Source organism: Elgaria multicarinata, chromosome 1 (genome assembly GCF_023053635.1).
Source record: "Elgaria multicarinata webbii isolate HBS135686 ecotype San Diego chromosome 1, rElgMul1.1.pri, whole genome shotgun sequence".
Classification (NCBI taxonomy): domain Eukaryota; kingdom Metazoa; phylum Chordata; class Lepidosauria; order Squamata; family Anguidae; genus Elgaria; species Elgaria multicarinata.
In genome coordinates, this window is record NC_086171.1 from 167,606,284 (window position 1) to 167,741,439 (window position 135,156).

Sequence of the window (135,156 nt, forward strand, 5' to 3'; positions counted from 1 at the left end):
AGACTGGTGAGTCCAAACCAACAGGAGAAGGGACAATGGTTGTCTGGATATGTACTTATCCTGTCATAGCAAAATGGGTTGTGGAATACTAGAGTCCAAAATGGCATATCTATACATGACTCCTCTAAGCTCCCAGTTGGGTCAGACCATAGGTCCATCCAGCCCAGTATTGTCAACACTGATTGACAATGGCTCTCCAGGGTTTTAGGCAGGATTCCTTCCTAGCCCTGTCTGAAGATGCTGGGGATTTTGTATGCAAAAGCATATGCATGCCGAATTCTGCATGCAAAGCATGTGCTCTATCACTGAACTGTGGTCCCTCCCATGAGGGACCCTTCTATGGCCTCTCCTCCCAAGTGCTTGGACTGGTGTGCCTTCAGTTCAAGTCAGAAAATTATTCTCCTCAATATATTTGGATCCCCCCCCCCATTCTTCTGATTCATCGTGATTAGGAACAAAATGGTAATTGGCATGAAATTACATCCTATCATTTGCCAATTATCTTTTGTGTGTTGGTTTTGATCTTTTCCCACAGCTCTCTATTTCCTGAATTACGTTGCTGAGCATACTTGTTTGTTTGCTTAGTCATTCATATACAAATAGATGTCACTGGACTATGGACATGGCTAGATGGGGCGATATCCCGGGGATCGCCCTGGCATCATCCCTGTGCATCCACATGACGCACAGGTGATCCCAGGAGCAGGGAGGGATGATCCCTCCCTTTCCCTGGGATATGGCCCTACTTCTTCCTGCAGTCCCGGGATGATCCTGAGACCGTGGGAGGTGTGGCTGGGTGTCCCATTTTCATCCCGGCTCCTCACAAGTCACCACAAGGAGCTGGGAACTGGGCACGGAGCTCCTCAGGAGCTCCGTGCCCCTCAGGGGGGAGCAGGAGGGGTTGTTGTTGTTGTTTTAACTCTTTTGGGCTGGAGCGCTCCTGCACTCAGTTTCGATTAAAAAAAAAAGGCAGGTGCAACGTCCTCTTCCTCCCGGGATGTCACACGCTGCATGTAGACTGAGGGGGGGGGGGATCTCGCAATCACCATATCACGAGATCTTCCCCCTCCACCCCCTTGGTGTAGACATGCCCTATAACTCTTCATCCCTGACCATTGGCCATACTGGTTGGGGCCGATGGGAAATGAAGTCCAACATCACCTGGAGGGCCCGAGGTTCCCCAATTTGTCCAGCAAGCATAAGAACATAAGCGCCATGCTGGATCAGATCAAGGGTCTGTCTAGTCCAGCATTCTGTTCACATAGCAGTCAATCAGCTGCCCACGGGAAACCCACAGGCACAACATGAGTGCAACAGCCCCCTCTCACCCATGTTTCCCAGCAACTGGTTAAATAGGCAAACTGCCTCCGATACTAGAAGTAGCATATACCCATCAGGACTAGTAGCCATTGATAGCTTTCTCCTCCAGGAATTTGCCCAATACTCCATGAGCATTTGTCTCCAGGAATATGTCCAATCCAGTACTTTTCTGAATTGTTGCTTGGTCTTGGCTTGTGGAAGACACCAGACGATTGGACTGATTAAACTGATGGTGAGTTGATTGTCTTGCCTTTGGAGCAGGGAACTGGGCTAGGTAACCTTTCGATTTCTTCCAAGGGTGTGTGTGAAGATACATGAGATTTAGACTCCTGGTACGGAATCCGATCCTGTCCCTAAACTGTCACAAGGTGGCAGCATTTCCAAATGTTATTACAGTGCTCAACAGTTGTTGCCTCAGCATGTCTTGATCCTTACCTGAAAGCCATTTCCACAAATTATATGAATTTGATTATGTGAAGAAGACAATTTAACAGCTCAGTCCTATGCACAATTACCTGTCAATAAGCAGGTAAGCATGACTAGGTTTAAGCTCCATTGAACATAGTGGGACTTATTTCAAAGTAAACATGCACAAGATTGTTGTCTGTAATGCAAGCAGTTATTTGCTCTTTTGTCTCATATAATAAGGAGTGGTGCACACCTAACTAATCTTGTATTGTGCAGTCATGCAAACAATATCAATTTTTAGAAGATTATTGTGGCTGCTGGCCGGCCATACTTTTTATTAGGCAGATTGCTGCTTTAATGACCCAAGAATCTTGGCTGGTAGATGCTTCCTCAGTGGTAACTAATGGTTAGGAAATAGTTGGAGATCCCTCAATAGTTTTGAATGGGAAAGTTAGCAGAGCTTTGAAGTTGACACTCCTCCTCCACCACCACCACCACCACCACCACCCTGCTAATGGGAGAGGCAAGGAGTGTTTGGGAAGGAAAAGAGAGGCTGTTTGTGGGGAGATATAAGCAGAGAGCTGAGAGTTAGCAATAGACTGGGGGGATCCTGAGGTGCAAGGTGACTCTCTTTGGATTTCTAAAGTGGTAGTAGATTTGCGGCCTGGAAGGAGTGTGCATTGCTACTTGCCTCCTCTTATGCTACAGTTGTATAAGTAGTATCCAATGTTATTCCTACTTAGAGAAGAACCATTGAAATAAATGAAATGTAAGTTACAACTAACCTAAGTGCCATTCATTTCAATTGGCCCACTCTAAGTAGGACTAACACTGGATACTACCTAAGGTGACCATGAGAAAAGGCGGAGAGGGCTCCTGTATCTTTAACAGTTGTATTGAAAAGAAAATTTCAGCAGGTGTCATTTGTATATATGGGGAACCTGGTGAAATTTCCTCTTCATCACACCAGTTAAAGCTGCAGGTGCCCTGCCCTCTTTTGTATCTGGCCACTCTAGTATAGCTCCTGCAGCTTTAACTGTTGTGATGAAGAGGGGATTTCACCAGGTGCTGCATGCATAAAAATGACACCTGCTGACATTCCCTTTTCTATGCAACTGTTTAAGGTACAGGAGCCCTGTCCGCCTTTTCATATGGTCACCCTAGTTAGAATGGACAAAAGTGGACCGAGAAGGTGTGATTGAGAGGACAGTGTAGACCAGTTCAACCACCACACGGCATCCAAGATAGCCAAGCTAAATACTGGTTTAGCTGTGTCTGTTGATCTGCATTATAGTTGCAGGTTGTGCATTTATTTATTTATTTAGGGTATTTCGCAAAGGTTCAGGGAGGGGAACAATATGCTAATTATTCTACTTTATTCCTCTCTGTCCTTGGCTACCGAAAGCAAATTTGAATAAAGCACCTTAACACCAGATGCACCTGCTCAAGCTTTGGAAATCCAAGGGCGAATGTATTCCAAAATTGAGGAATCTTTAACAGTTTCTATGCAACTGTTAAAGATAGAGGAGCCCTGTCCGCCTTTTCATATGGTCACCCTAATACTACTTTATGTCTGTAAATATTGCTATGTGTTTGGGGTCAGTCTATTACCTCCAGGGACCCCTTACCTTTCAGTACTGCTGAGTACAAAGAAACTGAGGATTTCCCCCAATGCAGACTTTCTGGCAAGTTACCCGAAGGTTATCTTGCCCTGGTAACCCTTGGTCTACAAGGCCTGAGGGGTAGGAGGAAATGAATCTGGGGGGAGTGTGAATTTAAGACAAAGGGAGAGTGGCTTTTGTCTTGCAGAAGAAGCTCCTAGGGCAGGGGAGAGGAAGCATGTCTGCTTGGAGCTGTGATGTTGTAGACCTTCATCCGGAACACAGTGTAAATAAATCTTCATAAAAGAAACCCCACAAGTTTCTAGTGCTCTCCTTGTAGGAAACTGAATAAGTGCTGCAGCCCCTGCAAGTTCACCCATCTCAGAACTAGGGTGCAGGAATGTAACAATATACTGCCCAACATGGAAGAATGTGCTTATACATAAAACAGTTGTTAAGGCATCAAAGCCTGAAGACTAGACAATTGCTGTGACAGTAAAGATCAGCTTTCCCATCCTGGTACCCTGGAGATATGTTGGACTACAACCCCCATCATCTCCCAGCCAGCCTGGTTTCTTGGTTTGAGTTCTATGAGTTTTGGATATAGTTCTCCCAGACCCCTGTTTAAAATATTACTATTTCAATGTTTGCCTCTGTTTGGGGAATATAAATTATATATAAAATTGATGATGCAAACTATTTCAAAGTTATAGGCCTTGGAATTAGTCCATCAATACCTAGCTATATAAATACCAGAAAACTGAGAAATATTGACCAACAATGCATTGTGGATGTTGTCCTACTCATATGGCCACATTTGTTTTCTATGTAGATTTTTCAGACAACTTATCTGTAAAACTGCATAAGAGTGAGTGTTAGCCTTAATTCCTGAATGTATAGTGGAAAGGTTCTTGTCTCTTCTTCAAACACAGCCCAAGCTTTCCTGTCAGAAGTGTCTGAGTTGACTATCACAATGCCATTGTCTGATTATATACAGACATTTCTAATATGTAATTTCCCATTGCTGTGTCAATTGCAATCTCGTATGAATGAGGCCATTGTTTGTTAAGATTTGAAAAATGTCTGGAAATGGTTCTCCTAGAGGGATGTGATGTCACTCTGCCTTCAAAGGAATTCTCTGCATTAGGAAAAAAAGGTGACCTATGATACATGGGTTTCTCTGTTCAAATCCATGAACAAAAAACTAAATTACTTTTACTGATAAACACACTTTAATCAATAAGTATATGAATAAAAAGCTACAAAAGGAAAATAGTCCAACATAATTCATCTATCACTAATTCAATCCTTTCTGACCAGCTGAACTGGTCTCTTTCCCCCGCCCTCCCCTCCACTATCCATCTTATGATACTCTACAAAAAGACTTCAAATAATGCAATATATTAACTTTAGAAGACTGAGACAAATCATAATTTACTAATCCAATGACAAATCAAAGGCAATTCCTTAAATTTCTATTTCTGTGCAATTAAAATTCTTGCTGTGATTAAGAAATCCAAAGTTCACTCATTCTTGATCCTAATATCAATCTTCTTTAAATAACCAAGAGTTGCTCTGGGGAAAGAGACATTTACGACAAGTACAGAACTGTAGTACATGTACTGTATATGGAGATGAACTGCTGGAGTTTGCCAGCTAATGCACTTTCTTTTTCTGTATATGGAAGCTGTGGTTCATTATCTCTTTAGTCTCACACGAAAGCTTTGTGGCAATTCTCCTTCTAGTCTTGCATGGGTTTTTTTGCTAATGTAATCTTTCTTTAGCTGAGAAATGATAATAAAACTTTAAAAACAAAAGCAAAAGGTGAGAATATTTTATGAACCTTCTATGGTTTCATTTGTAATAGGTACAGAAGGGGACGCTTTGTTCCAATGCACATAATTTCAGACATTATTTATAGAGAGCCAAGGATGAACTGTAGAAGACTCCACAGGCTATTGGAACACTTAATCACATGGAATTATATTGCTAATGAAATAATAAGTATATGCAGCTGGAAGGGAATGAATCACTGCTGGTAGCGGATTTACCTTGAGACTACATGTACTCCTGGGAGACCTTGTTATTACTTTCTAAAATAAGAAAGGTGCTAGAGCTCAAAGCTGTTTGGAAATGGTACTTTCTGGAAAGCCTGCACTTCTGCTCTCCTGCCAGATGTGTGAGGCACAATGATAAAGAAAAACCACTCTTTATATTATTATTGAAAATATTTCAAGGTGTTTAAAAACAGGTCATGGTGCTAAACCTAGTACATAGCACTGTTCAATGGAAGTTTATGTTGACCACCCTATCTTATCTGGACTAAATTTCGGAAAGACATCCTGAAATCCTTTTTTTATTATTATTCCACTGCCATACGCTAAGAGTGAGTCTCACAGTCAGGATATCTCAGGCTGAAGCAATATCTAGGCCTTTCATTGGCTGTCTAGCATGATGTGGAACCCTGTATAAATGAAAGTTGATACATCACAAAGCAACAATCACAACATTCTAGCTATATGAGTCCATAACAGCCTTTCCCAACCTGATGCCTTCCAGATGTGTTGGACTGCAACTCCCATGATTCCCAGCCAGTGTGGCCAGAAGTATGGGGGTTGCAATCCAACAGATCTGGAGGGCACCAGGTTGGGGAAGGCTGTTATAGGCTCATATAACTAGAATGTTGTTTTGCATAGGTTTCTTGTATAGCCTATTCAGAACTTAACACCTGAGTTTGCAAAGAGAGATTTTATTCCCATGTCTGCAAGTGTTGGGGGGGGAAAAATCTGTGGATAAGGAACACACTGGCCTGACACCTTCCCAATAGACTCACAATGTTTAGAAATTTAGAATCTGCATGTGTATGTTACAATCATATGTTAGCAATTCACACAATACTCATCCGAACTGGTCCTTTATGGCAACATCTAAGGATCTGCTGCCAGTTTTACAAGAGGAGCCTTTTGACACTAGCCCTCCTTTCTCAGCTTAGGAAAACACTCTGATCCATCTCCACATGTTCCTTTCCAGATAAAAAGGTGGGGGGACAGCTAGAGGAATGAAATGTATTTATTCCGCTAAAAATGTGCTTCCGCAGATCTGAGAGAGGAAGCAATACAATTTGACAAACAATCATCCTGGTGTTTGGAAACTTGGGGAGAGATCAGTACAGACAAAGGCTTGGGAGGAGGAACCAAAAGCAAAGTGTGCCAAATGTTGCACATGAGCCTTGCAAAGTCAAAGTAAAATAGCTGCTTGTATGGCAAAAAGCTTGCAATTTAGGGTCCAAATACATGTTACAAACAAACAGAGGTAACCAAATTCCAATGGCCTTTCATTTTATAATTTTTGTAAACTGCCCAGAGAGCTTCGGCTATTGGGCGGTATAAAAATGTAATAAAGCAAGCAAGCAAGCAAGCAAGCATACCTTCAGGAGTGGGTTGGGGTAGCCAGGTTGGACAGGAGTATACAGTCCCTATTTCCAGGTATATATTTGTTCCTGATTTTGAATGCCTTGTTTGCCACAATCTTTAGAAGTCAAAGTGGTAGAAATCTAAGAGTGCAAGCAGAGGCATGGCCTCAGCTGACAATGCATGCACATGAACACGTGCATGCAATGTGCAGCCTGCCATTTCACACATTGCAACTGCCAAGGTGTATTTTTAACTGAAACACACAGTAGAAGAGAGCAAACATCACTGCTACCTATGCCAGCCTTCCCCAACCAGGTGCTTTTCAGCTGTGTTGGAGATGATAGGAGTTGTAATCCAAGACATCTGCATGGTGCCTGATTGGGGAAGGCTGAGCTGTACCCAACTTTTGTGCTTGATCCGCTCTCAAAGCTAAGCATGTTTGTGGGCAAGCAAGTTTGGCTTAGCAGAGGAAACATGTCCATGAGCATCTGTAACCCACCTCTCTGGATCCGCTGGAAACGATTGCAGCTTGGAAACAGACACGCTGTTCTGCTGTGAAAAGGAGAAATTGTAGGTGGGAGGGGAAAAAATCCCAGAGAAAAGGAAGTGCCTTTGCTACCTGTAGAACAGATTAGACATGTGGAGAGTAATGTGTCCAGAAAACACACTACTGCTGTGAAATAGATGGGCTCATTACTTCTCCATTCTGTAGTGCTGAATACTTGATGCTGCAGTGTTGCTTATATTTTATGTTGCTCCGACTGTTGTTCGTGTGTTTACTTAATAATTGACTAAGAGGAGGCACTGTGTATCTTATTCTGGGGGCGTGGAGAGGGTTAGAACAGTATCAAGTGGCTCTGACACAGAAGCCAACACCATAAACAAGGTGAAATGTGAACTTCTGGACATTATTGTGTACAAAATAGATTCACTGACATTTTCTAAACATCGTGATTGACATTTAACACCAAAAGGCTGAGCTTGCTGGATCAAAGCAAAAATGTGTTGCCACAAAGTTCTGGTCTTTTCAAACGAATTAGCACTTTGCAGTGTTCCTTAACAGAAGGAGAACAAAAGAAATGAGGGGGGAGAACTTTGCTGGATCAGCCTGAAGGTTTGTCTCATGGAGAAAGAATGTGTTGCTGGGTTGCAACTCCACCCATCCCTCACTATTGGCTATGCTGGCTAGGCCTGATGGGAGTTCTAGTAGCGTGACCATATGAAAAGGAGAACAAGGCTCCTGTATCTTTAACAGTTGCATAGAAAAGGGAATTTCAGCAGGAGCCATTCGTATGCATGCAGTACCTGGTGAAATTCCCTCTTCATCACAACAGCTAAAGCTGTTGTATCTTGACCAGATACAAAAGAGGGCGTGATCCTGCACAAAAGTACTTTAAAAAACAACAACACACACAACAAAATCAGCACTGGAAGGCGGCGAGAGCCATTGCAAACATGGCAAAACTGCTTTCCCCTCACCCCTAATGCCTACAGACTCTCCCCGCACAGCTCCTCGCCCATTTCCTGAGCCCCGCTACTCACGAGGAAGAGGGAGGACCCCAGGAGGGAGAGCCACACTACCTGCAGACCTCAGGATTGTCCCAAGACTGGAGAAAAAACTAGGACAAAAGCGGTCCCAGATATCCTGGGAGAACTGAGTGGTCATCCCTGATTCACCCCAGGATCAGTTGTGCATCATTTGGACACTCAGGGATGACCTTGAGTCCACCCCAGGATAAATGGCAGTTGTAGATTAGGCCTTTGTCATTTCCCCCCCTAAACTAAAGAGGCACAAATATTGTAAACCAGAGCAGACAACCTGGTGCCCTCTAGATGTTTTGGACTACAACTCTCATAATCCCTGAGCTGGCTGGGATTTATGGGAGTTGTTGTGTAAAATGTCTGGATGGAATAAGGTGGCTTGCCTCTGTTGTAGCCTTTCCTTGTAGGGAAAGTGCTCCGATCCTCTGATCATTTTGGTTGCCCTTTTGTGCACTTTTTCTTGCTCCACGACATCCTTTTTGAGATGGTCTTGGTTCAAGGCAGACCTTGCTGGAGCTGTCTAGTTCAGAATTTATAGAGTAGAAGTTTGGGACTTTTGTATATATGGATGCACTTGGTTGTTATCTCAGCTTTTGATCAAGTCAAAGCAGCTTACATAATATATGATTGCACTGGAGCTGCTTCTACCCGCACCAACACTTAACATTGCTTGGGGCTGCATTTTCTCCCCTAAAAATTATTGTCCTCATTAGCTTGTTACAGCTGTTCCCCATATTTTTCACCCATTTCATTCCCCGATTTCTGGCAATTGGATTCTAAGTTGCTTGGCTACATGCTCTTTATTCTCAATTGCCCAGAACTGTAAGACTTTTCACTGTCCAAGGGTAGGCAGAGAGAGGGTGGGTGGAGTTAGGTGCAGTACTACCACTCATGTGTAAATCCAGGACATAACACTTTCTGGGAGCATCTCTACATTAAGAAAAACACACACACCCTTACCATTTTTTGTTCTTCAAGGATCTTTCTGCATCTGGAGAAAGATCCTAAACAGAGACAAATGGTGACCACATGGTTTGTAATTAAAAACTTCCCTTCCCCATAAAGTTCAATGAAGCTGTGTCATCTAGTGACTGGATTATATCCAGCAATAATTTCAAATAGTGTATTATTCCTGATTTTTTTTTTATAAGTGAGATTCCTGAGGGAAGGTGTGGAAGATGTCCTGGAGGCTGGAGGTGTCATGTAAAGGACCCACAAACTTCTGTGAGTGGCCAATCATGAGTGTGCAATAAATTGCTCATGTAGAGAAGCTCTGGGAACTGCCTTCCCCTGCCCCCAGCTACAGGAATGTCAAATTAGGGGGAGAGCAGGAAAGACAGATTTATTTAATTATTTTAAATATTTTTAGGCTGCTTTTCAGGGTGGGAGCCTTCCCAAGGCAGCTTACAACATAAAATTAATTATAATAAAGAACTGATACAGTAATAAAACAGCTAACACACATAAAAACAATAAACACCAGCATAAAACATCTGGCCTAGACAGAATTAAAAGCCTGCTATAAAATTGCAGCTACAACCCAGAACAGTATCAGGGGAAGGCCAGAGTAAACAAGTAAGTCTTGAGGACCTTCCTAAAAGCCTGTCAGTTTAGTAAATCCCTTGGGTTTCCTCATATTTTCATTAAAGGGGTACTCAGTTCTTGCCAACATCTCCTGGGAAAAGAAATCTTAGAGCTCAATGAAAATGTCCTGTTCATAAGGGCCCAAAAGGCCAGAGATATAATTAGAATCCTTTTGACTTGCGTATATGGGTAAGGATTAAAGGTTGTTTTCCTTTATTAAGGGAATATAGCAGACAAACAGGAGGATATTCATGCTTCTAGAGTTTGACTAAACAAGTCCAGACATCAGGTTTGGACAACCACAGACTTGCTGGTAAATTCACAGGAGCTCAATGGCTGGCCTAATAGCAGAAAATGCAGCTGATTGCAACCGCTGTCATTGCTAATATGTAGCCACAGCCCATACTGACCTCAGCTCCTTAGGCTAAACTAGGCTGTGGTGGAAAAATACTTGCTGGGATCTGGTCCGACTTTATATATTGCCTTGTACAACAGCCTGTAATTTTCTCTGAATAAATTGTTTGTGCATATAACAAATACGATCCAGATCTGATCATATTTGTATCACTTCTGTATGAAGTAATTGGATACACAAGATCAAAGGAACTAGTAAATCAAGATGATCAATTCAAGCTTGCAACCGTTGATAGAAGTTCAATGTGATGACTAAAACTTTAACTAAAGGTTAAAAGGTGAGGCAGTGACTGTTCTGAACCAGTGCCTGGGCACGGTAATGGACTGGCTGAGGGCTAACAAACTGAGTCTCAATCCAGACAAGACGGAGGTACTGTTAGCGGGTGGTTCATCTGTCCGGCGAGGTGATGTTTGCCCTGTCCTGGACGGGGTTGCACTCCCCCTAAAGGATCGGGTCCGTAGTTTGGGGTGCTCTTGGATCCAGAACTGTCACTTGAGGCACAGGTGAACTCAGTGGCAAAGAGCACCTTTTATCAGCTTAGGTTGATATACCAACTACGCCCTTATCTGGACAGAGATAGCCTAGCTACAGTTATCCATGCTCTGATAACCTCTCGCTTGGATTACTGCAATGCGTTATACATGGGGCTGCCTTTGAAAACGGTCCGGAAGCTTCAACTGGTGCAAAACAGGGCAGCAAGGTTATTAACAGGGACTGGCTGGCGAGATCACATTACGCCAGTCCTTTTCCAGCTTCATTGGCTGCCAGTCCAGGTCCGGGCCCAATTCAAAGTGATGGTATTGACATTTAAAGCCCTAAACGGTTTGGGGCCAGGTTATCTGAAGGAACGCCTCCTCCCATATGTACCTACCCGGACCTTAAGATCATCTACAGGGGCCCTTCTCCGTGGGCCCCTGCCAAAGGAAGTGAGGCAGGTGGCTACTAGGAGGAGGGCTTTCTCCGCTGTGGCACCCCGGTTGTGGAACGAGCTCCCCAGAGAGGTCCGCCTGGCGCCTACACTGTACTGCTTTCGTCGCCAGCTGAAGACCTTTTTATTCACTCAGTATTTGAACACTTAATTTTAACTTAAATTTAAATTTTACTGTTTTAACTCTGTATTTTAATCTTATATCAACTTTGCTGTGTGGTTTTATCCTGGTTGTGCTTTTTATACTGTATTTCGTAATTGTGTTTTAACCTGTTGGGTGTTTTACTGTGGTTTTAATTTTTGTGAACCGCCCAGAGAGCTTCAGCTATTGGGCGGTATAAAAATGTAATAAATAAATAAATAAATAAAATAAAAAATAAAAAAAAAGTTAGCCTCATTTCGGTGCTGCTGAAACTCTGGGATTCTTCATGCCTTATCTATGCAAAATTTCTTAGAAATAAGTCCTACTGAGTTCAATGCGATTTAGGGTGTTCCCAGATGAGACTTTTATCTTGTAACCATCCTGCTTAAAACATTAACTTTTACGGGAGACCAGACAACATCTTCTATTTGTAACCCTCCCATGTTTTCAAATTGCTTTTTCAGCCTTTTTTCTTACCAGGAAAAAAATCAGTTAAGGAGGAAAAGAATAGGTGCACAGTGCATTTTGATTGGTAGAGCTAAGAGCCTGTGTCTGGAAACATCCATACTCTCAAGCAAATGTGCATAAGAAACCCGAAACAACTTGCCACCCCATAGACCACACAGAGAATCCAGCTTTGTACTGCCTGTACCAGATATGACTAAAGAGAAATTTAAAGTGGACTCTTCCTTCCAGTTTATATCCAAAGTGAGCACGTACATTTCCCTTTCAGGCTGAAACTTATGGCTTTCAGCTTTCCTTCTAACTGCAAGAACCAGAAGAAACAGAAATATATAATACACAGTTGAAATCAATGCCTGCTCCTTGATTGCCTTATGTCTTCTTGATTGGCTCTGAGCCATTTTGATGAATTACTACAGTATAGGATATAATCCTAATTTTCAAATGTAATGAAGAATAAAGTATTAAATAAGAACACCTGGATAGGGCTACTCAGGACATTAATTGTGTGGATGCAATTAATGCACATCTTTTTTAAAATGTAAATAGTAATACGGAGGGGATAAATTTAACCCTTACGGCCCCGCCCCCCCCACCTCCCCATGCTCCTGTCAAAAAAATCTCTCCTCTGCATCTATGTGCATTGAGAGGGAAGCCTCTGTTGGCTTCAGGAGGGCCAATTTTTGCCTAGTTTAAACTCTCTCTTCCCACTCCCATCTATGGCTGCTATTTACATTTTTAAAACATGGATGTATATTGTATTTACACAATTAAGGTCACATCTAGTTCAGCTTTAACCTTATTTGTAAACCACTTTCTGTGACTTACCATTTTATAATACAGAAGTCAAGAAAGGAGGCTAAGGGGAGAGGTGTACAAAATTACGCATGGTTGGAGAATGTGGATAGGGAGATATTTCCCTCCCTCTCCCATAATACTAAACCCGAGCTCATCCCATGGTGGGAGGACAGATAAAAGGAAGTACTTCTTCACACAGCACATAGTTAAACTATGGAATTCACTACACAAGATGTAGTGATGGCCACCAATTTGGATGGCTTTAAAAGGGGGTTGGATACATTCCTGGAGGAGAAGGGCTATCAATGGCTACTATTCCTGAGGGCCGTGTGCTACCTCCAGTATCAGAGGCAGTAAGCCTATATACACCAGTTGCTGGGAAATGTGGGTGGGAGGGTGTTATTGCACCGTGTCCTGCTTGTGGGTCCCTGATCAACAGCTGTGTGGTCACTGTCTGAACAGAGTGCTGGACTAGATGGAACCTTGGTCTAATCCAGCATGGCTTCTCTTAGGTTCTTAACATTTTGTTTAAATAATTTGAAGGGACCTCATCTCAGATTGTCCACCAATGTTTAGAATGATATTAAGTCAAATGCCCCAACTTTCTCTGTTGTGGGCTGTTACAATTATTATTTCTCCTTAATATGTATTTAATCCCTACTGTGTTCTCAGGTTGTTTAGAAGTAACAGTCTCTACCCAGTACACTTACAATCCAAATAGAATGAGCAAAGATATAGCAAAAGGAAGAGGCTTGATAACATTGCAAAGACAGAGTAGGTCTGATTGATAACAAACAGCAGTAGTGCAGAAATTGAGAAGCAATGGTACAAAGAATAATCTACAATGCCCTTTAACGACCGCTTTTCTGAAGAAGTGTTCATTTGCAATACATCTGCCCAAGCTGTCCCTGAACAGCTAGTACTTTCTGGATGAGCCAACAAAATCCCTTAGTTCTATCTTACCTTGCATCCTTTCCATCCAAATTATAGTTTAGGCTATCATTGCAGCTGGTGGTGATTACTATAATATATATTCTTATGACAAGGTCACAAAGTTTATGTCTGAGCTTGTTAATGGCTTGTACAATTATCTATCTCAGTTGGCTTCTCAGGTCTGTCCTATTTTGCATCCCAAGCTATTAATATATTGTAACGTGCCTGTTGTTATGCTTATTTATCCATCTAGTTCAGTTTTACATTTCTGACAGGAACCAGGCCCAGAAACATCATGGGCATTGCACAAGAACAGTCAGATGATCCATCTATCCTTTTCAGCTCCAATGGCAGTGTCTGTGTGTGCATGTATGTGTGTGAGTGTGAGCATGCCGTTTCCCTCCTCCCCCAAACAAAGTGATCACACTTCATGTCCAACCTGGATCAGAGAAATTCCACCCCGATGTACCAAAAGCGGGAAGGATTGACTAGTAATGTGACACAAACCACATTTTAAACTGCCTCAGAAACGCTTTAATTGATCCAAGGGGGATTCTACACGTCGGACTGAGGGCGCTTCCATGCACCCCCAGTGCACCCCCAAAGCGATCGTGTAGCTTGCCTGGAAGAAGAGACAAGGAAGAGGCGTCCTTGCCGCTGCCGCCGCCACCGACCTACCTCCTCGCCGGCTGGGTCGGAGAGCTCGGCGGAAGAAGGCCGGGTGGAGAGCGGAAGAAGCTCTCCACCCCGCCTTCTTCCACCAAGCTCTCCGATCCGGCCGGCAAGGACGCCTCTTCCTCGTCTCTTCTTCCAGGCAAGCTACACGATCGCTTTGGGGGCGCACTGGGGGCGCATGGAAGCGCCCTCAGTCCGACGTGTAGAATCCCCCCCAGTGTGCCACAGCAGGAGTAAATGCGAGTGCTAAAAATGTGTGACTGAATTGGAGCAGCATCAAAAGATGCTACAGTGTAGATTAGTCCTTGGTTGATAACAGCCACTGATAGATAGTAATGAGTTTCACAAGTAAATCAAATTCAGGGGGGGAAATTAATTATTCAAACATATAAACAAAACATCCCGCATGCTTGGGTGGAATTGCGGAAGGTACTAGCTCAAATACCTTCCTTTGTTTTTAATATTTCTTGTACCTCAACATATTTTCTCATTAGTTTTCTTCTCGTTAGTAGGCTTTTCATTATCATCACACACACACAACCATTCTCCCCAGAATCCTCATGTCATTCCATATGTTAACCACAAAATATTCCAGGCTTTCTATCCCTTGCTCCTACTTTGGTCATATTTATATCCTTGAACCTCATCATATTGTTCTCAGATTAGAAATTAACATGGAACTAATTATTCAAATTCCTATGGCAGTTGGAATGAAATTTAAAAATGCAGGGTTCCGTTTTTAAAAATAGTTTCAAATAGATGTTCACCCTTTCACTTGTCAGTAATGGATGCCATAGGCATGGAAGAAGCCCAGAGCCATTTCTAGGTTTCTTGAGGTTGGGCTTCGCCCAGACTTGTTGCATATCTTTACGGCCTGAAGGCTGTCCTTATCACTAAACTCCAACCAAGCCAGAATCCCAGGGTTACTGTTACTCCTATCCATAGGCTTCCCCATGACCCTTCTCATACCCTTCTTATTATTGGGTAGACTGCTATTTTGTGCCAATTTCACTGCCTCAGAGTGCAAATCTATTTATTGCACCCTCACTGTTAGGAAGCCTCTGAATTTGGAGGCTTCTGAAATTTCTATGCCCTGCCGGGCTGAAGCCGACGAGGCAGGAGGGCATTAATTGTGTAATGCAAGCTTTGGTTTTTCACTACACCAACTTTTCAGCCTGTCTAGCAAGGGCATTTTGGAGGGACGGGGAGGAGGCCGGTGGAAGCTCAGCATATTAGATTGTAAGCCTATGCGGCAGGGTCTTGCTATTTACTGTTTTACTCTGTACAGCACCATGTACATTGATGGTGCTATATAAATAAATAAATAATAATAATAATAATAATAATAATAATAATAATAATAAATCGCATCCTGGCCTCTCTGGTCTCCTCCCCTCCCCAGCCCCCTTTCCCCCTGTCTGAGGTTGAGTTGCAAGAGGTCAGGCTTGGGGAGTCAGTTCTTCAACTCCCCCTTCTGAAATCAGCATGCTCTCTCCCATCTCGGAGGGCAGAATCCAATCCATCCTACGGTCCCTCCCTGGGACACTCGCCCAGGAACCATAGGATTGCTCTCTCCATGTTCAGTTTGTGGCATCTTCCCGCCCCAGTGATTTGACAGCTGAACAGCTTGCCCACCAACCAACCCGCATGCTTACTATGAGAGGCATAACATTCCTATCCAAACCAATAAGAATAAAGTATGTCAATACCCTGACTTGCTTTGAAATGCTCAGGCATCTTAATAAAGTCTCAGTTTATATAGCACAGGACTCAAGGCTTAGAGAGTCGTGGCAGTTTGAGGCATACTATGAGTCAATCACAACGGTTGAACTGCACCAAGTGATGAGCACTTGGTGATGAGCACAATGGCTTTAGGCTACTTTTGCCTTTCTCCAGGTTACATCAGCATCAAGGGCAGCTCTGAGGTTTGGCAGAAAGCAAGTATAACATAGGTCTACTAAGACAGACATGGATAGCCAAACTAGAGAAGAAATACTAGCAAAGCAAACACAGGGTCCAAAATGCTTCCTATGTTATGATAGCAAGATGTCAAGTGGAACAGAATTCTACGTTATTTTATGCTAGTTCTGCACAACTCGAAATCTTGCTAACTGTAGCCACATTGCCCTATGAACTTATCGTATTGGATTCTATGTGTCGTTGAAGTAGCCATTTTTGTATTTCTTCTAACACACTAGGTAAAGCTAACTAATTTGGCTTCAACTGACCTTTTTTTAAATCCTAATATAGCATCTAAAATTATCTCCAGATACAGACTGCCTAGTTTCTCTGTGGTCCACCAGCATGCCCAGCATGGAAACACTTCTTAATAATATCTGGATTTTATATTTTCAAAAATGGGTGATCCAACATTTCTCCTTTTCTTGCCCTCTAGCCCCAGGTCCAACAATCATATGACCTGCAGAGCCTAATTTAAACGTCTGTAGACCTCTCCTCCCCTACTTCATCTTGGAAATCTGAACATTCAGACACCCTATTCTCCCTGCCCCCACAAACCTGCTTTCCATAACATCTTCCCTGATGAAGAGATCTGGAGATCTCAAAAGCATGCTGATTTTTTGGTGATCTTTTGGTTGGCCTAATAAAGGTATTGCACTAATAATATAGATTTTAGAAGTGTGTCTCAGAGCAGCCAGAAACAGACAGAAGTTTCTGTAGAGTCCAAAAGCAAAACCTAAAGGCAACCAACCGACCGCCCTCCTATTTGGCCGCCCGCTCCCCACCCCCAAAGTAACTAGTATTCATAGGTAAGCAGCCTCTGAACCTGAAGGTTTTAGTTATTCATCATGAATATTTTTTCATAGATAGGCCTCCAGAATGCACCTAACCCCCCTTTTAAAGATATCTAAGCCAGCAGCCATCATCGCATCTGGTGTGCCAGCGAATTCCCTGCATGCCAGTGAAAGCAGCACCTGCTGAATTTCTGCCTGGTGACACTCCGCCCCCAACTTTAGCCCCTCCCTCCGCGGGAAAAGAAAAAAAAAGTCACAGAGCGGCGGGGGAGGCGGAGCCAGCGCCGCGTGAAGCCTTCTTCAAGAGGATTGGTGGCTGCCCGCGGCTCCTCCCTCTCGCAACCTCCTGCCTGCTTCAGGTTGTTGCTGGAAACCAGGCGCTCTCCGGGTCTTCTCTGTGCTCCAGCCCGGACGGGGAGAGCTGGGAATATCCCTGCCGGGAGGCGTGGACCCGGAGGAGCGAGAGAGCAGAGGCGTGGAAGTGGGACTCCGCTCCGGCCCTTTATTCCTCTTTTAACGCCGAGGGACAAGAGAGACGGCGAGGCGAGGGCGAGCGCGGCTTCCCCTCGCCATCTAGCCGCCGGGTAAGCGAGCGCCGCCTTCCCTCTGTGGTCCGCTTCTATTTCAATGTAAACAGAGCAAAGGTGGAACGAGGAGCAGGCGTAAAGGAGCAACTCCAGCGCCCTCTCTTTAAGGGGCCCCTTCGAGCGAATCTCTACAGTTTCCGCCTTTCGAGGGTGCGATTTTCTACTGGGCGTGGGGGTTTCAAGGAAAGAAAGTTCGGTAAATCGGCTTGGGTTAAAGCCGTAGAAAAAACAAAAACCGCCCTCCTGATTTGCAGCTCCTAGCTACCCGTGTGGGCTCCGAGCACCCTAGTTCTGATGAGGTGGTAAACCTGTGCCTGGGTGGTTGTCCCACTCCAGAATGCAGGTGAGGGCTCCGACGGTGGAATGTCCTTCTATGGGGGCGGTGGGGGGAGAGATTCCTGTGCCCAGAAAACTAGCATGTCAGGGAGATTATGCTAGAGTTTTCTGTGTTCATGGGGTTGTTTTGTATGGAGCATCCAGTTTGGAGAAATATTTGTCCTACAGTAGGAAGTGTTATAGGTTTACCATTGCATCTTCTGTTTTTGGCAACTAGGCCATGCCGCTCCATTTATCTTTAGGCATACGTCGGTTTGTCTACCTTAGATGCCCAAGCCATTCAGACAAGTTGATCATTACTTATTTATTTGTTTGTTACATTTATGTCCCACCCTTCCTCTGAGGGACTCAAGGTGGCATACATGATCCTACTTCTCCTCCAGTGAACTCCATGGCCAAGCGGGGACTAGAACCTGGATCTCCTGCATCCCAATCCAACACTCTAAACACAGCACCACACTGGCTTGTTATGTAACATTCATCTGAAAACTTCCCATCTTTCTTATCCTGGCCTCCAACTCTTCTCTCCCCCTCCCCCTTCAATCCCCTGGGCTTTTATCGGGTCAGTATTTTGGCCTTGTCTAAGAAGGAGCCAGCAAGGAGAGAAAAAGGGCTAAGAAATTCAGGATGACGTTTTCAAAACCTGTAGAAAGGTTTCTGTTTTTCTCTGATATCTGACATATCCAGGAGCTAATCTGCTGGATTTGAGAGTGATCTTTTGATCATGCAACACTTTGGATTCTGGCATCTCCATAGCAATAACATAGTTTTTTTCCGAATATGTGGAGAAACTGTCTTTAAAATGTTTCTTTGACATAAAGTTGTCTTCCTTAGAGTCAAGGGGGCTCCCTAAACAAGATGAGTTCATGTATATGACTGGAATCTCCTGTCTCGCCAGACTACAATTTGTGCCAGGGATGTTTAAACTGGCTCTTCTCTCTAGGAAAACAAAAGGGAAAGTGAGTGTTGCAGATGGATGAGTACAATGGTAGCATTAATTGTGAAAGGGAAGACATAGTACCCTCAAGCCTCAGACTGCTGGCATTGATTTTTAATGTGTAGTTCCTGCCAACTGAGTGAGTTGGAGGCGAGTGGCACGTCGCTTTCTGGGTGATGAAATGGTTCCTTTAAGGATAATGATCTCTAATAAAGGTGAAGAGAAGTGTACAGGGATCCATGTTTGGTAATAAGGAAACTTGTGAGGCTGCTGGGCATTTTTAATGGCAACCTGATAAAGTGTTGTTGAAAAGCAGATCAGAAGTTGAATAGGCAATAGGTTCAAATAGGATCTTCCCTCCATCTTGACATCATTTTGTGTGGTGATGTCTTGGGAACCTAAGTCAGCAGTGAACCATCTAGCTCAGTATTGTCAACACAATACTGTTTTGCAGCTCTGCAGGGTTTCAGGCACAATTCTTTATCAGCCCTACCTGGAGATGCCGGGGATCAAACCTGTAACCTTTTGCATGCAAAGTAGGTGCTGTACCACTGAGCTATGTCCCTTTTTAGAGGCTTCAAATTTAGAAAAAGAGTAAAGACTTCAATCACTTTCTGTAGTGTATATTAACATGCTCTGTAATCTTTTGAAAGCCAGGTATCCATAATCCACCATTCTCTTCATCTGAAAGTAGGGAAGGAAGAGGCAAGTGTGCTACATAGAGATGGGAATGATTCCACTTTGATATAATCTTGGAATGAGTGCTAATTTTGTATCACCATATTTTATAAAGAACAACAAACTCAGATGTTTGTAAGAACAACTTTTCCCACCATTGTTGCTATGCTGCATATGTTGTTTAACAATATAAGTCTATACACACTTACCTGGGAATAAATTCCATTGAACTTAGTGGGGCTGGCTTCTGAGTAAGCATGTGTAGGATAACACTGTCAAAGACTCTCTTCTCTTGAAACCCTTTTATACATTATAGCAAGTCCTGAACAAAAACTGATATGAGCAAGCAGAAGCATGCTCAGTTCTGTAAAGCTTGACTCCACTCTTGCTATGATGCTGAAGTTGTTTCCTAGTTCCTTATTTGTATGAAACTTTGAAAGACAGCTCAATATTACGCAGTGTTCTGAGTATGATTTATGTAACTTTAAACTTTGAGAACTATGAATGGAAAACCGGTCAGCATTTCATAAATTTTCCATGAGTAGGTGCAGCTACTGCACTTTGTATCTGCAAAGCAAGAACCCACCTTGAGCCTGACCAACCTGAAAAACCCACCAGAACCAGTGGCATGTGTTAGGTCACTGGAAGAATGTTCACCATCAAGGCTTGTTGACAATCAAATGCCAAAGGCTGTTACCTTAGTATTGTCTTGAGATAGAATTGTCTTGAGATAATAGTCCCTGTCTGCATAAATGAGGCATTTCAGGTTATTTCAGGCATATCACCCTGTGCACTATCTTGATTCATTCACAGCTTGCTGTGTTTCTCTATGACACTTTGAACTTTACCCATCAGCAATAATAGTTTTGCTTGCATGGAGCCAGTTTGTAAGTCATGCTGCAATTCTTGGATTGTTTAACCTAGAAATTGCTGGAGATGAGTATGCTTCCTCCCATGCACTCGTCATTTCCACTTTCAGTTAATCACCCAGGAACATATCATTCCTGGGTTTCTTTTAATTATGTTTGAACTGGAAAACTCTGGGTTATTTATGGATTAAACAATGTAGACTTAACGTAACAACAAACCATGAGCAAATGTTGGGTTCACATATTACAAAAACAATCCAGGAACTAGGGTGTTACTGGGTGGTTAATTGAAAGCAATAATGACAAATGTGTGAGAAGCAGCACACTTGTTAATTTCCTCATCCCTGGCAATTCCTGGGTTAAATAACCCAGCAATTGCAATGTGATGTGTGAAGCAGGTCACTGCCATTGATGGGGGCAGTGGGGAAGAAAGATCTTGCTGGGGGTTATGGACTCAATTTCATATTCAAGAGATTAGAGTATGAAATGTCAGTAAATAAGCTGAAGTTAGGTGAATATAGGGTCTGTTACCCAAACTTACTAACTGTATAGGCCAGGAGTGGGCAACGTTTTCTTTCAAGGGCCAAATTGCTTTACGGGTAATCTATCAGGGGCTGCATGTCAGCAGTAGGTAGGGATAAAGCCAGTGGTGAGCAGGACCAAGGCCAAAAGTGGGTGGGTCACCCCCTTTTCTCTTTCTGACACCCTCTTTCCCTGTCTTCTTGCTTAGTAGGCTTCCATGGGAAGACCAGATTGCTCTTGCCAGAGGTGTGAACTGGTCACATGCAGAAGGTTTTTGAAATTAGGTGGCGTGAAATTGGGTTGAGGGCTGCATGTGAGCCAAGTGGTTGCCAGCCCTTGCCATATGTTGATGTTACTGCTGAATGCTCTCATGAGCATGAACTTGACCGTGTAGTCGGTCTGTGGTCATCTGAACTGTGAAAGAGCCATTTGCCCTATATAATCTCTCTGCTTGTCTGACCAAAGGTGAGTTGGGGAGTCATCACTGTAGTTGTTCTTGGTTTCTCCCAGATTGACCTACTGGCTAGAGATGCAAATGATGTGGGTTAAAATCCTCAAGAGAGAGTCTCTGTTTTTCTGAACAAGTTCAGAACTGAATTTTAATGCATAATATATCAGCAGGCAGCCATGCTCTAGCACATCTCCTATTCAATCAAGATTGAAAGCTTACTTTGGGGGCTATTGTGCTGTCTGTTGTACTTCCAGTAAAGGCACTTGCTTTATATTAGCAGCACTATGGCTGCACATTTTAATGAGTGATTTAAAATACAACAGCCGTTTGTGCAGCTATAACTCATTTTGGAATCTAGATTGTTTCATTTTCTGACATTTTAGCTATCTCAATGCAAATTTGATTGGTTTAAGCATTGTGATAGAACCCATTGGCCTCTAAATGAGTTCAAGGTCCCTTTATACTAGCTAGTAAGGCAGCTCATGCATTATAAATAACAAAGGGAGATAACTGCTCCCAATATAGAAAGAGGTTCCAGAGAAAAAAGGGTTTGCCTGAGGTTCCAAGTGGAGCTTAAGAATAGAAGTGGAAGTCAAATTCGGACCTTTTCATTCTTGGGGCAGTCCTACTCTCCAGAACTCTAGACTCCTTTCCTCTCTTTTTTGAAACATCAGAATGGCAAACATTGAATGAGTTCACACAACACGACAACCCACATTCAAGATTCAGTATGGATTGTGTGGGTTGTCATTTAACTGTGGGTTGTTGTGTTGTGGTTAACAAATTGTGGCTTGTTAACCATGAACAACCCATGAAGAGAACCCATGGTTTGTTGTTGGGTTGTAAACTCTGGGTTTTTTGTGATTAACAAACCATTATTTGTTAACATGGTTGGGTTCACAAAACAGAACAACCCACATTCAATGACAACCCACACTCAACCTTGAGTGTGGGTTGTCGTGTTGTGCGGACCCAGCCATTATGAGTCCCTCATGAAAGAAGGCTTTAGTTCTTTTTGAGGCCATTGCTTTTAACTTATGGCCAACTATGGAGTTTGGCAATATAGTTGTAGCTGTAAAATTTGTTCTTGTGTGGTTTGATAGGTCTTCATGCAGAAAACAATATTCTATAGGGATTCTCACCATAGTCATGTTGCCCTCCAGAGACAGATATTTAATCATTCAGTATCCCATGAAAATGTATGTTTGTTTTCTTTCTGGCTTTATTACAAGACTTAGACGTTGGCCAGTCTAAAGGTAGGGTTTTCTGAAGTTCTCAAAGATTTCAGTGGAGCAGGGTATCCCCATCATGGCCAAAGTTGTTCTTGATACTTTCAAGTGCAGTAATCAAATTGTTCGTAATAATTGATGTGTGAATTATGTGAAGAATAGCAGGGAGAAGGCTGCCCATTGCCTTTGCTCTTTCAGTATCTTTGGAGAAACAGACATGCTTAGAGACCCTTAAAAATAACATGGTGGCTGAGTTCTCTCTTATTTATTTATTACATTTATATACCGCCCCACAGCCGAAGCTCTCTGGGCAGTTTACAACAGTTAACCAGGCCAAGCTGTAGGCAGCAGTCACTGGTGAACCAGGATCTGGGAGCCAGAAGTTGAGCCTGGGATTTAGAGCCAAGAACCACACAAATGCACTAGAGTGAAGAAGACCTTATTGCTCAGGCAACATCCCAGCTCAAACAGGAAGCCTTTTATGGCCTTTCCTGTTCAGAAGACCCCAACGGCCAGCCTGGCATAGCTAGTCTAAAGCCTAAGAAAATTTCACTCTTAAGCAGATGTTCCAAGCTGCAGTTCCAATTGCTCATCACATGGAGCATTCACACACAAAACCAAAGATTCCGAATCCCAGTTCCAGCAGTCCTTGAAGTTTCACAAGTGCTGCTGCTGTATGGAGTAAAAGAATCTGGCATGGGAAAGTCACCTGAATCGTCAAGGCTGCCTAGGAAATCTGTTGCAGAAAACTTATTTGTGTGACACACAGGAATGAATGCAACATATTTATCCTCCGTTTAGTGCAATGGACACCCAATACCTTCTGCCTGATCCACTTCAAAGTGCTCTTCTGGCTGTTTTTTTTTTTTTTGGCAACTGGATTCCATGTGTTGAATCTGTCTATTGAATCTGCCCCCTTATGCCTTTTAATTAATGTCCTGGGGTCCCCCATTTGTTTTCCTTTTTGCAAAGAGAAATGAAAAACAGAAAACTATTTGTCGGCTGCAATGAATGAAAGTGCCTGAATTTCAATCCTGCAAGCAATTAGGCTTTGCAGAACTATCAGTAATCAGATGCAGCATCTCTTTTTAAAAAGATTCCAATCAGGACTCCTTTAAGGTAGTATTTTTCCTCGCCATATCTTGTGCCTTCCACCTATGCAACCCCACAGCTTTTGGTCTGGAGCCTTGAGAGCCATACTCACTGGAGTATTAAACCATAATTGATATCAGCAGAAATAAAAGCTCTGGAGGCTTCACCATCCGTACCAGTATCTTGCTGATTCTTATAGTATCTCATATTTGCATTAGAGATATACTTATTGAATGCCTGGCTCTTTTTAATTCCAGACACCACCTGCCTATTGCCAGTCAATGGTGGCAAAAATATATATATTAAAAAATGCATATACCTCATTGCTAATTTCAGTTTAGGACTTAGGATCAGGTTTTGAAAGTGACCCTACACCTACTGAGTGATCAGGTTTTAAACATACCACTCTCTTTAACAGCAGGCTCAGGTGCTGAGTGCTCACAGACAGGATGGTAGCCAAAATGGGTCCACTGAGAAACAAGAGGGAAGTATCAGCGTGTTTGGGGGAACTCCCAAGGGTGGCAGAAGAAGAAAACATATTTAGAAAGAAGACCTAAGTGGGCCAACTCTCCCCCCTCCATGCACTCTCTCTCACACACACAGAGCCCAATGACAACTGAGAGTGTTCAGTGGTCACAGAATACTGAGTATCAGTTGGAGAGGGTATGAAGCTGGGGGAAGAGAGAGAATGAAGTGTCCTGGAAGACAGCATGGCTGAAAAGGAGCACTGGATTGTAATATTTCGTTGCAGAACTCATTTGTTAATTGTGATAAGGGTTATGTTTGGGGCAGCGTTGAGCCCTAGAACCTGTTTTCTGTGCCAGGATTTAACCACAGTGCATGTGAAGTCAGATAGCTTCTAAATGCCTCTGGGCATATAGAGAGTATATTTGTTTCTCCAGGGCACCCGCCCTCATATATCTAGGAACAGGTGGAAGATGTGGCTTCCGGAAGTCCTTGAGTCTTTTGTAGATGGGAAACTGAAGTTGATACCAAGGCATTTGCTCAAGGCTTCCAAATGCACCCGTAAACTGTGTAGTCTTGAGCCCCAGACAGGGTTGCACGTGTTCATTCACCGGGGTGAGTGTGCTGCTTCTCTCTAATGAGTGTGATGTTCCCCAGCTTTCTTCCCAACCTTGGTGCTTAAGATGGGGCAGGACTTATCTCTGTAATTGTACACATCCCCTTCCCAGCTGCTCTAAAGTTGGGAGGAAGGCTGAGGGTTGTTTGGCCAGTGGGTAGACGTGGTACATGAGAACGTCAGTGGCACAAGGCCAGACTGACAAGCCCTTGCCATCCTGGGGAGACTGGCAGACGCTTCCTTTGCTGCTGCATTGCTATAGTGCTTGGAGCACCTCAGTCAAAACCGACGTGATCCTACCACTGATTCCAGAGCTCTGCTTGGAACTGGGGATGGGAGTGCAGGCTTCCCTGTGACCATGTGTGGAGGCACAGTGAGAGTTTAAGGGCCGGGGGAGAGGAGAGGCCCTGGAGGCAACTAGAAGTTTTGGCTTGGCTACCAAAGCCAGCCAAAAGTGATGGACTCATTATCCCAGAGATTTGAGGTCAGCTCCACATCTAAGTGTACTTTCATGTGGTGTTGTTTTCATGCATAAAAAAATGCTGATTTGACATGCCTGGTGCTCACAAGCCATATTTGGATTATGCCAATCCGCTGACTGGGCCTTGCTAGTCCAGATAACAGATCACGGACTAGTAGGATCAGGTGGTGCAATCCAAAACAGCACTGTCTGCTCAAAAACTCAGCGATGATTATGCCCTTTTTCTGTGCTACCTCCACTACCCTAGACACATTTCTTCTTCAGTGGTACAATTAAATCTATTTTCTAGTGTTTTGCAAATGAGTGGGAGAAACTGGCATTCATAACTATCTTATCTTCCCAGCTTCTGCAGATGCCAGAGGGCAGCAAATACTTTATTTTTAGAAGTCTAAGGAATGGAGCGATAATGAAGGTCTTTAAACAATGAAGCAGTTGATATATATCTCCGCCACCTGTCGCTCTTCGCAAACATACATTTTACGTTGATTATTTATAGAGCAGGTCTGGAACTAGTCATGCTCAGGCAGGGGTATGGGTGAGGCCAAAGTTATGATAGTTGTGATTGGGGTAGGAGTGGCGGAACAGTGTGGGGGTAATTGGAAGACAGTGAGGCAAAGGGAGGGACGTTGCATCTTACACTTGGATCTCCCCTATCTGTACAACTTGATCCCCTGAATTTGCTCCGAACAGACAGAGGAATAAAACTAGAAGTCAGGACCAGTGAAGAAAGTAAGGCTTTGATCTAATCTTTTTAAATAAAGCTGAAGTCAGAAAAGGCATGTGGTTCTGTGAGACAGCGACACATGAAAGGTACCCACTAAAGAAGCACAATAAAGGAATGTTCTTATAACACAGATGAGAGATTAGATAAAAGAGGAACAGAGAGAATGGTGAAGGGTACACAAGGAGAACCAGCCTGAATCAATCTAGCTGTTATATCCTATATGTCAGTTGCAAGAAGAATGCCTAACGCAGTTGAAGTGGCTCCAGATGAGGTTCAAATGAGATGTGACAGGGGGAGCGTTGCTTGTTGTTCATGTGCCTGCTCCATTCATATATAAAGTGGGGGATGCGATCTGATTTGAACATCAAAGGTAGCAGATGGGTAAGGAGAACTTGGCCCTCTCCTGCCTCCGTTTCCACACTCTCCCAAGGCACCTTTTCTCCCAGCTCAGTTTCTGTACCCGGATGAGCTGGACTGGGAAGTAAAACGCCTGAAATGCCCAAGTGTGGCGACTGTTCCCTTCATTTGTGGGCTTCTTTTGGTCTAAAATCACCCACACCTCTCTGATTGAGATGTGCACAAGGGGCCAGGTGTTTGCTTGATTTGTATTTAATTTCTGGTTAATAGTTTATCTAATGTATATTTTTTAATTTTTGTTTATAATGGCCCCGTTCAGAAGACACCTTAAACCACAGCTTTAACCAAGGTGAATAAGGCTTTCTGGCTTAACCACCATGATTAAAGCCATGGTTTAATGTGTCTTCTGAATGAGGCCATTGTGTTTTGTATGTTTGGGTTAATTGGAATGCACTCTGGTATAGAGTGCAATATAAATTATAGAACGTGGATCTCCCAAGTCCCAGTCCAGCACTTTGACTGCTGGCATGGCTTGTAGGCTGTGGAGCTGCAAGACCATTGTTCTGGTGATGCTATTAGCAGCAATCTTATTGGGATCACTGGGGTGGCAAGGTGGTTTTAGCAACCGCAAAACAGTCCGTTCCCTGTGTGTGTGCATGCACTCATGTTTGCATGCACATGTAGCGCCCAGCCTACACAGGATGCAGCCCTTAGGGGCAAAACGGTTGTGCACCCATCTTTGTGCTGAATATTATGAGATGTTTTAAAGATGCTTAATATAAAGAATGGAATAAAAAGTTGTTTGCTATGAATTCTAAAGCGGCTGAGGAGTACATTTTAACAGTACCTCTTAGCATGTGAAGAAATGCATTCAGTTCTGAAAAGAATAAACACCAACTCTCTGCTATTGTTTGTTAGTCGTATACCCATCACTATGATCTCTCTACCCTTTTATGACTGTGATGAATAATCTTGCTGGGAAATTTGCAGGGAAAAATATTGCTGTGGCTCAGAACTTCTTCCTGCATCATGCATACCACTGGATGTGTAGCAGTGCATATGCACTAGTGTGGAGGCCATACTTGTCTCTTTACTGATCCTTGATGCCACAGAGGTCAATGGTTGGCCTTGAATTGCCACAGCATCTACCTGTGGGTAAAAAGACAAGACAAGATGTGTCCTTCTTGCATATTAGAAAGAATACTGCTAGTAGACAAGCATTTCACAAATTGATTTCTATAACAAGGGAAGCATTCCTGAGATTTGGCCAATACCTTATGGCAAGGGTGGGGAATGTTGGTTGGTTCAGATGTTGGTGAACTGCAATTCCTATCAGCCCCAGCCAGCATAGTCAATGATGAGGGGCGATGGGAGTTGCTGCCCAGCAACATCTGGAGGAACATACGTTCCCCCTCCCTGCTATAAAGAGAGAGACTTAGTCCCTTTCTACACGTAAGGATTATCCCAGGAAAATGGAGGGATCGTCCCTGCCTGCTCCCGGGATCCCCTGTGTGTCATTTGCATTGCCCAGGGATGATCGGGAGAGGGGGAGGGAGGGAGGGAGGCAGGTGGAAAACGGCCACAGTTTACAATCTTGTTTAGTAAGTGATCAGTGGTAGTTGGTATGGACCGAGAACTTCTCAAAGATGAATTAATAGCAGAACATGTCAAGAGGACACACACCCCAACCCGGTACAATATGTATTACAGTTTGTTAATTTCTGCCAGGAACGGCACAAATATCCTTTATACAACCCAGTATGTGCATTCCGTTTCTGCTACAGTTTACAGAAAGATTTATCAAGCTACTTAAGCTGGAGCACTGAGCAGTCCTATTTAGTTTAGTAAGAGAACCATTTTTATAGTGCCCCAGCTGCTTGTGTGTCCTCAGTTCAATGGGGCAATCATGCAATTTTGGTAATGGGAAGATAGGTTATTTTGCATGTTTGGCCTGGAGGATGGAGGGGTTTGTCTGTAAGTGTGTAATGGCACAATTGTACATGTGCTAGATAGCATTGGTTTCTATGGCCATTACTGTAAAAAAACAACCTGTGGTAACTAGAAGACTTCTTTAGATTCTGCATTTCCCACATGTTTTTAAAGATGTGTGTTGAGAAGCAGCCACAACATGACCAAACTCTTTCATTATTGTAATTCCATGAGTCTTTATAAATTCCTTTTCTCTGTGTGTGTCCCCACACATACTACACCCTCGTACACTTCAGCTTTCCCTAATTAAAATGCTTCTTTTTAAAAAGAAGCATTTTAAGTTATTGTAATGCTACTTTTTTAAAAAATACAATATATCATTACATAACTGTTGTAAATTTCAGTTCAAAGGTGGGCTGAGTAGGTAACATGCTTTCTCATTCTCGCTCACATTTAAAGATGATTAGAGAACAATCAAATTTAACAGGATAGGAAAATGTAACCTGATCATTGGAGTATGGGTATAATGTAATCTGATTACTTGCAGAGGAATTTATATGAAACAATTCTTGGAGAACTAAATTTTAATCCTATATATAATAAAATGAAAATGTTTTAAGGAGGCAGACCACTCAAACTCTGTTCAGACCCTGAGACAGACACAGCTGAATTTATCAACAGATTCTTGCACCAACTGCATACTGATTCCCACTAGCACCACCTCAAAAATAGTGTTCCCTACACTGGATGGAGTCTCACTGGTGACTGCAATGCTTCTTCACTGGTTGATGTATGTTCCAGTTTTCATTGCCTTATTAGTGTCCATTTTATTGAAATATAGCGATGGTTGAAGAGTTTCAAAGATTATGTTCAATAGTAGTGAAACTTGTTTGGGATTCACATGAATTTTACAATAAGTTGGAAACTAGTGTGCAGCAGGAGAAGGCCTTGGTGGAAAGGAAAGCCCAAACCTGCACCAGAAATAAAGTGTAACCAAGCAAGGGTTGAACTCATGAATATGTGACCCAAACCACTTGAAGAAATGGCTCTTTTGTCAGCGGAACAAAAGAGCCATTTCTTCAAGTCAGTGCCTTGTCTAAAAATACCAAAGGTGGATGATTAATGCACTTGTGACCTGTCTAATATACTCTGAGTTGAAGACTGGTTGTACATCCCCAGGGGTGCAATCCCATACCTACTTACCTAGGAGAATGTTCTGTTGAGCTCAGTGAAGCTCACTTCTGAGTAGACATATTGCAGTCTTGGTTTCCTAGTACATAGGTTTTCCCCTTTCAGTTTAGGCACAAATATTCTCACACAATGCTTTTTATATATGGTGGCACTTGAAAGTTACGAAGCAGTTGTACATCTCAAAAAGGGATGTATGTGGCAGAGTTGGCACTCAGATCCCACTCATGCTCTTCCCATAATTCTGCAACCATCTTTGCGACACAGACTCTCCAGTTCTCTGCGATCAAAAAAGGAAAAGTTCTTGTATTTATTTTTCCAGTTAGAGTGTTGTTCCTAAGCATGATTACTACACCTGGTTACAAAAGGAAAGTGTAGTGTACAAATGAAATTTATTATTATTATTATTATTATTATTATTATTATTATTATTATTATTATTTACATTTATATACCGCCCCATGGCCGAAGCTCTCTGGGCAGTTTACAAAAGTGAACAATAAAAACAAATATACAAAATTTAAAACCATAAAAAGCATAAAATACAAACAAAAACAGACAGTATCCATTGTAAATAGGCTACTTGTATGTCAGTATATACATTGTTGAATCTTATCCTGAAACCTGACACGTTCATGGTGCTATGGATGCAATCTATGTATACATACTTTTGAGTGTCACTGATGCCACCCACACACACCTGACACAGGCATATAGCCTCCCACACTGCTTCTGGCAGAGTGATTGCCCAATACAAATGGAAAATGCCCCCCAGAATCCTCTATTTCTTGTTCTTAGTTTACATGGAGAAGAAATCCAGCTCTTCCACTAAGAATACTGATTCCCCTTCCAGCAGGAAGAAGAGCAGTGATTTTGGGTGCAATCCTATGGCTGCTTTATTTGGAACTAAGCCCGTTGTGCTGAGTTGGACTTAACATCTGAGTAGAAATACTGAGGAATGCATGGTTAGACAGTGTTCTTTACAGTGATGAGAGTGGATCACATTTTTGGAACTGCCTTATTCTTATACTGAGAGTACTCAGATGAAAGGCCTTTGATAGCCTTAAGGTGAAGGCTATCAATGGCTACTAGCCCTGACGGTTGTGTGCTATCTCCAGTATTCAAGGCAGTAAGCCTGTGTGCACCAGTTGCTGGGGAACACGGGTGGGAGGGTGCTGTTGCACCATGTCCTGCTTGTTCATCCCTGGCCAATGGCTGGTTGGCCACTGTGTGAATGGAGTGCTGGACTAGATGGAGCCTTGGTCTGATCCGGCATGGATCTTCTTGTGTGATTAATGTAGATGATTCCTGCTCCCTGTACTCCATAGCTGTCCATTCATGTTTTTGTATTTGTGCACTGGATGGACCACAGAGAAGGCGAGTTCTTTTTGGAAAGCATTTAGCGATCAGGGATGAGTTTTTCTTCCATGAGTTATATGTTCTGGGTTTGTATTTACGATTCCTTTTAATGCTATTGCCTAATGTGAGGCTTCTGGGATAATGGCAAAGAACAAAATAAACAAGGGCAGGGTTACAAAGGAAGGCCAAGATAAAGGGAATGCACCCACCTCCCTTCTCACTGTCTGTTTAATGCATGTTTCTAACATCTAGCCTTGGTTTGAATTCAAACATACCAAAAACAATTTTAAAGGCAAAGTTCCTTAATGGAAGAAAGCCTGAGTCCCTAACCAACATAATGTAGCAGTTAGATCAGGGATGGGCAATTGCAGGTGTGTCCTGGGGCCGTCCACCCCACCTGCCCACAGCAAACACTTGCCGATGCCCTGTTGAATTGGCTCTGTAGCAGCAAAAAAAAAAAAAAAAGTGTTGTGATTTGCTGCTGAAATTCAATGGCAAACTACTATGGAGTGATTTTTAGGTCAAATTTAGCTGCTCTCAAGCCATATTTGACCTAATTACCACTCTGTAGTCTCTGTGGAGAGGTAAAAGAAGTAAAGCTGCTTTGAGCTCTTTGGACAAAAAGTGGGATATATAAATCAAATTTTAAAATATCAGCCCTACAGCAGCCTCAAGGCCAGTGGAGGCTGGTGGCTCTGATGTCAGAGGGGTGATGAATCTGCACTGGGTTTCATGTCTTGGATAGTTCCTTTAGAGTTCTGACTGAAACCTGGAGCAGATTGATCACCCCACTGATTTCGGAGACACCAGCCTCCACTGCTTGAGCCACACAGGTTGTATTCTCTAATCTAACTGTGGTAGCAAAGACTCCCTCAGCTTGTTTATGCTGGCTCTGGATTGAGTGGACTGCTGCACAAGGAGACTCCAGGCTGCTTTAGATGTAAATAAAACCAAGATCCCAATAACCTACTTAATCCCTGTCAGAGGAGGTGATGACAGCAGGGCAGAAACTTGACAGGCCTTATTTGAAAACTGCAGAGGTTGCCTTAATCCTCGACTTTTCAGCCAAGGGGGAAGTGCAAAGGCCCAGCAAACAAGGCTGCAGGACTGGAAAGTTGAGTTTGGAGAGATCCCACTAGCTCTGAGGGCAAATCCTTTCTGCTGAGTGAGGCTGAACTATTTATTCTGTACAGTGCTAAGTCCCGTAGGGAGGAACCATACATATACTCTCCGAAGGCAAGCATATGTGTGTTTGTGTTTAAGGTAGCGTGTTGTATTTAAAGGAGAAATAATGTTGGGCTTTAAAAAAGAAGAAAACCCCTTGCTCATATCAAAGGAAGCAATTTGTTTTGACAGAGGAGGAAAGAAATCCCCATTAGCAAGCAACATTCACCCCAGCATGAAAATAAAAGTTCCACCCCAGCAATTTCTGCCTTAATTCCACTCCTGACTCCATCTGGACTTCTTTTTCTCTGTATCAATGCATCTCCTTGGGCCCCTGAGCATGAACAATAGTAGCACTTTTCTGTGCTGCAGTGAGAATTTAGTGCTATCCATAGCCTTTATTGCTGCACAGTTTCTAAAGAGCTGAGGTTACATTGTGACGCTTTAAAGGCATTGACTGTACAAGCAAGTAGCTTCCCTAACACCCCACCCCAGCCCCCACCTTCCAGTTGGAGCCAGCAAGGAATTCTGCCAGTGTGGAGGGAGTCAGTGAGTTAAAATGAAGGAGCCCCTTTTTAAGCTTCGTGGCCTTCCAGAGGGAGAGGAGATCCCTCGGGAATGTTTTCGGCTTTATGAAAACATGAATGAGAGGGAGCAATTTGGAAAACAACAGCCTAAGCAGCATGGGTTCTGTTCTAAGCTCTTAATCCAGCCTAGCCTCCTATTATGGGTGATTAATTTATACAATTAGTAGTGTTGTGATAATGACTTAATGGCGTCTTTGTTGCCATCTTCATGTGGGAATAGTTAATTGCATATTGCACGTTTGTTCCCAAAGGCCTTAACACAAGAGTGTTGAAGAAAAGAGTGACTTTTGGTGATTACAGCAGAAGCAATGCTACTGCTGATTTGTGGGTTATTTGCATACCTAGCGGCAAAGTATACAGCAGAAATATTACGTGCTTCCCATAAATTTACACTCGGGGACTCCAAAAGGTACCCACAATAGCCTACAGATGCTAATGTTGCTCTTGATGCTTCTTACATTACTTTTACGGTGACTTGCATGTTTGCCATTTTTTGGGTGGCAGCCATCCAGGTTCCAGCCTGACACAACTTCTGTGACAAGCTCCTGAGTGAATGTTGAAAGCACTCTAGCTGTGTTAAGGTAAATGTGAATAACTGCTGCCCAGTGCCAGCCTTATGGCACCCAGCATTGCTGCCCTAGCCAAGATGCCCTCTGGGCTAGGGTGGCCAGGTGGCCTCTTTTACAGAGAACAGATCTCTGTTTGAAGGCATCCTCTGTTTTAAGGACTGTCTATTTTAAGGAGGAGGAGGATTATGTACACCGCTTTGGGTTCCTTGGAGGAGAAAAGGTGGGATTTAAGTCCAGTATAGAGATGAATAACAATAGAAGGCAGAGCTGGGTCTTGAAGCTGCCTTTCAACAGCACCTGGACAGCAGATTGAGCAAGGCACGCACACACACGTCACCTGGTCACGCTATGCTGAGATATACTACATTTTTATTGAAATTCTTATTCTGTTTGCAAATTGCTGCCCTCTTTTGTCTTCTTTTTTGATGATGGATTTCCTCTTTTTTGGAGATTCATAAGGGGCTCTCTAGCTGCTCTTCCTCCTCCCGTAAACTTACCAGGCAGTAACTTGAAAAACCTTGGGGTGGGAGAACAAACTTAAGGGAAATGTTGCACTGGCCTAGGTGGGAAAATGGAGATGGCAGGTGACTGAAGTCTCAGCTGGTACAATACTTCACTTTGCAGCGCACTGCAGCCACCATTGCCTCCCATCATTTCCCGCTTACTCTGGTTCTGTTTTGGAGCAGCGAGAAAGGCGCTGGGCTGGGCTAAGCTACAGGTCCCCAGGTTTTTGCCCTGATGACACATTCCATGCTACTAAAACCTCTATAAAGAGTATGGCATTTGTGGGCATCTCAAAACCCCAATGCCAGTTCAGTTTGCAGCCTTCTCATCTCATATCTAACGCAAAAAATGACTTTCCCTATGTATTATTTCCTTTGTGTATTTATGTGTATAACCATTTATGTCACAGGATCATGACTATATGCAATTGGGAAGCAACCAAAACTTCTGAGAATTTTGTTACTAGTACTTACTGTAAATCTACACCCAAAATTCTGACCAAGTGGTAGTTGTAGTTTTGGACTATAATTCTCATAAACCCTTCTGGCTGTGGCTGATGGGAGTCATAGTTCTAAATATCTGGAAGGCACCAGATTGCCTATCCCAGGTCTAGGAAATGAAACATCACATAATAGTTTCCTAATTCAGAACCCAGTTCAAAAGACTGTTAATGTGTTCAGAACCCCAGGTCCTTATTATCAAACACTAATTTAAGATTAACTTATCTGAGGGTGTATCACCACACCCCCACCACGCCCCAGGTTCAGAGAATCAATTTGGACCACATCACCACTCTACAGAAGGAACTGTGTTGTTGATGAATAAGTTTGTAGAAATGTGTGTCCTGTTCACAGAACTTAAGCACCTTCTCTCCAAAAGAGAACAATACTGAGAAATTGTGTAGATCTACACTAGCCTTCCTCAACCTGTTATCCTTGAGATGTATTGGACTACAACTCCCATAATCCCCAGTCATCATGGCCAGATTGGGGGAGGCTGATCTAAACAGTAGATTAAAACTGTAATTTTTTCCTCTCTCTCAGATTTATTTATACCCTGTTCTTGTGCTTTGTCTACTTCACACTCACCCACTCTTCTTCCTCTTTGAAACTCCCGGATTTCTTGTTCTGAGGCAGCAGTTCAGTCTCCCACACAGGCCACAACCTTCTTTATGTGCGACTCTGGTGCCCTTGACAAGTTAGCAACACAGAGAGAGAGAGAGAAGGTGTGAGCCTTGGGAGGTTAGAAAGATGACAGAACACAGATCCATTGCAAAAAATCTGTTATTTCAACTAAAAAAGAAGAAAAAAGGGGCTTATTAAGATTTGCTGATCCTGTTTTGCCTCTGGTCCAAAAAAGAATAGAATAAACCAGGAGAGGCAGTGATGCCGGGTGACTCAAGCATGATTTTTTGGGTGTTCCCTTAGGCAAGTCACTCATTTGTCCCATGTGTAAACATGGTGTTGGTGATTCTGTGTTGTCTTTCTGATGTTTAGGGTTTCCAGGTTTGAGGGATTTCTTTGTGCCTCTGTAGTACCCAGTACAATAGGACAGCCCTGCATAGCTATGCAGCAAGAATGCCATTGGCACCCGAAACACTAGAACTGGTGATTGGCAGCTGTCCTGGATGGTTGAGGATGAGATTGGCCCCTGGCATCTCTTGGCTAAGCTCTGCTTGAAAGGAGGGCAGTGCAGGTGGGGAGAACAGAATGCACTGGGGAGAACAGGAATCTCTCCTTTCAACAGTATGCTTGGGTCCCTACGTTTCCAGCCCTCCGGTCTGGCTCCATTACTTTATAAAAATCTTTGTACCGCTGGTCAACTAGCAATTGACTTTTGTAGTGTTTTAAAAAGAAAAATGGTAAGCATCTGGTTGTCAGAGAGTGCATTGTGGTGCCTGCTGTTTAGTGTGAAACCACCAGTTTCCACCAGCTGGTTCCGTAGTGACAGTTTTGTGTAGAAAGGTGAGAAAATAAAGATGTAGGAACACAAGAACAGCCATGCTGGATCAGACCAAGGCTCCATCTAGTCCAGCATTTTGTTCACACAGCAGCCAACCAGATACCCACAGCAAACCTACAAACAAGACATGAATGCAACAGCATCCTACTACTTGTGTTCCCCAGCAACTGGTGTACAAAGGTATTCTGCCTCTGACACTGGAGGTAGTATATCACCCTCGGGACTAGTAGACATTGATAGCCTTCTCCTCCTGGAATTTATACAACCCTCTTTTAAAGCCACCCAAATTAGTGGCCATTGCTATGTCTCATGATAGCAAATTCCATAGTTTAACTATGCACTGTTAACTATTCAAAGTCTCCATTGTTCACAACACTACTCACACCTCCCTCCTCACAGATTCATCACTTTCCTGTCCTATTTATGTTTCATGCTCTGTCTGCAACTCATGCTATACAGTTGCTTAGTGTTCCCATTACCTCCCCACTTTGGGAATGTAGCTGTTGCTCTGGTATTGCATGACAAGGGAATAGATATCTCTATGTTGAGGAATTTTAAAGGTGCAAAAACAGCACATATAGTGGGATAGGTCCACTCAATAAGAGGCTACCAATCTGATTGGATCCTTGCTGTATAACATACTCAGTTAAACCAGTCTAACAGTTAAACCAGTCTACTGCTCACATTATTTCTGATGGGTTGTGTTTTTCCCTTTTCCCTTCAGTTTGGCAGTAGCATTACCAAGGCACAAGGAGAACTCAAATTGTTAGATAGAAGAATATCTTAGTAACACAGATGTACTCAATAGGAGGTCATGTGATGTGCACCTTTGTGTTGCAGTTTTGATATATACTGGATTTGTTAGTTTGTTTTCCTGTTGCAATCAGACTTATATGGATTCTGTTTTTCTTCCTAGTTAAATGACAATAAAAAGGTATCTGTAGTTATAAAGATGGGCAAGTCATCTGAGCAGCAAGTCCAGCTTATGAAGATGAAGGCCATTCCACAGATGTGTTTATTTTTTAATTTTAGCTTTAGAAATTGACCTACTTACAGAGTTTGAAATATTTTCCATTTGCAAAGAATGGTATAGTGAGAAGAGGTACTTGGGTGGTGGGGGCGGTCACTGGAAAGGCCACACTGGCCTCTCCCAACTAGTGTGCTGCTTTTGCATTGGCTTGCATTGGTACTGGGCATGGGGGAACAATTTATTTGATGTGCATCATTTTTATATAGAGGATTAACAGAAAGGAGCACCTTGTCCCCAGAAACACTGATGTTCTGATTTGGATCGGTGAGGTCCAAATGTTAGATCGGCACTTTTTTGGTAGAAAAACAAGTCAAATGTTCATTCTTGAAGAATTCAGGTTAGAAGTATTTATTTACTACAGGCTCAGAGTCCTAGAACAACAGGAGCAAAATAAAGTTAGGATGTATGGCTAGCAATGCTTTTACTTTTGATTCAAGGCTCATTTTCTTGATTGGAAACGGCAGTAATGCATAGTCTCTTTTATCTGTTTGTGCCATTCAAATTTAAATATACCAGGTTCTCTTAACATAAGAACATAAGAGGCCTGTTTGATCAGACCAGAGGAATGGGGAGCAGAGCTTACTCTACAGCCAAAATTCCCCACAGCCACTCTTTTCTGCAGACACCTGTCTTCACCATTACGCGTTTGTGCTCCAGTTTGCTTCCAGATATCTGTAGAGCCTCTAGTACAGCCAAATGCAAATAGGTTGCTGTTTTGTTATGGATTCCATATTCTGTGTACTGTTGTGTTTTTGCAAAGGTTTACAGTGGTTGGAAGTTCAACTTTTTCAGCAACCTCCAAAATGTGCTGTATCCCTGGAATACAATGACAATTACTGTCTTTGCCATTGGACTACGAAAAATCCACACCTTAAGTCCCATTGATCTCGGTAGAATTTAGCTTTCTCACAAGTAACTTATCTTGTTGAATTTTAATGGAACTTAAGCATGAATAGGGCTTCAATCCTATGTGCACTCACTTGAGGGTAAGCACCACTGAAGTCAGTGGACCTTAGTTCTTAGTGCTGTAATTGTCTTTGGATGGGGGAGTTCAGCTGCAGGGTGGCATGGTAAGACGTCAGACCACAGAGACTGGGATTTCTTGGAATGTAGATTTTAGCAGCATGCGAAGTCTGGCCTCCGACATAGGACAGGGTGGGCCTTGCCAAGCTTCACCAGACATAAGGAATGTCCACCACTTGAGGGTAAATGGGAACACTCTAAGAGTTCACTTGAGGAAACTGTTTATTCTGCTGCAGTGCCCTTTTCAGACAGCCTTGAACATAGGTACTGCATCTGAGCTCTTACCAAGCATACAGCCTCAAATCAATCAGGAATGTGTGAAAGAGGTTTGGAACATGATGCTTGTTTCCCTTGCTTGATGTGGCTTTTATTTTCCTTGCTGCTGCCTTCCAGTTTGTTCTGGAATGTAACAAGCACAAGTCTCCTCATTTCTAACAGCCGCTTCTCACTGCCTCCATTCAGTCCTTTGTAAGCCTGCTGCAATTATTCTCCATCTGTCAAAAGTAGAGCAAACCACCTGCTCTGCATCCAAGAACCTGCTCCTATCAACAAAGAATGAGAGTTTCCCCAGGGATAATTGCAAATGATGCTCTCGATACCTGGCATCCCATCGCCCGGCACATTGTGGCTATGTGTTTCTTGGCTACTGGGCAAGACTGATGAGGTGTAACTATTGGAAACTGAGTTAGAGGATGGGAATGTTAGAGACAGAAAGACTAGTTTCAGACAGCATGATAACCAACAGTGGTTTAAATAGTCACTGGTTTGCTGTTTAACCCACTGTGTATTATCGTATTGTGTGGTGGGAGTTTTTTAACCAATGGTAGGTTATTTGGCTGAAATAACCAATGCTGTGCATTTGAACCACTGCTGGTTACCATGTCATATGGAGAGCACCATTGGTTATTTCCTCAGGCACCATTGGTTATTTTGTCAGCCACAAAGTCGCAAGTCAAGAATGGTCAAAGTGGGAAGACCGATGGGATCCCAGTGGGAAGACCGATGGGATCCTAGTGGATACATCAAATTATAGAGTTTTGTCACAGTCCCTAATTACCCAGACAAAGTCTATGTGGGTAATATATACAGTTTCAATTTGTAAGCACATTGGCTCTTTCAGACATCCTGCTGAAAGTCTGTAGTGTGAAGGGACAAGCCCACGCTCCCACCTATGATTGCTCTGAGAATGTCTGAACAGTCGTAGGTGATAAGCCATCAAACAATATGAAGTGATGCACATTCATGTGTGAATCAGCCTAGTTTTCTTGCAAAATGAAGAGTCAGAATTCTAAAGATGGTTCCCGTTGGGTTGTGTCTGGGTTATTTAGAATTGTTCAGCCTAATAAGGTGATGGAACGTTTGATAATAATGGAATATGTGAATATTTGAGCCCTATTCCATCTTTTTGTATGGCTTCCCTGTTTTTTAAAACTGGGGAGACCATGTGACCTGCTTAGATCAGTCTTCGCTTTTTAGAGAAGACATCTCCTGTTCTACAAATTGTGTAAACACTGCTTTATTATATATACTTGCCAATAGGAATGGCAATAAGTGTGTCTTCAATTTGAGGTCTACCTTTTAAGAAATCCTGTGGGTTCATAGTAGGCCTTAAACAAACATTAATAATTCAGTTTGTTTGGGTCTTCATATTATGTAAAACCTACATAAACCTTCAAGTTGCATAATTGCCACCATTATCACATGTTTAATGAATGAATTTAATAGATACCCTGCCTTTCCACTAAAATAGCACTCAAGGTAACACTGCCCTGAGATCCTAATGATATAGGGCGGGATACAAATGTTTTAAATAAAATAAATAAATACAGAAGAAATTTACAAAGGTATAATTGAAACATTAACACTCATCAATTAAAACCATATCTAATAAAAACATGTCAAATAAAACATTAATAAAAATAAATGGCTTAAATAACTCATGATGGGTGGTGATGTTTGTCTGAACCATGTCATTAGGTCAGCTGGTCACAGCCTTCACCACTGATAAGATGTATTGTGTTTCTATTTAAATTATAATATTTCTAAATTTGCATCTATGCCTAGAAATAACATGTGCAAATTTTATGCAAACTGAATCACTTTTTTTGCCAATACTAAGTGTCAGTTGTACTCCTAAATTACCTTATTGCATATCTAGCAGTCATTATCCAATAATTGCTGCTAACAATTTTTCCCTTTATATGTTCTCTATGTGCATTTATTTCCAGAGCACTTTGATTCTATAATATTTTTGTCCTTCCTGGTTAACAAAGAATTATATTCTCTCACGACACAGATATATGTGTCCATGTATTTATATAATAGACACATTCACGGGATGCATACAGACAATTGCTTTTAAGTAAAATAAGAGAGTAGATGAGCCTTTGCAAAGGCAGCCAGTATGTTTGCTTTGCATCCTATGATTCTGTTGCAGCTTTTAAGGACATACATTTGGAGCCCCATCCCGATGGGGCTTAGCTGGCTCATACTGAACAGCAGCAGTACTGCTGCACCTCTCTCTGAGAGAAATCTAGTTATTTATTGCCCCTATTGCAAAACTGGTTCATTAAGCCAGGATAAGCAAATTGGGTAACTGCCATAAATTATTACAGCTCTTGCTGCTAAGTGCTCACTAGGCAGAAAGTCCAGCTGAATTGTCAACCCTTGGCCTTTAACCGAAGATCAGGCTTAATGAAACCTCGCTTTGACAAGAATGGAAGAGGCTGTTAATCCCATGCCATTGAAGCAGGTGGGATTGCCCCTTCCCTCCCTTTTCCTGGATGCAGTGGGCAAATTGCCAGTTTATCTGCTAAGAGTATAAAGGCTGATCCTGTGGGGCACCTTCATTGTGCAGCTGCCTTCTGTGCTAAAGGGGAAGATTAGTCTAGGGACTGAAGTGTTTTGTTAGGGAGTGGAAACATCTACACTTGGTTCCCTTTTTTTTCAGGAGTTTGCTGTGTGACTTCTTTCTCCTGTTATCTGGGCTGTGGGATTCTGTATTGGCTCACCTTTTTAAAAAAAAAAAGGAAAAGAAAAAAGTAATAGAATTCACCTTTACCAGCCTTCCCCAATTTGGTTCCCTCCAGATGTGTTGGTCTACAACTCCTGTTCACTGACAGACAGGTCATCTGGAGGGTGCCCAGTTAGAGAAAGCGGCAACAGGGGCATTTTGAGACTAAATCCAAGATAGGATGTAGCCTGTAATAGATGGGTTGGTATGGCTTCATAGAATGTACATAGGGAGGGGAGCAAGATTGCAGCAACATGTTCTTCCCCCTGACTTACACTTATGAATTTGAACAGCAGAGGAGAGCCTATGGTTGTCTTTACAAATTTAGACTAATGTGCATAGATTGGGGTCGGTGCCTGCCATTGCAACCCTACTGCCCTACCATGCATTTGTTGATGTACTCCATCTATAGAGAAGAGGTGACTCACTTAGCTACAAATACAGGAGGCAGAATGGGTTAGGGCAGCTTTCCCCAATGTGGTGCACTCCAGATGTTTTGGTCTACTCCTCCCAGCATTTGTGACTATTGGCCATGCTAGCTGGAACTGATGGGAGGTGAGGTCAAAACATCTGGAGGACAAGAGATTGGAGAAGGATGGGTTAGGAGTCCCACCAATTTTTCTTTTGTTTTCAAAAATGGAACTAAGGAGGAGAACAGTAGAAGGAGAATGGTCTACTGTCAACCCTAACATAAATACCTTGTTTTTCTGCAGTTTTCTTTTCTTCTAAGTTAAAACTGGCAAAGTCTGAGCCACTTCATATGGGTTTGAGTGGCTTTCAAGTACTCTAGAAATCTCAGTGCAGCATAGTAGCATACTAAGAGGCACGTATTGCAGCCACAATGCAATCATGGGTATATAGGTCCACTCATTATTTCATTATGAAGTTTGTCATTTGGAAAACAGGGCACTAATGCTAAATGGTCATTATAGCTCTTGAATTGTTCTGTGCAGGAATTTCAAGTTTCTGGCATTGGCACGGAAAACAACAATGCCATGCTTTATATTTCTACAGAAAACTGACTCTTCTTGTGTGTGTGTTTAAGCATACTTGCTGTTGTTGTCTCCAGAAACCCTTTTTTCTTAATGGCATTTTTGAAACTGAAGTAAATTTGTGCCGGAATAAGCTTCATCATGCCTCATTTAGGAAAAACAACAACCCACATATGATATTGCTTATTATGGACAGAGCTCCTAAAATAAGAGCAATCCAAGATAGAAGAGGTGGCAATCCTGAAGTATAGGTCTGCATGCAAAAGAACTAAGTGCAGCAGTAATTAGTTTTAAAGCAGTTTCGTGTAAGGTGCCCTTTATCCTAACAAAAAGAATGCATAAAATATGTGAGTTTTGGATGTGTGGGTTGCTCATATGGCAACCTCTCAATCTGGGACAGAGCGTGTTCCATCTAACTGCAGGGGGAGATGTCAGAGTTGAACTTTGTGCATTATGAAGGCATCCGGAGAATAGGAAGCACCAGCCACTTACGCTACTTGTTCCCTCTGCATTATGTAACTTCCAAAGCCACTCATAACCCCTACCCCCTTGCATAATTGAAATCATATGTAAGTCTGCGTGTGGTCCACATGCCTTCAGTTGCACCACCACGCAAGTATGAATTTTTGTTATCTGGTACAGATCTCAGCATGCTGAGAATGTCTGCATTCACATACACACACACACACTCAACCCTTTCTGGTTGCAAAGTACAATTTATAGAAGATAAAGAAGAGGTCATAAGACTATGCAGAGCACGAACCCCTCGCCTCCAGCCAATGGCAGCCCCTTAGCATAGTTAGCAGAAGCAACTATGTATGAAAAGCATGTAACATAATGTGGCACTTGTATACAAACTAGGATAATATATGCAAGGCATAGCATCAGGATTTATCTTGGACTGTTGCTCTTCAAAGTAAATGCAGCTCTGAGCTTCCCTCCTTTACTGTTTTGCCTTCTGCTAGCCAGACACGCACACTTTTTGAGCTATGAACCAAGCCCAAAGGACCTGTTCCTCTTAATTGTTATTCTTGCTTTCTTCCTAAGCCAGGAATAGAACCCTGGTATCTTGGACGTCACTCCCTGTGCTTTTAATCACTGCCCCCCACGTGACACCAAGAAGAAATAATTAAGAGCAGTGCGAAGCAATTGCCAGTAATACTGGTCTTCGCTATTGGAAGCATCAGAGCCGCTCCTCACAAAAGGGCAGCACCTGTCTCAGCCATTTCCTTCTGAGGTTCGATTCACAGCAAGCTGACATCTTGGATGTCCGAAGTAGAACAATCACAGGTTTTCTGTGACTCTGGGGGATCCTGAGAGTTCTGTGTAGGCTGAAGTGTGGCAGGGATGTAGAAATAATGAAAACTCTAATTAAAAATAGGAAAGGGAATGAAAGTGGCAGCTTACAGAGCAGCCTTAAATGGGACTGAGGCGTGTGTGTGAAGTGGCTAATCGTCTATCACTTCTGGCACGAGCCAGGCAGGGTGGGAGGTATGTGGGTAGGGACACTTAGCTCAATTTTTTCCATGAAATTTTGACTTTCTCCCCCCCCCCTCATTGTTTTCCTTGAGGAAACCACTTCAGTTAGTTACATGGATGAAATCATTCAAGGCTGGTGACTCCGACATCAGTGGGGTGGTGTATCTGTTCTGGGTTTCAGTCAGAACCAGTCAGAACTCTAAAGGATCTAAACCAAGGTGCCTTGCTCTGCACCTTGCATAGCTGGAGTTCTGACTGGCTATGACTGAAACCTGGAGCAGATTCACTGCTTCACTCACATTGGATCACCACCGCTATTGGATGAAATTAGAAAACTTGCAGGAAAACCACTAGTGGTAAATTTATGCCCCCACAACTTTCTGCAACTGGGGCCTCTAGGGTGGATCCTCCACCCCCACCAGCAGAGCTCCTTTCTGCCAGGGGGTTAGGATTGCTCCTCCCAAAGGAAATGGCTAGTCTACCTCAACCCATACTGCAGAGGTGGAAGCTTCTATTGTTGTGTCAAAAACATACTTCTCAGTGTTGACTGACTGAGAAGAATGCCCAAGAGATTTGTTTTGAGAATATGCCTGGACTAAGGTAAGACATGGTTTGTTAATGCATTGCCAGAGTCCCCCTTCTGCACTGGTATAGGGTTGATTTAGGTAATGATTTAGGTAAATTACCTAAACTTGATTTAGGTGATGATTTAATGTTCAATTTATGTTTAGTTTCACATGGCTCTGGGGTTCATTTTCCCTAGTAGATCTGACAAATACTCTGACGCTCCTATTTTTTGCAGACTGACTAATTAAAACTAACTACTGCACTGTGACTGTTTCTGTTTTAAACACTTGTAAATGAAGTGAAAATTGGATCGAAGTTTGCATGCAAAGGTGAATAATGACTATTTTAGATTCATGGCCTGGGATGATTAAATAATGGTCCAGAATCAAACTGGCTTTCAAGTTTGAGGCCAACCCCATTCAGATTTATTCAATTACCACAATCCAAAACTTTACACAGAATATCAGGTTCATCCCTCACCTGTATGCAGAACTATCTTCACCAATAGATGATGATGATCTTTATTGTGCAGTACTTGGGTTATAGTATTCCAAAACTGGAGATAACATTTCCAGATAGTGTGAGGTAATTCCATAGGCGAAATGTTGTGGATTAGTGGTTAACACAAGAATCTCAAACTGGGCCTACCAAACAGGTGGTTGGCTTTGTATTAGGCATTCCTGAGGAGGTGGAGCAAGTTTAGAGCATTGCCTTGCTCTAAAGGATTTTTCTTGCTCCAGAGACTTATCACATCCCCGTCTCCATAGACCATATAATAAACATTTTCTTTTTCAAAACATTCCATGCTCTCCCTATTAGAACAGTGAAAATAACAATCCTGTGACCATGTAAGATGAAAGGATGGAAATCTTTAATATCCCCTAGATGCAAAGTGTAGAAGTAAAGAGTCGCACTGTGGATAGAAAAACAACAACCCCATGTTCTCATTGCTAGATTCTCTTCTGAGAGAAGCTGCTATTGCTCCATTGATCTCTGTGGTGATACACTGATTGACACGGCCTAAAGGCGTGTGATCCTTTGAAAAGCCAGTGTGTACCATGCAAAATGCTGACACAACCAACTTCTTTACAGTTCGACAAGGACCCCTCTAGGAAAGCAGACAATATGGGTATTGAACTAGCAATGATCACTGGGGTGTGACTTGACAAGCTGGCACTTAATAGTACATTATCCAGCCAAGGGAAACACAAGATGCATTTTATCATGTCTGGTAAAAGAATTGATTCCTGGTGTAGTATTGTTTTGGTTTTTTTGTGGGTGGAGTTGGAGGAAATGAAATGACAGTGCCATTTTAGTAGCTTCCATATGAGCTGCTCTGATAAAGTCAGGGTGTTATTAAAGACCATTGTCTGCTCTGCACCAGCCATCTCTGTTTCTCTGTCTCTTTCTCAGAGAGTTGGGCAACCTTTGGCCTTCCAAAGGTTTTGGCCTAGAACTTCTAGCATCTCCCACCATTGTCTGTGCTGGTTAGGGCTGATGGGAGTTGTAGGCAAAAAAACATCTGGAGGGCTACAAACTGCCAACCCCAATCTAGAGGCAGATACAACAGAAGTGAAACATATACATCCTGCTTTACTATATGATGCTACTTCCAGATGACACACTAACCCACAGTGGTTAAGCATTTTGAGCTAAACATTATGTAGGGTGACCATATGAAAAGGAGGACAGGGCTCCTATATCTTTAACAGTTGCAGAGAAAAGGGAATTTCAGCAGGTGCCATTTGTATATATGGAGAACCTGGTGAAATTCTTTCTTCATCACAATAGTTAAAGCTGCAGGATCTGTACTAGAGTGATCAGATTTAAAAGAGGGCAGGGCTTTAACTGTTGTGATAAAGAGGGAATTTCCCCAGGTTCCCTATATATACAAATGGCACCTGCTGAAATTCCCTTTTCTATGGAGCTGTTAAAGATACAGGAGCCCTGTCCTCCTTTTCATATGGTCACCCTACATCATGGCTTAGCGTGTCATGTGAACCATGACTTAGCTTGTCGTTGAACCATTCCTAACTGTGGTGGCTACATAACCACGTAAACATGCTCACTATCCATTTGCTGCCAAAAGGTTAGCAGCCTAATATTGGGTTAGTGTGTTGTCTGAACAGGCCCATGATTGGACATTGCTAGGACTTTGAGGAAATCAGAGTGAAACAGAGTTTTCTTTGGCAAACCACTCCCCTTGCATGTACGTAGTCATTGCAGAATGCTGGCTCTCATCTTTGAGGGCCTTGGGCAAATCTATGTACAGCTGCCCATTCTGAATGCTGGGAAGCATAATTGCCTTGACCACTCCCTTTTGAAAACAGCAAATGCCTTGGGTCTTTCTATTCGGTAATCTGCCGCACTAGGGAGGAACACTCATAAAACATCTGCGGTGTTACTTGACAGCAATTTCTTGAGCAGGTGAGAATGGGCTTAGTTTGCCAAACGAAGGAAAATTGGCACAAAAGATGGAGATAATACAAGTGAAGAATGAAGGCTGGGAAATCTAAGGCAGGTGCATGTATACATTCTTCCTGCTTGAATAAGAGCTCAAGGTTCTTTTTGTATTTGTTATGAGTTTGACAAATTGGGCTCTGACTCATGAAAGCTTATATCATTATCTTTCCTAGTCTTAAAGGTACCACAGGCATCTGTTTTTCTTGTTGTTGACAACATGGAGTCCCACACCAACAGTCAATGCCAGATTAAAATGCTTTCCTGTCCCTGAATGTGATCCTTTCCTCTCCCCACCCTCTCTGCTCGTGTGATTCTGAAACTATCTGCTTTCTCTCTCATCTTGTGCTGGCTGCTGCTTGTGTCCACTGCACCTCACAGAGGTTCACAGGTTGGAGTTCCTGGCTGCGCTGCTGACTTGCCGTGTGACCAATGTATGTCACTTACCTTTCCTGTGTGGCTTAATTTAAAGCTAGTCTTTTTAAAAAAGCACCAGGAGATCTCAGGTGCATGCCTCAAGAAAACAACTTCTCACTCTCCAGCAAAGGCGCTGAAATACATAACAAGAAGTATGGGAGGCTGCATACACATTTGATGCATGTAGGCAGACAAGACTAGATGAAACAGGAGGCAGTCCAATTTGTGGTCCAATTAGACAACTCCGTGTGGTGCAGTGGCTAGAACATTGGACTGGGACTCAGGAGACTGGGGTTCTAGTTCTCACTCGGCCATGCAGCTCTACTGGGTGACTTTGGGGCAGTTACTAACTCTCAGGCTGACCTACCTCACAGGCTTGTTGTGAGGATAAAATGGAGAGGCAGCAGATCATGTAGGCTTCCTTGGGGGAAAGGTGGATATAAATGTAAGATTAAAATAAATAAACTCCCCTAAGTTCTATTGTGGCCAGTCGAGTGATAAGCTCCTCCAACATGGAAGGAGAAAAGTTGAAGGGAAAAAAAGGAAACTTTTGAGGAGAAAAGTTCCTCTTTCAAGCAAGTCAACCTGTCTGTGGGAACTGTGAGGATGAATCAGGTACCAAGAGAGTCCCTGCAGGAACGTGCCTATCTGGCAGGGAAGCCGTATTTCCTTTTCGTAAGTGAAATGTCAAGCGCCCTGCGTGAGTGACAAGAGTCCTGCAGAGAGAGGTGAGCTGCTAAGGCAGGGAGGCTGCTCTGTCCTTTTCACTGCTCTTTGGTAGCAAGGAATAGGCACAGCAGCTGCCCAGAATATGGTTTTCTGAGCTAACAAGTGATTTAACCCCTTGTCCTACAAGTGCATGCACGCTCATAGCAAGGTACGGGAGACTTTTCTTCAAGGGATTTTAGCTGCTCAGGCAAAAGCACAGCAATCCAAGCAAACATTTGTGGGACTATTTACAAGGCTGATTTGGGTGACAGGTTAAGACCTTTTTATGCTTTTAATGGGTGACTGGTAGCTGCTACTTTTACTACTTTGCTTTCTCTGTTGTTTCAGATTGTTTTAGACTGCTTTTTTCCTGCAGATGCCTGCTTTTAAAAAGGAAATACTGTATTCAACATGATGTAAACTGGGTTTGGATATTTGAATAGAAAAATACTATAAATATTTTAAATAAATAAAATATTGCTTGGTTCACTCTCTTATTTTGTTGCCTTGTAGAGCAGTAGCAGCTATGCTGGTGAACTTGTGTCAACATCAGTTGGAGCGATTAATTAAAATCTTTCCAAAGGTACAGGAGAAAGCTGGAGGAATGAGAAGGGCAGAAGTTGTTGAAAAGGAGCATGTAACAAATGAAAGGTTGTCCCTCCTCCCCACCAACACTTCCTTTCAAACCTTGTCTGGAGTGTGCTCTTTGCCAGGAAGAAGCTACAAATTCATCTCTGGCTGACTTTCTTCCAAGCCCGTTCCTGAGGCTCAGAGGGCTAGCTGTTGTCTTCCAGCACAGTCTTTCAAATTCTTTTCTTCCCAGACCTCTGCTTTACAGCACAAGGGGAGGACTCAACCAGCTGTACGCAGGCAAGTGTGAGCAACTGCAGCAGCCTTCCCCAGGTGGCCTTCTGGCTTCCCCTTGCCTGAGCCGCAGCGCACAATCCTTCTGCTGTTTCTGCTAAAGGGAGGAGGAAAGCAGTGTGCCTGTTCTACCATCCCCACCCCCAAGTAAGACCAAACCAGACGTTACTTTAAGCCCGTATCTAACAGGTATGTCTCCCCACCCCTTCATTTTTACTGTAGAGTAAATGCAGGTGGGGCTAATCTGGATCAGGACCCTATAATGGGGGTGGGGCAGGGGGACTTTTAAGATGTCTGTTCTGTCCCAGAGTTGCCCTTGCTGTAACAAAACTACCTCCCCCACCCCAGTCCTAATTTTGCAGACTAGAAATATCTCTATTCTTCTGGTTGTTACTCCCAGTGACAAGAGTGGTGTCTGCACTTCCTCCTGGAAGTATTGTTCTGGCACCGCAGTCAGTGTCCTCCCTCTTTCCATGTCAGCTGTGGCTAACCTGTTCAAGTCTCTGCTAGTCATAAGGACCGGCAGTGATCAGCATAGGGATCATCATTGTCCCTATGTAGTTTGCGGGTGTTGGGTGTGCTGATTTAGCATGTCCAACAGTCTCGAAACTGTGCAGTGAAGCCCCCTACATACACACATTGGCCATGTTTACATGATCAATGGGGGAAGCAATGCAGTGTTGGTTGCTTCCCCCCCCACATGCCGGCTGTGTGACTGAGATTATCTTAATTACGCACACTTTGTCACATGTTGCCATGTCATCTGACCCAAGCCATGGGTTGTAGGATGGGTGAAAAGTAACTATGGCTGCACCACACACTGAGTTCGGATAACATGGCAGCCTCTGATGCAGCGTGGGTAATTAGGGTGATCCCGGTCATGTGACCAAAACTGTGCAGGTGGGAGACGCAGCCGATGCTGCATTGTTTCTCCCACTGATCACCTGAACCCAGCCATTGTTTGGGCAGGGGGTGGGGAATAGTTCTCTCAGCTAGTAGCAGAGACAGATTCTTAGCCTGTACAAGATGGATAAGCGTGTTGTGTTTGCCAGTTGCCTCTTTATCCTGTGTAGAACCGGCACGTGTATTAATTCCACTGGAGTGTCAGTGTAGTTGTTACTTTGCCCTGTCTGTGGTTGCAAAGCAGGAATTTGTAAATGGATGCTTGCCAAACAAGCAAGAACTTTCATTATACTTGAACCTTTGCCTGACAATCTTAACAGTGAATTGGTGTTCTCTGATACTTAGCCTAGTTAGAGGCCACTAATTTTAAACCTAGAAGACTTAAAATCTTCTCTCCCTCTCCCTCCTTCCATTTATTGCTTTTTCTCTCTTTAGTCCTGACCTCTTGTACTTCATGCTGATGCATCCCCGCTGTGCAGAATGCAAAAGCGGTGTCTGAAAAATGATTGCTTTGTGACTGTCATACTTTTGGTCACAGCCTTTTAGGAACTGAAATGTCCTGGAATGAATCAGCATTGTAGTGCTTTTTAGGAGCAAGGCAGTTTTAAGATGGAAGGTGATGAACAGGAGAGCGGAACAAGAACAGATTACATTGAGCTGGTGGTGAATCAAAACAGCTCAACCAGCCTTGCAGAGTGAAGGTTGGGGGCACTCAAAATTGAGATGCATTGACAAAGCTAAGCTTGCAGTAAAATCGTGCACATTTTTATCCAGGATTCATTACTGGGCAAACTATAAAACCTATATCATTTGAAGATTTGTAAGCAAAAAGATATTGCCTTAAAGTAAAGTGACATTATTTTGCTTCCCCTGGTAACGGCAGAAACAGAGTTCAACTTATTTAGAAAAATCTGTTAAATGCTTCCCTTTCTATTTTTAAAAGTTAAAAGTTGTGCTTTTTAAGAGGTAGACTGCACTATTGACAGCCAAATGTATGAAAGCCATCGAATGGGAGACAAGGCTTTCTGTAACCTATTCCATGCAGTTACAGCAAAACCATTTCCCCAAAGTAGCACATGCAGGCTGAGAGAAGAGAGTGAAACTAAAACAAAATGGTACAGCTAAAAAAAAAGGGAGAGTGGGAGGACAATGTCAGTGACATTACTGATCGCACACCAGGAAAAAATGCTAAGGTGTAGTTCTATGCAGACTTTCTTGGGAATAAGTTCTCTTGAGCCTGGTGGGGCTTACCTTGGATTGGGTTGCATGGCAGAAACAGAAAACATGTCCATAGCAATTTCTTCCATGTATTCCATTCCATGATCTTACTCAAAAATGGATAGAGGGCCTAAGCTCATTCAAGCCAATCTAAATCTAGTTTTCTCTGTCTTGGTGGCTGTTCTGTGATCCATTGATTGCCCTACAAGCAGCAGGGCTTTTCTGTTCGCTGTTGGAAGCTAAGGCTGAAACGAAGGTTCACCCATGAACCTTCTCAGCTCAGTAGGGATGTTGGTGGACTGCAACTCCCATCATCCTTCTCCATTGGCTACAATGGCTAGGGCTGATGGGAGTTGGAGGCCAAAACATCTGGAGGGCCACAAATTGCCCACTCCTGCTATAGAGGGACAGAAGACCCACCTTTTTCAGTGCCCCCTGTTTCTGCCCTGGTAGGGGTGGCAGTTGTGCTTGCCATTGTTGCTGGGCATGCACTCAAGAAGGCTCTTGCTCAAATTTGGCTTCAGTCATCACCATGTTGCCAAATCTTATCAACGGTGGCATCCGTGTGCCAGTGTGGTATAATGCTTAGAGTGTTGGACTGGGACTCGGGGAGATCCAGGTTCTAGTCCCCATTTGGTCATGAAGCTCACTGGGTGAATTTGGGCCAGTCACTGGCTCGCAGTGTAAGCTGCCCCGCAGGTTTGTTGCGAGGATAAAATAAAATGGAGATGAGGAGGAGGTCTAGGTAAGCTGCCTTGGGTTACTTGCAAGAGAAAACATTTATTTATTTATTTATTTATTTATTTATTGCATTTTTATACCGCCGAATAGCTAAAGCTCTCTGGGCGGTTCTCAAAAATTAAAACCATTCGAAGTATAAAACAAACAGTATAAAAGCATGATATAAAATACAATATAAAAGCACAACCAGAATAAAATCAGCAGCAGTGCTGAAATACAATTTTAAAACAGCAAAGTTAAAATTAAGTTTATAGACCGTTAAAATGCTGAGAGAATAAAAATGTCTTCAACTGGCGTCTGAAAGAATATAGTGTAGGTGCCAGGCGAACCTCCTTAGGGAGCTCATTCCACAGCCGGGGTGCCACAGCAGAGAAGGCCCTCCTCCTAGTAGCCACCTGTTTCACTTCCTTTGGTAGGAGCTCACAGAGAAGGACCCCTGAAGATGACCATGGTGTCTGGGTAGGTACATTTGGGAGGAAGTGTTGCTTCAGATAGTCTGGCCCCAAGCCGTTTAGGGCTTTAAATGTTAATAGCAGCACTTTGAATCGGGCCTGAACCTAGACTGGCAGCCATTGAAGCTGGAAAAGGACTGGCATGATGTGGTCTCGTTGGCCAGTCCCTGTTAGTAAACATGCTGCCCTATTTTGTACCAGTTGAAGTTTCTGGACCATTTTCAAAGGCAGCCCCATGTATAACACATTGCAGTAATCCAAATGAGAGGTTAAGAGAGCATGGATAACTGTAGCTACGCTATCTCTGTCCCGATAAGGGCACAGTTGGTATATCAGCCTAAGCTGATAAAAGGTGCTCTTTGCCACTGAGTTCACCTGTGCCTCAAGTGACAGTTCTGGATCCAAGAGGACCCCCAAACTACGGACCCGATCATTTAGGGGAAGTGCAACCCCATCCAGAACAAGATGAATATCACCTAGCCGGACAGGCGAACCACCCGCTAACAGTACCTCCGTCTTGTCTGGATTGTGTCTCAGTTCGTTGGCCCTCATCCAGTCCATTACTGTGCTCAGGCACTGATTCAGAACAGCCACTGCCTCACCTGGGTTTGATGAAAAGGAGAGGTAGAGCTGGGTGTCATCCGCATATTGATGACACCTCAACCCACATCTCCAGATAACCTCTCCCAGCAGTTTCATGTATTTGTTAAACAGCATAGGGGATAAAATAGAGCCCTGTGGAACCCCATGGCCATGCCATTACACAGAGCAACAATCCCCCAGCACCACCTTCTGGAATCGACCATCCAAGTAGGGGCGGAACCACTGCAGCACAGTGCCTCCAACTCCCAGCCCAGACAACCTATCCAGAAGGATACCATGGCCGATGGTATCAAAAGCCACTGAGAGGTCCAAGAGAATCAACAGGGTAAAAAGAAAGGATATGAAAGTAATAATAAAATAAATAAAATCATGAAGTCTAGTTGGATAGAGGGCAGTAATACCTACTCTCATACTGGTGTTTTGTGGTTAAGAAACAAGCAGTGCCCACCACCAGCAGGGCCTGTCGTCCCCATTCAGTGCTAAGTCCACCTCTATCTGCTACATAGCCCAGAAAATCAGTGAAATGCCTCCCTGCACTGTCTCCACCTGTGCACAGGGTGGCAAGGTTGAGTGGGCCACTGTGGCTCAGCCCTATTGGACAGGCAACTCTTGTTGCACCACATGTAAATAGCTGCTTTGTGAGTTCGTGGCCCTGCCAATGAAGATCTGAAGCGGACGAATCCTTGGAAACCATTGTGTGAGGTGAAACGTGACCCTGACGCCGCTGTGAGGCAGACTTTTTAGCAACTAGGTAACACCCTGAGCAAAGAGCTGAAAGAATTTTCTGATTTATTACAGCTACTGGAAGTACAAAATGGAGCAGGGTGAATGCTTGTTCTTGCAGGAAGCAAACGGACAGCAACAGCCTCATTCATCTCAACCTGCAGACACTTTAATTGGAGTTCCCCTTGAAAATGGCAGGAAGGTCCCAATCTAGATAGGAGAAACAGCTCAGGGTCTTGATTTCAGAGAGTCATAAAGATAATGAATGCGGAATCGCCTCGCACACAGCACCGGCAGCAGTCGTGGCTAACAATATCCTGTGATTTCTCAGCTGCTATTTATACCCCCCCCCACCTCACTTCCTCTCTAAGCAGGTTATATTTAGTAGCATATAACAAACCAGACATATGAAGAGAAATCTTTCACCAGCAACAGGGTACCTTTATTAGAAAATGTTGTTTCCAGTCTTAGCACCTGAAAGAGGCAGAGCGAGAGGTCTTGTGTTTCAGTCAAAGCTAAAAAAAAATCAATCACATAACTGGTTCTTTTCTATCCTGACAACTATGCACTAAATATCCTCTAGCAATAAACAATGTCTGGTATACAATCATTTTTTTAAAAGAGTTTTAAGTTTTAGAAACTGCTCTGGCCCTCATGCAAATACGTAGATAAACTATTCGTTTTAACATTGCCACCGAAGCAAAGTGACTGTTCGGTAAAGCTACTTTGTCCAAACATTCTGAAGTCTTATTTTTCAACCTAAGCAGAGCTTCTGTTGTTGCCTTTTTGTCTGCCTAGATTGAATGAGCCCAAAATGAAAAGATAAGTGAACACTATGAGTGCCAGAGACCTTGCACTTCTGGCGTATCTATCATGCACTATCAGCCCGGATTGGGGGAAAAACAAGTTCCCAAGTGCAATCTGCCTACAGCAGAGCTGGAAAATCTACTCTGTTCTTTACTAGAACCCCAAGATGCACTAGTTGGAGTCTGGTGCAAAAGACATAGAGCAAGTTGGCACAACACAATAGACCACTGTGGCTGAATTTAGGGGTGGGACAGCATCCTCACACCCATAACAGATAACATGGCAAGTTGCAAAAGGTGGGAGAGAGTCATTTTGTTCCTGTTACTATTAAATGATTGGGAGTCAGAAAACCTTGCCAATCAACTGCAAATCAACCAGAGACCTACCAGGAGATTCAGATTTCATATGACGTAGCTAAAATATTGCATGATGAGAAAAGTGGCTTGTGCAAGGTAATGAAATGCTTTTTTATATTAGGAGACCATATAGGATAAAATATGCAACATGGTGAGACATGGAAACCACCATTGTTCCTCATTCTGTACCTGATAAGCCAACGTTGCAAAGCTCAAACGCCAAACATGCAAGTCTAAGTGTGTGAGTTCATATCTTGTCTTCTCTGAAACGCCATTGTCTTTCCTTGTCTGCACATCCACCAAAACTTGGCCAGTCCCTGTTCCCTCCCTTTTGTTCTTTATCAAGCCTTGTCCTCTCATTCTACTCGTCATGCCAGCCTTAGGAACATAGGAAGCTGCCTTATACTGAGAAATACCTTTGGTCCATCAAGCTCAGCGCTGGCATCTCACCAAGGATCTTCAGTAAGGGGACTTTCCAAGCCCTAGCTGGAGATGCTGGGCATTGCATTGGCTCTACGACTGAGCTATGGCCTTTTCTTTTGGATCAATCTACCATAGTCTCAGGGCGTGGCCTGAAGGTGCACGATGCAGCGACTTTATGAAGCTAGGTAGTTCTGGTCAATACCTGAATGGGAGACTAGCTGGGAACTAGCTGGGAACTGAGTTCCATGGAAGAAAATACTAAATTATAAGCAAGAAGTTCTCTGGATGTCACTTCAGATGAACAGCTGAGGTGGTCAAAGCCTAAAGTGCAAGCCATTCATGTGAATGTTACTGGTGAGATCACAACTTGCCGTTTCTTGGAATTCCTTTGAACTGTGGAGTCAGCAAGTGATGAGATGTGAACTCCCCATTTCGCTCTAGCATGTCATTGCATAAATGGTCATTGGTTTTGTAGTTTCACCACCTTATCTGTTGGTCTGAATCCAACCTGGGTGGGATCATATTCTGAATTATACAGGCATAATAAATCTTGGCTTACCAATACCAACTATACATGGTCCCAGCGTCGGCAACACTGGGTTGTATGAACGGGCTCTGAATGACATACTTTGGTAATTATGGGCTTATATGGTACTCCCTGAACCTCCTTGTTTGTACAGAGACTGTATGGTCCCATTTTCAGGGTCACTTGCCAGATGAAGTTTTTCATTATTTTTACTGGCCATCTGTGTGATGCTAATTCATATCTCATTGCTTCTGAGAGGCATTCCTTCCATGTGTGTCAGCTTCAGCTTGCTGCCTGTACTAGATCAAACAAGATTGGGCTCTGCACAGCCATGCAGAACTTGACCTGAGTGCTAACTTGGCTGAGCTCCAGTCTCCCACTGACTGAGTACGATGGTGGATTTGGGTAACGATGGGCAGTGAAGCAGAACTAGTGTGGAACAAGGTCCTGCCTCTTTGGTATGGCAGGGGGGTGGAATGGGGGATGGAAGAACAAATCTTGTGGGAAATACACACTGAATCCCAGGACTGCAGTGAAGGAATCTCCCTTCTCGGATTTCTCTCTCACATGCCCAAGGGAATGCGGTGGGATGCAGTGTGTGGGGTGTAAGGCACCTCAGCCCAACCTTGCAGGATGAATTTCACACTCTCTGGTAGGGTAACAATGAGGAATTTGGTACTGCTGTGTTTCCTTCTTCTGCTCGCACAGAGGGAGGCCTATCAGCCGAGCCTCTGCTCCGTCTACCATTGTCTGTGAGGGTTTAAGGAAGGGGTGCTGAACCTCGGGGCCTAATCCAGCCATCCTGGGGTCCCAGCTTGGCCCTGCAGGGTTTCCCAGAACGCCTCACCCCCTTTTTCCCAACTACCGATCCTTCAGCTGTTTCCCAGCTTTTGTGAAGTTTTCCCACCATTCTAAAAGATTAAAATGCCTCTCCTAAGGCTGACTTCCATCAGGAATATCGAGGGTTCAGGGCCAAGATAACTCAGAACTGGGCCAGGGCAGGAGGATTATTTTTCTGTCTTCAGAAGTGATGTCTTGGGGTTGTGTGACTGGATGCCCTCAATAATATCCCTTCCCTGACTGGGCCTGCCTCCTTGCCACTGGGGATGATGGGAGTTGTATGACCTATTGATGCACATGATGGGAGTTGTAGTCCAACACATCTGGAAGGCACCAGGTTGAGGGAGGTTGGTCCAAACCGTTTTAAAGCCAACTGGGTTAGCAGCAATCGCATTCCATACATTTATTTATGTGGTATGTGAAGAAATGCAAACTGTATTTTATAAGCTGGTAATAATGCACTAGTTGCTTGAAGATAATGCACCAGTTGCTGCCTACTTAACAGCTATGAGAGGCAAAAAGGCATATTTCTGAACTCAGTTGTGTTTTGTTTTGTGTGGGGGAGGGTTTAAATGGTAGATCTTTTAAGTTGGTCCTGCGCTTCTGGCTTTTAAAAAAACCAAAGAGGAAAAACTATTCAGTATTTCTTTAATACAGTTTACATTTATTCAAACGTGCAGTTGTTAGAAGCTACCATAATTCATTACAGTTAACTTTCTTTATTGTAAAACAAAAGTTACGTTTCATTTACGGGCTGGTGTGTGTGTGTGTATGTATGTGTGTGTGTGTGTGTGTATATATATATATATATATATATATATATATATATATATATGGGGTCATTATAATATATAGAAGCAACTGTATTGAGATGCTCATTTTGGCATTTCTGTTGCTAAAGCGACCTGCCATTTGCTTAGTTGCCTAGAAGAAATTTCTAGTTACACTAGATAAGCAGGCCAGCACCCAATTACCACAGTGGCGTAACACAGTTTGTGAAGCTCCATCCAGATTGCTAATAAACCCATTTCCATTTATTCTACTTCCTCTGTGGCTGATTAAAATTGGCATTCAGGAGATGCTTTCTAGAGTCAACAACTGCAAGACTGATTTGTTTTAGAACGTATCTTCTTCTTTGTTCCAGGCAACCTCTCAGTCCCCTGTTCTGTAACTAGCAACTTTATCAGTAGAATCTTATTTAGTTTCCTTTTAATAATTTGCCCATATGTGAAGATGGAGATGCAGTAAAGAAGTGCACAGTTATATGTTGGTTTTTTGGAGGTGTAGGAGAAGGTGAGAGTGGCTTCGGTGTGCCATAATTAAGACCCTTTTTTGGGTAATCTCCTCTCCTTCCTAACCCCATGCTTGTGTCGTTGCTTTCCTTATCCTCATTTGCTAGCACGATTGTTTTGGCCAAGAGAAAAGAAGGGGGAAATGTAGTTACTAGGCAACCCCAATATATGATCTTCAGCCGTCGCTTGCGCATAGGAGCAGCAAAGGCTGCTTGCCATCTCTACAGGGCAAGTGTTCCGTTCTGCTCTTATCCTGACTGACCAAGAAAGTGATGCAAAAAGGACTTTGAACGCCCTAGTTTACTTGCACTTTGGGCCCGTGCAAATCAAGGACTGGCCTGCTAATGTCCCTTGGCAACAGCAGAAACTGGCCAGCAGAATGTTTATGTCACTGACAGATAATCTTTTAAGCTTTTTAGATACAGTCATTTTAACCCAAGTGTTCTGTTGCCATGACAAGGCAATGCGTTAGTTTCGGATGCCACGTCTGACCACATCGGTCTGGAATGTGACCATCGTTTGTACATCTATCCCATCATGGGGCCAGCTAGGAATAAACTGCACCTTGGGCCAGCACTTAGCTCTGGTTTGTGCACCAAGATAGAGCCCAGATATGCAACCCATGGCTTGCGAGCCACATGTGGCCCTCGGAGGCCTTCTATGCAGTCTGCCAGGAGAGCACACGGTCACCTCCACTGAATTTCTCCCTTCCTGCCATTCTGTCCCCATAATTGGGCTGTGAAATACGGCAGATGTGGAAAGTCATCCCAGCACACCGTCTTACAGCAGAGTGTTATGAGCACAGTTTAAATCAGGGCTGATTTGATTTAAATTAAATTGATTTAAATCAGTTCTCTGAAGGACTCAATTTTTAATGATTTAAATCACAGTTTACATCACTAGTGAGGAAGCTTCTATTTAGTCACCATCTTAGTAGAAGTATATTAGTGTTTAATATAACCTTAATACTTATTCAGAGGTGTAGGTTTCATTAGAAGGTGGGTACTTACTAAGCTCAGCGTGATAGAACACATGCTTTGCATACAGAAGGCCCCAGATTTGTTCCCTGGCTTTTCCAGGTAGGGCAAGAAAAGAATCCTGCCTGAAACATCAGAGAGCGGCTGCCAGTCAGTGTCAACAGCACTGGGCTAGATGGACCAAGGGTCTGACTCGGTATAAGACAACTTAATTTTCATCAAATACTGGGATGATAATTTGGTCATTTTAGTACTAAAGCAGAATGAACTTGTGGAGTCATTTAGGAGATGAACCAGCTCCAGCTGTTCAATTAATCATGATATACCAGAAGCACCACCACCAAATAGTCTTTTAAATTGTACGACTAAGATTGTTGATTCTTCTTGTTAGTTTTCTTCTTCCACGAACAACATTAACAAAACACACACATGGATTTTTGAATGGTTAACTGTTCTTTTTAGATAAATGTAAGATCTTGATGGCCTTATAGGCCCCTTCCAACTCAACTATTCTATGATTTTATGATTGAAGCTAACAACTGTCCTGTGGTGATGAGAAATAAATTAATGTCCATCGACTTATATAAGCAAATTGCCACCATTATCTGTGTAAAAGGTATCAGCAGTCTTAGAGGGAAGCCCAAGATTTACAAATCTACTTTAGGATGGTGGGGGGATGCTCAATGAGGATTAGGCATGCTCATTGGGCATGGAATGCTGACTGACTGTTGGGGAATGGAGGGGGACAGCAAACTAGGGGAGGAGAATGGAATGGTTGGAACAATGACCACAGCACACTGCAACATTTTGTTGCAGTCCCCCCTTGTCTTTTCTAATGACATCATTTGACCCTCCTTTTAGTAGCATCTGCTATATTTATTGTGCTACAAAACTACTGCCCTACTTGGCAGTGTGGAGGACTTTGTATGGGCTCTGCTTTGGCTGCAGCTGGGAAGGAGCCTGTTCTGGTTCATCAGAGGGCTGTGTCAAATCATTACATCAAAGGCTTTTATTAATTAGAAAGAGGTTTCCTCACCTAAACTGCTTGCATGGCTTCCAGCAAGGTTCTACATAGATCTACATCGTTGCTTAAGACTAAAAAAGCAGGTAGGTTGCAAGGCAAAATGGCAGAATGGGATAATTGTTACAGGGAAGGGAAATACTGGAATAAGAAAAACAGGGGGCTGTAAACTGAGATTGGCAGAGACAAGCTTCATGGGTATGCATGCACGTGTGAAAAGCCTGGAAAATTGCTGGGTGGTTTATGATTTCAGTTGAAGATCTACTGAATTCTGCACAAGTATGCCTCTGTTGCAAGACAGAATAGCAAATATGGTGATAAGTTAGTTAAAAACAAATCCTATAGGAGAAACGGAAACAATAGAAATCAAATTGAAGATTAAAAGTGTCAAAGGTCTTGTGGATTACAATTGAAAATCAATATGGGAACTGACTAGGCTGTTCTGTGACTGGCATCTGGGTCATGGATTGGCACTGGGAGAGTTTTTCAAAGAGCCTTAGGATCAATACTGAAGGACCAGTTCCAGTCTCTCTCCCTCTCTCCCTCTCTCTCATATATTTATCTTAAGCATATTTTTAGATTGGGGCATGTTAGCCAGTCACGAAATCTGTCACTGCAGGGCATTCCAACATTACCAGTGGTTGGAACTGTCACTGTTGTAGGGCTCATGTGTCCTCCTTGGACTAAAAAATTGCTATGTTGAGTGGCTTCAGCAGTCAGGGTACTGGTTTTGCTTTACTATTTTGTTCAGAAACATGGAATAACAGAGAAAGCTGTGCCTACCATGCTTTAAAACAGAATTAAAACTGTGGAGCAAGTTAGTCCAAATTACCAAGGAAAGTTGAATTCTGCACCCTTCTTTACATTCTGTAAATTTACATATACGTGCATATTTTGTATACTTCTAATAGATATGGGTGACAAGCTTATGCAGGATACTGAGGCTCTGGCTTCTGCTGGCTCTAAACACTGCCTACGCACTTTCAAGCTTTTCTTTCCAGCCTTAAGGACTAGAAACTTCCCACCCTCCAAATAAATATGATCTGGGGTACTGAATTCTGTGTCTCTTACTAGCTTTTAAATTTTAGTCTTGCTATAGGTAACTTATCCAAGACGGCAGAGTCTGTAGCTGTGGTAGAGTTGGTGATGTTGTTACATGCTGCAATGGGCATGACGGAACCATTTCAAGAGGAAGCCTGGTTGAGCATCTGTCAAAAGCCCCCACCTCAGCAGGGGCCAACTGACAAGAGCCCCCTGGAGTTGCTCCTCTTTTTCACCATGGCAACCTGCTTGTTCAACTGCTTCACACTCTGGCCCAGACAACAGTGCTGGTGAGAAGGATGAGCAGGATATACCATTGCCTACATGCTCAATGGCGCTCTACCAGGCAAGGGATCGAGTGGTAGCAATGATGACAAAGAGGATGAAGAGCAATAGGTTTGAAGACTGATTCTGGCCCGCTTGCATTGGCTGCCTGTATGTTTCTGAGCCTGATTCAAGGTGCTGGATTTAACCTATAAAGCCTTACACGGCTTGGGACCACAATACCTGATAGGACGCCTCGCCCGACATGAACCTACCTATATACTGCGCTCAACATCCAAGGTCCTCCTCCGGGTGCCTACTCCGAGGGAAGCTTGGAGGACGGCAACAAGAGAGAGGGCCTTTTCTGTGGTGGCCCCCCCAATTGTGGAACAATCTCCCTGACTTAGGCCTTAGGTAGACCTAAGGTTTATCCCGGGATTATCCCGGGGTCATCCCTGTTCATGTAAATGACACATAGGATATCCCGGGAGCAGGCAGTGACGACCCTGGGATAAACCTTAGGTCTAGCTAAGGCCAGTGTTATCTTTTCAGTGCCAGGTCAAGACTTTTCTCTTCTCCCAGGCATTTAGCAATATGTAATTAGCCTGGGTTTGTTTTTGCATGTTTTTGTGGTTTAAAATTGTATGTTTATGTGATTTTAAATTTTGGGATATTGTTCTTAAGTGTTTTTATCCTATGTTAACCATCCAGAAAGCCTTGGCTATGGGGCAGTGTACAAATGTTAATAATAATAATAATAATAATAATAGCTGGTGACAACGGTGGCAAGAATATAGACTCGCTGAAGGCAGGGTGTCTTGCCCAGGGGCCCTCAAAAACCTGGAGCCGGCACTGTTTTCCAACATGGAATGCAGGGAGGGGGAAATAAGGAAATTGTAAAGCGTAAGGATGAAACTAAAACAAAAGTGGTTGACACAGGAATAAAGCTGGATGTAATTTATCTAGGAGGGAGGGGAGAAAACAAGTGAAATGTACTCTAAGAAAAGCCAAATGAAGTAAATCACATCATACATTTCTATCATCCACTCCCTGAGGGTAGGTTCTGTCTGGTTGCATCTACATTGTTGAGCAGCTGCAAGAGCCAGCGGAATGAGAGGAGGTAATTACATTGGAAATAAACAGTCCTGCGTGCACATTGCAGGTGTGTGCATTTTAGCAGTTGGACAAATAGAGCCAGTCCTTGGGGCTAAGGAGATGTTAGCATTTTTATGTGCTGGAAACAATGAGGGCATGAACTCGACACTCCAAATCTGTGTATGCATAGTTATTAGCAGGTCTCCTGTGGATCCTTGCTATCATCCTGAAGAGTGTGTGCAATACATATAATATATGCAAAAGTAAATAAAACATCTAATAAACCCCCAAAAGCCAGGGGGGACCATCTTTTTGTTTACCTGTTGAGCATTAGCACATTGCATCACTGGAACAGGCTCTGCAGGACATTTGTTCAACGAGTGGCATATGGAAAGATGTCTGTTCCCAAAGTGGCTGGCTGAAAAGACCACAAGCAAAAACAAAAAGAATTAAGGAGGAACCCTCACTGAAAGAATGGAAGGAAGGGAGAAATGATCCACCAACACTCCTGAAGTTAAGTGCACTATGCCTGGGAAGCCCAGTGTATTGTACACATACCAAAAGCCTCAATATGATTTATCCAAGTCAGCACTCATATAATAAATATTAATAGACATTTGACAAACATTTAATAAGCATATAGCAAATGTTTAAAGAACAATGTGCATGAATCACAGGTTACATATGTGTGCTTGAAAGCAAATATCTCACTGCCTATGCGGCAGGGTCTTGCTATGTACTGTGTTATCTGTACAGCACCATGTACATTGATGGTGCTATATAAATAAATAATAATAATAAATAATAATAATCCTCTAATCTCTAAGCCACAGAAATGTACATCGCTACATCATTGGCGACCATAACATACATGCACAAATGGAAGTTTAAAGAGTTGCTGGTGCACAAAACATGTCATAGACATGAGAGAATATAAACAAGGGAAAACGTATAAATGTGGTATTAAACAATGATTCCGGAGACTACAAGCAAGGCATGAAGTCAATAGCTCCCCTCTGTTCATTGCCCTGCAGCAACTGGTATTCAGTGGCATATTGTCTCCAAACCTGCAGGTTCTATTTAGCTGTCAACTCTAATATCTGTCAACAGATTTCTTCTCCATTAATTTGTTTAAGACCTTTTTAAAGCATCTAAGCTAGTTGGCAGCAAATTACACAAATTAGTTGGACATTTTACGAAGATGTACTTCCTTTTGTCTGTCCTGAATGCGCTGTCAATCAATTTCATTGGGTAACTCCATGGCTGGCTTCCTGCTTCCGATGTATTTATAGAAATGTTTGCCGTTTCGTCTCTGTATTTTTAGCAATATGTTCTTCAATTATTATGATTTTTTTTGCTTGCCATATTGTCAGCTTACATTTGTTTTGTTATCTTTCAATTCCCCTGAGGCCTTGCCAGCATAGCTAGTGGTGAGGGATGATGGGGAGTCACAAGTTGCCCACCCCTGTTTTAAAGGAAGGCTTCTTATTTTTTATAGCTTCCTTGACCCGCCTCATTAGCCAATGCTTTCTAATCTGTATTATACATTTTAGTTGAGCTTTTATTATTATGGTTTTAAATAATCTCAAAGTGTCCTGAAGCAATTTCGTCCTCTAGATTCTTTCTTTAACTCATCGCTCTCACTTTTTAGAAATTTAATTTGAAGCCAAACCTGATAGCACAGTGGAGTTTGGATTACTGCAATGCGCTCTTTGTGGGGCTGCCCTTAAAGCTGCTCCGGAAGCTGGAGATTGTGCAGAATGCTGCAGCTGGGCTGTTGTCTGGAGCTGCCCCTTTCCAGCATGTAACGCTTCTGCTGAGGGAACTGCACTGGCTGCCTATTCGCTACCGGGCCAGGTTTAAGGTTCCTTGTACAAAGCCCTAAACAACTTGGGACCAGGATACCTGAGAGAGCACCTTCTCCCCTACCAAACTGCCCGGTCACAGGTCATCCAAGGGCATGCTCCTGGTAGTTCCACATAGACCCATCCTCCGAATGGAGTCCACCAGGGGAAGAGCTGTCATCGTGGTAGCCCCCCTCCTATGAAATTCCCTGCCTCTGGAGGTCAGGCAGGCACCAACTTTGTATTCCTTTCGGTGCCTCCTGAAAACGTCATTATTCCAGGAAGCCTTTCCTTAATGATCAGCCACAGTTCACTGTATTATTATTATTTATTTATATAGCACCATCTATGTACATGGTGCTGTACAGAGTAAAACAGTAAATAGCAAGACCCTGCCGCATAGGCTTACATTCTATTAAAATCATAGTAAAGCGATAAGGAGGGGAAGAGAATGCAAACAGGCACTGGGTAGGCACTGTACAATTTGCTTCTTTTAAAATCTATTTTAAAGTGTTTTATTCTGGTTTTATTTTAACTTATCTTGTACACCACTCCAAAATGTTCAATGGGGAGCGGTATATAAATATTGTAAATAATAAATAAGTTGGCCATCAGCAGTTGGCACCTGGGCACAAGGTCACCATCCTCCTCACCATTGTGAGAAGTGTGGTATTGGTATTTTGATTAAAGTAATTATTTATAAATTTGCATATATCCATTTTAATCAGTACATGAAAGTCTTATGCATATATGTGTGTCCCTTTTTGGGTTGCACATTTCTTTTATGGTGATGCATGCGTAGCCACCCTCCTTGAACTTTGGTTTTAGCCCCTGCAGCTCTCCTTGAATAACTGGGTTTGTTGTTTTCATTGAGAAAGGGTGAAATTATGAATACCATCATCTTATGTAGCACATGTTAAGGTAGCCAGGCTGAGGATGCTAGAGATTGCAGTCAACAGTCTGGCCTGCATGCCCTGGATGCCTATGTCCTAATTAACAACTGAAAAGTTCCTTTGGAACCAAAGTTAATTAATGGTGACACTCGATGTACCGTTTTCAGACAGTCTTATCTCCACGGAGAGAATCCTTTTTCCAACCAAAGGCTGCTCAGTATTAACTGCATGTGAGCAGAAATAAAGGAGGCCTGAGTTTGCTTAGGAAATGTTCTCTCATTCCTTTAGCCCTTGATGTACAGCTCAGCCCGCCAGCACATATTTTACATTGAAATTTGGGTGTTTTGAAGATGCCCCTTTCTTGGAGGGGGCTGCTGTTCTGAGAAGGATCCTAGCTTTGCCATCTAGTCAATATCAAGCAGCTGAGCATCTAGGTTGCTTATTAGTTTTAGGTTAAAGTTTAGCCTGAAAAAGCAGAGAAGAGGCGAGCTGGTTTGAGGCTGCAGACAGTAACCATCTGCTAATGTTTTTAGAATGAATCATCCCTCAGGTAAAGGCCAGGAAAGGTGGCCTGATTAGAATGCAGGCAGCCTGAGAGGAAACTGAATGATGAGCTCATTTTTTGCTTTTAATCATTTGTGTTTATAATGTTAAGATAATGCCTCTCAAGCTTTCAAACGATGCTTTCACATACCACAAAATTGGTCCCAAATGCTCTTGATAATGATGCTTCTTGGGAAAGTTTTATAGTGTATAAAAGTGGTAAACTGGAGACAAAGTGGTGGCTATTATTGGTCTAAGTGGTAAATTCTGAAGTGCAAGCACATATCGCGACAGTTCCCATAGCCACACTGCAAAGTAGAGTTTAAAAATGCAGGCAGCTGTGTTTATATTTATATGTGTGTGTACAACCCTATGCACATGCACACCTCATATAACAGCAACAGATAATATAGTGCTCAATTTAATAGGAACAGCTGACAGTTCTAGAATATATGCTGCCGAAGGCGGTTAGCATGTTGGGCTTTGATTGGAGAGACCCGAGACTGCATGAGAAAGGGAAAGAGGACACAATATGTCCACAAAAAGTTTCTTTTCCTAGCACCAGGGAGAAAGAAAGTGACTTGGTTCTCATGACATGACAGCCCATGGGCTAAACAACCCATGGGCTATCATGCAGCAGTAGGAGACAGTGGACGCGCTGCCTGCAGCTCGCCTTCCGCTTCCACTTTCACTAAGCAATGCATGATTGGCTCCGTCATAGGTTGCATAGCATGGCATGCGAACCCAGACCACTGATTTGTTTAGGGGTTAAACAACCCAGCAGTTAACCCATGATTTGTTCTTTGGTTAACCGCTGCCTTGTTTAATCCCTAAAGAACTCAGTTGTCCAGGTCCGCACATCACACTAAGCTATCTATGACAGAGCTGATCAGAGATTACTAAGAGAAAGCAGAAGTAATGCGTAGGTTTCAGGCAATGCATCCACTCTCTCCTGCTTGTCCCTTACAGCCCATGGGTTGCTTAACCCATGGGCTGTTATGTTGTGCAAACACTAGACCTTTACCTGAAAGTCAAGAAACCAGGTCTAGCAAGTCTTTATCTCCTGCAGGAATCGGTCTTTTTTAAAATCAAATGGGTCTTAATTGCCCATTCAAGACCAAGCCACCCAAAAAATGCTTTGCATTATAACAGTCACAATAATTTATTGCTGCTGCGAAAATCCATTTCCTCCCAACTACTATGGGGATTATCCCTGCTACAGCACCATGTACATTGATGGTGCTATATAAATAATAATAATAATAAATAATAATGCTAATAAAAAAGCCCTGGTGCTTTCACCCTGGGAGCTTTGGAACCCCTATGCCACTGGTTATTGCTGGCTAAATCAAGTCTGCTCTAGACTTCCATGCTCCATGTTTGGTTTATAAATCCTAAAATGTGTATATGGGTACTGATTTCATTACATAACTGAATGTATCCAAAGAGTATTTGCTGCTAGTTCCTTCAGACTGGGAAGCAGTCATTTAGTGAGCTTTCTTTTGGAGGAGCTGAAAGGTTTCCTTGTTGTTCTGTAGAACAGCCTTTCCTCCCAAGAACACCATTTTTTGAAGGTAGTCCAGCATGGGTTTTTACCAGTTGCCAACTGTTTGAGCTAGACCAGAAGGCACTGGAAATCTTAACATTTTCTGACAAATGGGTAGCCATGTCTTACAAGGAAATGGCACCAGTGTGTCCCTTTGTTTACTTATTACAGGTATTATGTAGATCATAGATGCATGCTCTGTTATTCCATATTGACCAATCTGAAATATCTTGCCAAGAAGCAAAATGGGAAGCGAGTGAAAGGATGCAATTCTACTTCCTCAAAAAATGCAAAGGAAGCTGTTCTATTTCAGCTCTGACTCAGTGGTCCACAACAGGCAACTTCTCAGAATTTTCAACCAGAAGTTATAGGCATCATGGGGAAATGTCTGGATGAATGTTTTTGGTTGAAAACCAGACACCCAAAGACTGGTTCAAGATTGATTTAGAATCCTGTAAAATGAATATCCATTGGTTGCTCCAAGAGTGTTCTGAAATAGGCTGCTTCTGCTTTGCTGGGTATGAAATACAAAAGCTGCCTTTGGAACAAGGGTGGCCAGTTATCCTACTTTACATAGGACAGTCCTCTGTTTTGGAGAGCTGGCAATCCACTATTTGACAATCCCTTTCGGAGGCTGTCCAGTCCAAGTCTGGTTTAAGGTCAAAGAACCATAAGGAGGGATATCAGGGACCTTGTAGTTGCCCATTAAGTTGGCATCTGGACAGAAGACTGAGCAGGCCCACTGGTCACCTGGTCAGTATCCTCAATTATGGTGAGATGTATGGTATTTTATTTAAATTATAGTTACTATTTCTAAATTTACATATGCAAACTTTGTGCAAATGAGTGTCCTTTTTTGGCGATACATTTCCTCTTTTTGGCAATGCATAATGGCCACCCTACTTGGAACACGTCGCTCAGGATTGGTGATGGGGGTTATCACTTTCAGGCACCTGCAGGGGGCTCACTGTTAACCCCCTGCCTTGCTTTCTCCTTCTTCCAGTGCTTGCATGTTCACCTGCCCTCTCCAAACAAATGAGCAGTTACAGGGGCAAGTAAAAGGAGCAGCAGCCTCTTACCCATCTTTCCCTGTCTGTCTCTCCAGTGGAAACTGAGACCAGAGAAAGAAGGCTAGTGAATAGAAAGCAGTGAGAAGGGGGGCACTCAGGGAAGGGAGCTCACTCTGGGCATCTTGCTTGCACAGGTACCACTTTTTCAAGATGTGCTCTTTGTGGAATTCATTTTACTCAAGTATTACAGGTAAGCCAGGGGTGGGCCACTTGTGGCCCTCCAGATGTTTGGCCTACTACTCCCCATCAGTCTCAGCCAGCATAGCCAATGGTGAGGGCAGTTGTAAACCAAAACATCTGGAGGGCTACAAGTTGTCCACCCTGTTCTAGGCTATTGGGGTTGAGTGACCTATTAATGTTAGGTGGCTTTAGTTCACCATAGGAGAACTACTTTCTCTATGTGGATTTAAGAAGCCTGTAGCCCTAATAATCTTTCCTTAAAAGTTCTCCATGTAGCTCACTCTCTCCAGGCACTGGTCTAATACCAGAAGCGGGGAGGGGGGGCTCAAAGAGACAAGTCCCTGGTGGGGGGAGGATGCTGAACTTGCTTGTCTCACTTGCCATTTAAAAACACTCGTGCACTCATATTCTAAATAATAAGGTCAATTCTGTGTTTAAAGACATGAAACTGCTGGAATCATGTTTAGTTGGACCCTAAAGCCCATGCCAGGCCAGCAAAACATGAATACACTAAATGAATTGTGACCTAATACTCAGTCCAAAATTGGATGGGTGAATTATTTCTGAGTGAAACATCATTTTTGCTGGATAAAAAATATGTGATTTCACTGGAGTCTGGTTATCTGGGCTTGAACTGCAGCACTAGAACGTAATATTCTCTTATGTAACTGGGTTCTATCATTTTTCCTTCCTTCCCCACCAGATCCTGCAGTCACATTGCTGTACAGGATACAATGAACAAGATGAAAACATTCAAGCGGCGTTTTTCCCTTTCGGTTCCCCGGACAGAGACTATTGAAGAGTCGCTGGCAGAGTTCACAGAGCAGTTCAACCAGCTCAACAACAGGAAGACTGAAGGTAAAAAGCAATGGGAGGGAGTCAGCAGCCCTGACTTGGAAGTGGTGCAGGCAGGTGGGGTACCAAAGTCGATTCCAGAAAGCTGAAGTCCTCAAGAGATGATGACAAATACCCATATAATGGAGAGCAAGGCCTGTTTGGTGGCCATGATAGCTTACAATGTGCTTGGAATGCACTGCAATGGAGCACATTGCAAGCGGATGGATAATGTGAACATTGTGCTCTTCCAGGCATATTACAAGTAGCACCACATCCGAACAGCCAGGATAGAATGCCGAAAGCGGCTGAATCAATTTTGCTGCAGTGCCCTGATAAAAATTACAATAAAGCACCATATTTATCCATGTTTCAAGATCCCCAGAATCACAAGGGCAGCATCTTAAAGCAGTGGCTATTCCTCTGTTTCGGCCATGTAACCATCAGTACTGCATCACATTAAACCTCGCTAAAGTGAAAGCCGCATGCTGCTTGGGGATAGTCAGATTCTGTAGATAATGCATGCTTTCCAATAAGCTAGAAAATGTCAGCTACTGAACTAAAGGTGAACAAACACAGTTAGCTGGTGCCAACTGGTAGTTCTCTGTCTAATTCAAGATATGCCGTGCATTCACTCCACTGTAAGTTCAAATGTGGATGAAAAACAAAGTATGTGTAATAACTGAGGAATACCTTTCTTCCACTTAGATTCAAAAGAATTGATCAAAGTCAGGTAGGCAAATGCAGTGATGGAGTCCCTCAAAATAGAGGTCCAATTGGTAACATAACATCTGCTTCTGTACAATGCTTGTAATGGAGCATAATCCATTATGCTCCATTATGGCAGCACATCTACCATCATCTTGTACGTCTCAGAATGTCCTTCAAGAATCCTACCTGCAGTTTTTCAGTGATTAAAATGGTCAGTATACCAGGTGGATGCTCCATATAAAACTTGGATAATCACCTTAGTCTAATAAACCTTAATAGCAGCTGGGACATATTTGCCTACTTTGGTATAATAGAAGTGAAGGGATGGCAAAGAAAAAATGATTGGCCCTAGCTCACAGATATTCTGTATGGGTAGCCCATTTTAGGGAGAAATGAAAATGCAAGCCAAGTATTTATATGAGCAGACATTCAATATACTGTCCATTTAACTGCCATGTGCATTTACGTTTCCTCATTGAAAAAAATGGAGCATTGTGAAGTGGGGCAGGTCCCACTTGTACCAGATTGATTTATTATGCTGTGAAACCTAAGAGTCATAGCTACAAGAATGCAAAAGAATAAAGTCATTAAACAGATATACAAAATAAATTAGACCCATTATACGAGCAAGTAAGTTTACCATTCCATTGATTTCTGCCACTGCAATTGCAAGAAAAGCCATTGTCCCAGTAATTGTTTTCACTCTCCCTTTTAGTGGGTGAATTATAGTGATTTTATTTTCAAATGTTTATTCTTGCTAGGGGAGGAAGCAAGTAGGTTTGCCTGACTTCCTCATATAATGGACAGAACAATTAGTAATGAGGACGATCCCCTGTCTAACCCACAGCATAAAAGTTTCAGACTTTTCTTTTCCTACTTGAAAGTTTTATTTGCAATAAAACAACAATTTGTCAGCCCTCATATTTGTATTGTGCCTGGAACCATTAGCAATAGCAGCGAGAGAATACAAGATGAATAAAAGTATAAAAGTGAAGAATGAATACAAACATAAGTCTATACACAGATGACATTAGGGCATTAATTACTGAACATATGAAGGGGCCAGTGGGAACGTGTGGGGCTAGCCCTGCTCCCTTAACAACAATACTCATGCTGGCAACATTCCCCAGCCAACATGTGATTCACTTAGTCTGAAAGGAGCAGCTCCAATCCACATGGGATTTTCTCCATAGATACTAGAACTCAGGGCTCCTTTACTATGGAGGAAACCGTTTGTGGAGAAATGGCTCCCTTTGGACTGAGCTGATCACATGTTGGCTGGGGGACATTGCCAGCATGCACATCATCTTCAAAGGTGTAAGGCTAGCCCTGCACATTTCTGCTGGCCTCTTCACATGTTCAGTACCGATGGGTATGAAACGCCTGAATATAAGGCTATAGTGGTGACCATGACTGATCTTCTGCAATCTGTGAAATTCATGGAACTGAAGTTCAGTGAATATTTATTTATTTATTTATTTATGATATTTCTATACTATTTATTATAATAAAGAACCCAAGTGGTTCACATATAAATATGAAAAACTAATTGTTGAGAGGATACTGTATTTTCTTCAAGTTTCTTACTTTATTGGGGGGGGGGGGAATGTAGAAACTCTACGAAAATGAATCTCCAATCCAATTTACCCTTCCCATTGAACACCTACCGCTCCCTTAGTCATCCTAATCTGATACCAGATGCTCTGTTAATGAACTATTTTAAAAAGGAGAAATTTGGAAGAGGAATGTGTGGTTAAAGTAGGATCTCATTTCAGAGTTTCAACATAGTTGCTTTGGACTTTGTGCAAGGAGCTTAGAGCAGTATCATTTCACTTCAAGCTACCAATGGCATAGGATGTTGCTTTTAATGATGTTGTTGTTTTAATTGCTTTCCTCAGTAATTTTGATGCTATGTAGTCTGCCCTGGGAACCCATTGGTTGGGCAGGATATAAATACTTAAAAATAACCCAAATAACTAGATATGTCTTACTTTATCTTCATATGAGTTCACTGCTGTTAGGGACCAAGAACAAGACATATTTCTTCAGTCTATCCATCCTTGCCAAAACTAGGCTGCAACTAATGAGCTTTATCAGGTTTAGGAAATGACATCAGGTTTAGCCACGCTTTGTTTTCTTTCTGCCAACCCTTGGTCAAAAGGAACAATAAAGCATGCACAGAAAACCTAGAACGGAAAAGCAAACAATTTTCTTAACTGAGCACAAGGAGTTCCAGGCAATGTCACCTTTAGGCTTGGCAGAGTGTGATGGTACAAAACTGGAAAGGGTGTATCAGATTCCCTAACAGTCTATGCAAGAGGCACCTTAAGCTTTTCCACCTGAATGGACCTTATGGAAAAGCTAGAAATGACATCTGCATGCCTCGATTCGTGGCTATCAGAGACCTCTGGGATCCTCCTAAGAACAGCAACAAAATCCCAGCATGGACAAGTCTCTCTCTCTCTCCCTCCCTCCCTTCCTTCCTTACCGGTCCCCCCCCCCCTTCCCGGTCCAATATTATAAATGTTGTGAGTTCAGGGTGGCCAGCAAATAGTAAAGATAGAAACAAAGGCAGATTCTGATTTTCCATTGATAGACTTCTTGGAGTGCAAGAAGTAAACGGTCGATGCAAAGAATAGGGCAGATAATAAACTGAGGTTTTTGTGGAGCTTAGACTCTAGAACGGAGCAGAAATGTTAACGCTTAACAAAGTAATTAAAAGTTGTGATTCAAGCAAAGCAAAGAGAGATTCTGGCCTCTTTCCCCAGGAGATCAAAGCTTGTTTTGGCAGAGGCAATGTTTAAATATATTTATAAAAGGAGCGGGACTCGTCAAAGGCAGCAGCAGTGTCTACAATTTCCCTTTTAATTTGCTTTGATATTGTATGCAGCCTCATTATGCTTGGAGTTTCAGGGCCCGCTGTAATCCACATGAAAACTGGAGCAGAATCAAACAGGTCTCTGCAATGTTCACCCAGAGTTTGCCTTCATCTCTAGTAAATACAGTTAGGGTTTAGACACCAGTAGGATTCCTATTTTGGACATGTCTGCCTCCTTGGACACTAACTTTTCACTTTATTGCTGATTGAATGGGGGTGGTTAGCTTTTTATTTGTTAGGAAGATGCTCTAATCCCTGAATAATTTTATCTTCCCCTCCACTCTCCACACCTTCTCCAACTTTGCACCTCTGATATTCATTCTGAGGTCTGGTAACCACAATTCTATGCAGTATTCTAAATGTGGGATTTTTCTATCATGACATTATGTATTATTTCATTTCCAGTTTATTTTCTCTTGCCCAATAGTCATTCAACCCGCCTGTCTTTTATAGATACCAGAAATCTGAGCTGCCATTTTTAGTGAGTCTTTTACTTTGAGGTCTCTTTTCTGGGTAATTGCCTATCGGCATTCATGTGAAGTCAGATCTTGTTCCCAGTGTGTGTTGTAATACACTCGTGAGGCAGGCATTCAAAGCACCTAAGCATCAGGGTGTGTTTAGATTGGCAGTTTTTTTGTGCAGTCTGCTACAAAACATTGTGTGAGGTTGGGGTATAGGCTATGCCACCCATCCCATGACTTGTTGGCCTTTGTTCTGCATTAGTGTGCCAGTTCTGGATTTATTCACTTTCACAAAAAATCAGTGTGTGTGTGATTTGAGTCCTCCAAATTGCTTTTGGGGAGAGGAGTGCTTATCACTGTGAGCCAGATAATATTTGTCTGCCTCTTTTAATCCCTGAGATGAGTTACCCAAGACAGGCTGTTGTTTGGATCCCTGCAGTGCACACAAGTTCATCAGTCAGTGAACAAATTGGACAACTGTCCAAGTAGATTGAGATCCACATGGTGAAATCCATGTTTACCATGGGAGGTCGTTCTCAGCTGGTGGGATTGTCAGCAGTAACCCAGCCCCTAGGTGGGGAGGGGGCATGCCTTGGGCAGCTAAACATTGTATTTTAGTTTGCTCAGAAGTCCACCTGCTGATATTTGGCCTTTTAATGCTTATGTATTGCATTTCCTGTGATGAATAAAAGGGACAGAACAGATGCACCCAGAAGGGGGTTTGTTACAGAGAGACTTCCAATTTGGGCTTGTGATCAAACCTGTTTTTCTGTACCTAACAATGCTCCCATCCACATCCATTTAATCTGTCCTTTTTATTGTGCTATTATTGCAAGAATGGTGGGATGTGTTCCCACTGATTATATATATATATATATATATATATATATATATATATATATATATATATTGTACACAAACATTATGTTGCTCTGCTCTCCATTCTTGTGTGATAAAGACGATAGGGCAGCCTGCACAAGGTAACACCCTTCAGAGCAGGGGTGTTGAACTTCTTTCAACACAAAGTCAATTTTGGAGAAGCTCTGGGGAGCCACATTCCAGTAGTAGGTGGGGTCGAAGGCAAAACAGGGCAGGGTAAGATTTTTGAAGGCTTTTTTTGGGGGGGGGGTTGGGGAGAATCACAGTGTGACCCATGTGGTTGTAGAGAGAATTTGACAGTATGATCAAAGGATGTAAATAGAAAGCTACCGGTCAAAAGACATTGTGTAGCTATTCCATCTTTCCTTATATTCAGATGTTTTGAACTTCAACTTCCATCAGCCCCAGCCAGCATGTCCAGTGGTCAGGAATCCTGGAAGGTGTAGCCCAAAACATCTGGGAAGACACAAGTTTGTGAAAGTCTGCTATACTTATATAGCTTCCTATTTTAGTGATGAAACAGTAGGAAAACTCCTCCCATAAATCTGCTTTTCAACTTCTCTTTAAGTGTATATCAGGACCCTCTGTTCTCAAGGTACCACATGCATGCACAAGCACACACAGAGAGATGGCCTACCCTACAGTTTAGGATATAAGGTGCTAAGGAAGTACACAGAAGTACTGTAATGTGCAAAGCTTATCTCAGTTGCGCATTTATTTATTTATTTGACATCAAGTTGACATAGTGAAGTTATCACAAGTTCTTTTTGGTGTGGTGGCATATTCCAGCACAATTCTGCAACCATAAGATAATCTCCATTCCTTCTGGAAACACTTGGCATGATAACTTGGCAGTCTTGCCTTGCGTGATTGTGAAAGAGGATTTGTTTCAGTTGGACTCTTGAAGGAGACGTTCCTGTTCAATTGTGTCAAACGTATCCCCTAACAGAACATAAATTGATGGTTTGCTCATCACTTTGGGCAGTATCCAATAGTAGTCATACTTAGATTAGGCCCAATCACTTCATTGGGTCTACTCTGTGTAGGAGTACCACTGGATACTGCCCATTGAGTTCACCTGCACTAGCTATTTATTCTGAAAATGCCACACTTAGTTTACTTGCTCTTTAGCAGGCATCTACATTGTATCATCAGAATATTATTATTCTGTCTTTTTTCCGTGTTTCTTCTGATTCTTTTGAGAACTTGCAAAATTTGACTCTTTTGCCAAGAATGGAAGAGCAGTGCAACCTTCCATCTTTTTTAAAGAGGCGTGTTTTTGATGTGTGTCGCCACCATGCTTCTTCACTTCTGCACACCTTCGTTGTTACTTTTCCACCTGATTCCGTTTCAGGAATGCGGGTTTAAAAAACAAAACAAAATCAATGTTTACATTTGTGCTAAATCACTTTTTCACCTGCACTAAAAAAATATGATATATTTGTGCAATAGTTTTTAAACAAAAAAATCTTTTAGCATAAATTCAGAAATTAATATTGCTAAAATAGTGTGCTTTCATGCGTTATTACTTCCCTGCCCATGCAGCTATGTTATACCCACTAGTATAATGGAACATAGTGAGATGCACATGTATATTTTCAGCGGAAGGGCAATGGCTAGGTGGGGCCAATGGCCTGCATTTGGGAACCATCCACTAGTATCACAGAGAGAGGGAGGAGAGCTAAGGTACAGTAAATGAAAGTAACACCTTGCAGTGTCACTTGGTAGATCAGTAACAAGAGCTGGGAAAATCTTTCTGGTGCCAAACTGTGTTTGAAATCTTATATACTCTCATATGTAACACCTGAGAGGCCCCTCTGTGTTTTCTAATTTGTTTTTCTCTATTGAATTTTTCAAAGTAATAATGAACATAAACAAATCCAAATACACCACATGTGAGTCAGTTTCTTTATAGTTTTTCGGATCACTCAGGATCTCCGTTTTAGTACAAGGATGTTTATCTGGTAAAGGTATCACTCATCATCCTAACAGATCATGCTATAAAGTTCCATGTGTCTTAGGAAGTTGTGAATTCTTAGTATTGGTGCATTCAATAATTGGATACTATATTCTATATTTATTTATTTATTACATTTCTATACCGCCCAATAGCTGAAGCTCTCTGGGCGGTTCACAAAATATTTAAAAAGTGTCAATTTCTACTTGGCCCATTTATACCTGAAGATGTTTAGGGAGTTTCTCCATCAGTACAAGGTCCCAATTTTCCTGTTTTCATATGATAAGAGAAAGTTCATTTGCTGATTTCTTGTTATTTATTTATTTATTTATTTATTACATTTTTATACCGCCCAATAGCCGAAGCTCTCTGGGCGGTTAGCAACTATAACCAAGCTTGTTGTCCAGAAAAAAAGTCAGGAGCTCTTTATGTCTTAGTTGTGTATTAGAGTCCATAGAAAGAGATAGTAGTCCCAGTTTGGAGATAGTGTTATATCTTGTTATGTGGCCTCACTGGCAAAGGCAAAGACCTGGACCCCAAAGCTTTGCACCTGTGGGCAATCCCACCACATATTTGGGTAGGCGCCTCTGGTGGCCCCACACCTCCAAGAACCAGGGTTCACATTACAATGAAAATAGCTCTCCTTCACTAGTGTAGCATGCCATCTGTGCCTCATCTTCAATGCACTTTCCTTCACTCCATGAATTATTGGGTTGTTGTTTTTTTAAGATTTTTTATTTTCTACAATACTTAAACATACACCAATACAATTAAAACAAAAACAACATACTACATAACTGTTGAATAACATCGATATCATATCTATGTAACATAATCAAACTTAACATATAAGTGCAGAGTTATTGGGTTTTAAGATCTGCGCTGTTGCTCGCTTTTACTTTTAATCTGATTTTATTCTGTTTTAACTTTTTATGGTTTTTATATTATGTTTCATTATATTATTGTATTTTGTGGTTTTGTCTTGTTTTGTGAACTGCCCACAGAGTTTAGAATAGAAATCTAATAAACAAACAAGCATGTAGAAATGACATCATGGTTTATACCTTTTTGTTTCCTGCATACCTTTTTTTCCAGCACGAACATCATGTATATCTGAAGAGTGAATTCACACTGCCAAATTTTGTTTTGTGTGATTGTATTTTATGTTTGATGCTTCTGCGTCTATCTTTTGTGTCCTTTATAAAAGAGTCCAGTTTCTGCCATATGGAAGGATGGGGGAATAGGCAGGTAGTTCGGCTGAGGTCTCATTAAATAGCAGAGCTCTGTTCAGAAAGCTAGTTTGTATATTATTTGCCTGCTTCCTAGAAATAATATCCCTGAAAATAATCAGAATTTTATTTCATGGATATTTGGGTTACCTGCATGGAACTTGTGAAGTGTTTCTGCTAAACCTCTGTCTGGGTCTTTGTGCTCAAGAGCCTCCTAGCAACCAGACATTAATTGCAGCCCTATCAGGTTTAAGTGCAGAACATAGGCCCATGGCCCAGAGAGAAGTAGCTACAAAGAGAGCAGGCTTCTGAGCCGGCTTTGTTCAGATTTCATTTTCCATTTGTGGCTCAACAGCACTTCAGAGCTCTAATCTCAAGAGAAGAGATCACTTAAACTTCTTAGAGGGTCATTTCTCAGAGTGGCACAAGCAGCTAGCAGGTTAAAAGTAGGCATGTATTGTTTATCCTCTCTGAGGTGCTTAATTGACAGCGACCATCTTTGACTGTGGCCCCTAACTAGAATTAGGAGGCCTTTGGTATGGCATATGTAAGTCTCGAGAGCTTGAGCGAAAAGGTCTGACTCCATACTTGTAGGCTTGGAAAGAACGTGGGCATTTTTTAGACCAGTTCCATAATATACAGTTAACTTTTCCTAGGGAGAAGACTTGCCATAACACTTCCTTTCTGATCCAGTGTGGTGTCAGTCAGTCATGCCTTCACATCAACATTGCTCCTGGCTACTCAGCGTTATTTTGCTGAACATGAGAGGATTATCAAAAGTTTTAAGATACCTACATAACCCAAGGCACACCAATTACTAGAAATATCTGAAAATGGGACATTGGTATTCTTCTTCCTTGCAGCTCAACCCTAAATGGATAAGATACTTCCAGATCACCCAAAAAAACTGAGATTTGATACATATGTAGCCTAAGTCACATTGATTACTAGGGAGGTTTGGACACTTTGACACTCAATGGTCAATATTTGAGACAAGAAGTTTACCTTATAATAGAGGTCACCATTCCAGCACAGAGCAAACCAAGCTGGATGTGTGGGACAGAATGTTGGCTGTGGGACTAGGTCATGAGGTACTTCCAGTAGGACTGTAACCAGAAAGAGAGATCTATGCTTGTAGGTGGCAGCTTGATTTACTGGAATATACATATCTATTTGTTTGCAGGTACAGATGGTGGGAAATGGTAGATGGTTGTAGGTTCCCAACACATGTTCTCCATGTACATACCCATCAAAACAGATGCATGGGGTATGGGGTATACTTGGTTTTCCTATTTGTAATTGGTACCCATGAATGGCCTCCATCATAGCATTTGGACAGTAGGCGGGATTTATGGCAAGGGTGAGGTTATCCTTCATTAGGGCTAGCATTTGGAATTGAGAAGAAGTACAAGCTGGTAAGGCAAATGACCAGGGAGCTGCAAGTTACAATATCAAGCTGCAAGACAGCACTTAACAAATAAAGCCCCATCTACTCACTTAATTTCCCCCCAGCTGTCCTTAAGTTCCTAAATTATTTACTGCATTAACCCAAAAGTATTGTTAACTGATCTAAGTGCTAAAGATAGAATGGATTAAAAATGTGAAATAATTTACAGCCCATTCCTATACCTGTTGACTAAAAAATAGGCATTCTCCCAAGTAAGTGTGCATCAGATTGCAGCCTTTCTCGGAGTCTAGGAAATTTACTTTACTAGACACTGCAGGGTTAGAGCAAACACGCCCTTTACTGGGTTGCTCTTCGTTAATCTCAACAATAGTCCCCAGATGTCCCAAGTCTTGCCAATCTGTGCAGTCACCTGGCCAATTGCTATCTGCTCTTCCTTTCTCATCAGATATGGCACAAGGACGTCTGCACCTGGGTCAACTGAACAGGGATATTCGGACACAGCACAGCTCTGTTTCACCTTTGGAAGGCCAGTCTCCAACGGCCGTGCATTACCGAAATGGCAACCAGCGCCGCTTTTCGATGGAGGTAATCTGCCTTTGCAAAGGGTGAGGAATCTGTATGGCAGCCTCCCCTGACCTGGCACCCTCCTGTTGTGCTGGACTACAACTCCCATCATCCCTGGCCAGCTGGCTGGGGGTGCTGGGAGTTGTAATCCAACACTTCTGGAAGGTGCCAAGTTGGGCGAGACTGCTGTATGGAACGGTAAGAAGCAATGTTATGGAACTCTGGAAGGCTGACCCACGTTTAAATACATCCTGAGTTTGAGAGTCAGGCCTGATAAGGAAGCTGGCTGCAAGAATGAATGGTCTGTTAATACCAGGGAAGAACTAGTTTTATTTATTTATTTATTTATTTATTTATTTATTTATTTATTTATTGCATTTATATCCCACCTTTTTCCCTTCAAGGAACGTACATAATCCTCCTCTCCATTTTATCCTCACAACAGTAACCCTGTGAGGCAGGTTGGGCTGAGAGTCTGTGACTGGCCCAAAGTCACCCAGTAGGTTTCCATGGCCGAGTGGGGACTAGAACCCAGGATCTCCTGACTCCCAGTCCAACACTTTAGCCACTACACCACACTGGCTCTCTAATACAAATGGCTTTCAACATGTGCAGAAGACCATGATCTCCCCATGGAGAAGCATCAACTTTTCTACGCGCTCATGAATAAGCAGGAATGGCTTCTTTATGCAAGGGCATGAGCTGTGCTTCCAACAGTGATGAGCCCCACCACTTCTCATGGAGAAATTAAGCCACACCGAATGGTACAAATGCTTTGATTCATGCATTTTCATGTGAGCACATATACACCCTTTGCCCCAAACCAAAACCGGTCTCCTTTCCCACCGCCTGACTGCCAGCTTGCATTTGAGCTGAAGATTAATTTGGAGAACCAAGACAATTGAACGGTGTGTTTCTTCTTTCTTCCCTTTGATTGATTCCCACCTTTCAATCTATCATGCTGGAGCCATGCTGGGTCCTTGCAATAGAATGAGCAAGATGAGGCATGCAGTGAGACATATGGCGTTGGGCCTGCGTCTGCTGGATATCTCTAGCTAACCTTTTGGAGACTTAGGAATAGGGGTGGCCAGATGCAAAAGAGGCCCCCACTCCTGCACTTTTAATAGTTGTATAGAAGAATAGCATTTCAGCAGGTGTGATTTGCTTGGCAAGCTAATCGTGTTAAAATAACCTCTTCTACACAATTATTATTTATTTGTTTATTTATTTATTTATTGCATTTGTACACCGCCACATAGCTGAAGCTCTCTGGGTGGTTTACATAGGATAAATGTAAATGTGTAGGAGCCCCATTCCCTTTTGTTTCTGGCCACCCTACTCAGGAGGCCTCATGAACTAACTCTGTGCTGCTCTTCTTCATAGGACGTCAGCAAACGCCTCTCTCTGCCCATGGATATTCAGCTGCCCCCGGAGTTCCTCCAGAAACTAGAGATGGAAAGTCCAGAGATTTCCAAGCCTCTTAGCAGGATGTCTCGACGGGCTTCTCTTGTGAGTCCCACTTTTTGGCAGGGCTTGGGAAAATGCAACTCTGGCAACCAGCATGAGCTTGCTGTCATACACCTGTATCTGCAACTGAGTGAAAATCTCCAAGTGCAAATGACCTGAACCAGGGGAAAACCTACTTCAATATTAAAACCCACTGAAAATATCTACTATTCAATTATTCCAATGTATCAATGAGTCCAGAAAATAACTCTCCCCCCCTCTCCAAAATAAGCTGAAGTTTGAACTTAGAATTCTAAAGCGGAAAAAAGAGTGAAACATTATATCAAAGGGTTTCCCATTTACCTGTGCAACTTATTCTGTCTCTTGAATAAAATATATGCAGTTGAAGCAACTGTCCTATAAATATTGAAGAGCTCATAAATTATCAATGTACGTTCCTTTTAGACTCGCAGATGCAGCACCATTGCATTTGTGGGACATCCGATCACACTTAGCCTCTTTATTTTTCCTGCAACCTCATCATTTTCACAAAAACAGAAGAATTCTCACCTTTAAATCTGGAAAATGGGGTGTTTTTTTACTGTCCTACTGGGGTTATGACTGTGCACCCTTGGTATAAGAACAATAATAAGGTATCTCTCAGTTTAGAGGTCTATAAGTTGGACTTGAGTTCTTGAAGGAATTCACGTATAGATGTTGGCTCAGGTGCAGGCAGAAAGGGGGAGCCTGATTTCCTTCCATGTGGAGATCATGAGATATTTTTGATGTATTGAAGTGCATTGCACCTCAGGGTTAAGTGTTAACTGGAAGTAAGATAACATCCCTAGCCTGCTTCTAGATGAGGCTTTTATTGTGCAATTGCACTGCCTCATTCATGGAATTTTACTGGGGTGGGGGTGCCCAGATGACATTGTCTTCCATTCATCATCTTCATGTATTTTCCCACTATTTCTTCTGTCACTTTTTCTAACCACCACCCCATTAAGGATGAGAGAATGGAATACCTACACGATGGCTTGTCATTGGTACTGCTAGGAGCCATCCACCTGGAAGTGCCCCTAGACTAGAGAAGGAGCGCATTCTGTAGAACTTTCTTCAACGTAAAAGTCCTGGGGAAGTGCTGAACTACATGGTGCACTCAACACATATTTAAATAGTGTGCTTGACCACTCTGTTTCTTCCCCAATCTTCTGTTCCTTCCCCCAAGCCTTCCCCAACCTGGGGTCCTCCAAGATGTATTGGACTGCAACTCCCATCATTCCCATCATTGCAGTCCAACACATTGGAGGACACAGGTTGGGGAAGAATGCTTTAGCAAAAGCAGAAGTGGAGGTCCCTGGATTGCTCCTCCCTGCACCCAATACTTATGAACTTTAAAAAGTACCTGAAATCTTGAGCTGAAAATGTTGCTTCTAAATTGCTTCAGCTCATTTTCATATGCATCTCCACAAGTCTGTCCCAAAGATAAAATATCATGCCCCATTTTTTTATTCCTCTCCAGATCCAGCCAGGCAAAATTTTTCTCAAGCTGAAGATGAAATATTTCTTAAATCCCTTCAATACTTTTCTATGAAGAGATCTGTCTCTTTACCACCACCTACTGTTGAATGATAATATGCTTAAACGCACAATACATGACCTAAGCAACATTAATGCTTGCCCTGAAAGCCTCTTAACGCCATAGAAGGATTAATCCTCTGACTCATTCATGTTTGCAAATGCTATGTAATATATAGTATACATGTTTCCTAGGCACAGACATCATGTTCATGGAGTAAAATACAGCCCTCATGACAAATATTTAGAAGGTGCTTTGTTAGCACCATCATATTGAATGGGAATAGGTCCATGGGATGCTCAAGGTGTTTGACTATTTGTTCAGGAGTTATGCAAGAGTTGGAGAATTAACCTGGTCACGTTGAATCCTGGGTCAAGTTAGGGATGCAAAGGTATTACTCAAGCATAAGGAAGAACCAGCTAGGAAGCCAGCAGTTTATAGTGGTGATTGAATTGAACAATTTGGCAGACTGATGGAGGAATGTCAGAAAGCAAAGCAAATGGAAGTGTCAGTTCCTGCAACACACCCCTAGTGAAGACAACGATTTCAATTAAGGTCTTATATCTTAGCACTCTTGAGAGAGAGAAGCAAGTAGTCTCCCTTTTCTTCAATCACACAGCGGGTTTGCTGTTCCCATCGACTGGCTGATTGCTGCACTTTTGCAGAAAGTAATTGACACAATATATTTAGCTGTGTGTTTCAAGGACATCTCTTGATTTTATTTCCCACCACATCTGTTACAGGCGAAGTTGTCCTTTTTACAAAATGTGATCATCAGTAAGGCAGCAAACCTGCACACATTTATGTGGAAGTAAATCCCATTGAACTCAGTGGGACTTACTTCTGAGTAAGCTTACATAAGATTGCAATGTGAGATGCCTAAGGAAGAGAATGTGATCTTTTGTAGTGATAGTTCTTGCTTTTTCATGACAGTCAGACATCGGTTTTGGGAAGATGGAGACCTATCTTAAACTGGAGAAGCTGGGGGAGGTAAGAATGTGAAGCATTATCATCCTATATCCCTAAAACTTTACATGTTTTTATTGCATCTTTCTGATTCATTTTAACTGTTGTAATCTGCCTTGGGGGCCAACCTTGGTATGTTTGAAACAAAGCTGCTTTTCAACTGCAACTGAGTAGTTTTTAATCCAAATTAAGAATGGCTGTATAGAGATTTAATCCAGTGCAATAAACCTAGAATAATGGTGTTTTATATAATATGGTAGTAATGAATTGGATGTGCTTCATTCATGAGCTGCTTACTTTCCTTGCCTCCTTCTTCGCAGGGCACCTATGCCACTGTCTTTAAAGGGCGCAGCAAGCTCACCAAGAACCTGGTTGCCCTGAAGGAGATCCGGTTAGAGCACGAGGAAGGGGCCCCTTGCACAGCTATACGGGAAGGTAAGGAGCAGGGTTTGGCGGGAGGGGGGGTTCCTCGGAGTGTGGAAGCCCAGGGGGAACATTTGCAGTTCTAGTTCCACAGATCCTTGTATTTTTCCTGCTTTGTTCTTAAGGACACCTATCTGTTTATGACTCAGCTTTATATACCACTTTCCATAGAGATACCAAAGCGGTGAAAATAAAATACAAAACAAAAATAAATATAACAATAAAAAACACTGACAAAATTAGTCAGCGGTAAAACCACATGCATGACTGTGTGCTACTAACCATAGTTGACTGGGTCACACTTCAGGGAAGTGATCCAGCCAGCTACATCACTCATAGGACATCAAGTTCAGCAAGGACCCAACTTTCCAGGGCACAGCACAGGCACACACACACCCCAGATCCTTGTAACTGATGCTGCCATCTCTTTGCCTTGCAGTTTCCTTATTGAAGAACCTCAAGCATGCAAACATTGTGACTCTCCATGATATCATCCACACCAAATGCGCCCTCACTCTTGTCTTTGAGTATCTGGTGAGTCTGAGGACTTCTTTCTTATGGAGAGACTGGCTGGCCCAGCAACTCCAGGCTACATTTGGGGCCAGTGCCATGTTTGAACTTTTCAACCCTTAGGTGATCTATGCAGAAAATGTCATCTGTGTAAAACTCTGTGAAAGTTGTGTTGGCCCATGGCAATTGCTCAGCCGTATTTCAGGTAGCAGCCCATCAACATAGTCTTATGCATGTTTATTCAGAAGTAAGTCCCATTGTGTTGGGTGGGGCTTACTCCCAGGTAAGCGTGAATAGGATTGTCCCTAAATAGCAATGGAAATGGTGTGTGTGTGAATCACATTTTCCCAGAATGTAACAAAATGTTGCTTGAGTGCTGGAAATATGTGAATACTCCACAGCTGATCTGCTGGTAAAGGGATAAAACATCTGGATTGTCCCTGCACCAGGTACATTAGCTAGTGGGGGATGGCTTTTAATGTCCTGCAGTGGCTTAGTCATTACTCTGCCTTCACAAACTACTGTACATGAGGAATCCTGAGTGCATGATGAAAGCCTCATGAAGAAAGGCTCCTAAAGTCCACAAAATAAAACAAACATCTGGGAAGGCTTCATAGTTTTGAGCTGTGTTGCTCTGAGCTGCAAGAAGCAGTTTGTTGCAAGCACACAACTGTGCTTCTGAAGTCAGCTGGGAAATATACGTTGACTTGCCTTTTCTGCTGACAAAGAAATGGGGGATGCTTTGTTCTTCAAGGCAACTTAGGACCCTCTGGACATGCTTGTCATTACAGGACAGTGACCTGAAGCAGTACCTGGATAACTGTGGGAACCTGATGAGCATGTACAATGTGAAGGTGAGTGAAGGGGGTAAGTGGGTGCAGGGAATGGCTTTCTTCATAAGGTAAAAAAACTCCCTCTCCTGTAAGATGATTGGGAGCTTTCACATCAGAGGAGTCTAATTTGTATTTACAAAAGGATTCTGTTTTCTAGAGGAATCTCTGTTTTCCTCCCTACTTTCTAGAGGAATTTATCTCTCCCCCCCCCCCAATTTTCTAGAGAAATCTGTATTTGTTTCCTATTTTCTAGAGGAATTTGATTTTCCCCCCCCCCGCCAGTTTTCTGGAGGAATCTGTATCTCTCCCCCCCCCCCCCCCGGTTTTCTAGAAGACTCTGTATTATTATTATTTTCATTTTTCTAGAGGAGTTTGTATTTCCACCCCCACCCCCAATTTTCTAGAGGAATCTGTATTTTCAAAAGGATTCTGTCTTTCAAGCATCTCTAACTGCTTCCTCTCCCACCCACCCCATCCTGTTTTTTTCCTGCTGCTACAAGATATTCATGTTCCAACTGCTGCGTGGGTTGTCCTACTGCCACCAGCTTAAGATCCTACACAGAGACCTCAAGCCGCAGAATTTACTCATTAATGGAAAAGGGGAATTGAAACTCGCTGACTTTGGTAAGTTAGGGGATGAGGCAGCCACCATGGCTTTGGCTGGGTTCATAATATCAAGGTGTGATGCCGGTGCTTAGGTCTTCCCTTGCGTTCAAAGTGAGGAAATTGTAGGCAAGATATTTTGGGGGATGTCCACCACCACCACCCACAGCTGGCCCTTCAGATATCCACATCTTCTGATAGACATCCATGCTTCTAGTTTAGGGCTTTTCTACATGAAGCTTTTAACCTCCATCTTTACTGAGGCTTCTGCTTCTGGATTCTTTGCAGGATTTAGATCCGCCCCTTTACACATGTGTTTTTCTTTCTCTACCTTTCTATGAGTTCCATTACACAACCACTAGGTGGTGTGTGGTGTAGCGGAATTGCACAAATACTCGAGGCTTCTACAATGCCCTTGAGAAAAATCCCAGACTTTTCTCGTTAAGATAAAAACCACAATAATGGTTACAAACTACAGGAAGGTTCTGGAAAATAATGGTATCATGTAAAGGAGCCACAAACTACTGTACATGAGGAATCCTGAGTGCATGATGAAAGCCTCATGAAGAAAGGCTCCTAAAGTCCACAAATCTGAATAAAACAGGTTTTTTAAACCTTTCAGTATAAGCTGTTTGCCAAACACAGAAGTTCCTTTAATTGTTCTACTTGGTCTTTTTACACAGGCCCCGAGACCATGAGAAACATATTTTTTTACAATCATCTTTAGGCTGCAGTCCTATACATACTTACCTTGGAATAAGCACCATTGAACTCAATAGGGCTTACTTTTGTGTAGATGTATAGAGGATTGCCCTGTTAGTGACGTTTTCCTGAGCATTCTGATTCTGCACATTTTGCACCTGCATGTCTTCCAGCAATCCTAGCAGAGCATATGACCAACATCAGCCCATTGCCATGGTTTGTGATGTTCTGTGAAGGGGGAGGGGTGTTAACCTTCCCAAATCCCAAGAAACCATTCCCATTCTAGCTCTTATTTCTAAACACAACACAGTACACACTGTATGTATGTGTGGTGCAGTCAACCAGGCACAAAATTGTTTTTTCTAAGCTTTGGATGTCAACGTGTAACCCCTTGCTGGAGTAAAGTGCTCCTAGCCACTGTTCAGGGCCAGCGTTGGAGTGAGCATCATTTGGAATCTGCCAAAGCCCTTTCCCCGGCAGCGGGTTCAGTGTCAACCCCCAGTTTCCTGGCCTTCCAGCTCTTCCTCCTTGCTGTTACTCCATGTTCAGCTGCCTTCTTCGAGCATGCAAGAAATGCAAGAGTATGAAGCAGCAGCAGCCTCTTGGCTTACATTCTCCCGTCCTGGGCAGGTGTGCAGACTGGGTCCAGTGGGAGAGGGCAAGCAAATGGGCAGTGGTGACAGTGGTAAGGAAGAGGGAGGCAATCAAAGGCAGGGGGAACTAAGAGCATCTTACCCAAGAGCCCCCCTAAATCTGGGGCTTGCACTGCCCCTCCCCCATGTTTGCATCGTACCTTCATTACCATTTGGTGACCTGGCAAGTCATAATCAAACCGGAAGGTTTATTTGAGACTGCGGCTTGCACCACAATCCTACGCTCTTTGTCGTCAGATGTCAAGTAAAGTAGGAGCCCTTTGGAAAATGGGCAATGGATCCCTAGATATAGGCAAAACTGGGATGAAATTAGTAGTAGCAAACTCCAGGCTTGTATCTCACTGGCATTCCTTTCTCCCCTCAGGTCTAGCCAGAGCCAAGTCTGTCCCAACGAAAACCTATTCCAATGAAGTAGTCACATTGTGGTACCGGCCTCCGGACGTCTTGCTAGGATCCACAGAATACTCCACTCCCATTGACATGTGGTGAGCCAAGGGTCTGTGCTTGGGTGAGCGTGGGTGGAATGGTTTTCCCCACGGTGACCTTTTTCTACTAGAAGACAAGAGGGAAATGTCCCAGTCCGATTTGATCATTGCTTCCATAGCCCATGGGGTGAAAATGGCATAGCCTTCATAGCGGTCAATGTACGGAAGAGAGTTTCTAGTGGCTTGCTCCTTCATATTTCTCTTCTTTTCTCTGCTGATCAATTCAGTAGGAAAAGAGATGGGACCAGGAAGCTGTTTCTGCTGCTCATATTGTCTCCTACTGTTGTAGACAAGGAAGCAGAAATCTTGGAGGCCATCCCCACCCCCAACCCCCATGTCTCTACAGAGCCTGAAGCAGTGGGAAAAAGACCTGGCAGGATAGGAGGCCATGTGGGACTCGATTCCTTCCCATGATTGTATCTCTTTTGGGTCTGTCATGCTTCTCCTTTTAGGGGTGTGGGCTGCATACACTACGAAATGGTGACAGGACGTCCCATGTTCCCAGGATCCGCTGTAAAAGAGGAGCTGCATTTAATATTCAGGATGTTGGGTGAGTCCTCCCTGTTCTCTGTTTCTTGGTGTGGGCTGAGATGAATGAAAGAGACATCAAGAGCAGTGGAGGCTGGTGGCTCCGATTTGTCAGTGGGGCAGTGAATCTGCTCTGGGCTTCAGTCAGAACTCCGAAGGAGCAATCCAAGGTGCGAGTTCTGATTGAAATCTCCAAGCCAGCAACGTTGGAGCCACCAGTGTCCAGTGATAAAGAGTCCAGAACTGGTACTAGTCAGATTAGATACAGCACAGTCTTAGATGGACCGCTGCCTGATAAGGCATGTTAATCTGTTCTAATAGCCCAATGCTCTGCTTGGTTTCTGAGTATTTTAACAGTCCTAACATGTAAAATGTTAAACAAATCCATTTTGAAATGTTCCTCTGCAGTGCAAAGGGCTAGAAACGTGGACCCAAAGCACGCATTATTTTAAAGATGTAGCTGTTTGCTTTTTTTTGCTCTAGAGCAGGGGTGAGAGAGGGGGTCCAAGAACCATTTTTGCCCCTCTGGACCCTCCCAATGGGTTGTACTCCATGGGGTCCCCCCAAAATATTGCTTAACAAATGGCCTCATTAGCACTAAAGGGACCAAAACAATCCACTTAACGTGGGGGCTTTAACCCATTCCACCCTGCTGTACCTATGCCTGCAATATATATTTCCAAGTAGTGATCCATTTGCTTTAATTAGATAATGGCCCATCTCAACAGGCAGATGCAGGAGGCTCAATCCGGATTGGTATCACAACAGGGAGAAAAAATTAATGGCCTCCTACCCCACAAGCTAGAGTCCCGATCTGGATTGATGGCCTTGCACTAACTCAAAAGTTTATTTTAAAAAATTAGAGCTGTTTACTACATCTTTAAAGTAACATATGCTCTTAGTAGGGGTGGGTGAGTTCCTTTGTGTTTAGCTGTACTTGAGATTTTCTGGATTCTAAATTACATTACAGATATTCGATTCCCTCTGTGCCTCACCCTACAAGGATATAGTAAAAGTCCTTGGCTCTGGTTGTTGCATCTAAGCCTTCTTTCTTTCCCAAAGGAACCCCTACAGAAGAATCCTGGCCTGGCATCACATCCAATGAGGAATTCAAGGCTTATAATTTCACACAGTATCGAGCCCAGCCCTTGATAAATCATGTGCCACGGTAAGACAATCATCCTACAAGGTAGGACAGACCACTGAAGGGAGAAAAGCACCAGTCATGCAGGTTGGGGATAATGGGAGATGTAGACCCTCATATCTCAAGTAGGGGTGTGCACAGACCCCCCGCTCCGCTTCACTTGCAGATCCGCCATTTTCTGGATCGGGCCGCTCCGCTCCGCTCCCGCTCCGCCCACTTCCGCTCCGCTCCGCCCGGAGCTCCGGATCTGGATCCGGAGCTCCGTTTTCCCCCCCCCATAGGCTTGCATTGAAAGCTAAAAAATTATACAACTTTTTTTCTGTTCAAGTTAGAAACCTCATGTTTGGCACCATGACACCTCATGGGGATATACACACGCATGCCAAGTTTCAAAGCAATCCCATCATCCCCTGATTTTTGGCGAATTTTTGAAAATCGGGCACCCCACACACAACATCCCTGCGAGGTGGGCAGGGGAGGAGGGAGGGAAGGCAGGCAGGCATGCAGCTGGCATTTCTGGGGGCATAAGGAAGTGAGCCAAGGATAAGCCAGTAATGCATAGAAAATGGAATAAATCAATCAATAAACAAAGGAGGGGTGGAATTAAAAGCAGCAGTGTTGCTCAATAAACAACAAGAAGAACTTTTTTTAAAAGGCTATATCTGTCTTTTACCAGCAATAGGGGGACGTGCCCGGGGGAGGGGGAAGTAGCTGCCAGTTCAAGACACTGACAGCCACAGCTCCGAGAAGAAGTAAAACGCTCACTTCGACTCAGAACAGGCATTGCTCCACCACTGAGAAGTGACCATTCACTTCAACTCATGAGAGGCATTGCTCCACCGTTTTACTCTCTTTGGAAGGCTCTATGGCCTTCCAGTGCAAGAGAGAGTGGGGGCACGTCCACGATGAGATGCCCTAGGGGAGCTCATCCCCTTGCACCACATCAATTCAGTTGTTCCCCAAGGTTAGGGTGGGGAGCAGTGCTGTGTTTTTCTATCTCTTATTCTTGGCTTAGTATATGATTTCAGGTTGTGTTTGTGCATTTGGTGGGGCTACTGTGTTAAAAAACACGGGGAAAAGCCCGTTCAGATGAAGAAAGAGAAGTTTCCCAGAATCCCAAGTTACCTGTTTTGCCTATGCCCTCCTCCAACTTTGGGATCATCATGACCGGGAGCTGACTCTGCCCCTCAGCCCTTTGAAAAAGGTATTTTTCCCGCCGATTTTTTAAAAACGTCTAGCCCGCGACCCGTACGATGCAGAAAGTTGAGAGTGGTCTCAAAATGACCCCCATCCACGACTCTCTGTGCACAAGAATTTTCAGAACGATAGCTTAAAACCCCCCCCCCAGTTATCCCCGATTCTTTCCCTCAATGCAATCCTATGGGCGAAAAGCCGAAACGCAGTTTGAGCCCCGCGGTTGACCCGATTTTTAAAAAAATATTGCACGTGAACCACAGCACGCAGAAAGTTGAGAGTGGTCTCAAAATGACCCCCATCCACGACTCTCTGTGCACAAGAATTTTCAGAACGATAGCTTAACCCCCCCCCCCCAGTTATCCCCGATTCTTTCCCTCAATGCAATCCTATGGGCGAAAAGCCGAAACGCAGTTTGAGCCCCGCGGTTGACCCGATTTTTAAAAAAATATTGCACGTGAACCACAGCACGCAGAGAGGTGAGAGTGGTCTCAAAATGACCCCCATCCACGACTCTCTGTGCACAAGAATTTCCAGAATGATAGCTTCAAAAACAACGTAGTTATGCGCGATTATTTGCCGCAATGCAATCCTATGGCGAAATGTTTTCAAGATGGCGACCGGAGCGCTCCGCCTGAACTCGGAGCTCCGAAAAATGGTCGCTTCTCTTCGCCTTGCTTCTAGGGGGTCCGCGGTCCGCTCCTACTCCGCCTCTGGGTAAGGCGGAGCAGGCCAATCCGCTACTGCTTCTACGCTCCTAATCGGAGCGGAGCACATCCCTAATCTCAAGGGCTCCAGGTTGGGGAAGGCTGCACTACGGAAACAGACACAGGGAACCAATGATGGTGATTGAAGGATCTCTATTCACCTGCAGAATGGTGTGTCAATAATCTGCTGATCGCTGCATGTGCAGAATTCTTCTAAACATGCACCATCCCCATCCTCTTTATTTCCAGGTGAGGACTGGGGCCCATAAAATCTTTCGCTTCTTCCTAGTGGTCTTTCTGGTGTTGCCACTAGGTGGCATCAGTGTTCTGCAGCTCAATCTGCCAGAGGCAAACCGAGACGCCTTTGACCCTGATGCATCTGCCCCAAGCAAGAACTCAAATTGCCAATTGTGAGCTGCAGGTGTACAGAGATTGTTAAATCCATTCCATCTGTGTTTCACGGATTGCCAGGCATCTTCCATTCCCTCATCTCCTCATTGACGGAAACAGCTTTTTTTGAGGGATGTATGAAAATTTCATTCCACATTTCACAAGTGCAACATTAGCACAAGTGAGCATTTGCACGCGCGCACACACACACGCAGTTTAAAACTGCGGAATCTGTGCGACTCTGTGGAATGTGTGCAGGTCTACTGCAGAATCTGTAGCTCAGATTCATAGAAATCCAAACCTATTTGAATCCATTGCGGATTCCTCCAACATCCCTACTGTGAATAACTATTTTCTAGAGGGTTAATGGCTTTGCTTTAGAGCAGAGGAATCTCACCTAGCAGGTTTCTTTCTTCTCTTGCAGGTTGGACACAGAAGGAATTGACCTGTTGACGAATCTCCTCCTGGTAGGTGGCCCTGCTTGCTAGGCTAGACACCAAAGATGTCACAGTTCATTCCCCAACTGCTGCACAGCTGCTGCCCCATGTTCCAAGGGGTTAGTGCCAATGACAGCACCTCTGATTCTCTCCCAATGACCAAACCTCTCATTCTCACTTAAGAACATAAACATAGGAAGTGCCATGCTGGATCAGACCAAGGGTCCATCTAGTCCATGACCAGGGACCAAGAAGGCAGGACATGGCGCAACAGCACCTTCTCTTAACAAGGAAGGTCCAGGAGCACAAGGCATCAAAGGGACAGCTGCTAACATTCCAGCAAGCAACTTGTATCCAAGGGGATCCATCCAAATGGTGCTCAGCCGCTTCTCCAAGCATCACTTCTACTGCTTCTCTGAGTCTCAATGCTTTTATAAAGGCTTCTTGAAATTGGGATTTGTTTGGATGTAAAAAAAAAGGCCGAGTTGGTGTGTCCATATGGCAGGGATGTTGATGAACTCCAATGCCCATTAGCCCCCAGCCAGCATGGGCAGTGATTGGGGGTGGTAGGGGGGCATTGTAGTCCAAAATATCTGGAGGGCTGCAGTTTCCTTACCCTTGCTGTTTGGGAATGGTTCAGAAACTATTTTAAGAGAAAATCTCTCGCTTAAGTCCCCTTTCTTTGCCAATAGACCAGTGGTTTGGAGTGACATAGAGCAGGGGTCAGCAGGCGTAAGGTTTGCAGATCTACTTTGTTTCTCACTAGGGCAGGATCTACACTACTGCTTATAATGGTTTATAAGGGTTATGACAACTGTTCAGGCCCGGGACACATTACATCTACTGTTTTAAAAGTGTTATATCCTGCTTGGTGTAGATTGGCCCAAGAACCCTGAGGTCCACCAGATAGAGCCAAGCACAAAATAGCAGCTTGGGAAGGGAGATACAGAATTTCACAACATGCTCAGCCAAGGAACTTCTCATTTATTTATTTATTTATTTATTTATTTATTTATTTATTTATTTCATTTATATACTGCCCCATAGCCGAAGCTCTCTGGGCGGTTTACAAAAGTTAAAAACAATGAACATTAAAAACAAATATACCAAAAATTTAAAGCGTAAAAACAGCTATATCCATTTATCCATTTTACTTCTTGAAAGTACCACCACTGGAATTTGCACAGAGATCCTTTCATATCCTAATCTACTCCTGTTTTTCTCTTTTCTTGATTCCACCAGCCTAATTTAGGAGGGAAATAAGGCTTCCTGTTGACAGTGTTAAATCCACTGAGACATGGAAGCCCTTGCTGATCTGCTGCATATCTCCTGGAGTCCTACTGGTAGATCTCGATCTACTGGTAGACATGAGTGAAATAGAACACCAGACCATAGATCTCAGAGTTGCCAGTGTAAAGTATAATTTGGCCTATTTGTAAAAGAGCAACAATGTGTTTGTTTGTATGTATGCTTTTAAAATAGTTTTATATCTCTTCCTGGCAGCTCTTCCTGGTTTTACAACAGCAAAAATAACGTCCACCACACAACGATAAATAATATGAAATGCTAAGAAATGAGCAGTAGCCATAAAAACCATTATTGATTGAACTGCCAAAGGCTGAAGTAAACATAGCCTGGCTGTATCGTTCACTCTGAGTCTTCACTAGCCATTGACCTAGCTTCTCTAATGTAACGTAACAGGGAGCTTCGGCTATTGGGCAGTATAAAAATGCAATAAATAATAATAATAACAACAACAACAACAACAACAACATAAGAAGAGCCCTGCGGGATCAGACCAAGTGTCCACGTAGTCCAGCACTGTGTTCACACAGTGACCAAACAGTTGTTGACCAAGCAGGACATGGATGCAATAGTACCCTTCTGCCCATGTCCCCCTAACAACTGGGGAACCTGAAGGTTAAATATTTATTTATTATTATCTTTATATCCCACCTCTTTTCCTCTTGCAAGGAACCCAAGGTGTCTTAGATGGTTATCCTCTCCATTTTATCCTCACAACCACCCTGTGAAGTAGGTTAGGCTGAGAGTCAGTATCTACCCCAAAGTCACCCAGTAAAGCTTCATGGCTAAGTGAAGACTAGAAACCAGATCTCTCAAGTCCCAGTTCAACACTCTAACTGCTGCACCACACTTGCTCTGAACTTTAGCTTTCGTTTATTTTCTGAAATCTGGCTTCAGTTTATTGTCTGAAATCTAGTTTTAATTTATCGGTGGCCATATGCGCTGCAAGGAAAGTCATCCAGGACAAACCTGCATGTTACTTTGAAGTTGTAGCTACGTCTTTCTTACTCTAAAGTAAGCACATTTTTTGGCAATAAAATTTACAGGTGTGGGCCTAATCTGGATTGGGAACACAGCAGTGTGCACAAAGGGTTAAAGCCCCCTTCCCCAGTCCTCCCCATGCTAGGGCCCCAGTCCAAATTGGGGGCCCTGCATTTACTTTAGAGAAAGTAAGACTTTGGGTCTTAGTGTAAACTGGAGATTTCCAAAATAAGGGAAGGATAGACTGCAGTCAGCTGGAGAAGAGTGAAACTGGCTTCTGGCTGGGGTCTAATGAAAAGTAAGCCTGGGAGAAGCTGCTGCCACCAGGCCTAGAACAAACTGGACCTGCAGCCACTGTGACTACGGCAGCTGCCCTGCCATTAGCCTACCCACAGTGGTGGTTGGTGGGGACTGAGTGAGATGACGCAGATTAGAACTCTAGGCCGCACACCAAGACTCCCCAGCCATGTAGTCTTAATTATGCCAGCCCTGCCCCCACCCCACCCCAGGTACAGGCGGGGCCAGTTTAATTTAGGATGTTGGGGTCAGCAAATTCAGATATGCATCCCAGAGCTCACCACTGCTGAGCCATTAATGCTGCTACTGGGTGAGCAGGTTGGCTGGCAGGGGTGAGGAGTGGGGGCAAGCAGTAGCGTTGATCAGAGCTCCAGGCCACATTCCTAGACACCCAGCCCTGCCATCTTAATTATACCAGCCCCACCTTATGTACCTCCAAGGTGGAGTGTGTGTGGCATAATTAAGATGGCGGGGCTGATGGGCTGGAGCTCCAGTCAGTACTGCTGCTGACATTATTATGGACCAGCACCCTGGTAGGCAAGGTGTCCATCCACAAGTTAGCCGGGAGGGCACCCAGCACCTGGGCGGGGGGACAAAGGGAGACCAAGGACAGCCTATCCAGGGCTCTCCAGATGCTAGAGCCAGGCTTCAGTCAGGAGATCATAGCTCTAAAATGCAGCAACACTTGCAATGTGTAAGGTAAGATTTGCAGCTTCAGAGATGTAGAAATGGCCAAAGTGGAGCTTAATATGTAAACCATTTCTTGGAAAAGGATTTACACATGGAAATGCAAAATGTCCAATTATAATGGGGAACTGACACAATGGCTTTTCCATTCTTGATCTGATCTTGATCATATTAAGCCTCCTAAATCTAAATCAATTAACTCCAAGAGCTGTTGACACTTGGGTGGTTTGGCCTCTCTCTGCTGCCAAGATTCCTTTGCTCCTATTCTAGCTTTCGTAAGAGACATTGTTCTCCTCTAAAGCAGTTGCTTAACATACCCTGAACCAACCTAGAGTACAAAATGTAGTTTCTTGGGTACAATGGACTTCCTCATGCCCAGCTTCCATTATTGCCTTGCTTCCAACTAGTGTACATATAACCTATTCATTCCGTAATCGCAGAGATTGTTACAGTTGATTCATCCTTTGTGCAGTCACCGTAGGCACACATGACAATAATCCAAATTATATGGTGATGATTATATTTATTCGCATCAAGCAAATGGCAAAGTTTGCTATATTCTTTGCACACTTACCTTGGAGTAAGCCGCACTGAACACTGTGGCACTTGCTTCTAAATAAACATAGAATCATAGAATAGTAGAGTTGGAAGGGGCCTATAAGGCCATCGAGTACAACACCCTGCTCAATGCAGGAATCCACCCTAAAGCATACCTGACAGACCATGCCATAGGGCAACGTCTGTAGCCTCAGAACCAAGCTTGCCAAGTAAGATAAGTTGAAAGAGATGGGACTTGCCCAAGATCACCAAAGGTCTGTTTCCTATTCAGTGACCCTGTTCAGACAACATGCTAAACCATGGTGGTTAAGCATTTTGAGTGAAATATTATGGCTTAGCATGTCATGTGAACCATGACTTAGTGTTTCTTGTGAACCATTCCTACCCATGGTTTAAACGCGCTCACCAACCATTTTCTGCAAAAGAGTGAGTGGCCTAACCATGGCTTAGTGTGTTGTCTGAATAGGCCCAGTGACCTGCTTTGCATGTAATGCCAGGTCATGGGTTGTTGTGACATACAAACCAGGTACTTTGGGTTGCTGAGAGTTGAACAATGCAGAGTTTTAAACATAGTAGGTGGCAATACCCAGAGAGGGTACTGCAAAATTGTGTTTTTTCTGATAGTAACCCTATTCAGATGACACGCTGAGTGACAGTGGTTAAGCATTTTGAGGTAAACATTATGGCTTAGCATGTCATGTTGTGTGAACCATTCCTAACCATGGTGGCTAAATAACCACATTTTAAACATGCTCTCTAACCATTTACTGCAAAAGGGTTAGCGGCCTAACCATGGCTTGGCCTGTCGTCTTAACAGGCCTACTGTTTCTTTCTTGGGCCTCCAGTTAGACACTAAACCAGGAGTTAGGGAAGCTCCTGTGCAGACATGCCTATATACTTAAATCAGCATCTGAAGCACAATATGTAAATCACTGGACACAAACTGATGTGTAATCTGTCTTTCCCCCTCCTCCTCCTCCTCTGTTGTTCTTTTTAGTATGAAGTCAAAAGACGCATTTCTGCTGAATCGGCCCTGCGACACCCTTACTTTATGGCCCTAGGTGAACGGGTGCACCTCCTTCCCGAGAGTAAGTGACCATCTGGATCACTGACGCACAGGACCTCTTACCTCTTCTCTCCTGTCTTTGAGATATACACATTTGGCTTGACATTTCCCTGTGGCTGGCTACAGAAAGGTGGGAAGCCCAGTGCGCTCAAACTCTCCTGTCTCTCCATTGCTAGCAATGGAAATCTGTGCATGACATTGCTGCTGATCCCTGTCTGGAGATAGGGGCATGTATGTGTACACAACTGAGCTGCTGCATTTCAGCAGATGTCTGTAGGTTTGGCTTTCTGGTCTTGAACCTGTGTCATGCAGATGATAGCACTGGAGGAGGAGGAGGAGGGTTTATCAGAAAAGAGTATAATAGATCCTGAGTATGAATGATGGTGCTGCTTGCTGATCACGTTAAGCCCTTTCCCAGAAGGCACTTACCATTGTGAGCATTGACCACAACTAAGTGCTTTGTTTTCATTTGTGGAAGGTGTCCGTTTCAATGCTAGAGAGCCAGAGCACACAGCCTTCGAAAATGAGGAGGGGAGAAATAGAAAGAGGTGTGGGAACTGAAATGACAGGATGACTTTAACTTTTCAAAACAGCGCAAGCCATGGGGGTGGGTGGGGAGCAGTTATTGCCAGACTGTCGATAAAATCAGCACTGTCCAACAGATGCTTGCGGCACTAATGCACAAAAGTTGCAGTTGCAGAAGGAGTTACATTGTCCCAACACCTGGGCTCTAGAAGGTAGTTTGAGGACAAAGAGAAAGCTATTTCTCAGGGATGGAGGGCACCTCAATGCAGAGGAGAACCAGGAAGAACTTCCCCTGAGAGATTTGGCAAGACCTGGCGTTTTCTTTGCGCAGGCAACACTGTTTGGAAAGGCTTTCAGGAGTGCTAGGTGAGGAACACAAAATGAAGGACATTATTCACACCTTAAAACTCATGCTCAGGTCTTCCTGCCCCTTCCCAGTTTACCCCCTTCAAAACATCCCAAGCTTGTACTGCAGCCACTGTTCTCTGTAATACAAAATGTGTGCCTTGTGCCTACAATCCTATGCACACTTACTTGGGAGCTAACCCTTTTGAACTTAATGGGACTTACTCCTCAAAAAACATGGCAGGTGATCTGTGAGGAATGTACTCTGTGCCTTGTGCCCTTCAGTTTCAGCTATGGAACCTCTTCACACATTTACACGTCAGTCTCAGTTCCTCGCCGAAATTGTAATGTTGAGGTCATTCTCAGCCCCCTCCTCTCTCTCTCTGTCTCATCCCCACCTCCCTTTTCCTCCAGCTGCCTCCATCTTTTCTCTGAAGGAAATTCAGCTTCAAAAGGACCCTGGCTGCCGAGGTTCAAGCTACCAGCACTCGGGTAGGTACCTGTTTTTAATCCCCCCAGTGGGATTAAAGGCCTTGCAGAAAAGCCTGGTCTTTGCACTGCTGGGCGATGCGCTCAGAGGTCATGCCAGGACTTCATCTCATGGCACGTGGGTCTTTAGGGATGGGGTCACCACTGCTGTTCTAAAAAGTGAAGCTGAGGTATATCTGAAATCTGCCTCAGTCTTGGTTTTGCTGTCCAGGGCAACTGTTGCATGGAGTCATCAGCCGTTAACAGGTGGGACTGGAAACAAAGGAATAAAGCGCACATCAGCTCCATGGCAGAGTTAATAAGTGGACTCCAGGAGGCCAACCCTCTTTCACACTTATTCCTATGCTGCTTTGGATAAAACAAACAGGCAAAACCCAGACTTGGTGCAGCTTCTTTGTCATGCCCAGCCATGTACACTTTTAGTGTTCCCTTCAGGGTTAACCATGCCTTGCTGTGCATCTGATTCTCAGATGCACAGCTGGCCCTTCTACAAACCTAGTTGCTTGCTCTGCACGTAGCCTAGATTCTGGGTGACAACATTGGTCTACAACAGCCTCTCTCTGCCCATCCATCCGATGTGTTGAACTACAACTTCCATCGTCCCTGGCCAACTTGGCCAAATGATGGGGCTTGGAGTCCAATGCAGCTGGAGGGCAACAGGTTGGGGAAGCCTTATTGGGTTCCTGAGCCCTATTGGCTGACTGTCCAGGCTTTCAGATTTTTGAAATTATTTGGAACAGATTATGTTGTAATGCAGCCTTCCCCAACTTGGTGCCTTCCAGATATGTTGGACTGCAACTCCCATTATTCCCAGCCAACATGGCCATACTGACCAGGGATTATGGGGGTTGCAAGCAACAATTGCAGGAGTTGTAAGCCTCTTTGCCATGCTTGCTGGGAATGAAGGGAGTTGCAGCCCAACACATCTGGAGGGTGCAAGGTTGGAGAAGGCTGTCCTAGTGAGTGGGGCACTAAGCTGCTGCTATGCCATAAATGTCAATATACCTTCTTACCTTATAATGTCCAGAGCCACTCTCTGGCAACTGTTGTGATTCTGTCTCGTTTAAATCAGTATAAACATTTAGAGCTGGAGAAGAGACTGGACGGCTCTCTTCCTATATTATGCAGGCATCCATCCTGATGCAGAACCCTTCCTTATGTGTGAATCAGCTTGAGGCCAACAGTTAGGGTTCTGATAGAACAAGAGAATTGCACAATTCAAGCAAGAAAGCTTGAAACTTTTGAATTTTGCAAATAGAATACGGTGGGCCCATTCAGAAGATACCTTAAAGCATGGCTTTTACCATGCTGGTTAAGCCAGAAAGCCAGGCCATGTTCAGAAGACACCTTAAACCATGGCTTTAACAACAGTGAGTAAGGCTTTTTGCTTTATTCACTATGGCTAAAGCCACGGTTTAAGGTGTCTTCTGAACACAGCCTGGCTTTCTGGCTTAACCACTGTGGTTAAAGCCATGGTTTAAGGTGTCTTCTGAACAGGACCACTATGTACATTAATAATGATTCACATTTGTTTAATTTATACGCTTCTAGTTCCACTGTCAACTTTCTCTCCCCTCCTCTCTGGAAATGTTGATGAATGATATGGGAGACGTATTGGGAGCCACAAAAGAAGACGGCGGCACAAATGCAGATTCAAAGCAAAGCAGGTTTATTGAGCCACTAAAATATTCAAGATTCCCACGTGTTTCAGGCTGCACAGGGGAATATTAGTTATCAAATGAAACTGTGAGATAAACAGTCATCTTTGCATCACTGACTGAACTGAGAATCTTCAGTATTTTCATGGTTCGGTAAAACTCCTCTGCAGCTTTTTTTACACTCTGCACCACAGACAAATGGATAAAGAGTCCTGTCTTAGTTGTGTCTTTCCTGTCTTGGTATTTAAAAAGTTCCTAGCTGCCAGCTATTGCAGAATACTTAAGCCCAAAGTTTTGATTTGATTGATTTGATTTGATTGATTACATTTATATACCACCCCATAGCCGAAGCTCTCTGGGCGGTTTACAAAAGTTAAAAACAGTGAACATTAAAAAGTATACAAAATTTAAAACCATCAAAAACATAAACAGTATAAAAACAACGGTATCCATGTGGCCCTCACACAAGTGTATTTGTAGAGAGCATTGTGACAATAAGTGCCTAAATTCCCCAGGATTTTAATGGGGAACTGGTAATTTGAATTATTCTTTGGGAAATGTACACCTTAGAATACTTAGCTCTTGAGCGACACAGCAGAGAAGAAACTATGGCACTTTAGCCACATACAATGTTGCACAAAGTCTTGAGCATCCATCCTCCTCTAAATCTGGAGAAAAGCGATTAACAAGACCATCTGCAGGAGCTTTCATTTTACATCCCTCTGGGGGATGCTCTTGTCTGCTGAAGTGTCAAGAAGTGACAGCTTATATTGGACCACATCCATGTACAGAAATTCAGGTGCCACATTTCCTGGAAGGCAAATGTCTGTGCATGAACTAGTGGCTATGTTATATGTCTACAAACTTGGAACTTTTATTACCTTCTTCACAAAGCTTGAGCTGTATTAGGCATAAGTATGCCTCAAAACCTAAGAAACAGGAAGGCAATCTTGTTAGGGAGGATAGTTTAATGATTGTCACAACCTTAGATCATGAGGAAGTGCTGCCTTTTTGTTTCTTGGTTCACCATATCTGTTTTTATGCTTTTTATGGTTTAAACTTTTGTATATTTGTTTTTAATGTTCCATGTTTTAATCTTTGTAAACCACCCAGAGAGCTTCGGCTATGGGCAGTATATGTAATAAATAAAAATAATATGTAACTAACCTGTCCCATGAAGGAACATTCCTCTTTGAAACCTCCTTTTCTATCAAGTCTTCCAAGCAGCAGATTTTGGTTCTCCTAACCTTCTTTTTCTTACCCCTTTTTCCCCCAGCTCGAGGAAAGAACAGGAGACAAAGCATATTTTAAGCCTGGTTTACTCATTCAATGCATCACCAGGAAGATGAAAGCACGGAAAGAGGAGTGGACCACAGAGATCCCATGGAGCTCATCCCCGGAATGATAGCAGTTGGGGACACAGTACAGGAACTGCCTTGCAGTCCCAGGCTGCTTTCCAGGATTCCACAATTTTCACCAGTCAGGAAAAGCAAGAAGACTTGGTGCCTGCCTGCCTGGTCCAGCCCCCGTTCTTCACACAAATATCAGTATACTCTATCTGAGCAAGGATCTTCATCCAGCAGTGGACTGCCCTCAAGTGGGGCCGGAAACGTGGGTGCATTCATTGGCCACCACTGTAGAGAGAAGCAAAACAGAAGGCAGTAAGCAAAGACCAGGATCTCACTGCAGAATCAACACCTGCTTTGCTTCTTGTCATGTCATGACAAATGTGCTGAATTCCATTGTTTGTTTTTCCCCCCCATCATGAGATGACTCCTAGGACAACAGGCAAACACGATGAGTATGATATTAACAGCTGGAAAGCCCTTTGATCCACTCTTAGGCAGAGCTGTCTGCCTTTGAACTGAAAAGGAAACTTTACGTTTTAACCAAGGGCAACAAAAAAATAATAGGAGAGCCTTTTTTCTTTGTTTTTCCTCTGTTCTGTTATCAAGAATGAATCTCAATTTTGAAAGGTACAAAGGTTTCGGAGAGAGAATGGGAGTGGGGGAGGCCTTTTGCTGGATTTTCTTGGCCCTCTCATTCCAGTGTTTGTTTTCTGAACTCAAGCTGCTACGTACACACACACAAATCCAGATTTAGGCTTTCTCACAAGTTGGTTTCAGATCGCAGAGCATGATCTAAATCGTGCTTTATTAGATTTATTATAAACTTAATCTCTTTAAGCCATCCCATGGATCGTTCATCAAAAACCTGCCACTAAACAAATAGATGCACTTTCCTTACAAAAGAGAACGGAGTTCCAACTCAAGAACTGCAAAAGCATCTGAGTCTTTATCAAAGCTCACTGTAAAATGTGAAAGAACTTGAGCCTTCCTTCCATTTGTGGTTCCTGTAGCAAATTCTGCCTTTGTGACCAATACCCGAAGATGTGCCTGCCCTTTTCATTTCTTGCCCATGTCACTCAGGAATGGCACTTAGTAATAATCAGAAAACTTTCTCAAAGACTCTGGTCACACACATGCATGCTCACTACAATCTTGTGCATGTTTACTCAGAAGAAGTAAGCCCCATTGTGTTAATAGGGTTTACTCCCAGGTAAATGTGCATAGGATTGCAACCATATGGAACATACATTGTATTATGATCAATTGTAGTTGCTTTTTTTTCTTTTGTTTAGTCAGGAGCAGGTCCCATTCAGGCCAATCAAGCAAGGTCCAGTTTGGAACAGGTCCCCAGATGGCAGACTAATTCTCAAAATATCTTGCTTTGAAAGGTTTTTTCCTTTTTTAAGGAACCTGAATTTCTGTCACTTTTCTTTCACTTTAGTTGGGTGGAGTAGAACCAGAAAGCTTGCGTCCTCTAAGCTGGATGTCTTCTAGCGCTGCAAATCAGAAGGCATTGTGCAACTATTCCCTCTTTCCCTTCTAAGGGTGCAATCCTATGCATGGCTAGGGCATGCTGGGAGTTGTAGGGCTTTTTTCTGTCTAAACATGCATAGGATTGTGTCCTAAACTAATTTTCTGGAGTAAGAAAAAAGATGGAAGGAGTGGTAGGAAAACACAGGAAGGTTATAAGTCTGAGACATTGTCTGGACCCCTTATAAAATTCTGTGAATGGTGCAGGGCAATTGCTCAATAAAGTCTCTTCTGAAAGGAGCAGATTCTTGTAATCAGATAAGGTTTCTCTTTGACTGCCATGAGGTCTTGTCATGGTTACGTCATTCATACTGTACAGCCTCTGAGAAACAGGTTCCTTCAAAGTCTCATTTTTGACAATTGTTAATAGAGTCATTTGATTTAGTGGTACTTCCACTGGCACAGTAATCATGCAGGATGTGTTCTGAACAACATTCCCAACACAGGAATGACCTTATCATGGAAATAGTCAGTTCAGGCAGCAAATTTCAGAAGGAGGAACAAGTTACTGTCTCCATTCTCCGAATCTGTGACATTTCCAGGCTAGCCAGTTGAAGGGAGAAGGAGATGGAGACTTGGGGCTCATCTACACCAAGCAGGATATTCCACTATGAAAGTGGTATATAAAAGGCAAGAGCCACACTACTGCTTTAGTGTCATGGGCCCCAAAAGTTGTCAGTGCACTTCAATACCACTATAAAGCAGTCGTTTAGATCCTGCAGGGCACTTCAATACCGCTATAAAGCAGTAGTGCGGCTCCTGCCTTTTATATACCGCTTTCATTGTGGAATATCCTGCTTGGTATAGATGAGCCCTTAGTGACCTTCAAACTGTATTGCTTATGTAAATAGTGATTCCCCTTTTCAAGATAAGGAATTTGGGGTTAGGAGAGATTTGTCCTAATGATTGCATGGATTTCCTAACAAAAGCCCTGTTGCGCACAGACAGATGGGCCAGCTTGACCATTAATTAGCAGGTTTCACAATAGTCTTGAAAGCCTGCAGTCAGAGTATGGATTAGCTAACTCAAATCCATATATGAAATTCAGCCCCACCGCTCTCATTGTCTTTCGGGCTTCTTGCCTCCTTACAGTTACCAGATCACCATGCAGCAGTGAGAATAGAAACAACAACTGACTGATTTGCCCTTCTCTGGAAGTCTTGCAGGTATAGCAGTCTAGCCAGGGTGTAGACTGCTAGATCTATCAGCCTTATGACCCGGGGACTTCAGTCCTTCAAACTTCCCTTACTTGTCCACTTCTGTTCTGTCAATAATGCACAATCTCTTCACGTAAGCTCTGTATGCAGTTTTATTCCAGACCATTTCCCCCCCCCCCTCCTTGATTCTTCCTGCCTTCAACACCATGTCACCAGCACCCATTATTTCCTTGGGTCCCTGCTTGTCAGTTCACTTCATTCTTTGTTCTACTTCTTTTAGCAATCCTGTCTCTTGGCCATTTTACCTAGCATTCCTCACAATATTTTGTACAGTACCTCCTCATAGTGAGGACCATGAAGTTTCTTCAGAGTCCTTGGCTTCTTGTCTCCTCTGCCCTTTTTCTCAAATCTTTTTCATCTCTCCTTCCTTTAAGTTCCTTTCTCAGTCCACTGGCTACTCTGCACCCTTCCTTTAGCCACCTGCCTGGTTTCCCTGTCACTTCCTAGGGTCAGTCTTCACCTTCCCCACAAACAAAGCTATTTCCGTCTCTAGAGCCTGTGTGAGGCCTTATTTCCAGCCAAACTGGCCTTTTCCCCTTCCCTCAAAGAAGCCTGACTTGCAAATGTTCTGACAGCTGTTTTTAAACAGGTGGATAAACATTTTGTATCACCACTCCAGTTTAGCCAATCAGTGTCAGAAGATTTACTGACATAATACAATACAGTATTGTCATAATTTCTTCTAATACCAGACTTGGGTGGTCCCATATGTACCAGTTTGAAAGAAATGAAACTACTCCATACTCAGGTGATTTGCTTGGTGTAGAAAAGTATGCGGATTTATAAATTAAGAGAAAAAGAAAACTTTAAATACCGGTCAGGCAGCCTGACAAGGACTTCTGCTCAATGACATCCAGGACTGAAGGACTGTGGAGGGCAATTAAGCCATGGAACATTGAGGGTGTACATTGGAGAAAAGGAAAAACGGGAAGAGAGATGGGCCTGTTTTGAGTCTAAAAGCTAATAATATTCTGAATGGGGGCTAAGGTTAGGGAATATATGTCATGAGGATAAAAAAACAAAACACTCCCCATGCTATATGGCAGGAGGGCACAATCCCTTGAGCCTCAAGGGCTGCATGTCATGCTGCTCAAGTGTCACACAAGCCCATGGATGCACTCACACATGTGCACATACATATACGCACATAGACACATCTCAAGGATCCTGATACAGATTAAAAGAACTCGGTGTTTTCCCTGAGTCAGACTATTATACTAGTAATTATTTGACATATAATGCACCATAATGGTAAGCTTCCTTGAGTGCCATTTTTTGGTAGAAAGATGAGGGTACGAATCAAATAAATAAATAAATTGTATTGTTTGCCCCATCCCATACTCAGATTGTTTGCTTCAAAGGATTTGCTGCAAGAGGATGCTTAATAGTTACTTAGCATCGGCTGAGGACAGTGTTAAGTATATTTTAACGATGTTTTAATACGGGACTTTGCTGGCTACAGTGGTTCCACTGAAAGCCATATTTAGGAGAACAGCTCAACTGTCTATTTAATCCTTGGACAAAACTGCTCCCCAAAGACATTGATTCAGCAAAGCATTTAATCATGTGCCAATGCTTAGCACCTAGGCTAGCTTATGGAAATCAATACCGTAAGAGGTAGTGCCACAGTCTAAGTAACTTGATGTAACAGTATTTTTTCCTAGGATGAAGTATGGTGATGATCCTTGTTTGCTTGTTTATTCATTTATTTAAAGCATTTTTATCATGACCTTTAGAGGAAAAGGCTTCCAGAGCAGCATATAGGTCAAATTAAAAAACAGCAACGGGACAGTTGCTACCCTTTGGTTTTCAGTCTGAAAGACATGACACAAAAGGTGGGGGGGATCGTGGAGAGGGAGGAGGAAAAAAACACCTGTTCTTAAAGTTGCAAAGGACCTGCTGGGATGGAAACAGTTCACTGAGAGGAAGAGTTTGATGGAGTTGGTTTCTAAACATAACTGATGGAGTAGTCATTTTCCCCATTTCTCCCTCTGCTGCAGCCTGGTGGAATGTCTGCTCCTAGGTGTGTCACCTAGAAATTCATTGGGTTGGGTGCATGTTCATCCTTCCTTGGAACTCTGGTTATTTACAAATAGATTTGTGTTCTCAAAGCACTTCTTTTATGTTTTCCCCTGTATGCTACAGTTTGCTTCCTGTATTATTCATTCACTTGCAGCAAATCCTTGAATACAAGGGGACTTATTTTTGAGTAAACACGCATAGAACTGTACTGTTAGTTATTTAAATTCAGAAATTGCACAAGATCTTCCACCACAGCAGCTATCAATCAAGGCCAATCTGCACTTTCTCTGATGCTGCCTGTATATTAAAGATGCGGTCAGGAGCCCTGTAGTATGCTAAATCTGGCAGACATTTTGCTTCCAACGCACATGAGGGCATTAGATAAGGAGTTTTAGGTATCTTTTGCAAAATAATCTGTGCACAAATGCAGACTCTGAAAATGTCATCTGAGGATAAGTCACAAGACATCGTGATGACCACCAGTTTGGATGGCTTTAAAAGTGGATTGGACAAATTTGTGAATGATAAGGTTGTCAATGGCTACTAGTCCTGATGACTATATGCTACTTCCAGTATCAGAGGTAGTATGCCTATTTGCACCAGTTGATGGGGAATATGGGCAGGAGGAAGATGTTGCACTCTTGTTCAGCTTGTGGGTTTCTCATGGGCAGTTGGCTGGACACTGTGTGAACAAAATCTTGGATATGATGGACCTTTGGTCTGATCTAGCATGGCTCTTCTTATCTTCTAACAAGCACAGGCTTCAATAAATCCACGTTCTAGAGCAGGGATGGGGAGCATGTGGCCCTCAAGATGATGGTCTCCCATTATCCTACACCATTGGCTATGTTAGCTAAGGCTGCTGGGAGATGCAGTCCAACATCTAGAGGACCATTCATCCCCCACACCTGTTCCAGAGAAGTGTACTTGCAAAGTGTCATACATCTACCCTGTTGGGGTCAGATATGGTATAAAAAGGCATCTAAGGGTGCCATCCAAACATGTTTAGACAGAAATGGGTCCTAATGCTCCCGGCCACCCTTAGACATAGGATTTCTCCCTAATAGCTATCATGTATCTGTTGGAGCCAAAAGGCAAATTAAGACAGGAAATCTCAGTCCTGACATTTGGACTGGAACTCCATGATGTCCTGATGAAATCAATACATTCCTGTTCAGTTCTTTGAATATTGGACAGAAACCAAGCCATTTAAACATTTTCTGTTGGCTTGCAATGTCTCCAAGGTGGCTGAGTTGAGGCTATGAAGGTAAATGTAACCTTGACCCACTGAATTTTTTACACATGTACATCAGCAACTTGATCTGCAATTCTCATGGCCTTTACTGGGGCTTTTGCATGAATAGCACTCTGCTCAATTTAAATACCCACAGCAGAGTCTAAGATTATGCTTATGCTCTGCAGGAATAATGTCTAGAAATTAATACAGCCTTGATGTATCAGCCTTGATACCACCCTTTTATGAAACTTTTAGGGCCTGATTTAAAATTAAAGCCATGTTTGCAATTGAATTAAAGAATTCAACTTTCATATCTAACCTAGAAAAGCCATTTAAATTGCATAATTATCTATGACAGTGCAATTATAGGCATGTCTACTCAGATGTAAGTCTAAGGAGTTCAATAGGTCTTACTCCCAGGTAAGTGTGTATATTTTTTGTTCATCTCAAATGTTGAGTTTCCATGAAAATGTACACATTTTTGTGCATATTTCTCTTAATACATTCAGTTTTGTATGCAATTTTGCCTAATATACAGAAATTTGCAAGGAATTTTCTTAATATAATGCATTTTAATCTTATTTTCAGTAATATACACGGTTTTGTGTACCTTTGCCCCTAGTATATGCATTTCTTTTTTGTTCAAAAAGGCAAAATTAAGTCTGCATTTAAAAAAGTGAACTGAAATTTCTCCCCATTCCTATCTGGAAGCACTTTTTTGAAATTCCAACATAAACTAGATATTGGTATTCCCATTAACCTGAGTCCTTCAGTTCTTGGTATCAGGAAGACAGAGTCTATCCAGACTCCAAAATACAAGGCAGTGGAAGTTCAGAACTGAACACTGCTTTCTTATTGGCATTAGAGAGAGGCATCACCAAGGTACATTCTCTGGAGTTGAAAATTAGCTTGTTCCTGTAACTTGTTCCTCTGCTTACTATTGAATAATTCTGCCAGGTTTCCCCTTCAGCTCTTTCCTGAAGGATTTCTCATTGTCAGGACACTATTATTTATTAGACCATGTCTAGCAATCCGTGTGAGTTTGAGATAACCCCTTTTGTTCCAGTGCATTTTATCCCTATTCAGCCAAGTGATATGATGTGCAAATATTTGGCTCTGTGTTGTACAAGGCTTGATTTATAATCCCCCTACGCTTGCCTCACTCATGTGGCTTGGCAGATTGAATCCCAGTTGACGGCTTTCTGCGTGTGCATGCACTGCCTCTATGGCCTTTCCCTTCCCTTTCCCTTGTGTCTGAGTAAGGACTTGCAAGTCAGTAACCCTGTAGGAGAATAGGGGGATGTTGACACAGCTGGTGTGACTGTGTGTGTATATATATATATATCATTCTAGCAGAGATGATAATAGCACTGGAAGATTTCATTTTATAAAATCTTCTAGTCCCACATTCGAAATGTTCATATCTGCTATATCTAACCCCTTCCTTATTTGACTAATACTACTGTAGCCCAATGATAATGGCTACCCCACTCTGATAAATGAGGTTAACTGGTGTATCCCACACATGTTCACCCCAAAGTTAAAGTTAGTCATTGTGTTTAAGGTGCTTCTTGATGAAGGGATCCTAATGCTAACAATCAGAAGACATTGTGCAGTGATTCTATCTTTTCTTCATGGGTGTTAGGTGGTAAGAAAAGGAAAAAGAAGCATGGTGGAAAATCACAATAGGGCTACGAGTCTAAGCTATTATAATCTCACACATAAACACACACACACACAAATTCCATGAATGACGCAGGTTGATGGCATGATAAAAGCTTTGGAGGCACCCTCAGAGCCACTGAAAGTGAGCCTCACTCACTTCAATGAGTGAGGGTTGTCTTGTTCAATTTGGGGTGCTTCCAGACCAGGCTTTTATTGTGGAATCGCTCTGCCTCATTCACAGAATTTTACAGGGTGTCTGCACATCGTTGTCTTGAATTTGGGAACCTCCTGTGCTTTCCCACTGCTTCTGCCTTTTTTTCATTTCAAAAAAAGTGTGCTTCCAGACAAACAGCTCCTAGCACTACTAACCAAATCAAAAGGCATGGTGGAGCTATGCTGTCTTTCCCTCCTTAATGGGGCTTCTTTGGCAAGGAGTTAGATTGCAATCCTTTGCCCATTTACCTTGGAGGAAGGTCCTACTGAACACACCTAAACTGAGTAACACATGCATAGGATTGTGCTGCATGTCATGACTAACTTTAGCTGGATTGGTTATTCTTATGTAATAATGACATTTTAACCCTTCCACTAACAGATGCTCCTTAATCCCATTTTGTACTTTGTACCTTTGCTTTAGTTCCTTTAAAAAAATAATAATGCATGCCTCATTTTTTCTCCTTCAAATTAAACCATTGATTGACTAGAGATATCTATACATTTTTCTTTTTATCAATTGTTTATCCAGTTGAAAACATATCATAGTCCCCACTCTCAGCTGAGCATTCAGAGCATTCAATATGCCCACCTATGTTTTATGAGCTTGACAATTTAGACATAAGAGTCTTTTCTGTCTCCTGTCTGGAGGGAGGAAATTCATCACTCTTCTGCAATGTGATGCAGATCAGCCTGTCTTTTTCAGAAGTAATTGATGGTTTTGTTTTTATCTTGTGCTTTCTATTCAACAACGCTCTGAAGAAACTTTTTTTTTAAGCAAATTCAATGTCAAGTCTGTTCATTGTTATAATCTATGTATTTCAACACCAAGAGACCTAGGTCAGAGTGGCTGAGGTTGATAGGAGTGGAAATCCAAACCAGCCGGAGGGCACACTTCAGGCAAGGCTGATTTAGAATTGCATACCATTCTGATTTAGAAGCGCCCCCCCCCCCACCATATCACTTTGTACCTGCTCGGGCAACAGCCAGGATTATATTGTTGTTGTTGTCATTTCATTTCTATACCGCCCAACAGCCGAAGCTCTCTGGGTGGTTTACAACAATTCAACCCAACCTTAGCTCAAAGTAGAAGAACAGAATGTGGTGGCTCAGTGCCACGTGGTAAGTGCTTCTTAAAACATGATGGGCCAGGCAGAGATCATACTCTATGCAAGGCTGTCCCATGTGACTGTGATGTGCTCTTCCGGCACAAAGCCTGAGAGGTGACTGCATGTAGAACGATATTTTAACAGGGCCCATTCCTCGATTGGCACGCTAAGACCTGTATTGCTAGAAAACGAAAGGAATTTTTTTTTAGACTGCAGCCCTATACTAGGGATATTGGAGAAATCCATTTGGGGTGGTGAAGTTTGACAAGTTTTGCTAAGTGTCCCCCCCCCCCCCGACTTTGTTCCATTTCCTGTTGTGTTGCCCAACTTAGTTTGCAGCAAGTTGAGCCAGTTTGTGGATTTTCTAGGGTTTTTGCACCTTGGGGGGGGATGTTCTAAAATTTGTGCAAATTTCTGAGATTTTTGTGCAAATTCAGTTGCAATTTGCACAAATTGTTCAGAAATTCACCCAGATTGCTAAGAAATTTGCACAAACTGCAGAATCTGCGAAAAGAATGTGCAAAAAAACCATGGTTCAGCTGCCAAACACATATGGAGTGTACACATAGCGGAACTCCATTGAGTAAAAACCCCAGATTTCCCAGCAACAGACAACCCTACCTTGTATTCCCCTGAGACTAAATCCCATTGAATTTCTTACTTTGGAGTAGACATATATAGGATTGCTAACACTCTCCACAACAAAGAAGGAGCTGCCCTTTTAGTTTCAAAGAAAGCAAGCTTTCCTGCTTGTAAGGTAAGTGTTTGCTATTGTGTCTCAGAGCCATGTTCCAGATGAGACAGTTAATCCCCATTCTCTCTTGGGAGGGGGGCAAACTGCCCAATGGGCCAGAATATTCATGATCAAGTACATGCCGCTCTATGTCTGAACTTTCATGGAACACTGGTGCACTGTGCTGTTCAGGCTCAGGTTGTACAAATGGACTTGGATATGGCTATTCAAGCACAGGTTGTCTTTCCATCTCCATCCTCCCCATTGATACGTTTGTAGGCAGAGCATCTATATCGATTTGGAAGTACGTCCCAATGAATTCAATGGGACTTAACTACCATGTCATTATGCTTAAGACTGCGGTTTTAATTTTCCAATGGAGCCAAAAAATCTTACTTTTGTGAGGAGTTGGGGTCTTCTTTTCCCTTTTCCTTGCAAATCCAAGCTCAACCATGCTGCTTCTACTTAGATTGGGTTGTCTTTTCTTTTTTTCTTCCTGAAGAATTCTGAGTAATTCAAAAGCACACCACCCTGAATAGCTCCAGTGGTTCAATGAAAGTTGGATCTAACCTTTCCCTAACAATGCCATTTTTTCCATTCAAGTGTCTACCATCTGGTAATATTGACTCTCCTTAGCTTCACCTCAGTAATGATGCTCAGGTCACAGAGCAACAATAATATTTTCAAGCACAGGCCTTTGCCTTCAGCTTTCTTCCCTGGTGTCATTGGGGCAATTGTCTAGGGCCCTACTCAAGAGGACCCACAACTGCAGTCAGGTTGGATTACTACACTTTAAAAGAAGTTAAGTAATACACATTACCCTCTAAAGAAAGGGGGTGCATGAAACCATTAAGTCCAGAGTCTAACATTACCTAGCTGCATTATTGCTTACTTTCCTGTATTGTCTGGTCTTGGTGAAGACTTTAATTAGGGGGGAAATGATGCACTACTTGCGTTTTCTAGAAAGCACTTCAGTTTCGCACTCACTTTCTTCTGGCGTAGGGCAATCCTCACTGCTCAGAAGCCTCCCAACTCCAAGGCCTCCAAGTTCCCTATGCCCTGCCAGGCTGAAGCCAGCAGGGAAGGAGGAAGATGATCTTTGCCTCCCAATCCTCCAATCTCCCATACTTTCGTTAGATAGGTTTTTTGGCCCATCTAGCAATGGCTTTCAGAGGGGGTGGGAGGAGGCTCAGGATAATTTGCATCCAGCCTCTCCATTCTCCCCTCCCCACCCATGAGAAGGCCCTCTTTCCTGAGGCTCCAAGGTTGCTGTTGGGAGAGGCAGCCGGTGTGGTTCTCTCCATGAGAGGGAGGGGTCTAAGGTAGGATCTTCAACTCCCCTTGTATGGTTGAAGAGCTATCTCGGACCTCGGAGGGGTTTTAGGAGCCATCCTGTGGCCCCAGGGACCGTAAGATTTCTCCCTCCTTGTGGTAAATTGATGCATGTTTTCTCCACCCCCACCCTACTGTTTCCTGTGTCTCTTTTATCACTTGCAAAGAAGGAGAGGAAAAGTTCTCAAAAGTATCCAACAGTTCTTTATTCTGCCCAACGCATTTTGGAACTGCTATTTCCTCTTCAGGGGGTTCCACTCATCTTCCCAGAAGGACTATGGAGAAGTCAGTGAATGAGGAATAACAGTTCTTGAAACACGTTGAGCAGAATAGATTTTTTAGGCACTTTGAGAACTTTCTCTTCCTTTTGTGTGACATCCAGTGCCTTTCCCCGGTGTTTGTTTGTGTCTTTCATGACTCTCCTTCACTTTAAAAGCAAACATGAGATTGTGCTAGAACATGACCTTGAGGTGTGCTTTTCTTTTTTAAAAAAAAAAAATGACTCATTTATTTAATTTAACATCCATGTGGAAGCCGCACAAGCAGGTAGGAATGCATCATGTGTTTTCTGCAGGTTCACTTGAATCAGCTGATGCCACATTAAGAGCAAAGGGCCCTGCAATGTCATGTTGGGCATTGTGTTTTCAAGTCCCATTCTTTAAGAAAAAAATGGCCTTTTTGTCTAGGACAGGATCATGGGCTGCCTATGGGCCATTTCTCTCTCTCTCTCTCTCTCTCTCTCTCTCTCTCTCTCTCTCTCTCTCTCTCTCTCTCTCTCATACACACACACACTCCAGTCTGCTACTGTAATTGCAGAGGCATTGGAAGGTCCCTTTCCAGGCATGTCTGGCTTCTGGTGCGAATGTACCCAGCTCATGTAGACAACGCACTGGGTTTAGATATTGTGACTCAGGATAAAAATCAGTGTATTATACTTCGTGTGTGAACATTTCTGGATGGGATCAGGATGTGAAAGTGCTGGGGCTTGGCAAACCAATGCCTGACTGTGCCACTCTGGCTTTCTGTGTGTCTGCCTTAGTTCCTGTGTTACAGAGTAATATGTGAGATGTGCCCAGAAGTGTGTTCCTTGTCCCCTGCTTAATGGTGTCCTTCAGCAAAAGATCCAAATGTAGCTCCAGGTAAGAAATTCCCTATAGGATTTCTTCCTCACCTTCCACTTCTAATGTTGGTGATGGTGATAATGGGAGACTGTATTCAAGTTGACACAATATATACCACCATGAACATTCTTTTGTGTGACTCGTGTTGAAAACAGATAATATATTGAAACTTCTTATTATTGTACAAACAAAAGATGAGATGATTTTATCAGATTTATTCCAAGTGACGCAATAGAACATGTAATGGAATGTTTTGGAATAAATGGAAACGATGAAAACAATAGAGAGACTGCATTATTTACCAGTGCGGTGTCTGAATGTTTTATAAAGAATGGTTTGGTGTGTTTGTTTTTTGTACTGCAGACGTGACATGGATTGTCGTGAATGTTGATCATTTCCTCACTGAGGGTCATACTGCAAATGTATTATTGATGCTACAAACACTGAAAATAAACTTTGCTGAGTACCAGGTTCTGTTCACGGTTTTTACTCTGAAAGACAGAAAGATGACATGAGAGGCTGGATTGGAGAGAAAGTTCATTTGATCATAAACAGCCTCTTTGTACAATGATGCCATATTTAATGAAAACAATTTAGAATTTAACTTGCATACAAATACTTATGTAAATCATTCCTTATCTATAAAAATGATACTGTTGTTCTATATTTAAATCTTTCTGGTAATGTTTATTGTTTAAATCTCACCAAACTGAAAGTGAAGCAAAATTTGGACACTCCAGAACTTTGTTAAACAACAACAACAGAGTCTTGTGGCACCTTAGTTAACCTATTTATGATGGCTTCAGCTTTCGTGGATGGCAGTCTTACTTCATCAGAAGCATGAAATGTTATCCTGTAAATACCTTACAGGTGTGTTACCCCTTTGAATATTCTTTAATAGTCATTTTACTTGAGCATTTCTTGCTGCTGTTCAAAGTGCCTGCTGTATTTTCTAAATCTTCATTCCTGGAACAATGTTTGCAACTTGGGAGTGCCAGATGTGTAATCGAGAAAGCCTGCCAGCCCTGTTCTATTAACACTTCTGCGTCACTGTCAGAAAGAGATAATGACTTCCTTCCTGTTCCAGTTTTACTTTTACCTAACAGGTAGGTGAGAAAGATTGTCAAGGGGACAGGGAGAGTGGCACGGGGTGACCTCTCCCGTTGACTCAAACTGAGGTAAGCAACACAGTACCTGTCAGATGTTTTGGACAACAACTCCCACAATCATTACTATTTTTAGTTGGGGCTGATGGAAACTGTAGTCCAAAACATCTGGTGGGCACCAGGTTGCCTATCCCTGATTTAAAAGGATAAGCAGGCTCTTTGGCTTGCAATGCAGCAATACTGTTTGTTTGTGTTTTATATAGCATCTAAAAGCTTAGCACTGCACGGATGATAAGAGGCAACCTTGCCCACAAGCTCACAATCCAATAAAATGAAACCCTATATATTTATCGAAGTCCATTACCAGTTACATCTTGATAGTGTAAACTAGTACAATTTTATAGACACCCTGTGACCTCAACAGAGAGGAAACCAGCTTGCTGAAAGATTGATAACTTCGTCATCTGTGTGCTCGCTATCCAAATATGGAACCAGACTTGGCAACATGCTTCCTCATTAGGAGACCTCATGCTACAACGTAATGAGCCAACATTGACTGTGTCCAACTCTTGGGAGAGGATGCTTGGCTTGGCAGATTCATTAAGCTCTGTATAGAGAACCATGCAGTACCCACTTTCCTGGGTGTAAGCCCCATTGAACTCAGTAAGGCTTACTTTTGAGTAGGCGTATATAGGATTACAGGGTAAGTGAAAGAAGCACACCACACATTGTGCAATGGCTGGAGTTGCCACCCAAACTTATTAAAAGCAGTATTTGCCATAAGTATTGTGGTGTTCCATGTCCATGCTGCTTTCATTGAACCTGCTGCATGTTTATCAGTTTTGAAGTTCTCTAATGTTTTCAATAGCAAATCATACTGGGTCCATGTGGCTTAGGAAGGGAAATGGGTTGTGTGATCCAGCACAAAGACAGAGCCAGATCACATGCACAGGGATGCCAAGTGTGTTTTCTCAGAAATGTGTTCCACTGAGTTCACATAGGTGTCTTCTTGCCAGCTCCACTCATGTTCAAACAAGGATGCTGCCTGGGCAGATATGAGTCATCCAGAGGTATGGAGTATGTAAGACACTCCATGTTTTCAAAACAGGTTTCCCCAATGTACCATTCCTCTAGTCTGGCTTCACACTTGGTACTGTGATATATAGCAGCTGTAGCATTCCAATGGGGCCAAAAAAGGAAGCAAAAATATTATGAGACCAAAGACAGGGATGACCCAGACTTAGAAATGCCAAGGGAGATATCCAATATGTTGGAAAGTCTGGTGTGACTTACAACAGAGTTCCTTTTTGAGAGAAATAATGGCAATACAGCATTTAGTACTGGAGGTAATAAACACAGACTACAGCCAGTTTAAAAGAAGTTCAACTTTATTAGTGTTTTTATACATATCATCAAAGAAGGCTATTTAACACGTTTTAATTACAAGCTTCCCCCTAACGCTGGGTGTAAGTAAAAGAAAGCATGAGCTATAGTTCGTTCCTTCCTTCCTTCCTTCCTGGAGAGAACCACATGGTGCTTGTTGTTGCAGAAATAGAGGGGAGGAAGGAATATTGTATTTTGTATTCGTGTTTTTAAATTGTTGGTTTTAATTTTTGTGAACTGCCCAGAGGGCTTCGGCTATTGGGTGGTATAGAAATGTAATAAATAAATAAATAAAGGAAAGAGAGCAGGAAATAAACTGATCAAGCTACAGGATATTCTATATCGCCCCCTATTGTCTGGGAGCATGTGGAGTTGTTGCCATTATCCAACACAACATGCTTCACTATATCCCGAATAAACTTCCTGGCTGACTCATCTCGACTCAATGGCAATGTACAATTAAAACATGTTCATCATGCAGGTATCACATGACAGACATTGTCTCAGATCATGCAATCAGAGATTAGCCAAACTCTCTTCTCTTGTGAATGGCATTCCTCTTTTCAACAGGAGGCATGCTAATTGCTACCATCCCAATTAATCATACGCACTGACCTGCTGCATCACCATTCTTGAGCCATCTTTTTAGAAAGGATCTGCTTTCTGCCTCTAGCCAAATGTGCCAATGATTCTTTATCCTATCCTCATAATGGTCATCTCGTCAAGATTGACTAGATTAGGACTTTCTGCCATCCAGCTGGGTTTTTCATTCATCCTCCTTTCTAGCCAATGAGTCATATTAGGGTGTGTTTTCCCTCACATGTAAACCAGAGATGCCACATATGGCAGGAAGGCAGGGGAAGAGATCGTCTCTACTGATAGAAACCTGCCTTGAGTGCCATTTTCTTGGTAGGAGGGGGGGCTACAGAATATATACTGTATTATACTTCTAAGGTTTTATTTTTTGTAAACTGCCCAAAGAGTTTTGAGTGGTACAGAGATGTAATAAATGAATGAACGCTTCAGAGAGCCTTTCTGAAAACCCTCAGTAGTAGCTGCTATCCTGTACCCACTTACTTGAGCAAAATCCCTATTGATCTCTGTGGGATTAATTTCTGAGTAGATATGAATAGGAATTAGAATATAAGAGCCCTGCTGGACCATCTAGTCCTGCATTCTGTTCAGCCAGTGGCCAACCAGCTTCCCAAGGGAAATCCACAAACAAGGCATGAACCATAGAATCATAGAATAGCAGAGTTGGAAGGGGCCTACAAGGCCATCGAGTCCAACCCCATGCTCAATGCAGGAATCCACCCTAAAGCATCCCTGACAGATGCTTGTCCAGCTGCCTCTTGAAGGCCTCTAGTGTGGGAGAGCCCTCAACCTCCCTAGGTAACTGATTCCATTGTCATACTGCTCTAACAGTCAGGAAGTTTTTCCTGATGTCCAGCTGGAATCTGGCTTCCTTTAACTTGAGCCCATTATTTCGTGTCTTGCACTCTGGGAGGATCGAGACGAGATCCTGGCCCTCCTCTTTTAAGTATTTGAAGAGTGCTATCATGAGCACAACAGCTTCCTCTTGCCCAAGTCCCCCAGCAACCGGCGTAGTGTTACGATAATCTGACCCAAATCCATCATGTTGTCTGATGTTATTGAGGATCCCATTAAGATAAAACCAGCTATTTCTAGCATGGCCTCTTTCCTGCTATGTTCAGTTTTTTTGTTTTGTTTTTCAGTTTCAGCAGAATTTTAATGTGTGGCTGCTTTCAAACAACCAAACCCCATGTGCTTTCTGAGGTGGTACAGGCAGGTCAGAGAATGTACCACATTCCCCCTCCAAAACATTTGGATCAGCTCTTAGAAGATGCTGCACACAGATAGTTTGGAGATACGCAACAGCTGTTATCTCCTTTGGCAGCATGTTCACAGCCAAAGCAACCTACTTTTGCATTGTGCCTGTCACATCCCCCCAGCTCTTTATTTCATGCCTCCTTCTAATATGCAGAAAAATCTACCTGGTTTATTTTAATCATTATTACCTCACTCTCTTACCAAGTCCTTTTTGCTTTAGGCAGACATGTGTGCATGAACCCAAACACACACACTGGCTGTGACCTAGAAAATCTTATTAATTATCCACAGTGTAAAGATACAAGGAAGTGAGGTGGAGAGCTGCTAAGAGATATTTGTGAGATGCTGTTACATAATATCTCCCTCTTTCCTCCGCAGAACTTTTGGAGATTGTCTAATAAGCTCCCTGCCACTAGAGGAGGAGCCCTAGAATCATTTGTTCAGTGTTGCAATGTTGCTTCTGGTAGAGATGACATGAGTGATCTAAGCTGGAACACTCCGGTACACAAGCATCACTGCTAAAACAAGTGCAAGCAGGCTGCTGTGCCCACCTTGAGCAGACCCCTTGTTTTGATTCGGTTCACACCCTACACTGGCCAATCCCCCTTGCCCCTTCCTGCCTAGGGCTGGCCCTCTAGATATTTTGGCCTACAACTCCCATCAGTCCTAGCTAGTATAGCCACTGATGATGGATGCTGGGAGTTGTAGGACAAAGCAGCTGGAAAGCCATAGTTTGCCCACCCTTGCCCAATGTCATGGTCATTGTTGATGCCACTGAACTGGGTCTGCAAAGCCTGCAGCTCCCAAAATGTCTGGAGTGCAACAGAAATCAACCCACTGCAGGAGGCCTTCTTGGCCTTTGGTGAGTCTTCAGCAATTGGCAAATGGGTGCCTCAGCCATTTTTGGAACAGCAATGTCTTTCAGTCTTGCTGTTCATGTTAATTTACTCATTGTCCAGGCTGGGCTGTAGCTCATTGACTATATGATTGAGTGGTTGTAGCTGGGAGCTCTGGGTGATAGCACAAAACAGGTGGGAATCAAATAGGCCTATTAACTTTCATTTTGCTGCCCTCTAGTCCAACCTTTTCGAACCTTGGTCCCCAGATGTTGTTGGGCCGCAACTTCCATCAACATTGACCACTGAGAAGGCTGACTGGGGCTGAATTTATGGGTAGGGTACAGTAAAACAAACTGTTGAACATGCAGGAACTAGTCCAAAACATTGAAGCCAAGGTTGGGTTAGCTCAAATGATGATTGATTGATTATTGATATAATAAAATAGATTTATTCTTAGGAAATCAGATCACTTGATGTTTAAAACACAGAAGATAGCTCTAAAATATTCTCTACCCTTTTGAGGCAGGGACACAGCATTCATATTTGCAAGTCAAAAGTCCATTTTCAAAGCTGTATTCCATGATTTAGGTAGTAGATGGCCAGCCTCAGTTGACCCAAAACACAACATCTGAAAATGAAAAATCAGGAATGCACCCCATAGCAATAGAGTATCTCCCAAAGGCACCCCAAACAAAGGCCACAGCTAGACCTAAGATTTATCCTGGGATCATCCAGGGTTCGCCCCTGCCTGAGCACTGGATCCCCTGTGTGTCACCTAGGTGAACAGGTTTGACCCCTGGATGATCCAGGGATAAACCTTAGGTCTCGCTATGGCCAAAGTCTACAAACCTGGAGTTCTGCCCTTTAACAGGGAAGAACAGCCAAACTCAAGCAAAGGAGCACCGGGCAACATGGACCAACCAGTATTTAAAACACCACAGTGTAGCCTTCCCCAACTTGGTGCCCTCACCACAACTCCTGTGATCACCATAGTGACTGAGATGACAGAAGTTGTAATGCAACATAACTAGAGGGCAGTGAGTCAGGGTAGAATGCAAGAGGTGAAGATTTAGCCAATCTGGGAAGCCCAGTGTGTGTTAACTTTCCCATTGCCCTTGATTATTTAAATTTAGGTGCAATCCTATCCATGTTTAGACAGACAAAGGCCTACACCTTGCTGGCTGGGGCATGCTGGGAGTTGTACACCTTTTTTCTGTCTAAACATGCACAAGATTGTGTCCTTAATGGCTGTAGGAAGAATATTTAATGTTCGCCTCTCAAAGCTAGTCCAGGCAGGAACTGGGATGTTTTCTGAAAGCATTTCAGGATAATTAGTAGCATTTTATCATCTATTAACTTGGCAAAATGGAAAGAGGGGGGAAACAAGCTAATGTTGTCTAGGTGACAGACAAAGAACTGTGCATAGATCCAACAGCTCTGCTGTCTGCATGTCTGTCTCCCAAAATAGAGCTTTGTCTTCTCAAAATGGAAGTGAGTAATGTCAAGCTGGCCAAACCTTAGGAATCACAAACAATTTAGGCCAGGCTGTTTTCACAAAAGATGCTTTAAAATACCATTGAGCCTCTCTTGCACTGTTTGTGGGGTAGAACACAGGAAAAAAGCCATTTTTAAAACTGACTGTCCACTTTGTAGGCAAAGAGTGCTTCCAGATGAGGCTTTATGGTGCCATCACCCTGCCTCATTCATGGAGGTTTACAGGCGGTCCAGATATTGTCATCTTCTACACATGACCCTCCTGTGTTATCACTTCTTCCATCTTTTCCATTAATGCAGAAAATCCAAGAAAAATACAGTACAGCGACACAATGGCCGGGTTCAGACAACACACTAAACCATGCTGCTTAACTACAAAATGGTTAAGGGAATGCATTAACCTTAATGCATTCCATTAACCATTTTGTGGTTAAGCAGCATGGTTTAGCATGTTGTCTGAACCCAGCCCATGTAGTGCTAGATCCTTCTGCCTGGAAGCACCCATTAGATCTAAATCCAAGTATGGAAGATAGAAAAACTGGTTTTAGCATCATTATCTACGGGTGCTCCAGACAGGAGGATCCATTCATGAGTGGCTTTTTCATGAAACAATTGTACTCGTGTGATGCAGCAGATCCCCATAAGCCATACTTGCCTGAAAGTGAGACTACAGTCAGGTCCAGTCCTACCATTTGGCAGACTGAGGCAGCAGATGATGAGGATGGGAAGCAGCAGGAGCAAGGGACTGAAGGAAGGAGCTGTGTGTACACCACATGGCTCTTAAGCTGAGCTGTGGCCCTCAGCTGTCCCATCACCAATGTTTAACAAAGATCCACCAGTCTACTTGGCTTTTGTACATGGAATGAGCAGGGCTGGTGTCTTATGTTATTTTTCATAACACACTTATCACCTCCCAGACATCTGACAAAAGAAGGTTCTTACTGGGACCATATCAGGCTGTGTCATAACGCAAGATTTAGGTCTTCGGTGTACACTACACTTTCTTTTGGAGTGGAGTGGGGATAAAGACTAACAGCACACAATCCAATACATGTTTAGATGGGGAAAAGTCCTACAGCTCCCAGCATTCCACAGCCAGCCATAATTGTAGGATTTCCCCCCATTTAAACACACATAGAATTGCACCCTTAATCACAATGAGAAGTAGAAGTCGTTTCCAAAATGCCCTATAGGAGAGTTCATAACTAATGAGAAAGGATGGCAAAAATGGTGAGCCTGAAAGAAATTATAAATTCTTTGCTCTGGCAAAGCACCGATTTCTTCGGCAAGTCATTCTCTCGGTGTCTCGATTCTCCTCCTGCAAATGGGATAATCATTCACTTCACAGATGGGGATCTGAAAATGAATACAACGTCACCTTCTGTATCTAAAAAGGCCAGGAGACAGTTAAGTGTGACTGACTGTGCTATTTATGTAGCTAACAGAGATCTGAGGGACACAGTACGACTTCAGAAAACCAGAGATCTGGGGGAACTGACATTCATATGATGGGGATTCTGCTATACATTAAATAAATAGCTCCTACCAGAGAAGAAAGCAATCTTTAAGGCAGGCAGTTTACTGGAACTTTCCCTTCAGGTGGCTGTGACCATTAGACTCAACAATAAACAAATGAATGATTGTCAGGGCCAGGGCAGAAAATACTCCTTTTATAAAGCAATGATGCATCCATACAGTTAGTCCTCTATGCAGTTCTGGGTATCTGATTTTGAAAATGGGGGTAATTGAAAAAGGACAATTGAAATATTTAGGGTGATGAAACAGCCTGCCCATATAAGATTATTTCAGCTGAGAAAGAGGCATCTGCAGCATAATATATCACATTCAGAAAGGGGAAATGGAGAACAAGGGATTCTCCTTTCCCATAAAAGGGGAGCAGCTTCTAAAAATAAGAGGGGATAACATAATATGGGATGGTGGACATTCTGAATGTTATACACATACTCTTTTCCACCTGTCAAACACCTCTTTTGCACCCAGAACAATTCCCCTTTCAGCAAACTCTGGGCTCATCTACACCAAGCAGGCTATTGCACTATGAAAGTGGTATATAAATGGCAGGAGCCACACTACTGCTTTATAGTGGTATTGAAGTGCACTGACAACTGTTGGGGCCCATTGACACATACTATATAACGCTTTCATACCGCTATATCCTGCTTGGTGTGCCTCCTGCCTTTTATATACCACTTTCATAGTGGAATACCCTGCTTGGTGTAGATGAGCCCTCTCTCAGGTCTTCTCTCAGGACTTTCTTCTGTCTAAACATGCATAGGCTTGTGCCCGCAGTTCTCTTTTTCAGCAAATACTGCCGTTTTGTTCTATCACAGGATGGATGGAAAGGGTCCTAGGGCGCAGCAAGCAACTAAATGCAGCATCTCCTTGGGTTTCCTTGCTCCTGTGTTGTCCTTGCGCCTTCCAAGGTGTGTGTGAAGGGTTTTTCCTTTTCTTTTCTTAAGCTACTCTGTCCCTTTCCCTTTAGATGAGTCTGGGGAGAGAGGCAGAAACAGAAGCGGCACCATAATCATGTTATGTTGAACAAGGGCATCTGGCTTCCGGCAGAGAGCAGTATTAAAATGCAGTCATTGTAAGTCATGTCCCATGACATTAAACAGGCCGTTGCTTCCACCAACTGCAAAAAAAAGGCAACCATCCTGCTACAATCATGAAAGATGTTCTAAAAAGAGCCCCATCATATTCGGTGCTCTTGCAACTGAATGGTACTGATTTGGGGGGTAGTGAAAGGTGTAGTTTCAGTACCCATCGGAATGCTTCTGAAAGCACAACTAGATGGGATGGTCGCAGGATCCAACCTAGGGTCTGATCAGCAGGGGAGGACAAAAGCAGAAAGCTAACCTGCCCATGCTTTACCACCTCAAACCACCACCACATCATCATCATCATCATCATCATCACATTTCTATATTGCCCTCAGTACTTGAAATTCAGCCCTCAGGCTGAAAGAAGTTCAGCGCTCCTATTTTAAATGGTTTAGGAGAGCTAAGATCCCCTCAAGGGTTTAACCACATGGCTGAGTTCCTGCTCCTTTCTGCTATCTGCCCTCCACATATATCCAGCTTCATGAGTGTCCCAAATCCATCCACCTGTCCTACACACATAGCTTCACCCCACGTACCTGTTTCCCTTGAATTATCCCCTACAGCATTTAGCTGTCGTTGTTGTTGTTGCTAGCTAAATCACACCCTGGGCGGCAGTGCTCCTAAGATCCTTTGCATACCAGGAAATGGGTTTAGGGAGGGAAATGTAAAAAGTCATTAAAAAATCAACAGATGACCCAATCCAATTCAAATTTGGTATGGTTAAAGCTCTCTTTAATATCTATTACTGTGCCAATTTTGATGTCTCTATCTTTAAAACTTACACAGATGTAAGCATTTGTTTAATTTTTCTTTAAACATATCAAATCCTGCTCCTGTGCCCCCAGTGGCCACTTGGAAAACAACAAATGATTCGCTCCAAAAATAGGTCGGGTCTTTTGCCTTTGAAGCACAATTAAAGCAGGATGCACGGGAGTACTTCACAGTCAAAGCAGATTATAAACTGGAAAACTTCAGAGTACTTCACAATAAAAGTAGATAAGCTGGAAAACTTCGGAGTCCTTTGCATGCAATTCACAGTGATTGCACAGTATAACGCTGGTGTGATAAAGCTCATACTGATCAGCAGGCACCTGAACTTGTGCACTGACTGACGCACCTGTCCAATCTCAGCCCACCATAGTTGGATGATAAGTCATTCTAGCCAGGCAAAGCTTCTCAGAGCATTGGTGGGGGTGGGGGTGGGGAGGATGAAGAAACAGAGCGTAGGTACCGGGACCAGCTCCATGTTTCGGTGCTCCTTATGGAGCTGTGTCCCTTGGCTCCTCCCCATCTTTCTCAAGCCTCGCTATTCTTTGGCCCCCATCCCTTTAAACTAAAGCAAGTCTTGACCAACCTGACAAGAAACTAGCTGCCTTTAAAAAGAAATGTGAAAATATTCTAAATGAAAACCATTAAGAACCAGACAAAAATCATGGGCAAAAGGGGTTAGAAAATGTTATTTTTAAAATGCAGCCTAGTTTGCTGTGTTGAGTGCCCTGCTATTGTCTCCTGCCTCTGCCTCTTCCTTGTGTGGACACACACAGCTTGGTGAGAGGGTGGCAGGTTGCTGCCTCCACCCTCTGTGCTACTACTTGCTGGGCAGCCTCTTCACTTGATTTGCTGGTTCAGGGGGACCTTTCTGGTGTGCAAGGTGAAAGAGGTGACTGGCTGGCTAGCTAGCTGGTGTGGAGTGCAGCAAGGAAGATGCTTGGCCAGTAGAGGCTACTGGCTCCAATGTCAGATGGCTGTAAATCCATCTGAACTAGTTTGAGGATTGGGATCAGCATCTTGGAGAGCTTCTTTAGAGTTCTATCTGGTGTGCTAGAGTGGATTCTCAGCCCCACTGACATTGGAGCCACCAGCTTCCATCAGCCACCTCCTCACCTGCTCCTGTGGCACCTGGCTGCGTAGTTCACCAGAGGGCTGGAAGTAGGTGACGTGCGCACGGTGCAGCTGCAACTACCAATTGCTGCCTTGCTTGGGCAGAGTCAAGGCTCACCTACATGAGCATCCCTGCAAACTCCACCTTAAAAACTCAGCCCCTCCTTTGGCTGCTCCACCTGTCTGCCCAAACTCCTTAGCCAAGTCTTAAAGTCTGGAGGTGCCAAAAAAAAGTAGGGGAGGTAGTTCATCTGGTAAACTGTTTTTTAATTGTTTGTAAACTGTTTTTTAATTGTTTCTTTAAAAAATGTAGAGGGGCAGAGAAAATTTAGGGGGGACATTCCCCCCCCCCAGCTATAAGCCTCATGTGCCACCCCTCCTCTTCATGAGAATCCTGGCAGGCCTGAAAGATACCATTAGCTAGTCAATGTCATTTTAAAAATAAGGGAGAATTTCCAGGAATTAGAAGCAGGCATTTTCCACTGCTGACTATTCAAAAACGAACCACTTAGCCCAAGCGTGCCTGGCATCAGGAGCTGGCATTCTGGAGCAGCTGCTGGAGCCCCAGTCCACCTGCCCGGAGCCCTCCAGGCTAAGTGGCTGGGTCTGTAAGCCTCCATTTAAATATCTCACTGGGCCCTGGCATGAGGCTATATATTGAATGCTCTAAAAGCAACCTTCACCAACTGGGTGCCTTCCAAATGGGATGGACTACATTACCCATTATCCCCAGTGAACATGGTGGCTGGGGATAGTGGGAGTTGTAGTCCAACACATCAGGAAGGTGCCTGGTTCAAGAAGGCCACTTGAGAGCTTTGAGGGGAGGGGAATTAAAATGGCAGCTCCTAGCTGGACCGTTGCTGCTGCTGCTGCTGAGAGCTAGGTAAGCCCAAGTGGGGTGGGTCAGGAATGTAAGTGGGAGCGCAACAGAGTGCCCTTTCCCCAGGGCCCACTCAACCCTGCAGCCAGCTCTGGCTAAGCCACCATGATCACTAAAAGTAGCCTTTCCCACCATACTTTTGATATATGATATATGATTACTAGTAGTAAGGTCATTCTAATTTGCGATAATGAATTCAGGACCGGAGGAAGTCGTTATTCTGCTTCAATAAACTTAGAAGTAAATGGATAAGCTCTGATGACCGTGCCTTCTGTGCTTCTGTTCCCTCGAAATTAAATCTTTGCAGAGGCCCATGTGAAACACGATTATCAGCCAAGCTCCACTTGAAACATGCATGTAGGTGAGTCCCCAAGGACTTTCAGCATCACCAATCCAGTAGAAATACCCAAAGTGCAGCACATTATGGTTTGTGGATTTCAGTCTTAAGTGCTGTTGATACATCTGTGCTGCACGTTTGCCACAAACATTTTCAGTGTGGAATGTTGCTTTCAGAAAGGCTAAAATGTTTTCCCTGGCTTAGTCTCTCTCATTTCCAAACGTTAATCTATTTCATGCCTATTTTCTGCTTGGTCTGCTGCTGCTTTGGCATTATCTCTGTCCCCCTGGTTAGCGCTTCTTTCTCATTCACCACAAGATCCCAGCCGATCCGCGTGATCTAAGGAATGGGACGGCATCATGATGCTAAGCAGCCAATTGGATTTGGTTGCTGCTGTCGCTGAGGGCAAATGAAGCCCTCAGAATAAGGTCAGAATAAGGATCTCAGCCAATTGGATCAGGGATCTGCCTGTATTCAAAAGCGGACAAATGCTTCCCACATGCACACACCTCCAAAAGTGTTGAAAGGGGTGTGCTTTCTGCAGCTTCTCAGCAGGTTTGCAAAACAGGTTTAAAAGGTGGCAGGATGTTCTGCCCATAAAGTAATAACACTGTTCCTACTGGAAATCCAGCCTATACATTTCACTCTTAAAACAATGAGACTAAGCACTAGAACAACTCTGCCCCAAAGCAGGCCTATAAAGAAGGATATACAATGCAAGTAGTCCCAAGAACAGGAATCATAGGTAGCCTCTCGCATTACTGAAGCTGCTACCCATAAACTGCTTACAGTAGGAACTTTCCATATCGCCAGGGGTTCATCAGGATTGGTCAGTTGCTGGTGGAAGAGTCTCCTAAAAATTCTGCCTCAATCTTGCACTCTGCTTGGAATATTTATTTATTTATTTATTTATTACATTATATACCGCCCCATAGCCAAAGCTCTCTGGGCAGTTTACAAAAGTTAAAAACAGTGAACATTAAAAAGTATACAAAATTTAAAACCATAAAAAAATATTAAAACAGTATAAAACAGTATCCATTTTAAACAACAACAGTTCTGGGGTCCATTAAAAACAAACAAACTTAGCATATGTTGTTAAATGCTGTTAAATGCCTGGGAGAAGAGAAAGGCCTTGACCTGCCGCCGAAAAGATAACAAAAGATAATAATATCAGGGTAACATTTGAACCAGTGGACACTGGTGGCTCTGATGTCAGTGGAGCTTTGCAACTTGGAGAGCTCTTTTAGAGTTCTGACGGGTTCTGCCTGAAATCCGGAGTGGATTCACCATCCCACTGACATCAGAGCCACCAGCCTCCACTGATTTCAACTTGTTTTATGCTGAGTTTGGCTTTGTCCTGCCTTTTGTCTTTCCCTGTGGCCATGCTTGGTCAATTCCAATTGAGCCTCTTACTGCTTGGCCCTTTAAGATAGATCTCTGCATTTCTCTCTCTCTCTCTTTTTCAGTTTTGGATCTTGTTTTCATCCACATGGCATGAAAACAAAGCTGGAGGTAGTTTTGTTACCTGGAAATGAGAAGGTGTTTGGAAGGCAGAATGCCAGGGACCTCGGCTTTTGTGCACAGCTTGTTTTTAATTAGGCCAGATGGTATATGACAAAGTACATGATCATGCTTGTACTACTGGCTCATGCCGTGATCTGTTCTGAGCCGAAAAGCATTTTAGTGACTTTGGGAAATGATGTGAAATGGGTTGACCGGCATGTTCCATAAACAAGGTTTGTACTTAAACCTGCTGTAGGATGGAGATACATGTACATATATTCAGTTAGACAAAACCACAGCACATTAGAACAGTCCTGCTCCAAAGGTCCATCTAGTTCAGCATTCTGTTTCCCATGGGCGAGGCATGAATGCAAAAGGACTTCTCCACTGTCACTTCTCCAGCCACTGGTGTTCAGTGGTATATTGCCCCTGAAAATTGAGTTTTCATTTAGCCCTGAGGACTAATAGCCATGGATTGACCTCTCCTCCTTGAATCAGTCTAATATGCTGTTCAAGCCTTCTAAGGCCTTAGCTAGACCTAAGGTTTATCCCGGGATCATCCCGGGGTCATCCATGTTCATGTAAATGTCACACAGGGGATCCCGGGAGCAGGCAGGAACGACCCCGAGATGATCCCGGGATAAACCTCAGGTCTAGCTAGGGCCTATGACATCCGGGCTACTCAGAGGAGTCTGGGGCCCCCGGGGCAATAGGATTTGTTGGGTGGGGGGTGGCTGTCACATACACATACAAAATGCTTGTGTCCCCCTCACCCCACCCCCACACATTATGCTGCCTTTACCCACCCACTCCGGACAGGCCTGAAGACAGTGGCCAGCATAGGGCAGGGAACTTAAGAAATGCATTGTGCAAAGAGACAGGCTGTCCTGAATCTACTGCCAATGTCGTTGGGTGCCAGAGTTCTAGTGTTATGGGAGAGGAAGAAAAAGAGATCTCTACCCTCTTTCTCCACACCTGTGCTGAGCGAGGAGCTACAGTGATGGCTCAAAGGGAGATGCAAACTCAGCAAAGATCTGAGAGGAAACTGAGGGCTCCTTAGGCAACCCCACATCTCCCATGGACGTGGAGTTTGTGGTGGAATCCCAGCCCTCCTCCTCCAAAAGGGTCTCTCCTGAGGTTGGGTTGGCCAGGAGCCTGACACCAAGTCTATAAACCTCTGTGCTGTGTGCTGCCCACCCCAGCCCTCTCATCTCCGAAGCCATCTCACGATTTACATCAGGGCTTTTGAACTTCTTGCAGCCCAAGCTCCGAATTCCAGCTCAGATTAGCTCTTGAGGGTGGGGGTGGGTCTGGATGCATTCCAGTGGTGGGTGGGGTAAAGGGGGTGGAGCAAAAGGCAAAAGGTGTGGTGCCAAGAATACCAGCATATTTTAGCATAAAGCGCTTACTATCAATAATTAAGGAGAGGCATTTCAACCTTTTAGAAAGGAGGAATCTACTGTACAAAAGCTGGATGACCGCCGTGCCATCAATGCTTGAGAGAAAAGGGGTGGAGACGTGGGAAGGGGGTATAGCTATTTGGGGAGCCCCAGAGGGCTAGATTTGGACCCTGAGCCTGAGGGTCTGCACCCCTGATTTACATGGAAGTGTCTTAGGCTGCAAAAGTCCAACTACTAGCATGCCCCAGCCAGCCATGCCGGGAGTTGTAGGACCTTTTTCTGTCTAAACATGCGTAGGACTGAGCACTTAGCTGTCTTCTCATCCACAAATCAGCCTTTCTGATAACGCCCCAGGAGGCGTTTGAAAGGCATCAAGGTCATGGATAAACAACCAAAAGGAAGTTGTGCTTCTGGCTCTACCGTTAACTAAAAGCCTGACCTTGGGTAAGGCTTTCTACCTTTCCATTCCTAGCACTATTTCCCTATCAAATGTGGTGAACCTGCCTCCCAATGGTGTGTTGAGCTGTTTCCTCGGTTGGATCGTATTTGCCAACTTCTGATTGGATAGGCATTTGTCAACTTGGACTGTTTTATCTCCTCTGTTGCTTTTGCTAATTGATGTTATGAAGTCTTTCACAGCTTACACCTATGTAGGTTTCCTCTACATCAAGCTTTAAGAAGGTGGGAAGCTTTCATAGCTTCCACCATGCCCTATTATTTGCAAAGGCTGTTATAAACATACGTGGCCATTGTTTTGTAGTGTGAGCATTTCTTCTAGGGCACTCAGCAGAACCACACATGCACTTTGCACCCTACTAGCGTATTGACCTAGATGCAATGACTCCTCATTTGGAGTTCCAGTTTCGTGTCGGTGACACACCCACACCATTCCTCTTAAGGATCACTAATGCAGATGAAAACTCAAATGTACGTTGTATTATTTACCACACTTATATAAGATCTTTCTGCCAAAGCCCTCAGGGTCATTTACTATCGAATGTAATGGACTCCAACATAAGAGACGTGATACGAGAGGAAAACAGAATGAGATGGGAAGAGGAAACAGCAAATTAAAGGCACCAACTATTACATAATACAACTGCAGGAGGCGGTTCTGGGAAGGGAGGTGCCAAATGACTCCAGATGAACCAAAGGAGAAGGTCTTACTATCTCATCTCTCTCTCTCTCTCTCTTTCTGACACTACCAGGAGGAATGGCAAGTGAACAAGACACCAAACAGAAAGCCCTGAAACAATGCAGGACCTGCCATTCCATCCTCAAACCAAATATTGCAGGCATGGAAAATAAACATCCTGACTTTTTCAACAACAAAAAGAAGGGGGCAATTTTTAAAATAAGGGTTATTTCATTTTTACTCAATTGTGGATTTTTAAAAAATCTTTTCCTTTTTATTGTCTTATAGTTTTGGTAAGCCATGTTACGATGCCTTCGGGGACCAAAAGGAGTTAGTATGAACAAACAAGTAAATGCTGCAAAAGGATCAAAGATTTTAGTTTTTAGTTTAGTGGTGGTGATGGTGGTGGTGATGATAAACCTGAGTTTCCAGGCAGCTATCTTAACAGTCCTTGAATAGTCTGATGGCAAGGAAGGATAGCTGAGAGCAAGTGTGGTGTAGCCAATGGAGCACCAGACATGGAAAGCGGACACCTTAGTTCAAATTCCAACTCAGCCATGAAGCTCACTTGGGGCTCATCTACACCGAGCAGGATATTCCACTATGAAAGCGGTATATAAAAGACAGGAGCCACACCACTGCTTTATAGTGGTGCTGAATGGGCTCCAACAGCTGTCAGTTCACTTCAGTACCACTATAAAGCAGTAGTGTGTCTCCTGCCTTTTATATACCGCTTTCATAGTGGAATATTCTGCTTGGTGTAGACGAGTTCTTGCTGACTTTGGGCTAATCACCAGCTCTTATCCTAACCTACTGCACAGGGTTGTTGTAAGGATAAATTGGACTGGAAGAGGTTTAAATGAAATAACCAAAAAGCCAGATTAAGGGCTTCTAGCACTGCCAAGAAAACAGCATTATACAGCTCATCCGTCTTTTCCTCCCTAACAGATTTTACTCCAATGTGTAATGTACATTCTCCTCATGAACTATGCAGTGCATTGCCTTTCATGTTCAGTATGCTGACCAAAGTGTATGCCAATTAGTCCCAACATGTTTTTTTCTGGCTGGACCAAACCAGCATGCTCTTGCAGACAGGGCAACTGGGGCAATGGAATTTGGGGGAGTGGGGGGCGTCACATATACACTCTCATACAAAATGGTTGTTGGGGGCCCTGTGTGGTCCAGAAAGACAGAGACGCTGCTCACTGTCAGTACGTGTGTGTGATTTTGAGCAGACAAATAAGGAGCCTGGAAGAATTCAGCAGCTCAGAGTACCTCTCCCCAAACACTCAGATTCCAGCCTCCCATATAGCCACATCTCTATGCCCACATATCAAAGGTGTTTACTGGGACTCAAGGCAGCTTTACAAATTAAAACATGTATTGTTAAAACATATAAATAGAGATATACAAAATTTAAAAATAGCTTTGTTACAGGAACATTTGGCTGGTCTTAGCTTTCTTTCATAGTTTGAAGATGCCATGCATTTAAGCAGTGGAGAGGCCGAACACAGAAATCTCCTTCAAAAGACTGGACAGCCAAGACCATAAAGAACATTGCACCTTGAAAGTAGAAAGACTATTGCCACTTTTTTATCAAATGCCATCTGATTAATAGGAAACATTTTCAGAACATTCTGCCTTTGTAATATCAAAGTTTAGGGGATGTTTTGCATTTGCAATATACCCTTATGGGTATACCTCATATACACAGCTACCTGGTAGTAAGTCCCATTGAACTCAGTGGGACTTACTTATGAGTAGGACATACTTACAGGGCCAGTGCCAGACTATTTTGTGCCCTAGGCAAGGTGAGCTACTTTCACTCCACCACCCACCACCCCAAAAAAATGCCAACTTTGATTTTTAAGAACATATGTTTCCTGGAAAAAATAAGAAGCACAAAACTTGAAACTGCTAAATTTATTTTAAAGTGCAAGAAATACGTCATGCCAATTATAGCAAACGAATTGGAAAGGAACGTCTATGGGTCTACAATGCATTATTTAATAGGAATATCACCTCCAAATCATCCCCCCCAACTCACACACACACACGCGCACACACACTCAGCATCACTCACTCCAAACAAACACACGCATGAACACATGCATTCACTCAAAGACCCCATGCACCCCATTCACCCATACATCCTCTCTCTCTCTCTCTCTCTTCCGGGCGCGTTCCAGAAGTCCGAACATGGAGCTGCCCCACCCCCACCCCAGCGTCCCTGGCTTTGCTTCAGCTGGGCGGGCGCAGGGCGCCATCTCACCCGCCCAGGCCCAGCTGAATCCTCGGGCTGGCCCGGCTCAAAGCCAACACACGTGAATGCTGCACTGTGCCCGGCGCCCCTCTTAGCTTGGCGCCCTAGGCGGCCGCCTGAGTGGCAGCACCGGCCCTGCATACTTATGCATTGGAAGATGTAAACCGCCCAGAGAGCTTCGGCTATGGGGCGGTATATAAATGTAATAAATCAAATCAAATCAAGAATACAATGGAAAACATCATTTTCTCACACACAGTCAGGATAGCTGTAGCAAAACCATGGGCTTTTGCCACTCGCATAAAAATAGCTGAAAGGGTGGAGTGTTGTTCCTGTGAATATGTTGTGAGACAATTTCTTAATAATTTATATGAAACCAAACTCTAATAGAATATTTTTCAGCACGGAATACAGCATGATGACATAACATTAACAGGGCATAAAGATGAGCCTTCTTTTATGGCATCTGATGTAATTAAAGCCAAGACTTTAGAGTATAATTCTATGCAACTAAAATGATCAAAAGGCTGGAGCATCTCCCCTATAAGGGAAGATTACAACAGCAAGGATTGTTTAGCTTGGGGGGGGAAGGAGGGGGAGGGGTGTACAAAATTATGCATGGTGTGAAGAATGTGAATAGGGAGACATTTTTCTCCCTCCCATAATACTAGAGCCTTGGGTCATCCCATGAAGCTAATCGGTGGGAGATTGAGGACAGATAAGAGGAAGTACTTCTTCACAGAGTACATAGTAAACTATGGAATTCACTACCACAAGATGCCGTGATGGGCCCCCAATTTGGATGGCTTTAAAAGGGGATTGGACAAATTCATGGAGGATAAGGCTATTGATGGCTACTAGTCCTGATGGCTATGTGCTACTTCCAGTATCAGAGGCAGTAAGCCTATATAAACCAATTGCTGGGGAATATGGGTGGGAGGGTACTGTTGCACCATGTCCTGCTTGTGGGTCCCTAGTCAGTAGCTGTTTGGCTACTGTATGAACAGAATGCTGGACTAGATGGACCTTGGTCTGATCCAGCATGGCTCTTCTTATGTTCTCATGTATGTGGGCTCAGAAGTAAGTCCTACCATGTACATTGATGGTGCTATATAAATAAATAAATAATAATAATAATAATAATAATAATAATAATGACTGCAATAGGAGTCCCCCCCCCCCGCTAGGGAAGTATTATAGGATTAAAGTCTGACTACCATATCTCATTCACTCTATTTGTGTGAAGAGATGGTTAATGCATGTAAGGTGATCTGATCTGCCATAAGCAACATAATCCCAAGAATGCCAAAAAGTGTTTCTTGTCCATGAAAGCAATGGCACTGGAGTTTATTTTAGATGATTTCATCTAGATTCTGGAATGAAAAGGTGATTTTTATGAATGCTGCTTTATTTAAGCACCACAACTGCCTCCCACAAGTAATCCTACAGATAAGATAAGATGCCTGACAAAGGGACAGATCTGAAGTAGGATCAGAGATCAGGTGTTGTTTAAAGGAGTTGGACTTTGAAAAAAAAAATCTGTCGCAAAAATTGGCACTTGCAGCCTCTCCATGAAAACATTCCAGAGGTCGGCACATATCCACAGGAGCACTCAGGCAGAGAGGGAGAGGGGAGAGAGAGAGAGAACCAACACATGACACTCCAGCATTTGCCCAGCATGCCTGTGTATATTGCTTTGCCTAGGAGAGAGAGAGAGGAAGCAAGCAAGAGCATTCTAAAATTTGCCAGTTAGCATCTCAAACGCAGCAGGTGAAATATTTATAAACTCGTCCTCCTCCAGAGGGAGTTTTCTGCGTAAGCAAAGCATGAGCTATTCCAACACAGCCCCAGCCTGCCACAGATTTGACAGCCACTGTATAAATTCCATTAAAAGAAAAAAGAAATAGAGAAAAGAAAAACGTTATTTTCTGTTTATTTTGCAAGCGCTTTAATTATTAGAATTCTGATGTTTGCCACCTCATCTGCATATTTTGTGCACTTGGCAGTAGATTTTGGAAGGCACAAGATTTCTTATTACCATTTCAAGGGAGTCAAGCAGAGCTTGATTTCTTAAGAGATTTGGGGCCCAAAACTCCCTGGAAGGAAGCACATGTTCTGACCTTACCCCAAACCAGCCGTGTGGGAGCTGATCGTCGTTGGTTTCTGAGCAGGGCGGACCCTATCTTAGGTAGAGGGAGGTGGCTGCCTCGGGTGGCAGGTTTGGGACTCCATCATCAGCCATTGAATTTAGGTGTAAAATGTGTTCTAAGGAGAGGGCACCCTTTAAATGGTACCTCAGGTACCAAAAGGTCTTGGGACACTTCCTGCTGGTGACAGCTTCTTTGTAGACCACTAGGAAATAGTAACAGAAAAAGCACAAATCACTCATGCATCCTCTTCACACACTTCCAGATGTATGAATAGCACTTAACATCAAAAGAGAGATGTGAGCTGCCCCATTGCACAATTCCCAGAACCACAGTCAGAGACTCATCTGGGCGTCTCTATTGCTATTTTCAGCCATACTCTGTGGTCAGCCACAGTGGTGTAGTGCAGCCAGGGCTCCAAGGGTTGAAGCTCTGAGACTTTCTGATGAGCAGGGATGATGACATCACCTGCCAACTGCTTCAGGCTTCCCCCCCTTCCCTCTTAGCTGCATTCCTCCCAGTAGCAGGCAGCAGGAGGGGGTGGGGAGAATAGATTTTCCAAGCAGTAAGCTATCCCTGTCATAATGCAAACTATTAAGTCAGTCAATTAAGGCTAGATCCACACTACTGCTTTTTAGCGTATTGAAGTGCACTGATAACTGTTGGGGCACAATCCACATTCCATATCCTGCTTTCATAGTGCTATATCCTGCTTTTTATTCCACATTCATAATGATTTGACACAAGATGTAGATCTAAGACCCATTAGCTCTACTAAAGACATATATAATACAGAGAGAGAAAGAGAGGATGGATCAACACAGTTTAAATTTAGACTGTCCTTGGCAGCGTGGCTATGGGGAATGTCATGATGAGCACCTGCCCTTCAGACTTTCCCACTACATCACTGGTTAGCTAGCAGCATTTTGCACATGCTCAAGGACACTTTCTTCTTTATTATTATACATTTCCCCAGACTAGGGCTTGCAATGATTCTGACTACATCCGGAGTCCTAAAGTCGTGGTCAATACCCATCCTATCCTGTAATCCATTTGACTTTCTTCCTGTACTAGATCTTCTGCTGAACAATAAATATACAGTGCTAGGAAGGATCTGTAGACAATGTGTACATTAGCATAAACTGTCCGTTGATAAGTAAGGACACACTATGTTATTCCTAAAACCCAATTTTCTGTTGAAAGGCCACAGTCAAGGGAAGTCAGAGAATCCCAAACTATGACCAAGAAAGAATCTTGGATCTTACAAAGTCTTAAGCCCATTCTAGCCCTGATGTGATTTGTGTGAATGCAATTAACATGCTCTTTGTATTATGTAAATAGCAACCTCTGGACCCTGTGTGTGAAATGGGGAGGCTTCACTCTTTCCCTGCCAGGGTCTAATGAATATCTCCTCTCTGAAGCTTCTATTTGTATTTCAGAGGAAACCTCCATTGCCCTTATCCATGTGCTCAACTTTGAAGTGATTAATAGGAATCATCTCCATGCCTTTCGCATAGGCATGTGCAGCACATTTCATTAGGGTGTGCACCCAGGGAATTATTTCTTTTAAAAAGGTGAACATTTATTGAATATTCAGGCCAGATCTACACCAAGCAGGATATGACACTTTGAAAACGCTTTGAAAACTGTATATGCAGGGTGTCCTGGGCCCCAACAGTTGTCACTACTGTTATAAACCATTTTAAGGTAGTAGTGTAGATCCTGCCTCAGTCATAAGCTCCAGCAGAGGCCTAGTGGTTAGGGTGACTATATGGAAAGGAGGACAGGGCTCCTGTATCTTTAACAGTTGCATAGAAAAGGGAATTTCAGCAGGTGTCATTTGTATGCATGCAACACCTGGT

The 135,156-nt window shown here is 43.2% G+C and overlaps 1 protein-coding gene across 1 annotated transcript; it reads left to right on the forward strand.

The window, feature by feature from the left end:
* Positions 1-17,328: 17,328 nt before the first annotated feature.
* Positions 17,329-102,357, forward strand: CDK18 (cyclin dependent kinase 18). The gene is made up of 16 exons (XM_063142719.1): positions 17,329-17,558; positions 68,195-68,349; positions 78,294-78,433; positions 79,796-79,921; positions 82,371-82,427; positions 82,724-82,838; positions 83,266-83,360; positions 84,128-84,190; positions 84,670-84,793; positions 86,492-86,612; positions 87,065-87,162; positions 88,203-88,308; positions 91,000-91,042; positions 95,838-95,928; positions 97,191-97,268; positions 100,200-102,357. The coding sequence occupies exons 2-16, from the start codon at positions 68,226-68,228 to the stop codon at positions 100,232-100,234; spliced, it is 1,416 nt and encodes a 471-aa protein (XP_062998789.1). The 5' UTR covers positions 17,329-17,558; positions 68,195-68,225; the 3' UTR covers positions 100,235-102,357.
* Positions 102,358-135,156: the final 32,799 nt, after the last annotated feature.

Coding starts and splice junctions, on each gene's coding strand:
- CDK18 (XM_063142719.1), top strand. CDS start 68,226: ATGAACAAGATGAAAACATTCAAGCGGCGTTTTTCCCTTTCGGTTCCC. Junction 84,794..86,491: donor ATTGAAACTCGCTGACTTTG/GTAAGTTAGGGG, acceptor TTCTCCCCTCAG/GTCTAGCCAGAGCCAAGTCT. Junction 86,613..87,064: donor TCCACTCCCATTGACATGTG/GTGAGCCAAGGG, acceptor TTCTCCTTTTAG/GGGTGTGGGCTGCATACACT.